A 144,179-nucleotide genomic window follows, 5' to 3' on the forward strand; every position below is an offset into this window, starting at 1 on the left:
AAAGGACCAGGGCCTTCCAATGATGAGCAGCAAACAACAATGTGCGGTGGGCAGAGGGCAATGACCGTCAAATAAGGTGCAGCAGACGACAGTAGGTGGTGGGCGGGACACAAGGGACTACAGGTAGATAGCAGCAGACGGCGGGCTTTCTCTTTTCACAGGACAGCATCAGATAACTGAGTGTCACCTTTCTTTCACAGGGCAGCAGCAGTCAGAAAGCAGCGGCAGATAACAGGATCTCTCTGTTCACAGAACAGCAATGGTGAGTACAGAATCCAACAGTTAATAACTGAGTCTTCTCTTACCACAGGACAACAATAGCAGAATGCAGTGGCAAATGACGGGATCTCTCTGTTCACAGAACAGTAATGGTGAGTACAGGATCCAGCAGTTAATAACTAAGTCTTCTCTTATCACAGAACAGTAGTGGCAGAATACAGTGGCGGGTAACAGGGTCTCTCGGTTCACAGAACAGCAATAGTGAGTACAGAATCCAGCAGTTAATGACTGAGTCTTCTCTTACCATAGAACAGTAATGGCGGAATACAGCGGCGGATGACAGGATCTCCATGTTCACAGAACAGCACTGGTGAGTACAGAATCCAGCAGTTAATAACTCAGAATCAGAATCAGAATCAGAAAGAGCTTTATTGCCAAGTGTGCTTGCACCCACAAGGAATTTTTCTTGGTACTGAAGCTTCCAGTGCACATATACAAATACAAATACAACAAGAAACATAGTAATACAAATTCTAAGAATAAAAATATATAAAAAATAAATAAAAATTGTATAAAAGTAAAAAAGTAGGGTCACAGTTGGGTTTAGTCCGAATAAACATTTACAGATTATGAACATATTTACAGTATTTTGAGTAGTATGAATAATATAAATATAAATATCACCTGAGTTAGAGAATATTGCACCAGACAGTGGGAGTCTAGCGCATGTTACAGATTATAAACATATTTACAGTATTTTGAGTAGTATGAATAATATAGATATAAATATCACCTGAGTTAGAGAATATTGCACTAGACAGTGGGAGTATTGCACTTACAGGCATATGCCTTGGGGGCATGTTAAGTGTTCAGAAGGGAAATGGCCTGTGGAAAGAAACTGTTCCTGTGCCTGGATGTTCTTGTGGCCAGTGATCTGTGTCGCCGTCCTGACGGTAACAGTTCAAACAGGTGGTGTCCAGGGTGAGTGGAGTCTGTGATGATTTTACCTGCTCTCTTCCTCACTCTGGAAGAGTACAGGTCCTGGAGGGTTGGCAGGGGGGCACCAATAATCCTCTCTGCAGTCCGGACTGTCCGCTGCAGTCTCCTGATGTCCAATTTGGAAGCTGAACCAAACCAGACAGTGATGGAAGTGCTTAAAACAGACTCAATGATGGCTGAGTAGAACTGGATCAGCAGCTCCTGTGGCAGATTGAACTTCTTCAGCTGGCGAAGGAAGTACAGTCTCTGCTGGGCCTTTTTCACAATGGAGTCAATGTGATTTGCCCACTTCAGGTCCTGAGAGATGGTAGAGCCCAGGAACCTGAATGACTCCACTGCTTCCACAGTGCTGTTCATGATGGTGAGAGGGGGGAGTGCTGGGGTGTTTCTCCTGAAGTCCACAATCATCTCCACTGTTTTGAGTGTGTTCAGCTCAAGGTTGTTATAACTGCACCAGACAGCCAGCTGTTCAACCCCCAGTCTGTAAGCAGACTCGTCACCATTTTGGATGAGACCGATGACAGTGGTGTCGTCTGCAAATTTCAGGAGCTTGACAGAGGGGTCTTTAGAAGTGCAGTCATTAGTGTAAAGGGAGAAGAGCAGTGGGGAGAGAACGCACCCTTGGGGGGCGCCAGTGCTGATGGTGAGGGTCCTGGATGTGAGTTTCCCCAGTCTCACTAGCTGCTGCCGGTCCGTCAGGAAGCTGGAGATCCACTGACAGATTGAGGATGGCATGGAGAGCTGAGTCAGTTTGGCTGTGAGAAGATCAGGGATGATGGTATTGAAGGCCGAACTGAAGTCCACGAATAAGATCCGTGCATAAGTCCCAGGTCTGTCAAGATGTTGCAGGATATAGTGCAGTCCCATGTTGACTGCATCATCCACAGACCTGTTTGCTCTGTAAGCAAACTGAAAGGGATCCAGCAGGGGTCCAGTGATGTCCTTCAGATAGGCCAACACCAGTCTTTCAAACGACTTCATGACCACAGACGTGAGAGCGACAGGTCTGTAGTCATTAAGTCCAGTGATTTTAGTTTTTTTGGGAACCGGGATGATAGTGGAGCGTTTGAAGCAGCAGGGAACTTCACACTGCTCCAATGATCTGTTGAAGATCTGCGTGAAGACTGGGGCCAGTTGGTCAGCACAGGCTTTTAGACAAGCAGATGAGATGCCGTCTGGGCCTGAAGCTTTCCTAGTCTTCTGTTTTTTGAAGACTCTGCTCACGTCCTCCACGCAGACCTTAAGCTCAGGTTGGATGGCAGAAGGGGGGAGGAGAGGGGTTGCAGGAGGTGATGGTGGATGTGTGAAGTGCACATCAGAGCGGGTGTGAGGTGTGAGTCTGGGCTTCTCAAACCTGCAATAGAATGCATTGAGAGTGTCAGCCAGTTGTTGATTCTCCACAGATGGGGGGGATGGTGATTTGTAGTTGGTGATGTTCCTCAGGCCTCTCCAGACTGATGCGGGGTCGTTGGCTGAAAACTGGTTTTTCAGCTTTTCAGAGTAGCTTTTTTTAGCAACTCTGATCTCCTTTGTCAGTCTGTTTCTGGCCTGGTTATACAAGATTTTATCCCCACTTCTGTAAGCATCTTCTTTGGCATGACGAAGCTGTTTGAGTTTCCCAGTAAACCATGGTTTATCATTAGTGAATGATAAGAATGTCCTGGTAGGAATGCATGTATCCTCACAGAAACTGATATATGATGTTACAGTATCTGTGAGCTCATCCAGATCGGTGGCTGCAGCTTCAAAAACAGTCCAATCAGTGCAATCGAAGCAGGCCTGTAGATCCTGCTCTGCTTCATTGGTCCATCTTTTTACAGTCCTTATTACAGGTTTAGCTGATTTCAGTTTCTGCCTGTAGGTCGGTATAAGATGAACCAAACAGTGATCAGAGAGCCCCAAAGCTGCCCGTGGGACGGAGTGATACGCATTCTTTATCGTGGTGTAACAGTGGTCCAATATATTACTGTCTCTGGTAGGACATGTAACATGCTGTCTGTATTTTGGCAGTTCACGGGAGAGATTTGCTTTGTTAAAATCCCCAAGAATGATTAAAAGAGAGTCTGGGTACCTTTGTTCCATTTCAGCTATATGTTCAGCCAGCTGTTGTAGCGCTGCGCTCACACACGCGTCTGGAGGAATGTAAACATTCGCGAGAATGAATGAGGAAAACTCCCGCGGCGAGTAGAAAGGTTTACAGTTTATGAAATGCGCCTCTAAATTAGGAGAGCACATCTTCTTCAGTGTTGTTACATCTGAACACCAACTTTCGTTAATGAAGAAACACAATCCACCACCTCTCGTTTTCCCCGTTAGTTCCGCGATGCGATCCGCTCGGAACAGCTGGAAGCCCGGCAGATGTAGTGCGTTGTCCGGTATGGCTTCACTCAGCCAGGTTTCAGTGAAGCACAGAGCAGCGGAGTTTAAAAAATCCTTGATAGTGCGGGTGAGGAGAAGAAGTTCGTCCATTTTGTTAGGAAGAGATCGGAGATTCGCAAGATGAATACTGGGTAGTGCAGTGCGGAGGCCGCGCTCGCGGAGTTTAACCAGCGCGCCCGCGCGCTTCCCGCGTTTGCGTCTGACCGCGCGTTTGAACAACACCGCTGCCCCTCCAACGAGAATGTCCAGTAAAACGTCTGAGTTATCAAAATCTGTAAAAAACTTGTCTGGTGTGTGTTTCCTAATGTCCAGAAGTTCGTCTTTGGTGAAACTGATAGGAAAAGAATGACTAAACGCAGAACAAACGAACAAAAACAACACAATGACTGGAGAGCTCCACACCGAGGCAGCCATCCGCGGCGCCATCTTGGTTTTCCAAGTCAAACTGAGTCTTCTCTTACCACAGAACAGTAATGGCGGAATACAGCGGCAGATAACGGGATCTCTCTGTTCACAGAACAGCAATGTTGAGTACAGAATCCAGCAGTTAATAACTGAGTCTTCTCTTACCACAGAACAGTAATGGCGGAATACAGCGGCAGATAACGGGATCTCTCTGTTCACAGAACAGCAATGGTGAGTACAGAATCCAGCAGTTAATAACTGAGTCTTATCTTACCACAAGACAGTAATGGCAGAATGCAGGTCTTCACAACGACACACAGGGCAGAATTTCTCCTTTCTTTACCACAGCGGCATGAACTGGGACACCTGTACAGAGCTTTACCCACAGCGGTTCAAATTAATTCCTGACGCCCCACCGGCTAGACGATCCCCAACAAAGCTTTCAGAGTGCTGGTAGCATTTAATTTTCCCATACTCGTGCATGCATCAAACCACTTTAAATCTTCACATGTGCTCACTTCAATCGTCAAACATTGCAATGACACACCACTTCACAGTGAAAAGTGTACCTTCACTACAGCTCGTTGGGGCCGGCAAATCCACTGTTGTGATCTTCGAACGATCTGCCATTCAAAGCCCACTCGTTTCTCTCACAATAACAACCATCTTTCCTTCCGCCGCTGTCCCACCGCTTTTACCTCTCTTGCTCTCGTCACTCACACTTTAATCGCAACCGCTCTGCTTCTCTGCACTACCGTGTCTCTTCAAACTGTCGCTTTTAAATCCCCCGTTGGAGACACGCGCTCCAATGGCTGCTTGATTAGCCGCTGCAGCTGCCGCTTGTCAATACGGGCGGCCATCACAGGCCGCCGGAACCGGCCTGATGTCGCACCGGAAGTCTTCCCCCAGGGGAACTCGTTCCGTTCCCCAAGGTTCCCGTTCGTCACCCGGTGACACACGTCTACCTATAGAGCTCGGGCGTAGATGTTATGGAATGGTGCATTGTGGGTAACGGCGGCCATTTTAGAGGCAACGCAAAAGCCGGTTTGTAATAAGATAATAGCGTAGCCGGCCAGTCTCCAGATAGAGTTATGGACCGTGACAAAAAAAAGTTGTCTATACCATATACGGACAAACTTCATAATGAAGCCAAACAACGGTACTTAGATTATAGGTGGAATCGATCCCTATGAACACAATGTTTGGTGTAATAATTATGAAAATTTACCAAGCCTCAGTTTCCCTGATATTTTCTCTTACCTGGTCTGTGGAGTGAGCGCTTACACCTCCGATCAATTTAAAAAATTTAAGTCACTGGAGGCTCACCTGCAATTCACTAATGGATGGGTGCAAGATCTGCAGATCTGCAAATTAAACGCGGAGAAAACAATTGTTCGCACCAAGGTAACGTTAAAGTCAACCAAGCATCAGTGGTGACACACACACTTGTCAGATTCTGTGAGCTATGAAGCTTGTCTATGCGGGTTTGTTACACTTCGGAAGTAATTACTCACCTATCATACGTGCAATAATCCACTGTTTTCGTCCGGTAGTTCTGTAATCCGGTATGATATTGACGAACATTCACCTCAGACACAACCCACCGTTCACCAAAACTAGACGCCTCGCTTCCTAATTTGAAGTTCGTTCCGGTTGTGACGTCGACCTCGCCTGATTGGTGGACGGCGGCCGGTGAACTATTTTAAAGGGATATTTTAATAACTAATCTAGTGGAATATCAACGTAGTAAAATATTATCGCAAATGTCTGTATTTATTTGTGCATAAAAAAAGCTTTTGTTAAACACAATAGTGCTCAAATATTTCAGTCTGATCTGTGTGCAAGACAGCCATGGCTCACTGAGGTCTCTGCATTGTAGCTTGAATGTTATTCCTGATTTTGTAAATGGCTTTGGTTAAAAGCATCTGCTAAATGAATGAATTTAAAGGAGGGAGTGGCAGCAGTTGTGTCATCACCCCATCCATCCTTGCAGCCACACTTGTGTGCTGTTATTGTGCAACATCTGGAAGAGATATTCCCTCTCACTCTTATTGAATGCGCTGCGTCAATTCTTTTTTAGGTTATGCACTCCCAGCGGCTGAATGAACCTCCACTTCAGCCATGGGTTATCCTCAGCTCCTGTGGCAAAGTCGATAATGGGCATTGCACATGCATGGCTGGCCTTGCTGAGTCTTGCACCCATGTTGGGGCTTTGCTGTTCAAAATCGAGGCAGCAGTGAGGATACAGGGGACCAAGACGGCTACAGATGTTCCAGCGTACTGGATGATGCCCTCTAATGTGGACAAGGTTTGAACGGAGGTGGCCCACAAAATTGATTTCACCTCTGGTGCTGCTCAACGGAAAGAACTGGACCGGCGCATCAGTGGAGAAAAAGGCAGGCCGGGTATTCGTACCCGTGCCGGTAATATGAGTTCATGTGAACACAACCCCACACTTTCTGACCTGTCACCTCTTTTAAGCATTTTGCACACACACAGCAAGGCTGTTTGTCTGATGGGGATGGAGGACTATTATCAACATTATACAGACCCTGTCCCCCCTCGCATACTGCCAAAGTCCTTGCTGCAGCTTCATGATACAGGCAAGTATGGATGTGAGTTGTCTCTCCTCCAACAGCACTGTGAGGGCCTCGCATACATGATTGCGGTAAATGAGGCACAGGCAGCTCTGGTGGAAGCCGAAACAAAACGGCAATACCTATCGCCGGCCTGGTACGCCCTGAGAGCAGGTAGGATAACCGCATCCAACATCCATGCGATTGTGTCCACCAGTGTTTCCAAACCTGCCATCTCCACTGTGAGGAAGGTCTGCTACCCAAATAAATCAGCCACCACTGCTGCTACCAGATGGGGGATAGAACACGAGGAAGAGGCAAGGCAGGCCTATATCACTGTTATGGCACCGCAGCATGAAAACCTGAAGGTGGAACAATGTGGGTTCATATTAAATCCATCCTTTCCAGAAGTCGGGGCCTCACCTGATGGGCTCATCCACTGCACTTGTTGTGGAAAAGGCTGTCTGGAAGTCAAGTGCACGTTTAAGCACTGCAACACCCACATCCTACAAGCCTGTGCGGATGACATGAATTTCTACCTCCAGGTAACTGATGGTAAAATTAGCTTGAAGAAGACACATCCATACTACAGCCAAGTGCAAACACAAATCTTTGTGACTGAGTCAAAGTTCTGTGACTTTGTAGTGTGGACTGTGATGGACTGTGTTGTAGTTAGAATTTTACCTGATGCGGGTTTTTGGAGCATGTGTTTAACTAAAGCACAGGAGTTCTTTCTGAAAGTGTGTCTGCCGGAGCTTGTGGCTCACCATTACACTAGGGCAGCCTCCACAACACCACATGTCAAGCCTTTAACAGGAGTCTCGCAGACATCTCGCACAGATCCCCCTATGACATCCAGGCCACGGAAACGGGCTCTACAGAAGAAAGACAAACTATGGTGCCTCTGTAGAGGTCCTGAAGGACTGGATGACATGGTAGCATGTGACAATGAGAACTGTGTAGTTCAGTGGTTCCATCTCCGGTGTGTGGGGCTTAGTGAGGCACCTTCAGCCAGCGAACCGTGGCTCTGTGCTACCTGCACACAGACAGGCTGACATATTTAGGCACTATTGTGTGTTGGTAGGTGTTGCGGCTGTAAGCAGTCCAACAAAGTGCTGCTGAGAGGGACTAAACACAGATACATAAACACACTGTGACGCGCTCAAGATTGTTTTGCAATGATTCGCTCCCAGGCTCACCCCCTCTCTGTTAAATATTAAAATATTATATATATATATATATATATATATATATATATATATATATATATATATATATATATATATATATATATATATATATATAAATATTAAGTATATAAAAATGTTGTAGTCTGTGTATCCTTATGGAAAAATTAACTTATATTGTTCGTACTGTACATACTTTCAAATGAAATTTTATTAATTTTTATTATTTATTTATTAATTATTTATTTTTTACTTGTTTACTTGCATGTTCTGCACTTCTGCACTTGTTCTTATTGTTTACTAATCCATGTTCTGTACACATGTTCTTATTGTGCGTTACGTCCCAGGTCTAGGGTTCAGGAGAATGACATAAATAAATTCGTCACACCTGCCTTCTTGTTTCTTTCTTTTTATTAGTTTGAAACAAGTAAACAAAAATAAAAAGCACAAAATATCAAAAAGAAGCAAATTAAAGAGAGAGAGAGAGAGAGAGAGAGAGAGAGAGAGAGAGAGAGAGAGAGAACATGTCTCATCATAACTATATATACATCAATTTCATGTTGCACAATATATTGTTACTGTGAATTTTTATCTAAACAACTGCAATAATATATTCACCAAACTTCTAACAACAATATAGCAATATATACAGCAATATAACAGTAAAAATGACAATAATAATAGTTCAGCTTTCCTGTTACATTATGGTTTCATAACAACACTGGGGCACATATTAGTCAGAGCACAGCACACGCACACAATTTTGTCTAGTAAGACCATGTTTTCGCCTTCGCAGAGAACCACCATGCTTAGTGGAATTGTGTCATTCAATATGCTGTACTTTCCGCGAACACAACCGATTACCCTCTCCACATGAACCCTAAGGTGCGCTATTTTCCTGGTGTCTTCCACGTCCTTCGCATCCAACTGACAGCGGCCTCGTGTGAAGGTGGGTGTTTTCACTTCAGCACACATCAGTCCAACGCTGTCCCTGATGTCGAACCCACAATCCGCCAGCACCAAGTCTCCAGGGAGCAGATGATTAAGAATGCCACAGTCCTCTGTCACCTGTTTGTCACTCACGCGACCACCCCACCCTTTTGAAATGAAAGATATTGCTCCCTGTGGTGTAATGCCGATAAGGTATTTCAGTGTGTGTTTGTGCTTGTAGTGGGAAAATGTTTGTGCCCTAGCTTTAAGATTGGATGCCCTCTCAATGCCAATCTCGAAACAGTCCACAATAACTGCCACACGATCCCCAAAAGCCTCCACAAACTGATGTGGCATGGTACCTCGCAGACAATGCCTCTCTGGCCAGTGCACCAGTGGACTTAAATGTTTAAACATTACAGCTATGGTGTCTCTGAAAGTAACTGAGACTGTCTTCCTGTCTAAGCCAAATAGATGTGCTACATGTTGAATTGGCAGGTTCAGCCTAAGCCGCATCAAAGTTAAAAGGACCATCTGAAAAGGTGAAAATTTTCGACCTGTCTGTAGGCATGGAAGGAGCTGCGCCAGCACACCCATCAAAACAACGAAGCAAGGCAGACCAGTATAGTATTTCACCTTCATTTCATTGCCTTCAAAGAAGCGCTCATCAAAATTTTTCTTGGAGATCTCTTCCTTCAGTTGCCTGTTCTCCTCTAGCAAACGGTTGATCTCAGCTTGCCTCTTCCCGCAAAAAATGTCAGAGTCAGAGGGTGTGTCATTGGCCATCGGCGGGTCAACAGGTGGGTCACTGGATGTGTCAACAGGTGTGTCACAGCAAGCATCATCAGATGTGGCGGCAGAAGGTGTGGTAAAGGGTGACGCAACTGCAGCTTGCTGCCGTTGAATCCTCCGTTGGTATCTGTCAGAATTTCCACTGATCCCTTTGTGGCCAAGGTGTAGAGACGGTGCCCAATCAGGGTCGCACTGCAACATTTCATATGCTGGCTTGCCTGAAAAATATTTTTATAAAAGAAAAATTAATAATTTAACTACAGAGCTCCAGCAATAGAATAATATGTAAGCTATTAATAATAATAAAGCATTTTAGCATTTTAACATTTAAAGGGATAGTTCACCCAAAAATGAAAATTCTGTCATCATTTACTCACCCTCAAGTTGTTCCAAACCTGTATGAGTTTCTTTGTTCTGCTGAACACAAAGGAAGATATTTGGAAGAATGTTTGTAATCAACAGATCTCTGTCCCCATTGACTTCCATAGTAGGAAAAAATATATACTATGGTAGTCAATGGGGACCGATATCTGTTTTGATGTTGGTCTTCCCCACATCTCAAAATGCAATCAACAATTAATGCATTGATTTTTAAACTTATGAACAGCATTGAATTGTTCACTTCAAAGCTTAGAATAGGTTTTCAGTCCTACACTAGATAATGATAAAATGTTTCATATCAATATAAACACTTTATATTTTTATTTGATTGTTGATTCTGTCAATACACCATCTGTACTAAAGGAATCAATACTTCAAGACTGATCCGTCCATCTCCACAAAAAACAAAAAAACAAAAAACAAATTCTGTAAAAATATTGGGCACAATGTACTGTTAATGTGAAAGAATCATCAATATGTTTAATTATGTATTGTATTGCATTGTGTTGTTTTGTGTTTTAGAGTTAGTAGGTAATAAATATAAATATATAAATATAAATAAATATATCAGTACCTTTTCCATTTTCTATGGATTTTTATTTTTTTTTCTTCAGTGTAACTTTAATTCTTAGTGAGGTGTTACAGTAACACAGACCTGAACAAAACGTCAATTATTTAAGGAGGTAGGACATTTCCTAATCGTCTACTAATTATGTGCATTTAATTTTCAGCATCTAGCTGCTAATTACCTTCTTAATGTCTTTAGAAGCAGTAGGGGACTGCTTAATTTTTCCCCACACCATTTCTCCATTCTGCCCTTCTTTTTTTTCTCTTTTTTTTATAAATAATGAATACGGTGACATCTGTTATGTGTTGTCTGTTTTTTTAAGCTACATTTTTCTGTACTTTGAGGCTACATACTGTAATTATAAAACTGTGAGAAGACCAGACAATAGTTGATTTTTGCCCTTACAAACAAAACCACTGAAATGAAACAGAATGAGCTTTCTTTTCACCTGTGCCAAATACAACTTCTATTATATCAAATCAGAGCCTGCTAGCTGTGTGGATATTTGCTGCAATCATATTAGAGTGATTTGGTGCAGTGCCAGACTAAGTCGGGAAGTGAACCCAAGAGATATCCGCAGCCTGCCAGCCCAGAACATCACACATCTGTTAATAAAATACATCATTTAACGAAGGACTGAAATGCAACTCAAAGGCCAGCTGAGAAAAGCTTACTTAAAGCTGTGAGTTGCAAACAGATTACGACATTAGATTTTATTTCGACTGTAGTCAGATCCTCATAGGATTAAAAATGTTTGGTCATCTTTCTCAAAGTGGAGTACACTAGTTTTGCCAAGGGACGGTATTCTAGCTGAATAAGAGATCTTCACAGAGAAAATGAAACTACAATAATGTGTAGCTAAGATTCTCGTCTCTTGAACAGAATGTAAATATTAGGTATTACCCTAGTTGAACATGCAGATTGACAGAATAGTCAGAGCAGTTGGTCATTTTTGTCAAATATAAATATTTTTTATAGACCACTCTAGAATAGACTGGTTTCAGTCTTGCCAAGCAGATTTGTGCTGGTTTTAGAAGGGTTTTGCCCAGATAAACCACCTAGAAACCTGCCTGGCCAGGTTGATACACCAACTAAACCAGCTTAAACCAGCTGTTTAAGACCTCCAAATCACTTTAGGTTGGTTTAAGATGATGTTTTAGCAGGAGACTATGGCAGAATATCTTGCAAGTGCAGTGGTATGAAGATAATGCATAAAGAAAGCACAACTCTAAGCAAGAGTTTCTACAACTTTGAGCAAAAAAATACAAAAACCAAAAAAATAAAGATAGATAGATAGATATCTATAGATAGATAGAACTAAATAATTGCTAATTATTTAATCAACATTAAACAAAACTTAGTTGTGTGCAAACAAACATTTTGCATATAAGGCAGCGTTTATTAACAAAAACAGTGTTTTTTGCTAGTTTCAGTCCGACGCAGTTATCATTTTCACGCCCTGCATCACGTTGTTTAAAAATAGCAAATGCATTTGCGTCCATTTGTGCGCCCATGGGTGTTGGAAATAAATTAAATAAATAATAAATGAATAATTAATGGACGATGCTCCATTAAATACAGGTGTGCCTCATCACGTGCCGCCAGTCCTAGTGTTACAGCACCCCTCCTCTCTTTCACACCCACTCCAGTCGGGAACCTGATAGTCCAGTCATTTTATGAAAAAAGGTTGAACAAATTGCAACAGAAGCAAACTCAACTGATTTTGTATCCTCAATATGTCCTGAGTAAAGAAAAAAAAGTCCCGAAGAATCCCATTAGGAGAAAGTTTCGAAAAAGACCCAAATAAAGCCTATTCATACGCCTATTCATTCTTTTTCTCATGTGAATAGGGTAAAAATTTCAACCTTTAGATATCACCATGAAAATTACTGAGTTGATTACTTGCATCAAGACAAACAAAAAATGTATTACAAGTTTTTTGAAATTGTTTGTTAACATGGACAAACGGTGCATAATCTAATTACATATGTGCTAATTTGCATAAATACCACAACAGATCTAAACATTGGGTATAGCCAGGTGAAAATGTCTTGTTGAATCTTGTTGACATATAACAGTAAAATACTTAATATTAAGGCCTGAATGGAACCCATTTAGGCCACCCATGAGCATTAATACACAGAGGCAGGAAGAAGTACTTTAGAAACCAGAAACTAGTCTCTGAAGGTAAAAGAGTAGCAACACTCCAGAGCATGTAAATGTGAGTTTGTGAATTGTACAATAAATAATTGTACTTGAAAACCTGTTGAATGTTGAGTTTTTCACTCAAAGACAATAGTCACAAACCTGTATTATTTCATTCACATTCGCAGTACAACCTCAATTAGGCAATTGCAACTTCTCAAATCTGCCATTGCCATTTCAAATCTTCACACATTGACTTTGCAACTATTTTCGCGATATATTAGATGCCTAACTATAACTTGTGCACTTGCAAACTTAGTGGTGGTGAGAGAGAAAGGCGGGGCAATTAAAAAAATTGCAATGGCAGATTTAAGAAGTTGCAAATGCCTAATTGAGGTTTTCACATTGGAGGTTTTCACATTGGAGATGTGAGTGTAAATTTTATTGTACAAGTACAAATATCTATTGTACAAGTTCTCAAATTCACATCTACATGCTCTCAAGTTTTGCTACTCTTTTACCTTGATGTAATCTTTTCCAATCTTCAAGCTCTGAATGATATCAATCCACAATCTGACTTGTGAAGCGGCCTGGAATCCTAACACACACCATGTTCGTTGTTTGACCAGAGAAGAACAGTTGACCGGAGTTCTAGCTCCTTTAAGGACAGCCTACTGAAATGCCTATAAAGAAACCATGTAAAGTTACGTTAGTTAGATTATGTTGGACGAATTGCAGCCGTGCTCAATAAAGAATAACTTCTGTTTGAACGTGATCCCAACGTCTCCTGGTCTCTGCTTTGAAGAAGGAAAAAGTTCCCAACACACTACCAGTTTCTGGGCCACATCTGGCCCGGGGACCCAGCCGACTCTCAGCCAGTTCTGTCTTACAGTGCCTGGGCCAGACCTGGGCCATATCAATAAATAAGAGTCATTTTACAGGGTGTGGGCCACATCTGAGCCAGAGGAAGTTGTTTGAGTCCGTTTTCAGTGTATTGCGCCAGTTTTGGGCCGGGGACCCAGCCAGAACTGGGCCAGAATTGAAGCAAGGATGAGGCCCAGAGGTGGGCCAGACAAATTTTGCTATGTGGTGCACATGGACATTCGTCCATTCGCGATGATGATAGCACATGGACATTCATCCATTTCTCCACTCTCCCTTCCATATTCATTCCCCAGTCATTTCATACACTTACACTGCACTGTCTTGTCGTTTCATCCGTGTTGTTTGTCTGTGTGGGCGGGAAAATTGCGCCAACTGAACCGAACGATCGAACGGCAGCCGTTTGACGTCATAGCCGGATTGCGCCGGCGCATCGTAACCGGAAGCTGACGAAACCATTGTCTAGTGTGAATAGGTGTTCATGTGTGTATTCAAATGAAAAAATTATGTGTTAAGTGTATTATGTGTGAGTGAGTTATGTGTTTATTATTAATATGTATTATATTGGGAATGGATTATTATGGATAATCAAATAGAAGAAGTATTTGTATGTGTATTAACTGTTATATGTTCCTGGAATTGGTGTGGCCCAAAAATGGGCGGGGTTTGGCCTATTTAAGCCAAGGCCAAACCTGAAGTCAAAACTTGTTAACCAGGTCGGAAGTGAGAGTGCAACTGTGGTGCATCAAGCAAACCAAACCTTTGTGTACTGAGGACTGTAGTTCTCTTACGAGAGGTTCTCTCGTATTGCGTAAGTTGCTTACACTACGGGTAAAGTTGTCTTTTCTCGAGATCTGAAGCCAAAAATTATCCTTAATTTTGTATTTATTGTCAACGCAGTGCGGCAGCCAGCAGACCAAAGCAGGCTGCATAAGCGTGCTCATTGGCTGTCCTGAGGCAACTGCTGCAGCCTACCAGTGAGCCCCTTGTGACGTCACGCCCAATGAGGGCGCTTCGCGCCCTCCACACCCCTCTAACCGTCAGAATGGGTGTGGCTAGCATGTATATAAGGAAGGGCTCACAGGCTGGAAATCTGATAGCGAGGTGTGGTCTACCACCTCCTCGTCAATCCAGGATTCCGGCCGCACTCGAGCAGGCGAGGACGCAGAGCTTTTGCGCCTCCTCACCAAGGCCGTTGACCAGCTGGGCCTCGAGTGGTCTCCACCAAAAGAGCCAGCGCCGAACAGACTCGACGGCTGTTTTCTTCATCGCCTCCGCCGAACACCAGCATCCAGGACTGCACCCTTCCTGCCTGAGCTCCACAGCAAGCTTTCTAAATCGTGGAATGCACCATTCTCCGCGAGAGTCTCTTCCCATACCTCCTCGACGCTCTCACAAGTTGACGGCGCCGCTGAGAAGGGGTACAATGCCATTCCCCCCGTGGAAGAAGCAGTTGCAGCGCACCTTTGCCCGCCTTCTGGATGGCGCTCAAAGGCTGCCCTCCCGTCAAAGGCTTGCAGGACCACATCAGCCCTCGTCGGCCGCGCTTTCACCGCCGCCGGACAGGCTGCATCAGCCCTGCACTCGATGGCTGTGTTGCAGATTCTTCAGGCCGATCTTCTCCGCGATCTGGACGAGAGAGGCCCGGAGTCTGCTTCCATCACGGAATTACGCAGCACGACGGGTCTGTCCCTTCGCGCCACGAAATCCGCTGCCCAGGCCTTAGGAAGGTGCATGGCCTCTCTGACTGTGACAGAGAGGCATCTCTGGTTGACACTCGCCGACATGAGGGAGTCCGAGCGCACGGTGTTTCTTAACGCCCCTCTCTCCCCCACCGGCCTGTTCGGCCCAGCGGTAAACGGGATCGTGGACCGCTTCTCAGAGGTGCAGAAGACCACGCAGGCGATGAACCTTTTTCTGCCTCGACGCTCGAGCTCAGCCGCACACCGTCCTCGCGACCAGCCTGCACAAAGCTCCGCCCAGCGTCCAGCTCGACCTCCGTCCTCACAGCGACGACAGGGCGGCCGCCCTAGATCGCGCTCGACCAGCCGTTGAAACCCGAGCCCGCAAAGTCCTCCTAACCCGAGGGAGGAAAAGATGGTTAAGTCCCGCTGCGGCCGGACCACCGTCAAAGCTTCACGCTCTGTCAGTCCCCGTTGCCATGGCTACTGCAGATGTTTACCTCGCAGCCAACGAGCCGGTAAATCTACCCTCTCGCCTACACACAACTGCCGTTTTCACGGCGACCCAGAGAAATCTCAAAAAGAGTACAATGTCTGGTTGTACGGCTCACGCCGCATGTGTTTCAAGTGTAGTAAATGTGTCCACGTTTCTGTGTTCACCCCTACACACAAGCACTAGCACCGTGTCTCTCACAGAGCCCACTCTCATAAAGCGAGTGTTAGAAGTAGGTCACGTGTCCACACCCCCGTGCCCACACCTACTCACTGCCCGCTCTGTTACACGGCCTCTCACTACCGCTCATGTTTCTGGTGTAAGTCCTGTGCCCACCCTCGAGCGCTCACACATACTAACAAACATTTCGCCCCCGACACCGCTCTCGCGCCTCACACTATATGTTCCCCGTCCAAAGCCACCGGGACACTGTGTGTAAAACAGCCAGCCATCGCTGCATGCGAGCCACCGTATTTAAGCACCGAGAGCGCGCGCGCTGCACCCGCGCCTCCGTATCAAGCTCTCGAGCCCGCGGAACGCGGCAATCAGAGCCCGGAGGCCATTCTGCCCCTAGCCGCACATGCGAAAGCGTGGGAAGCTATTCCAGGCGCGTCAGAATGGGTGCTGAGCACAGTAAAAAAGGGCTATTCTCTGCAGTTCGCTTGCCGTCCCCCGCGCGAACCGAGACGAGAGTGAATGGGGAAGTAGCACATCTACTTCGGGCAGAAATAGCGACACTTCTGTGCAAAGGGGCTATAGATCCGGTACCCCCTTCTCTGAGCGAGTCAGGCTTTTACAGCCGTTATTTCCTCGTACCCAAGAAGGACGGAGCTCTCAGACCGATTTTGGACCTGAGATATTTGAACAAAGCTCTTATGAGAAGACCGTTCAAAATGCTCACAACCAGGCAGATCCTCGCGCAAATTGTCCCGTGGGACTGGTTTATCTCCCTCGATCTGAAAGACGCTTACTTTCAGATCCAAATAATACACCGTCACAGGCCATTCTTGAAATTCGCCTTCGACGGTCAGGTATATCAGTACACCGTCCTGCCGTTCGGCCTGTCTTTAGCACCCCGTACATTCACGAAGTGCATGGACACGGCTCTCGCTCCCCTGAGAGGTCAGGGAATGCGAATTTTGAACTATTTGGACGATTGGCTGATTCTAGCACAGTCAGAGGAAGAACTTATCGCTAACCCTAACCCTAACCCTAACAGTGCTTCTCAGCCACCTGGAAAGCCTGGGTCTCACGGTCAACTGGACCAAGAGCTCATTACTGCCCAGTCAGTCAACCTCCTTTCTGGGTTTGGAACTGGACTCTGTGGCAATGACGGCCCGGCTGTCGACACAGCGCGCGCAGTGCTTCAGCTGGGTCTACTGCGTATGCACCCGCTGCAACGCTGGTTGAATGCCCGAGTGCCTCACCGAGCCTGGGCTTCCAGCGGCATTCGAATCAGAGTGACCCAGAGCTTCGTTTCAGCACTGAAGCCCTGGTTAGCGGCCGACTGGTACCAGCGAGGAGTGACAATGGGAGCCGTCTCGCACCGCAAAGTTATCTCGACGGACGCATCCAACTTAGGTTGGGGCGCTCTTTTCGAGGGCAAACCGGTCTTTGGCCTGTGGTCAGACCAGGAGAAATGCCTCCACATAAACTGTTTGGAGATGACAGCGGTCGAGAACGCGCTCAAGCTCTTCCTCCTACACATACGGAATCACCATGTGCTAGTCCGCTCGGACAACATGTCCGTGGTGTTCTACGTGAATCGACAGGGCGGTGTCAGATCCAGGAACCTCTGCAAACTGACAGAACGCCTTCTCGTGTGGGCTCATCACTCGTTGCGCTCGCTGACTGCCGCGCACGTGCCGGGCCACCTGAACGTCGGCCCAGACAGACTGTCCAGAGACATCATTCCCCCGGGAGAATGGTCCCTGCACCCTCAGACAGTCCAGTCACTTTGGCGCCTGTTCGGCAGGGCGGAAGTCGACCTTTTTGCGTCAGAAGACAACGCTCACTGCCCAACGTTCTTCTCAAAGAGCGAGGACGCGCTGGCCCAAACCTGGCCCAGCCTCCCGCTGTACGCTTTCCCTCCGATCTCCCTGTTACCACAGGTCATCAAGAGGATCAGGGAAACGCACCACCCAGTGCTCCTCATAGCCCCGCGATGGGAGAACCAAATCTGGTACCCAGAGCTAGTGAGGCTGTCGCACTTAGCCCCATGGCCGATCCCGGTGAGAAAAGATCTCCTCTCTTAAGCCGGTGGACCAATCTGGCATCCCCATCCAGAGCGCTGTTCTCTGCATGCGTGGATAATCAACAGATACCTGTTGACCTGCCAGAAGGGGTCGTAAACCACGATCACGCAGTCTAGAGCTCCTTCCACGAGAGGGCTCTACGTGTCTAAATGGTCTGTGTTCTCTAAATGGTGCGCTACTAAGAGCCTGGATCCATGTACATGCGGGGTTCCACGGGTGCTCTCCTTCCTACAAGAGCTGTTGGACAAGGGCAGGTCCCCCTCCACGCTCAAAGTGTATGTTGCGGCTATTGCAGCGTTCGCGGAGACTACGTGCGGCCGTGCAATAGGAAGGAACGAGTTCATCATCCACTTCCTTAGAGGAGCCAGACGGATAAATCCCCCACGGCCCCCCTCGGTTCCTATTTGGGATCTTTCTTTGGTCCTGGAGGCCCTGAAAGCTTTTCCCTTTGAACCACTAGAATCCGTGGATCTGAAATACCTTTCGTTCAAAACCGTTTTTCTGATAGCTCTGTCTTCAGTAAAACGCGTGGGGGATCTACACGCGCTATCTGTTAGCCCTGCATGTCTCGAGTTCGGACCAAATGACTCCAAAGTCATCCTCAAACCGAGACACGGTTACATCCCCAAAGCGATTGGTACCCCCTTTAGGGCGCAGATCATCTCCCTGTCGGCTCTGCCAGCATCCGATAGCGAGGACAGTGATATCCTCTTATGCCCCGTCAGGGCGCTGAGAATTTACATCACACGCTCCGCCACCTTTAGGCGTTCCGAGCAGCTCGTTTCGTTTGGTGGGCGCACCAGGGGTCTCGCCGCCTCGAAACAGAGCCTGTCCAGGTGGATAGTGGACGCTATCGCAACAGCTTACACCTCCAAACACCTGCAGTGCCCTATGGGCATCAGAGCCCATTCCACTAGAGGCATGGCCTCGTCGTGGGCTTGGTCCAGCGGGATTTCTATTCACGATATTTGCATGGCGGCGGGCTGGGCCTCCCCATCTACATTCGTGAGGTTTTATAACCTGGAAGTTCCCGCCTTGCAGGCTAAACTGCTATCTGTATGTTCTGCCCAGTCGTCCATGTGCAGACTACGTTCATGTACTGGTAGTATTTCTGGTAAATGGCACTAAGGGAAGAGTTTCTCTGTACACAGACCGGCTGAGCCGCTCTGTCTTTTTTTTCCCCGTCATGCGCCTGTGTACTGGTGCTGGCCCGCGCCGCTGGCCTCCTATCCTCCTATTGCGCTGGGGATTATTCTCTCTATACATAGACCGGCGAGACCGCTCTATATTCTCCCTATGATGTGCTTATGTACTGTGCTGGCCCGCGCTGCTGGCCGCATTGTCTACATTTATACATAGCCCGGCAGTGCCGCTCTATTTTTATATGAAGTGCTTATTACATGCGCTGGCCCGTTCTCCGCTGGCCACCTGTTCCAGCATGTGGTGTTCCCCGGTTACCCTGGGACTCATGCACTGGATGCTCGGCGCGCACGGCGTTGACAAGGGGTTCCCGTAGCGTAAGCAACTTACGCAATATGAGAGAACCTCTCGTAAGAGAACGTACTCGGTTACCTAATGTAACCTCGGTTCTCTCTAGAAGAAAGAACGAGTATTGTGTAACCTGCCGTGTTGCGCCACGAGCTTTGCGCTTCAGACTATGAAAACCAGATTTCCAGCCTGTGAGCCCTTCCTTATATACACGCTAGCCACACCCATTCTGACGGTCTGACGGCTCACTGGTAGGCTGCAGCAGTTGCCGCAGGACAGCCAATGAGCAAACTTATGCAGCCTGCTTTGGTCTGCTGGCTGCCGCACTGCGTTGACAATAAATACAAAATTAAGGATAATTTTTGGCTTCAGATCTCGAGAAAAGACAACTTTACCCGTAGCGTAAGCAACTTACGCAATACTCGTTCCCTCTTCTAGAGAGAACCGAGGTTACATTAGGTAACCGAGTACGTTTTCGTCTTTATTTTTTTGTTGTTGTATTTTTTAGGGTTTTCTTTTCTTTTTGTGTGCACCTGTATATTTACTTCACTGTGGACTGTCTTCTTATTGGCACTGTAAATAAATTCCACCTTGCAGAGTGCGAGTGCGCCATCCTTTCTACATCCTTATATGGACTCACATTTCTCCCTGAAGGCGAGCTGGTGGGCTCGTCTTCATCACAGTGTCCATTGTCACGTTGCATTACATTGTTTACAATCTGTTTTCTTGAAGTCTTTCTGCAGTTGAAACACTGATTGAGCCATTCCATGAGATTTCTTTGGTGAAATATGCCTTTAAGAAAGACAGTTGAATTCTGTCCAAAAACAATTTATTCTAACAAATTAAACTGTCTGACTACATTTTGTATGCACAGACATTCAGTACCTGACATACATATCTAGTATACTTTATCCTGTATGGTGAACTCTGATTAAGCATTTCTTGATCAAAATAGCGTACATAATTGCCAACATATCTGCCTCTTACATCTTTCATACCCTTTCTGTGAGGGATTTCCAACAGAAAAAGACATGTGAGCGGGAATTATTATCCGTGGCTATAGGAGTTCAGATGAGGAATTAGTTGTTTAACTAGGTTTGAGCCTTAAGCAAACACTTCAAATCCACATTACATCTCAAGCTCATGCTTGCTGCATTACAGTCTACGCCTCTCTTCTGCTTTCTCTCTCTCTCTTCTTACCTAGAAAACATTGCTGCCTCACAAAACTTTCCACTTCATTAGATATTTTAGCCATTAAAGGTGTATGAGACATTCCATTCATTTATTAGGACAGACATTAGGATGGCCTCAACAAAACTCACACTCTTTCCTATCCAGGAAATCCAGCCTTATCAACTGTGCTTGGGAGGAGATATTTGTGCTGTACTGCCTGCAAATATTTTTTCTCATGTAAAAGGATTATGTGAAGATTTGAAGAGATGCTTCACAATGAGAACAGAATGTTTTTTTATCATCTAACAGCATAAATCACAAAAGTATTTTTTTTCAAGCATTTGTAATATTTCATCCTTTTCTTCATAATATTTTCTCTATTTTTCATAGCATTCTTCCAAGAATAATAATAAAAAAAAAACACACACACATCTGGGGCCAGTTGCTTAAACATAGCCATTATGTAAAAACTGTTAAGAACTTGTTCGACCAAATAACTAGCAGTTACCAAGGGATAATCACTGGTTAATCATCAAGACCAACGTTTAAAAACGTTATGACTAATCTTAAAGAAAAAAATTATGATTATTTTGTAAAACTAGTCTAAGCAGTTTATGTAACAGAACCCTGATCTTTCTGCCAGAGATTCCAGAAAGAGATTCCTCTCTCTCTCTCTCTCTCTCTCTCTCTCTCTCTCTCTCTCTCTCTCTCTCTCTCTCTCTCTCTCTAACGTTTTTCCGCCAGTGTTTTTTTTTTTTTCGTTCATCGTTTGTGATCATTTTCACAAAATTGTCATGGCCCCCAGAATATTTTGTTGTATGAATATCTGAACATACAATATATCAAAAGAAAGAGTTTTATTCTAGCTTATTTCATTCTTTTTATCAACATTTGAATGTAGTTTCATTTAAAATAAGCAACATTTTGAGCAAAAAGCTGAGAAAAACGTGTTTTTGTCAAAGACTACATCCAGATCGGATTCAGAATGATGATCAAAACATAGATGAAGTAGATCGAGTCCAACAACAACACCCCCAAAGCTTCACAGTCCTAGACATTAACATTAGGTAGTTTTGATTTATGTGCTGTTTAATGTTAATAATTGTGTTATTTTATGCATTAAAATAACCCATTACATATGATATTGCTTGTTTCTTCATCTTCTTCGCACATGTTTTGATCAGGAGATTCAGTACTCTTTCAGAAGATGTGTAATAGTGCCCCCTACCATATAACAGTGAAAACACGGAAAGCCAAAAAATTCTGTCAATGGCTGGAAAGCGGTTTATACGGTGGCTGAGAAAGCTCAACGCGCTGCAACTGAAGAAAACACATGCAAATATAGAAAACACCTCCAAATTAAGAAAACATCTTCATCAGTTTTACAACACACGTGTGCTCCAAATACTCACCACACAACCAAATACAGAAACGCACTGCAAAAGTTCACAACACAACCAAATACAGAAACGTGCTGCAAATAGCACAAACCACGGAAATGTTTCCAGGGGACCCTAATAAGTGACGAACCCGGCTGTGACATGCTTATTGCTCAGTGACGTGTATACAATATGCAACATGTATTAACAATATGTTCAATGTCATCAGAATACAAATGGGAAAAGAAGAGTTAACCAAGAACGTCTCGGTAACGTATGGTAACCCTTGTTCATCGAGGAGGGAACGGAGACATAAGTCAGAAGTGATTCTGACGAATGGGGATTGCTTGTGAGAGCCTATCTACTTCGAGTGAATCTAAACGAGCCAATGCACATTGGCATGCAACAATTGCACCAGCTTGCCAGTGCCTCGCATCCTTGTTTTTCCGCTGAGGAGCCGGACCTGTGACTCAGCCATACAGCGGAAGCTCAGAAACTGTGGCGAGGGGACTCACGTCTCTGTTCCCTCCTCGGGGAACGAGGGTTACCATACGTAACCGAGACGTTCCCCTTCGTCAGCTCACTATGAAGTAAGTCAGAAGTGATTCTGATGAATGGGGATATCTTCCAAAACGCCACGGCTGCTGGCCCTTTCAGCACTCCGCTTGAGCCTCCTGGCCTGACCACAGTGTTGGGCAGAAGTAGGAGCTCTAAGCAGAGAAGGTCAGTCACTGCTGTTCCGCAAGACCCACTCAGCCACGTCCTACCCCGGAGGGAGGCACTGTGACGGTTACACATATGGACTAGCCAAACAGGGTAGTACAACACATGGCAGTCTCTGGGGTGGTTCTAGCCTAGTTATAGGGGGGAAAGAACACCAGCAGAGATGAAAGAGCGGCTCTGTCGAGGGAAAGACACGGGCTCGTCCGCAGAGGAGCTGATCGTGGAGGAATACACATATGGGGTCGCCGCAGGGACCGACACATATGGACATCCAGCCTAACGCTCTGCAACGTCTGACTGCTGCAGGGGTGACAGAGGAACTCACAGGGTTAGACATTTCAGGGGAACACTACTGGGGCAAATGGACAAGCTGACACTAAGAACGGGTCCCTCGCGCAACTGGTCACTGGGGGCGAGTATATGGGAAGATACCGGCTCTACACGGAGGATATAGAATCTAGCGAACGTGTTAGGTGTTGCCCAGCCCACAGCTCTACATATATCTCTCAGCGTGGCGCCTTGAGCCAGTGCCCAGGAGGAAGCAACACTTTTATTTGAGTGTGCTCGCAACCCGAACAGGAAAGGCACGCCTTGGGCTTCGTAAGCCAAGGCGATGGCATCCACTATTCAGTGGACCATCCTCTGCTTGGAGACAGCCTTTCCCTTCTGCTGGCCTCCGTAACAGACGAAGAGCTGATCTGAGGTCCTGAAGCTTTGCGTTCTGTCCACATATAACCGAAAAGAGTGGAAGGGACAGAGAAAAGCTAGTACTGGGTCTGCCTCCTCCGAAGGCAGCGCTTGCAGGTTCACTACCTGGTCCCTGAAGGAGGAGGTAGGAACCTTGGGCACATATCCGAGCCGGGGTCCTTCCTGGACCACTAACGTGGACATCGCCCGATCCAGGGAGCGTGGTCCGGAAGGCGAGGTCTGTCGCTGTACGCAGTTCCTGCATAACGCCTGGGTCGGAACTACCCCCGTGCAATTCCTTGAGTGCCTTGGCCTGGTAGACCTGCAGGAGCGCCATGGCATGCAGGGCGGAGGCAGCTTCTCCACAGGCTGAGTAAGCCTTGTCCGCGAGGGCGGACGAGAACTTACACGCCCGGGAGGGGAGGCGTGGATTTCCCCACCAGGAGGTAGCGGTCTTGGGACACAGCTGCATCGCCACAGATCGCTCCACCGTGGGGATCCCCATGTAACCCTTCGCCGCTCTGCCGTCGAGGGTAATGAGGGAGGAAGAGGGACCAGAACGGTTTCAGGCAAAAAAAGTTGTCGTCCATGCTCTGGTAACCTTCCGGAAAGAAAGGCGCTGGGGCGGGGTACTGAGAACCAGCACGGGCCGCCCCAAGATACCAATCATCCAGGCGTGGACGGCTCAGCGCGCTCTCTTGGGGGATTATCAGTTATGTGTGTCATTTAGTTTTGTTTTCATGGACTTTTAGTTTGTATTTATTAGTTTAGTTTTCCCGCCACTCTTTAGACGTCATGGTTACTGATATGATTAGTTCAGCTGTGTATCATTAATTAACCTTATTTGCCTTAAGTTCCTGTGTTTTCAGTGTTCGTGGTCCGGTCTTGTATGTGTAAGTTGTATTTTCTATCATGCCTTCGGTACATTTACCTTGTGGATTATTATTAAAGACTGTGTTTATACCATATCTTCCTCATCATGTGTCTTTCAGCAATACATAGTGATGGGAAACTGACACTTTCTGAAGCGTTTGAGGCTTTCGTCAAATTTGGCGGAAAAATGGTTCATTACTCGAAGCTTTTAACACAATGCGCATTAGTGACATCTGGTTGCCAGACTTGTTCTCTCCAACATATCTAACACATCACCGCAGAGCAGAAAAAAGCATGTAACCAAACAAAGCTTCGGAAGTCCATGACATACAAGAGTGGAATAAATCTGGGACCAATACAGTTCTATTTTATCTGATCTAATCTCATCTAAATTAATGTGTGCCAATGATACCACACCTCGTGTCATGTGTAGCCTGGTCAATGGATTCACATAGTAGGCATGTGATCATAATAGTAATTGACGTGAGTAGTTGAGAAAATATTTTGGGTGTTCTGTTTTTTTTTTTGTTTTTTTACAATTTATGTTATAGTGAAGTATAGTGTTAAATAATAAATAAATAAAAATGCCTCCTCGATAATCATTTCCCTTTTTATGCATCAGGTGGGGTCGCAAAGCACCAATTTTTTCAAACCAGCTGTTCCAACCTTACGAAACTGCATGACGTTCGAAGCTTCATCAATCACATGGTCATTTTGATATAAGCATCGGTACAGTGTGTGATACAATAGTGCTTGACAGTAGCTTGGAAATCCAGACCTAAATCTAAAAGATTAATGGTCTGGCGTCAACTAATGAAAATCGGCCAGCTCGAGGGGCGGCACCAAGCATGCATTTGAAAATCTCACTGCACGCAATTGGATAACACTACGACCAATCACAACAATAAACCCCATACGCTTAGCTACCAGCGGAGCTAACTGGTAGATTAGACCATACCTTTCAACACTCCCGTTTTTCCCGGGTTTCTCACGTTTTTAGCCCTATCTCCCGGACCCCTCCTGGTTTGTTATTTCTCCCGGGAAACTCCCGTAATTTGCATGGCCCAAACTCCTTTATGAGTAATCGGACCAATATGTTTGTCTAATGTTGACCAGTTGCCAGATCTTGTATTAAATGCATTATGTTCACACAATCCACACACCATATACAATTTCAACCCGTTTGTCACCTCATCCTGGCAACCTATAACCCAGTTGCGCAGTCGCGGAAAGTTTAACCCTCCGAAAGCGAGCCAATAGACATGGCAGGTGAAGGCGGTGTCCCCACAGTACACTTAACAGCATGAGTCTACCTCTTGCTATTCGCCAACTATTGCGCCGAACGGTCCCCACACAAATCTCCCGGATTTTGAAAACCAAATGTTGACAGGTCGTTTATTAGACTCTTACCGTATCCGGTCGGCAAAACAGCAAAAACGGCCTTCTTGCAAAGGAACGATTCGAGCGACGTCTTCTGTTCCTGTTTTAGATAAAAAGCCAAGTCTAACTCGTTCATTGTAGCGGCCAAAGCTGTTTCAAACAACTGGTATTCATCCATAACCATCTTGCAATGTTTACTAGTGACTTGGACATCACAGCGCTGTCGTCATCTGTTTAGTTCGCCTCTGGCCCGCCTATATCAGATAACCCGATGTGATTGGTGCAGCTCAGATCGAGGGGCATATTTAATGAGCAACATTATTCGACACCAGAGTAACTCGCTGAGCAAATTCAACTTGTGCTCTCGCGAGAACTCTGGATTACCAGGGTAGCTTGACAGTAGATAAGACATTTTATCATTTTTATCATTGTTGTTGTTATTATTTTTTTCTTAAATAATTAAATACATTATACATTTTTATACAATTATTTTTATTTAAAAATGTATGATTAAATAATAATAATAATAATAATAGCAACAATAACTAGTACCCTGCCCCCTACATGTGTCACATACTGGTGGTTGTAATCGCACAGCGCAGGAAAATCCAAACGAACTTTATGAATCCACAAAGATACACACAGGATAACGCAGGAGAAAACTAACACACAACCACATGAAATAAAGATAATACCGGACAATGAACTGAGGAAACTTAGGGCTTAAATACAAAGTTAGAGATAATGATTGACAGGTGAACATAATCAGGAACCAAGGGAACAAACTAGGGACTAATCAGGACAAAACTGAACCACCACATGGGAACAAAAAGACAACTAAACTAAACATAATCCTGACATTAAGCATCTGAAGTGAAGCCATGTACTGGAGGACTGAGGCGAAGCCAGCATGACTGAGGACCAAGGCGGAGCCCAACAGAGCCGAAGGGGTGGAGGGACAAAGCGCAGCTGAAGGCCCTTGAAGTCTGTGGCGCAGGAAGAGCAACGTCTTACCAATGCGAAGCTGGAGGAACAAGGGAGCCCTGTGGAGCCGTAAGGACGATGGTCCCAAGTGGAGCCGAGTTAGTGAGGACCCAAGGTGAAGCCAACAGGTCGACGAGCTGAGATAGAGTGATGGTGGCTGGAGTTGAAGCCAGGCGATCCTCTTTCCAAGGCGGAGCTGGTGATCGGAAGATCCAAGGTGCATCCATGCAGCATATTGGGGTAAACAATGGATGGACCAACAGAGGCGGGGCCGACGGACTGGTTAGCTTTGGAAGTGGAGGTGGGAGAGGGAGGCTGGATGGGATCTCTGGAGACACAGGAGACTTGAAGCTGGGCGGGACCAGCAGGAATGGGAGAGTCAAGGAAATATATTTTTCCACTTTCTCAAAATAATATGCAGAGCCCAGCTGCAGCTTACTCTCAGCTACTGGAGTGTGGGTGGTGCTTTCCTCCATGCCCTCAAACTCCATGAGCAGTCTCACAGCGATACACGGTGTTGCCGGCTCACACACCTGGTCAGACTTTCCTTCGGACTCGGGCTATGGGGCGATGGTTGGCTCAGTCTTGCTTACTGGCACTGACATCGCGGCTCTTTGTCTGTGGTGTGTTCTGCCTTTAGCTCTGTGCAGTGTGTGGGTGGTGGCTGGTGGTGGGATTTGGTTCTGGAGTGGTGCTGGTGATGTCCTCCTCAGTGGGGCAAATGTTGTTTGGGGTTCTGCAGTTCACCAGCACCCACTCCACAAACTCAGCAAAATCTTTTTTTCGCCTTTGTGCGTTCCTTTAACCTGGTTCTAAAAAATACGCACAACGAGCAGTCTGGAAAGTTTATAAGAATGAATTTCCTGGTGTGGTCCTCGAGAGATTGCCGATCCTGCTCCATGCAGTGCAGCTGGATGGCTAGTAAGTCCAATCTATTTTTGGTCTGATATTCTGTCATGTACTGGGAGTTGAAGTAATCACATGACGCAGGACAATCTAAAACATTTTTTTTTATTAATCCACAAATATACACACAGGAGATCACAGGAGAAAAAGCGTAGGGCCAGTTCTGGCAGGTCACGTTAGTCAAGCTCTCATCACCTGACTCTCAGCTGATACACGTCTACCTATTAGGAATACAACGCCTATCACTGTACATATATAAGCTCCTTCAGTATTATCAGCAGCAATCGTGTTTCTCAGGATCTAATTAAAGGGCAAAATTCGGCAGGGAAACCGCATCATCTCACAAGGAATCGTGTAATCGGGAATTTAGCAAGAGGAAATCGTTCCCCCACAAGCATTTCACCTCAGATTCATTCAAGTTCGTGAACTTGAACACAAGATTCACAGCATTGATCATAAGTTGCCTGATTTGAAAGTGACCTCAGTCTGCATTGCTGCTCGCATCGCTGCATTATTGACACAGGACTCAATGTGATTCACTCTCCATTCATCTCTGAAAGTCTTCATGAAGCTAAGCTAAGTTCCTTTTTAATGTTCATTGCTCAAAGCTATCAGGGTATTGGCAATATGCTTGTTGCTAATGCTATCCGTGTTGCTTGGGCTTATCTAATCGTTTCATTAAAATGCTCTTGCTAGGCTAATGCGATCATATTGGCTATGTGCGTTACTTATCTGTTGTCATTGGCAACTGCTTGCATTGCATATGCTGTGCTTTTATCACTATGCAGCACAGATTCAAACTGTGCTGCATAGTGATAAAAGCTAGCTTGCGGTGATAGTTAGGAAATAACAATTCATGGTGCAAACGGAATCATTTCTGCTGTGGCACAGCTCTAAAAAGACTTAAAAGCTCTAAAAGTCACTATTCAGTTGAGTCAGAGCCCCGGTGATACTTAGAGCAAAGTTTCATGTTGTGTCGAGCCTTCTTAGTGTTTTAAAAATAGCGATTTTTGATGTTATCATAGTAGTGCCCGAAGCACACCCATTCAAAAGGCAATTTGACCGAAAATGAAAATACGGTCAAACTTAAAAGTGGCGTTTCCATTCTAATTATGCTGCAATCGCTGCAACGCCCCCTCGCTCTCGTAAACGGAGGAGGAAGAAGACTTCCTGCATTCCCCAAATTCTAGAGGCCACCCCTGAGCAGTCTGTCCTGCATGTCTGTTCTGTCGAGATTGAAGATGCTACCCTTTCCCTGTATGTTGCTGCTATTATGTGTGTCTGGGCCGCACATGCCTCCCTGTCGGCTACCTCAGCTCCATCCTCTCCTGAGCCACATGTTTCCACCCTCAGTCCAGCCGAGCCTGCACTTCACGCCAGTCCAGCCGAGCCTGCACTTCACGCCAGTCCAGCCAAGACTGAGAATGTCATGCCCGCCGAGCCTGAGTCTGAGAGCGTCATGCCTGCCGAGACTGAGAGCATCATGCCCCCAGAGCCAGTCTTCGAGCAAGAGCCAGAGCCAGTCTCCTCAAAAGCGTTTTCCCTGCTGGTTCCCGAAGCACACCCATTCAAAAGTTTCAAAGTTTCATGTTGTGTCGAGCCTTCTTAGTGTTTTAAAAATAGCGATTTTTGATGTTATCATAGTAGTGCCCGAAGCACACCCATTCAAAAGGCAATTTGACCGAAAATGAAAATACGGTCAAACTTAAAAGTGGCGTTTCCATTCTAATTATGCTTTTAAATGAAAGTTTGCCTCGGGTAGATTAACAAAAAGACCCTAGGTTGCATTTTGGCGACAGTTATCCTTTAAAGCTATAGTGTATTGGAAATATGCTTGCTGTCACGTTCACCGTCTGTCTCTACATTACAATTCTCAGAATCCTCTTTGGCACACCTGCATTCACTCTCTCCAGATTACTAATCACCTGCACCTGTTCATAATCAGCAGCCTCATCAGCAAGCTCTATAAAACACTCACCACAGCCTCAGTTCATTGTCAAGCCTCCAACAGGAACAGACCATTATCCATTGTCTCCTGAAGTCTCTGATGAATCGCGATTCCGCAAAGTAACGTATACTCACCTGTGAAACACTAACCTCTGTATCATTGTTCTGCTGTCTCCAGAAATCCTGTGTTCACTCCGAGCTTGCTTGCTAGCGACTGCATCTGAAAGGGAAAAGACAAGTATTATTGAACTGTAACTGCTTGGCATCAACTAACCTGAAGATAACAGGCTCACCTGTTGTCTGCCCCGCACTGAGTGATCTTCACCGAATCTGCACCTGAACTCTGAATACTCACCTTGCACTCTTGTCTATTTGAATAAAACTGTGTTTGGATTCACTTACCTCTGTCTCTGTGCCTGTATCCTGACAGAAGGCTTGACCAATACCGCTATGGATCCTACACAGCCCGCAGAAAGCGCTTCCGCGAACCCCTCGGAACCCACTATGTTCGACCAGAACGGTAGAACTCTGGAGGAATTTGCTGAAGTGTTCCTTCACATTTACCAGGATGGGAACTGGGATGAGGACTTCCTTCAACAGCAGTTCTGGAGCAGGTTAGACGATCCACTCGCCCAGATACTGCTGTTGGATGATCTCGACCTACCTCTCGTCAAATTCATTGACCGCACACTGTGGGTGTGTGGTTCCTCACTCACTGTGGGAGACATCCAGCCTGATCTTCACGTCCAGCCAGACCTTCACGTCCAGCCCGATCCTCATCTCATCAGCTCAGCTAAACCCACCGAATCAGTCCTCTGCCCAGTCAAACCAGTGCTTCACGTCAATCCCGCCGACCCAGAGCCATCATTCGCTGCAACGCCCCCTCGCTCTCGTAAACGGAGGAGGAAGAAGACTTCCTGCATTCCCCAAATTCTAGAGGCCACCCCTGAGCAGTCTGTCCTGCATGTCTGTTCTGTCGAGATTGAAGATGCTACCCTTTCCCTGTATGTTGCTGCTATTATGTGTGTCTGGGCCGCACATGCCTCCCTGTCGGCTACCTCAGCTCCATCCTCTCCTGAGCCACATGTTTCCACCCTCAGTCCAGCCGAGCCTGCACTTCACGCCAGTCCAGCCGAGCCTGCACTTCACGCCAGTCCAGCCAAGACTGAGAATGTCATGCCCGCCGAGCCTGAGTCTGAGAGTGTCATGCCCCCAGAGCCAGTCTTCGAGCAAGAGCCAGAGCCAGTCTCCTCAAAAGCGTTTTCCCTGCTGGTTCCGTACAGCCCAGAGTTTCCTGATATGCTGGTCCCGTCCAGCCCCGAGTTTTCCAATCCGCTGGTTCTGCCCAGCCCAGAGCCCGTTGATCCTGCGCCAGAGCCCGCTGATCCTGTCCAGCCCAGAGTTTCCTTCGCCGCTGGTCCCGCTTAGCTCAAAGCCCTCTTCACCGCTGGTCCTGCCCAGCCCAAGACCCTTTTTGCTGTCAGACCCCCCCCCCCCCCTTTCCTATCAATTTCCCCATTAAAATTTTTGGGGGGCGCAGTATACCTGCTAGGGGGACCGCGGAGGTCTCTCCGACGAGGTTCCCAGTACCACCATGGCCACCTGAAAAAACATCTCCGCCATGGCCGCCTGACCAGCCTGCTCTGCCTGGACCGTCCTGGAGTCCAGGATGCCCACCCTCACACCCCATTTGTTGGTATATTTGTACGGCGCTAGTCGCGCCTAGTGGGAGGCGGGGGGGTTATGTCACGTTCACCGTCTGTCTCTACACTACAATTCCCAGAATCCTCTTTGGCACACCTGCATTCACTCTCTCCAGATTACTAATCACCTGCACCTGTTCATAATCAGCAGCCTCATCAGCAAGCTCTATAAAACACTCACCACAGCCTCAGTTCATTGTCAAGCCTCCAACAGGAATAGACCATTATCCATTGTCTCCTGAAGTCTCTGATGCATCACGATTCCGCAAAGTAACGTATACTCACCTGTGAAATCCTGTTCACTCCGAGCTTGCTAGCGACTGCATCTGAAAGGGAAAAGACAAGTATTATTGAACTGTAACTGCTTGACATCAACTAACCTGAAGATAACATGCTCACCTGTTGTCTGCCCCGCACTGAGTGATCTTCACCGAATCTGCACCTGAACTCTGAATACTCACCTTGCACTCTTGTCTATTTGAATAACTGACACCTGCTCTAAAGGCTATCTGTTGTTATTGAGATGTGCTTGTTCTTAAGGCTATCTGGTTGCTATTGGAAACATGCTCAGATATATATATATATATATATTTTTTTTTTTAAGGTTTAAAGGGGGGGCATGACCAAAAAAGTTTGAGAACCACTGCTCTAAAAGCTGTTAGTGCTATTGGAAACATGGTTGTTTAAGGTTATTTAGCCCAGTCGTTATTTGGAACATGGCTATGCTTTAGGCTTATAGCTGGTGTCATTGTCACATGCTGTGCTAAGCTTATCCAGGTATCAGCAAAATGTGTGTCATTGTTTCAACAACATTGCTATCAGTACTCTATTGGTTGCTAATGCAAATGTTATCGAATATGCTCATTACTAGGCTTCTAGTATTATTGAGCATACTGTACTAAGCAACATGCTGTGGTAATCAGTGTTGTTCTAGTAATTTGCATGAATGAGGAAGCACACTGTACTTCATTGCTTAGCTGTCCACTGCATATGAGTGCTACAGGGTGTATGCTTCCCCGACAGGACTACACTAGTTTTAATACTAGTCCTATGGTTCTCTAACATTCTTGTTGTATCAGATTTTGTTGCCGCTAGTCGGAGCCATTGCTGTAGGGTGTATGCTTCCCCTGCCAAACTACACTAGTTTTAGCAATAGTTCCGCAATTGTTGTATCAGATTTTGCTGCCGCTAGGGGTGTAAGCTTCCCCCAATAGATCCCATACAACTGTTCAATTGGCTACAGCAACATGCTTGTTGCAATGTGTCCTTGCTTGCTCCAGCTTGGGGTGATGCTTCCCCCATAAGATTGGATCTATAGTACTCAACATATGCCACTAACATCAGGATGCATTTACCATTCTATCAGCATCAGTGGGGGATACTGGCATATATATATATATATATATATATATATATATATATATATATATATATATTATTTTTTTTTTTTTTTTTTTTTTTTTTTTTTTTTGCTGCTCTCCCTGCTCTTATCCATCCTAGGCTGCATGTATGCGCAGGGAGTTCTTGCCCAGAACAGAACCATACCGCCAACCCTAACTGTATGCTAATTCTCAATCATAAATGACAATAGTGGTCCTGACAGAAATTACGCATAGCGTAATAGTGTCATAGCGTACTGGGGGTTTAAGTAATCACATGACACAGGACAATCTAAAACATTTTTTTTATTAATCCACAAATATACACACAGGAGATCACAGGAGAAAAAGCGTAGCGTCAGTTCTGGCAGGTCACGTTAGTCAAGCTCTCATCAGCTGACTCTCAGCTGATACACTTCTACCTATAGGAATACGACGCCTATCACTGTATACATATGTATGTGACGATAGTGGTCCTCCTGACAGAACTTAATGTAACACACAACCACATGAAATAAAAACAATACCGGACAATGAACTTAGAAAACTAAGGGCTTAAATAAACAGGGAGACATAATGATTGGCAGGTGAATGTAATCAGTAACCAAGGGAACACACTAGGGACTGATCAGGACTAAACTGAACCACCAGAAACAAACACATGGGGACAAAAAGACAACTAAACAAAACATTGCAACATGCCAAATAAAACACCCAAACAACACTCAATCACCTAGAACACCCTAGCAACCTCAAATTTAATGTTTGTGAAGTCAGCATCAAAGTTTATCTTAACAATATATTTACTACAACAGTGTCAAATTATTATTTCTAAATAAATACAAATTCATCAAAACTCGTACTTTTCCTCTGCTATTGTTTATAATATTATCATCCAGTTCAATCTTTATTGAAGCCGCCATGACAATTATTACCAGAGTTTGTTAAATTATTCATTTAAGCTTTGCACACTTTGTCTGTTACCGTATATCCACTTGACTTAATTTCCTTCCATTGCAGGTGCTGTCTGCAGGCTTCGCTCCATGGCATCAAATAATTTTGACAGGCAATGGTAAATGGTTTCATTTTTTTATTAATGCACTAGGCTAGGTCTACAACTTCTGAAATTCACGGTGTTTCATGCTTCAAGGCTGTGTGTCGTTTTTGATTCCTCTTTGTGTGGGAAAGGCAATATTTCTAGGGCGGGCTCTCCCTTCCGTTTTGCCCATGGACTTTTCAATCAATCAGAGGCAGGCTTTTTTCCCACTGAAGTGTTCAATAATTCATCGGACTCTGGCTTAAGGAAGAAGAATTGCAATGGAGAGGAGAAGGGTGGATTGCATTTTGGGCAAATTTACAGGCCGCAGACAATTAAATGTTGCTAACAGGGTACATGGCTCTCGTTGAGTTCACAGATACAGCTTTCTGTCATTTGTTCCATTCAGGGACAACCAGCTTTAAAGCTATTTCAATAGAAAACTGTCACATAAAGTCAGTTTTCATCCGTTTATTCAAAATTCCGGTCTATTGTTTTCATTATGTGTTATTTTTTTCAAGATCCTCCATCCAATAAATGAAAAAGTAATATTTGAGAAAAATGACAAAACAATGACTAAAATCTAATACAGCCAAATCAAAATGTACTGATAACTAAATCAGACTTAAAATGCCAGCACAGTTTAAGTCTACACAAAGCTTTTCAAGGAGAAATTGTCCAAAACACAGAAATTTAAACTCTAATTGAGTTTAATGTTTGACTCAGAAACTACACCATAAAGTAAACCTACGCATCACTGCAGCTCAAAAACAGTATATCAGCAACTTCAACAGTCTCTGCACCCCTAATGACAAAGTCGAGGGAGGAAATCAGAAAAGTGAGACACTCCCAGATGCTGTTTAAGCAGTTCTGCTGAGATTTGAGGACTTATATGGGGCAATGCTTGCCAACAACAACAATCCTGCATGTCCAATTAACAGAACTGTGCAATAAAAAATCATGTTGTGGCAACAAATCTGAGCTTAGACTGGTTTTGAATGGTGCATGCAAAAATTATATATTTTTTCCAATTGTCCAAGATGCACGATGTTCTGGGAAGAGTTGTTATATAAAAGAGAGCAAGCGTTTGGCGGGTATATGCTCAAAGGTTTGTATGGGCCATGTGTTTACTTTAGTACTAATATATCAACTCTGAAAGAGTTATATGCCCATCATAAAATGGTTAATGTGCAAATCAAAATACAATTGTACAAAAGTTCTGGTAGATTAATATTTTATTTTATATATATATGTGTGTGTGTGTGTGTGTGTGTGTGTGTGTGTGTGTGTGTGTGTGTGTGTGTGTGTGTGTGTGTGTCTGTGTGTTTGTGTGTTTGTGTGCGTGTGTGTATAACAAAATAAATAAACTTTTTCAGCAGGTTTTCATCCTGACATAAGATTTAGAAATAATAACCAAATTATGTCGAAATTCAAAAAATGTGTGAACATTAATAATTACCATATTTGATTATTGGCTAAATGCATACATTTAATTATATACACAAATGAACTTATATAATGCTCATGTTCTCTTCAATCTGCCTGTATGCTACATGTTTGATCCGCTTACTATATGGTGCATTTTAATACCATCTTTGAAAGTGAAATAGTTTCTGATGATGTAATAACAGCTGTTAAATGTTAGACAAACTAAACCAGTACCTCAAATTTAACCCGTACTTCAAACAATTACTTCCTTTTACAAAGGTCAATAATTAAATTATTATTAATTAAACCTATTATGCTACTTTTTACAGATGTAAAATACATATCTGATGTCCCCAGAGCATGTATGTGAAGTTTTAGCTCAAAGTTGTAGCTTTTAGTTTTTGAGGGGTGAGCAAAAACGCGCCGTTTTGTGTGTGTCCCTTTAAATGCAAATGAGCTGCTGCAAGAAGAGGGCGGAGCTTCAAGAGCTCATGCTCCAGTGGCAACAGATCTCACACAATAAAATAGCAGTGTTCAGTTTGATCTGGAGTCGGACAATGATGCCTACAGAGCCAGAGAATAGACCCCTTTTGCGCCAACGTCACAATTACGTCACAGTGTTAGCTGGAGGCAAAGCAAACGGAAAACTGGAGGCGGCCAATACAAACCAGCACAGATTTGGCTACATAATAAGGAGCTTAAATTATTAAATTATAAAGGACTCTTATGTTCCCTCTTACTAGGCCTGTCGCAATAATTAAATAACCGTCTGATCACGGTTATTTGATCTAACCGTGGTTGTTTCAGACAATTATTGATTATTGACCGTGATTATTGCACTCTTTTATAGGCCTACGGCACAAGGGGGAGTCATGAACAAAAAAAGAAATAGACAAGCACTAATTAAGTTTTCCTGCAATATATTTTAAGTCATCTGAAGCCATTCCATAGCTTAATGCGAGGGACATATGTATATTTACATCATTAAATTAAAGTTCAAGGGAACTCGTCTTCCCTCCTCTGCAGCTGTCAATCATTCTCCATTCAGCATTCAAGCAGCGGTAAAACTCTCTCCAGTATGATATATTCACGTTATAATACATGAGTCTCTTACATCCAACAACAGAACACCGAGATTGCTTAATAGCTGCTTCAGCGCGGAGAAAATGGCGGATAGCGTACAACTCGCTGAGGGCGGAAACTGTGGTAATGCAGGACTGTCATTCAGCGTCCGTGGGTGGGGCCTGAGCAGGATGATGTCACACTGCTCAGAAAATCAAAACGGCATGTTTAATGAGACTACTTTGGTTTGATGGGGATTAAAATAAAAGGAGAGGATCGATTTGTATCATTGTAGGGGGATTGTGTTCACACACTGCCAACACACATTTATGTCCAAGCACCATGTAAAAGTGGATTTTGCATAATAGGTGCCGTTTAACACAACCCTCACAGAAAACTTTCTGCATTTTTACACACACAAAAAACAAACGTTTTTCCCTAATGGGGACCCAAAAAATTTCCATTTTGTCCTCACAATGTAAGGTTTACCAGGACCATACACACAGAGACCCAATTGTTCTACAACCTGTTAGTTCCGGCCTGTTTATTTGACTGAATTCCTAAACCTCTCTTTATTTTATTGAAATTGCTTAAAGTAAATGTGGTAAATTGGTTCAAAATAATTAAAAGAGCAGCACAATGTGGGCACATCTATTATTTATGATTTTATAGATCTTACATGATGAACTCATCACAGTATCTGTAAAATAATGTAATCTTACATAATATTGTCGTTAGTCAACAATGCATAGAAAATAAATTGTCACACATACTGTAAGTTCTCCACTTTAAAATCTCAAATTTTATAATTCACAATTCTTAGTCTCACTTCTTCATTTCTGTTCAAATTATATTTTCCAGAAACAGTATAAGTTCATTATTCTGTCTAAAATTGGATGGGTTCATGAATTGTTTGGACAATTCATGGCTCCCAGGAGGATAATCACTTGAATACACCTGCCCCACTGTTTAGCTGACAGTGACCTTTGGCTCTCCTTTTCTGTGGAAGATCTGAGGATGATGTGAAAAGAAGGGGAAAACAGTGCCAAGAAATTACTTGGCTTCATGCATGTTATGACACTTTCAGGGGTGTGAACTGTAGATGAACTGTAAATTTGATTTAAATGTGCATAATGATCTTAATTTGCCCTTAAGCTGCCGTATAATTTGACACCAACGCTTATTCATAAGAACAACCTATGTTGTGATGCCAGATTGGATGAGTTTGATAGAATTCAATGGGGGGTAAAATGCTCTTAAGTAGGGCAAATTTTGGCCGATTTATGATGATTTTTTATATTTAAAAGTATTAAATTAAACACTCATGATTTATAATGTCTCTCAACACTCAGTTATTGATTATCAGATCAGTCAAATCAAATCCAGATTTTTTCACACTCATATGATTGCCACACCCATAATGATTTTCAAAGTAGTGATTGATTGATTGATTGATTGATTGATTGATTGATTGATAAAAGTCACCTAATTAATTATGTAATTTCCGTGATGGTCTCCGCTCAGTGTTATTTTAGTATCATTTAAATAGGCTACTATTATAGCTTTTATTAATACTTTGAATAATTTTTTTATTTTAATATTATGTTTTATATTTTTGCTTCTTTTTTTTAATGTTGAAAATGTATGAGAAATGTTTATTTGGCAACTACAGTAGTTTAAATAAAATAAATGTAAGTTATTTTTAATACTACTCACATTAAAATCATGGCCACAAGAAATAGATCTCATTCCCTAAACAAGAATTTGTGGCAACAAGAAAATTATGTTGTTCCCTCAAAATAGGATCTCAAGGCCACGGCTTCATATCGTGTGGCCACAACATAATAAAACGATCTCGAGGCCATGACATATTATCACGTTCCCACAAGTGTCTTTTGAAAGTCTCTCATATTATGAAATATGTAGATATCCATCCTCCATCCTCCCCTCTCAGGGAACCATGGTAACATGTGTAACTTCAGACATTCCCTTTCAAGGAAACTCGCGCTGCCTCCCAGTTGACGCATTGGGGAACGAAATAACCCACTTCACCATGCTGACAAATACATGTCCTGGTGTAAAGCTGTATAGGCACAACTCAGGAGGAAAGCACCTGAGAGCCGCAGGTCCAGGCTGAATAACTGTATTAATGTGTGCAGGGCCGACCAACCTGCTGCATCAGCAACGTCTTGGAGGGAGACTCCTGAAAATAAGGCTTTTGAAGTAGCCATACTTCTGGTGGAATAAGTTCTCACTTGCAGAGGTGAAGGCATACCATGCACCCCAAAAAGCCATGAAGATAGCTTTCACCATTGAGCAGCTCTAGAGATGAAGATTCTGGAGAATATTTTGGAGATGATCCCCCCCAGGGGATCTGACTGGGGATGGTATATAGTGCCCCTGGCCTGCGATAGAAGGTCCCTTCTGACTGGAAGCTCCCACAGGAGACTGTCTAGGAGAACTATCAGGTCTGAGAACCATACTCGGGCCAGCCAGAACAGGGTTACCAGAAGAGGATAAACCTCGTCCTGGTGAACTCTTCTAGAACTCCTGGGAGCAGAGCCATCAGAAGAAATGCGTACAGATGAAGCCGTGGCCCCGTATGTACCATAGCATCCAGCCCCAGTGGAGTTGGATGCGTGAGGGAGAACCAGGGCAAAAAATGAGTCGTTTCTTGCGCATCCGCCTCATTAATTCCACTGTCTAGTCTCCAATCCCCAGGCTTCAGCCCCTGACTTGACAGGACATCTGCTTATAAATTCAAGTGCCCATAGATATAGAGTGCTCTGAGGGAGCAGTTTGCCCTTGGACCACAGGAGGACCTGGTGTGCCAGTCTGTCCTCAGACCCCCCTGAGGATTTATACATGAGACCACCAACATATTTTCTGTTTGAAATAGAACATGGTGGTCTGAGAGGAAATGCCTTATGGCTAACAATGAGAGCTAACATCTCTAGGCAGTTATATGCCAAGAGAGATGATGCTCCTACCACAGAACCTGGGTCGAGTGGCCTTCCATGACCACTCCCCACCCTGTGAGGTATGCATCTGTCGACACAGTCTTGCGATGACAGGATGCTCCCAACACTGGGCCTTGGGACAGGAACCAAGACTTCTTCCACATGACCAAGGAACGAAGGCATCTACACATAACCTTGATCATGCAAAACGGATTGCCCCTTGAGAAAACCCCTTGGTCCTGAGCCACCACTGCAAGGGTCTCACGTACAGCAGGCCAAAAGGTATCACATTGGATGCAGCTGCCATGATCCCTAACAGTCTCTGGAAAAACATTGCTCTTTTGCTAGAGCAGTACAACTACTGAACACTTCCTGACTGGTTTCCAAATATATAAACAGTTTGTTGTTTTTTACTGTACTAATTGGTTTATCTGAGGTATCCTTTTTTAAAACTTTTAATCAATATTTTTATATTTATTGTTGTGCTTTTTTTTCTATATTTTGTGTTGCCTTTTTTATTTTTAAAAAAGGAATCATAGGCTGCTTCTCAATACTCAAATTGTTGCTTTCCTGTTTCCTCGCTCCTCTGTCCTTCAGCCCATGACCCGGAAACCGATCAAACTCATCCATCTTGAAGGACATCTCAATTCTCTATGTGCACCATGAGGAGATGTGAGGAGCGAGGAAGCTTCCTGAGGAGTCATGAGCGAGGATACACAGGTGTATCATTCCCTCGCATCCTAAGGGGGTGGAGCTAAGATGCGAGGTAAGGAAGCGAGGATGCACAAATAAGAAATAAGAAGCACCCATGGTTTTAAATTTATCATCCTCAGATATGAAACAGAACATTTACACTTGTGACTTTTGCTCTATTTGTTTTCAGACTCTAAAAAAAGACAGTTAAATATCTGGACCTGCTGTGTGAAAATTGTGTGTTCCTAGCATAAGGGTTCAATTACTGCACACATTTTAGATTGAGCTGGTCACATTCACTGTGCTAAAAAAGGAAGTGGGACAAGATCAGGTGAAACAGGTAAAATAAAATCCCACTGTTAAGACTCATTTACTATACAGAACCACATTTAAACATTCTTTTTCAGACACATTTATTTTTTGTCACATTGTAATACATGTCAAGCCTCTTCGCTCACCCAGGCACCAGTCATTGAGCAAGTGCAAGTGATTGCTTGAATACTCAGCATGATTGAGGTTATGGGTTCACGGACATGGCCACTAATAGTAAACCAACTCTGCTGCACCACCCATTTAATGGCTAAGTAAATTGTGTTTAACTTTTAATTTTCATTCCACTAGATCCAATTTACAATAAAAGTGCCATAATATTTTAATGTCCTTAGCTGCAAGTTCAAGGTAGACATTAAGATAACATTAATATAAGAGGTTTATGACTTAATTTTCTGCTGTTTAATTGAAAAATGTGGCCAGATTTTATCCTTTAGTACTATACTATTAAAGTAATTTTTGGCATGAATTGTGAGAAGAGAAAAACAAAATACTTCATGCTTGTTCAACCTCTATATTATCTAGCCCTTAATTTGTATAGAATGTTAATTTCTACTTTTCACAAATGTTTGATCATCTGTACATTTTAATTACAAAATGATTCCATTAGTCACATTATGGGATGACTTTCATAGTGTATGTTGTGATTTTATGGCCTAGAGAAAGAGCTCAGAGCGAGTCCTTGTTCTGTGTTTTAGTGTAAAATACAGAAACTCCATGAGAAATGGGCATCTGGGGGACATTACGGCCAAACTGCAGCGCTATGACGGAGTTGGTTACTGAGGTCGGAACAGTGCAGTTTTGCTGAAACGATTCGTCTTTATACTATATCAGCTTGTTTTGACCTTGGTGTGGATACGCAGATAAGTCCAAAGAAAAAAAATCTCCAGAGAAGAGGAGTCAGAGGAAATCTACAGACACGGTTGGCCATAAATTTATCACAATATGAAGCAAGTAAGATTATTATTTAGTCTCTTAGACAAGGCCACAATGAATATTGAATATACTGAACAATGAATATTAGGGGTGAGGAGAAGAAACACAGTGAGGGTAGATCAGTTTCAGAAGAAAAATGCTAAAAGAATAAACAATGATTTGAAAACATGTCGGGGACAAATGAATGAGACTGTGCTGGCCAGAAATGAGATCAATATATACTTGAAACATTAAAGAAGAGCACATACTGTTTGTGTGAGTGTAACATAGTGACTGGTGGGGTTTCATTATTACAGAGAGTGATAGCAATGTTCTTGCTTTGTCGGTAATGAGCATTTAGAAAACTATACAGTGGCTGAATCTAACTCATCGTGCACACACAAAACACCTGGTTTACACCTGGCGCATTCTGTATGCGCTTCAAATTGGGGGGCTGACATAATTAGTGTAAAGGTTTGACTCCAAAATTGTTTTACCTGAAACCAGAGAGGAAAGTGAGTAGTTCTCCACATGCTGCTTTTTGATGGGCCCTAGGTTATAAAAATGTCATTTCTACCCCACAAGGTGGCTTGCGGGAAGCCATGAAGACAATTAATTCTCCTTCTGGTTATGACAGTGACAAAATACCGCCTGCTTCAAGCTCCATCCCCATTTGGAATGGAAATAAGCTTCTCTCTCATTTGCTACAAGAAAAATGATCCTCTATATTTATCTTATAACTTATCTTTCCTAGGGAATTACAGGAATGTGGATCATGTGATGAGTTGATTAAGCGTTTGACATCTTTGTACGGGTTATAGGGACGTACATAATACAAAATATGGGTTAAACTATGTATTGTATCTGTATTAGTTAGCAGCTATAAAATTGTGTGTGTGGCCCTGGTAAACCCTACATTATTTATTTACTTACTAGTAAATGAATTAAGTATTTATTTACTTGTCCTTGTGGGGCCATTTTTTGGTCCCCATGAAAGCCGCTTGTAATCATACTAAGTGATGTTTTTTGAAAATGTAAAAATGCAGAAAGTTTTCTTTGATGGTAGGTTTAGGGGTAGGGTTTGGGGTCAGGGGATAGAATATACAGTTTGTACTGTAAAAAAAATGATTATGTCCCCATAAAACAAGAAAACTCAACGTGTGTGAGTCTGTGTACCTGCATCAAACTGGCATCCAGCAGCATTCAAAAATACAAAACTGCATCTTATATTCTTACTGTCAAATTGGATTGCAGGATATGGGTTTGGAACAGCATTTCAAGTTTTGCAAATTAGCTTTGAAGCAAACCAAACATTTTTTTTTTTTTTTGCATTCCCACAACACAGTGTAATTGATTGGTGCATCCCAAATTAGTCTGTATCAGAAGATGGGAGGTATGCCAGCCGTCACACTCAATCAACCTCTCTGCATCTGCAAATGTCAAAAGGAACATGAGGTGAATGGAAATGCCTGGAAGACAAAAACCTATACCAATAACCTACATCAGTTCTTCTCAACTGGTGCGCCTTCACCCAGAAATGGAATTTGTTAAGATGGGGTTACAGACAGCAGGTAAATAATAAAATGCAACTATATAATTGGGTAGGCATAGGATAGCAAAATAAATAGGCTTATCAACTTTCAAAAGGGAGAACAAGTTTCCTATAGCTTTTGTAATTGATGTGAAAGTTTAATACGAATACAATATTTGGCCCAGTATTTATTTCGTGTTCGACTGGTAAAACACAATTCTGCTGTTGTATTTTGTACAAATGTCACTATCACTATTTTGCATGTTGCCTATGCTGTTCATGGCAGTGTTTAAAGAAAGCTCCTCATAATGAAAATGCTATCATCAATTGCGTCGTTCCAAACATGCATGACATTCTTTCCTCTGCGGAACACAAAAGAAGATATTGTGAGAGAGAAAAAACATTGATTACATTGTATGTACAAAAAGAAAACACTTATTTTCTTTAAAAATAACTTATTTTCTTGAAAAGACATTTATCCAAAAAAAATAATAATTATGTTCCACAGAAGAAAAGAAAGTCGGTAACACTTTAGAATAATGGTCCGTCATTAATAAGTTACTATGCAGGAAGTAATGCAGGACTAATGAGTAATACTACATTAACACTTCAGCTACTACTATTAACTAATATTAGAAAGCTTAACTAATCAGAAAGTATTATCAAATTTAGGAGATAGTTCATTATTAGGTAATCAATAATTACTTGAGAGAATAATTAATGAGATTAGTCTCATTATTAACTATTAACTAACTGGCAAATTATAAATAACATTATTATGTGTCTGAGACGTAATCAGTCATAATTTTTACTCTGAATATAGTCATACAATGCATCAAGTGTTACCTACAAATATGTTTTTCACTTTAAATAATGGTCCAGATCACTAGTAGTTCCTGCATAGTGTCTAAGTAACACTTAAGTAATTAGTGATGCATTTTATGACCACATTGAGAGTAAAAAAAAAAAAAAAAAGACAATGGCTAACGTCTCAGACACGTTAATGTTGTGATTAGTAATTAATAAGTAATTATTTAGAATTTGTCATAATTACCTATTTGTTCTTAATGATGCCAATGTCATTAAAGGTCCCGTTCTTCGTGATCCCATGTTTCAAACTTTAGTTAGTGTGTAATGTTGCTGTTAGAGCATAAATAATATCTGTAAAATTATAAAGCTCAAAGTTCAATGCCAAGCGAGATATTTTATTTAACAGAAGTCGCCTACATCGAACGGCCCGTTTGGACTACATCCCTCTACTTCCTTCTTTAATGACGTCACTAGAACCGTTTTTTGACTAACCTCCGCCCACAGGAATGCTCCCTCAACTCTACCGAAATTTGTTTATGTACCTGCGCACTATAATAACCGTAATTAAACTACTAAACTATACCTGTTCCATCTCTATACAGCACTCTGACTCTGTAGGCATTATTGTCCGACTCGAAATGAACACCGTTACTGAGAGTTTCTGATATTATCATCATTCCGTGAGATGAAATTGTCCTGACAAACTGAGCGCGAGATCATGAAGCTCCGCCCCCTGGGTCGTCCAGCAGCAGCTTATTTGCATTTAAAGGGCACACACTAAAACAGCGCGTTTTTCTGAGCCCAAAAAAATGACAATTTAAACATGCTGTAAAAAATGATCTGTTGGGTATTTTGAGCTGAAACTTCACATACACACTCTGGGGACATCAGAGACTTATTTTACATCTTGTGAAAAGGGGCATAATACGGGACCTTTAAGTAATTATTGATTACCTAATAAGGAACTATCTTAGTCCTAAATTCAATATTACTTACTGATTAGTTAAGCAGGTTTCCATATTAGTTAATAGTAGTAGCTGAAGTGTTAATGTAGTACTACTCACTAGTCCTGCATTACTTCCTGCATAGTTACTTATTAATGACGGCCATTATTTTAAAGTGTTACCAGAAAGTCATACAAGTTTAGAACAACATGATTAAATGATGACGAGAACTATCTCTTTAAGGGTGATTACAGCTTGTGCACTTGCTCCATGATGGTAATGTATGCCTGTTAGTTTCAAAACAAATATTTTGGGCAATGTAACTTTTATCAACAATATTCTAATGCTGTTTGTTGATTTTGACAATATAGTATCTCACTATGGAGTAATTAAGCTTTTCATGCTGTTACCATAATTATCAGAAAGGTGGATGATATCACAGCAGTGGTTAATTTGATTATTGAACAGTCTGTCTGGATGGAATACTGTGATGTTTTTGTTTATGTTTATAGTAATTTACAATGTATTGGTGCTTATAAATTATAATATACTCATAGTGTTATTTATAAAGACATTATTATGATTCATTAAACATGAAATTATATAAAAAATAAAATAAATAAAAAAGCCTTTCCAAAAGCAAGCATGCTATTGCATGCTCCTCTGTTCCAATTAATTCGAAATTCATTCACAATTAATTACACAAATCAAAGCAATATACATCCCAAATGTATTTTTGTTCCCCAGTCCAGCCTGAATAATTACACACTAACATTCAGAATTGTTTAAATTATGCATTCTGCCGAGATTTGTGCTTTGTAAATGAAGCAATAATTTCTGTTATGTTCTATTTTCTTTCCTTTCCCTCCCAGCTATCTCTGTTCACTCCCAGAACAATGGGGAGTGATGTTGACTCCTCTCTATCTTCTCTATTTCCTCTTAACCTCTGTTGGCTGCCAGTATGTCAGTCATCATAAGTATCCTTAGTATCGTCAGTCGCCCTTTCTCTTTTCTTCTATCTTAAAGGACAATTCCAGTGAAAAATGAACCTAGGGGTAATTAACACATGGTTATCGACTCGACTTGGTAACAATGTGTTAATTACCCCTAGGTTCATTTTTCACTGGAATTGTCCTTTAAAGCAGGTGATCTCTGCCCCCAATTTTTACTTTACTGTCCCCAGCCTCCTTGATGCACTCCTGTACTCGAGAGGCCTTGTTAACAGATTGCCAATAAGATGTGTGTCAAGCTCCTGTGGCACATGTCCTCTGGTCAGAGTAATGGTACAGACAGCATGGGAGAGGAGCTCTTACCTATCACAGAGACCTCCATGTAAGCCCATTCAGTGTCATGGGAAGTCAAAGGTTAAACGGCCCATCATGGGATCGAGATTTCCAGTCAGAGTTGAACGATTTTGACTGGTGACTTGTTAAGTGCTGTTAATAGTACCAGTTAATATTGGCATTGGTGAGTACATAACACAGTTGTTCTTCATTGGCTTGTGACTTGTAATAGGTGAAGTAGCTGCAATAAAGCGCATGACGAAGGAGTAAACAGCAAAAACAGTCTTTAATAATAAGCCAACAAGAACACGCAGGAAATTTCAGGAGAAATAGTATAACAACTAGCCTAGAAATCTAGACGCACCCTAGCGGCAGCAAATGTAATTTGAAGCCAGGGTCGTCTAGCAACTCTCCGTTGGCTTGCGAGCTGGAAAAAACAAACTCTAGTCAGGCCAATCACATCGTGTATAGAGTTGGTGGGTGGGCTTAGTATAATGACGGTAGAGTTGCGACGTTTCCACATGAATTCCCTGCTACTTGAAAACAAAGAAGATTGCTGCTGCTGGCGAACAGCCGTCTTTCGAATCGGCTTTGGCACTTAAGTCATTCTTAAAAAAGGAAGATGTGCTCGGAGTTTTGCCGACCAGATACGGCAAAAGTTTAATCTATCAACTAGCTCCACTGGTGGGAAAATGCTCTGGTTGGTTGTAGCGCTATCCTATTGCGTGCAGAGGGAATTTGAAAGACAACCGTTTATCCCACCCCTCGGATTGAGCCCTGCCAGTGGTGTGTTCCCAGACCCAACATCTTGATGTGAGTCTGGCTTGTCAGGCTATATAACAACCACATAAAGACCCATAAAGACCCATGGTTTGGGACCAAACAAAGAACTGAATGAACTGAAGACTTAAATACACAGACTGAGTAATCAACAGAACACAGAACAGGCGTGTAAATTAGGAACAATGGAAACAAATAAGCACAGGGAACTCAGGCAAACCAGAACAGGTAAAACAGAACCAAAACACAATGAAACAAAACCGACATAGAAATACACATTACATAACTTTATTAGAAACAGCAATATAAAACATGGTTTAAATCACAATAATAAACAGTGTGTCAGTTATATTCCTAGACTTTCAGGGAGGGTTCAATACTTTAAATGAAGTTTTGTTAGCTATAATATTAAAGCTGCAGTAGGTAACTTTTGTAAAAATGTATTTTTTACATATTTGTTAAAACTGTCATTATGTCCTGACAGTAGAATATGAGACAGATAATCTGTGAAAAAATAAAGCTCCTCTGGCTCCTCCCAGTGGTCCTATTGCCATTTGCAGAAATACACCGCTCCCGGTCAGAAACAACCAATCAGAGCCAGGAGGAATGTCTTAGCAGTGTCAATCAAGCTCGTGTATGCGCTGATCACACCCCTCTCTCGCACAGCGCATACCGTCGTTCAAAATCAAGATTGTCGGTGTGCCGCAGCTGTGCTAATGGCGGACAAACAACCAAAACTGCCAATTTCTCGAGTGGCACCTGCTCATACAACAAAGACAGGTAAACGGAAAAAGACCGATGACGATAAACAAGCGCGTCGGAGCCCGTTGACTCAGTGTCAAAACTCTAGCCGCATAACATACAGATACAATGTCACGCACTGTGCAAAGCAACAATTGAAACCTGCTAATTCACTGGCTTGTCATGTTGCTGAAATAATGTACTAGCCAACCTTATTTAGCATTACATATCGCTAGAATAATTACTTACATACTGTAACGTTAGTTACCGTTATATTATCTTACTAGCTATTTATAACTTATAGAAAGAGTGCAACGTTATAAAGTTACATTACATGTATTGCAAAATACGTAATGATTTGAGGACCAAGTTTGTAGTCAAAGTATGGGCAGGCCATAGTCAATGTAAAGCATATTGTTGATGTTTCGTCCCTACCAGTGAATGTGCGATAACTGTTTATCCGCCGTCATCAGTGGCCCTGCATGTTTACTAGCCTGCGTGTTCACGGCAGGCTCCGTTGTGGGGGAGGAGCTGTGGAGGGAGGGCTGTAGCGCAGCAGAGAGCAAGGGGGAGTGACCTGTAAGTTGTGCTTGTTCAGATTTTCAGGCTAAGTCAATGTTTTCTAAAAACTCCCTACTGCAGCTTTAAAAGTAAAAACAAAGGGCATTTATGACTCGCAATCGGTCAAGGTTCATCTTGTGCAGCATGAATTATAATTTTGTGTAACACAGTCAGCTATATAGATACAGTATATAGCGTTTTTGATGATATAATTTTGATATGTAAATATATAATCAAATGATACATAATGACAGTAAACTTGCCATGCTCCTGCTGATTCTGAAACTGTTGCTATGGTTACCTTCTTTGGGGAACTTCACTTCTGTTCTTAAAAAGACTTTTTGATGGTGTCAGGTAATGTAACTTCACTGCTAAAACTTTTAAAAAACCATTGATATAATAGGTGGTATTTATTTAAGGGATAATCCATGGCTAGCTGTGCATTAAACGATTGTAATGCACGATGTGGAGGCAAAGTGCATTAAAATTGTATAATGCACAGCTAGCCGTGGATTATCTCGCCTATACCATGGTCTTTTGCCAGCATCTTTTCTGCATTAAATGGTTTTATTACACACCTTCCAGCCAATTTAGAATCGAGTATTCAGACAGCGTGGTACATGGTATATATCATTTACGATTTTATTTACATAATATTACATACTTTTTTTTCTGTTAATTTTTTGGGGTTTTTCTGGAGCTTAATGTAACAGTTCATATTTAATATTTCTCACCTTAAACCACCAATTTGAAAACATAAGGATGAAAAAATGATAGGTCTTCACGTTCTGACTGGGTAAAATGTATTCATGCACTGTAAAAAATTTGCTGTAGTTATGCAGCTGCTTGCCAGTAACTTACTGTAGATTTAAATTGATGTTATTTACTGGCAACAGTTTGTTCAAAGTTAAATGAACATTAAACATTAACAAGTCTTTGTCTTTACAGAATAAAACTAGAAAATAACAACCTAATGCAAAGCATTCTGGGAACTAGAAATCTTCATCAACCTTTTTCTGTTTTTTTTCCTTCAGATTTTGGTTCCCAGAATGCTTTGCATGAGGCTGTTATTTTAGTTTTATTCTCTAAAGATAAAGACTTGTTAATGTTTAGTGTTCATTTAACTTTGAACAAACTGTTTGCCAGTAAATAACATCAATTTAAATCTACAGTAAGTTACTGGCAAGCAGCTGCCAGTAATACTGTAATTTCTACAGATTTTTTTTACAGTGTGGGGTAAAATAACACATCCATATGTTTACATAAAGTAATAGCAGGCTCTGCATTTTTACAACAAACCCAGCAGTGCTGATTCAAATTAAAGGCAGAGGTCAGACCATGCAATCTGTTACATGAGTAAATATCACAAGATCACAAACTCTTCAGTTGAATTTTAGGTCTTTGCCTGTTTTGCTGGGTACATCATGCTCTTTGAGTAAGTTGCATGTTTTATATTAATCTGTTTCCCCACATTGCCTCATGTGGCTGTTTTCTTTACCTCCTTTTCCAGCTCTGAAGGAATGGCTGAAGCACTTTTCATCATTCTCTGAAAAATTGATTTTCTTCTGACAAGCTCATAACACCCAGGTTCATCTGATGCAACAGTTAACAGGTAAACTCCACTCTCCTCTGCAAACCTAAGGCTAGAATACCAATTAAATAATAATAATAAAAAAAAATCTTGTGATATGTTTTGTAAAGGTGATAAAAAAAAACAAAAAAAAAACATCAGCAGCTGTGGCTAGGAATAAAATTATTTCTAGACCAATGATATTGATGGCCTTGCGCTGTTGTCAGATCAAAACCAAATAAACATCCACATCGTGTTTCACTCTATTGCAACAATGTTACAGCTTTGTGTTCCAAGTGGTTACAGCACAATCAAAGTCGAGCTGAGAGTGGGCATCATGGGGCGCTGCGTACAGTTCTTCTTCAGAATTAGGGGACAACAGGAACCACTGAGTTCCACTTTGAGGTGCACAAAGGAAATAAAGCCAGCCAGTAAAGTGCATATTGTCAAACAAAGTAAACTGTTATCTTGACAGGCAAGGCAAAGGGACCATAACTACCAGATGTTATTTAAACATTCAAACAACTTCCTGTCCTCCCACTTCTTCTGCTCCAAGTAATTAGCTGAGAGCAACAATGAATTTGATGTCAGTTCTAGCTTGGACATGGTACTTTTCCCCACAGGGGTAGTTCTGTTTGATCTGCAGGGCTGTTACAGATCCAGTGGCTCAGCACCTTACGGGCAATTTCCACCAACTGTGGAACGGCACGGATCCGCTCCGGAACGGCGACGGAGTCAATAGGTTTCCATTAAAGTCAATGTGTGTATTTTCACTGACTGCGGAACGGCTGCGTTCCGACTCCATCCCAGCACCGGCGATCCACAGCCCTCCGGAGCAGATACGCAGAGCTTCTATTTTTGCCGGATGCCGGAGGGCTCCGCAGCAATTCAGCACTTATATTGCGCGATCATACGTTTTCAACTAAAAACATAAAACTTTTTTTGCACTTCGGCCGTTCATTTACACGACAACGGCATTTTGGGGGCCTGAAAACGCAAACTTTTGAAAACGGGTTCTGAAAACGGTCTAGGTGTAAACAATAAAAACGATGATGTCATCTAATGGCCTGGCAGCAGGATACAGCGTTTTTAGTCGTTTTCGCGGATCCGTGTGAATGGGGATCGTTTTGTCTGTATGCAGAAAACTTAAAGGAAAAACTCTGTTTTAAGCATACCGTTGTCGTGTAACCGCACCCTAAGAAACTTACCTGTGCAATCCTCTCTTTAGTCTTCCCCAGTGTTTCAGTCATCTCCCATCTCCATCTGTAACAGATAAGAACTGTCATTCACTGCTCTAAAATCTACTTAGCCATTCTCTCAGTTAAATACCTGCTCCCGTCTTTTGTTCTCTGTATAGGCCTACCTACTATAAACCTCTTGTTTTGGATATTACCTGTCTGTTGCATTATTCTGTTCCATGATTCTGTTCCATGATATTTTCAACATTGATAACAATAGGAAATGTTTTTTGGGCATCAGCAATAATGTGAAACTGAAGAAATTATGCTGAAAATTCTGCTTTTTCATCACAGCAATAAATTACATTTTAAAATGTTAAAATAGAAAGGTTTTTTAATATAATATATCACAAAATTACTTTTTTTATTGTATTTTGTACCACCATGTGATAATTAATGTTTATTCTGGATTGAATTAAATTGTACTATTCATATAGTATGTTAAGAGTACTGTATTTAATGTTAATTATGGACTGTTTTAGACCAATAGTGTAGCCAGGGGTGTCCAAAAGATGCCAAAAAATCTTTTTCAACACTTCATATAAGTAAATATTTACCCTTAAAAATGAAGGTTCTTTATTGGCATTTACATTTTTTTACAGCATCTATTTATCCAAGAAGAACCTTTAAAATATATGGATCCTTTTCATTGCCCAAAAGTTTATTTAGACTATTAAAGGGGTCCTGTTTTGCTTTTTCACTTTTTCATCTTTAGTTAGTCTGTAATGTTGCTGTTTGAGCATCAAAAAGATCTGCAAGGTCACAAAGCTCAAAGTCCACTCCAAAGGGAGATATTTTATTTAACAGAATTCACTTTTAAGAACTACAATGAATGACTTATTTGGATTACAACATGATTTTTCCAGGCTTTGTGAAGTCATAATTTTACTAATTTAAATAATCTCCGCCCATAGAAAACGCAAAAAAGGGGGACAGGGACTGGTTGAGCTGCATTAGAGAAGACAGTGTTGTCGCTATGACAAAGAGTGTCCACCCCGTTTCCAAAACTCATTTGTTTGACCTTCCTAAGGCTGACGAACTTAAAGTGGTTTATATTTATTTCAAACACTGTTCCTGAACATTATAATCCCAAAGTTTATCTGTGTGCTGCACATTTTACAGAGAACAGCTTCCAGAACCTAAGAGAGTACAATCAGTGCCAGCCCGAGCCTTTTGGGGGCCCTAAGCAGAATTTGATTTGGGGGCCCCCTCCCACCACGCGGAGTCACCTGTTTGACGATTATTGACACAAATGTCACGCTATAATGTTACATTATAAATTAATACAATGAGGTTATGCATTAATACAAAATAAATACTTAATAAAAAATAGATACTTAAATAAAAAGTTTAAACTTTTTCTTTACTCTTTTACTAACTCTTTGAAACTTCTGAAAACAAACTGTCACAAAACATATTAAATAAATTATTTGCAAAATATCCTCCAACGTTTTGCAACACTTAGCAGTTTGAATGATGTCTTGTATGAACATGACAGAGTATGTTTTTATGTTTCCACTGTTCAATCGCGCCCGCGCCTCACACACACACACACACACACACACACACACACAACATATTCCAGCATTGTAATGTTGACATCACAGCCTGTTCATTATAGCCGTAATCAAATACAATAATAAAATAGTCAGCCTAACATATAAAAATTACACTGCTCTGTTTAAATAGTCAGTAATACACTTCGTACATTCAGCGTAAGCACCACTCCACTGTGATGTTTCCAAGCACATTTTTGCACGTGTGAAGAGGATGATTTTTTCCGTCGATATTGGAACGTGAGTGAATAAGTACAAAGCCTATGATAATGAATAGTTTAGCATCCAAATACATTGCGAATGTTGAAACATTTTGATTCTAATGAGAGAGTTACATGAGTTACTTTCACTTTCGCCTTAAATTATTTTGTTTTGGCTTGTTTATAGTTATTTTTTATTCTTGTTCTGTTCTGATTATGATTAAATTTAAAGGATAAATCAATGATTTAAATGTCAATCATCAATCACTGATCAAATCAATTTTTTGTGACATGGCTTAACCCCTGGTGGCCAGGGGGCCCTAAGCAGCCGCTTAGTTCACTTATGCCTCGAGCCGGCTCTGAGTACAATGCAGGCTATGCACAAAAAGCTTCTTTGTGTTTCACTTTGTCGGGGCAAACTTATGTTTGTGGATCACAAAAGCTGTTTGTGTCTTATTATTTATTGTGTTTTCTATTAACAGTTCCAATTTTTTTCCAAGTTTTATGTTGATGCTGTGATGTAAACAAAGGGCAACACTTTGCCTCTGCTCGCCTGCTTGCCAACATTAGTGTTGATAGTGTTTGTAGCTTTCGTGAGCTCCCGCTTTTGTAAGGCTGTTCACCACCCCTTAGGAAAATTAACCTTGGTTTTGTGATCGATTACTATTTGTATTACCATAGTTTTCCAACAAATATCATGATTAAATGGTGTATAACTACAGTGGCCGGGAAGTGCAGAGCACCATTACAAAAAATGAAACACTTTTACAAAGCTCGAGACAAATTTACATTTTGGAAAACATTTTTACCTACCATAAAACACAATTACATGGGCAAAACACTTTTACCAAGGACAAAACAAATTAACATTTTAGAAAACAAATTAACATTTTAGAAAACAAATTAACAAGACACAAAACACTTTTACCAGTCCCGAAACAAATTTACAAATGATAGATTCTTCACGGAAAGGGAATGTACCACATACCGGAAGTGACACGGAAGTGATGAGGTGAAAGCGGGTGATAGGTGTTGTTGGTGAGCGCGGTCAATTCGTGTTGTCAATGTGGAGTATTCACCTTATTTTCCACGACAACAAGGGTGACGCCATTACGCTCATTTTGTCATCTTACTTCCGGCTGAGCAGGACTTACGTTAGTTTCTAGCGTAAGGCTGAATCCCAATTCTCTGTCTTACCCCTTCCCCTTACCCCTTCCCCTTACCCCTTCCCCTTAGTTTTGCACGTTCACGTGAGAGTAAGGGCTATCCCAATTCTCATTTTGATCTAGGGGTAGGGCTAAGGGGAAGGGGTAGATACCCCTTAAAACCAAGAATTTTCGCGAGCTTACTTGAAACCAAGGGGTACCCAGAATGCACTGCGCAACCGGCAACAATGGCGGACATGCCATCAAGAGAGTCCCATAAATGTAAGTATTTTCGGCTTAAATGATTGATTGAAAAATTATGACAGGCTTGTTTTGTGCTCTACACAGTCATGTACATATATATTTGCAACCATGTTGTTAATTGAAATGTTTTTAAACGTTTTTAAAAATCGCTAGTCTGCTACGCTAGGCTATGCTAACGATACATTGCTGGTTTGCACAATCAGTCCCGCATTTCTCTGACTAGCCTTGAATGGACTCCATGTCTACAGTTTTAACTAAAATATAAGCAGTGAATTTTCTTTTCCCCGGACATGTCTGGCTAGGATTTCGAGATAGCCCAAAATGTCCGGGATTCGGCTTTTGCTTTCTACAGTCGCCATTCATTTTGTGTACATTATTTGACACTGACACGTATGTGCCAGCTTTGCAGGTCATGCATTCAGCTTCAAACGGATCCCGACTGATACGAAAACACAGGAATTTAAGCAATGCTAAAACGCACAGAAACCGATCACTTGTTTAGCGTTCATGTAAGTTAAACACTACATTCAGATTCACCGATTTGAATGAATTCAGTCCGATTGAAACAACACCTTGTGCATGTAAACATAATGAATAGCGACGGCAGAAAGCAAAAGCCGAATCCTGGACATTTTGGGTGATCCCGAAATCCAGGCGACATGTCCAGGAAAAAGAGGACGTTGCATGGTAACCCTGGAGACATCGATACGTGCTTTAACGTTACATATACTGTCCTGTATCACACAGGGACGCAGGAGGAAACCCGGCAGCTGATCCACTTTCGGGATGAAAACGAGCTGAAGTTTCTAAGATCAAAATATGATCCGATTTTTTTGCCTGTTATGTTCACTTTATTGGCCAATAAAGACAGATTTTTGTTAACAAAAAAAGTGTTTCTGAACATCAGTGACATTCAAAACAGTGATAACTGAAACAGATATACAAAACACCAGGCAGTGTGTATAAAAAATATTAGTAACGATGTATGATGACGTAACCAGGTGGTGTCTCATTTCATAGGGGTATGTTTTCACCCCTAGCGCTTACCACTCGGTTTCGAGGGACAAGGGCTAGGGGTAAGACGAAGGGGTAGGGGTAGGGGAAGGGGTAAGACAGAGAATTGGGATTCAGCCTAATTCTCTAGTTGTAACGGTAAAATATGTAAAGTATTATATGCTCAGTTAGGGGCTGCCATAACAATTGGAATAAGAGGATAGAACAATTTAACCAACGGTGTTATGAACACAATGTAGGCTAAAGCGATCGGAATGTTGTGGTGTACTTTACGATTTACACCCACCACCACCTGGGTGTCGATGAGGAGGAGCACCTGGTGGAAGGCGCTAAACTTGAAGTGCCCACCCAAGCGATTTTATGTGTGTTCGTACCATTTTATGGACAGGAAGCAGACTGACGAACACCCTTACCCCGAGTAAAGGCTCGGCTACGATGTTCTGGTAAAGAAGTCCCGGCGGGTGCTGAACAGGTTGTCAGATTCAGGTAAGCTAACTTACCTAGCCTAACTGTTGTTTCCTAACTTACCTATCTATGTGCTTGTTAGCCTAACGTTAGATTCGTGAAGTCCGTTCTATGAATACATTTAAGATTATTAACAAGCTGTTAACAAAATACAACGAATCTTGCATGATTACCATTGGCCACCTATATGTCATATTTCTTATATTTCGTTTACTTTGTGATATGGGCCTAAGGGTCTGAATTAAAGAATGAATGAATGAATATTCACGATAGTACAATATATGGTACATTACAGTCTTACAATAGCTCACATTATTCCTGTAAGGAGGCCAGCTAGCTGCATCTCTCATTCAGATATTGATATTGACCTACGTAGAGTTAGGAGATTGTGTGTATACTGTCTCGTTTTTAATGCATCTCTCTTTTTCACACTGTTCTAAGTATGAGTGCCATCATAAATTAATTCTCATGATCTATTTTAAAGGTGGTGTCAGCGATTTCAGGCCCAAACATAAATGTTCACATTCATCTAATCTTACCTAACGATCCGCTAGCTGCCCGCCCCATAAGCATGCCGTCAAAAAAACGCGTCTCTGTAGGCAGCCTAGGCTCTGAGATCTGCACACAAAAACAGTTGTTTTCACCCGGTTTAGCCAAACACTCAAAACCAAAATAAATAGTGTTCCAACCAATCACCGACAGGGGAGGGTTTTGCAAGGTTTTTGTGTGCAGCCGTCATAGGCAGCCGTGCACGAGCGCAAAACCTCACAACACCCTCCCCTGTCGGTGATTGGTTGGAACACTATTTATTTTGGTTTTGAGTGTTTGGCTAAACCGGGTGAAAACAACTGTTTTTGTGTGCAGATCTCAGAGCCTAGGCTGCCTACAGAGACGCGTTTTTTTGATGGCATGCTTATGGGGCGGCAGCTAGCGGATCGTTAGGTAAGATTAGATGAATGTGAACATTTATGTTTGGGCCTGAAATCGCTGATACCACCTTTAAGTACTAATGTAAAAATGTGTATGGTTATATTACTTCCATAGATCATCGATGAGCATCAGTGTTGCAGTGGACAACTGTGAAGGATGATCACAGCCACATGCCCCAGACCTGTGATGCAAAAACAATGGGAGGATCCATCTGTCTCTGACCACAATTACGCTCCAAAATCTCAACTCTACCTGAAGCCACCAACATCTGAAATGGGAACACAATGCGTTGAGCCAGCGCCATAGTACATAACTCTGCTGAGAAACGACCACCTTTGTCACCTTTGACATTGGATGCATTCCATTCAGTTGCCGAGCACCTTACCAGTTCATACACCAACAGCTTTCAGCTACACACTTGGGATCAGCTCCTGATGACTCTGATGAAGCTGCGTCTTAATTTATTGCAGGGTGATCTTGCTGAAAGGTTTGGTGTTTCTCAGTCAATTGTAAGCAAGGTGATTTCGCGTTGACTTGACATCATGGAGGAGAAGTGTTTCAGAGAGCAATTTACAAACAACATGTAGGGCTGCACAATATATCAAAATATCGCAAATGTATATATCGCAATATGCATAACTTTTTTATCTTTAATAAGAATCAGTATATATATATATATTTAATTCATACAGTAAAAACTAAGCAGTGTTTTATTTTTACATTTGATTATTCAGTTTCTGTTGTTAAATATACCTAATGTAGGATAACCTGAACCCTGAACCCCGTGGTTTACACTGATGTTAAAATAACACTTCTTATGCTACAGTAAAACACTGCTGTTCACTTTCACAAGTTGAAGGGATGTTTTCTTGTTACAAAAAGAATGTGAAACACATATGTAGGTTATATAATTTTAAATCTAATTTAAGTTAATTTTATATACTTTAAGCATTAAAGCATAAAGCATATCGCATTTTTCTTCAATATCGTGCACTTAATAACTTCGTCCAGGCAATGAAGTAATGGCAGACAGAGGCTTCACCATTACCGATCTCCTCTTTGAAAGGAAGGTGAAACTTGTCCTTCTTGTGAATCTTGTAGAACAGATTTTACCTGTTGTTAATAGTTATTTGTATAAACATTTACAATGTGCCCAGATGTTACCTGTTATGAATAGTTCTTTTTATAAACCTTTACAATGTGCCCAGATTTTACCTGTTATGAATAGCTATTTGTATAAACCTTTACAATGTGCCCAGATTTTACCTGTTATGAATAGCTATTTGTATAAACCTTTACAATGTGACCAGATGTTACCTGTTATGAATAGTTATTTTTATAAACCTTTACAATGTGACCAGATTTTACCTGTCAGTCATTTATTATAAAACCATATAATGTGAGCTCTGTAGATTCCCCTTAAAACTTAAAGGAATTAAGTCTTCTAGTTAGAAAGAATACGTCACGGTCAAGTTTGCAAATGAATACCATCTTGGTTTATTACTTATGAAATTTAAATGGTGAAATGTATCTACATGAAGGTAAGTAGAAGGTGTCTCTAGCTTCCTGAAAACATCAAACACTTCTTACAACTGATTTTATACAACTTATTTAATCATTCATATTTAACCAATTACCTAATCTCCTATCCTTAACCTTATATATTCTCATTCCTTCTTATTTACAAATAATTTTTCATCGCTGCTCCATCAACTCCTTCTGACAGGACGAAGTAGTTAAATATCCCTCCCCATAGGTTACCTCTGGCCACGTTAACAATGACGATGAATGAGACAATGTGAGACCAACTGATCGTCGTACGAAGTTTTCTCCATGCTCCCAATTTAAAACATTTACGGTATTAACGTTATTTGTCATTTTGCTAAAGTTTTGGCTAACTATAAACAATCTTCTAACTACTGAAATAGCTACCGGATGTGCCGTGTCAGTTTGGAAGTCGGATGACAAAATGCGGAAGCGCGAAGTATTAAAAGTGGGCGGGGCGGAATAAGGTGAATATGGCGTGAATGAAGTTTATGGTGACCGAACATGGACTGTGGCCGAGGGATGTTTTGCCCGTTTTGTGGCAAACACATGAACAGCTTAACGCGGTTTTGCTTTACGTGTGGTCGGTGTTTGGAGTTTTTAAAGATAGTCAAGTTAGCGGGAGATAGTCAGTTCGGCCCCATTCACTAGTCACAACGGATTATCAGTGAATCCCAGTTGTCTCCGACGAAAGTTTATAAAACTATCCTGTGTAAAATGATCACTTAAGTTACAGAGGCGGGTGTTGGTGGTAATCCTCAGCTCTCCATCAAGGTGGCTCTTCACAAAATTAATCCACCTCTTGTTGATATGATCGTTGTTCGGAAATTTAAATAAGGGCACCGATCTGTTTTGTAAGTGATCGCATCCAGGTAATACGCATTTCCGTGACGAAGGCATAGCTAGCTAAAAAACTGTAGGCTGTAGTAAATACTACTGACAGTAACTCGCGATTGAGCGGCGAACTGATAGGGGAGTGGGCAGCCTCGGTGGCTCCAGTGCGTCACGACAGTAGGGGCAGGGCCCAAAAAATCCTGAATACAGCAACGATGAAAAACTGTTCAGTACTTCACAGTTCACAGTCTTTATAATGTGTTTTAGCAATACATTTCTAACATTATGTACTCTCTAATTTAGTTTGCATTTTGAAAATGTAATTTCTGGATATTAAAAGTATGATAACAGTGTGATTAAGGAGGCTTTTGTAATTAATCTGTTAATTTTATTAGTCAAATTTCACATCCATAAGTGTAAGTGTTTCTTAAAATGTCAATGAGCCTAAACATCAGCATTATGATATATCTGTCTAAACCACTGAAGACTGTGAAGCAAAACATAAGCTTATTAATTCATTCATCAATCTGCCATTTTATTCCAAAATGTATCCCTGATTAAAGGGATTCTGTAAATGGGATGTTGTAGCTTGGCTAGACCAAGTTAATGTCTGTCTCTCTTGGATTCAGTAAGATAACCTGGTTTGAAAGCAGATGAACTGTAGACTATGCGTTTCTCAAAAGCCTTATGAGCTAAGTTGATTGTAGGCTTACAATGTTTTTGGGAAATGCAGCCCAGATCATTTCTGAGTATATGGTTACCAAATTGATCATAAAAGAAATCTGGTAACCATACATAGTAATGGAGATGAAAGCACATTTAAAATTGTAATTTAAAATGTCACATTTAAAAAAAAATAAAAATAAAAAAAACTCACTAGATCATGCCTCCAGGACAGTCTAAGCTATGATTTTCTTGTAGTCCATGAAAAACGCATATGAAGTGAGGTTCGGCATAAAGGTACTCCCCTTCCCTGTTCTTCTTGCCGTCATGTAATAATGACCAGAGACACTGGTAAGAGATTTGTAGAACAATGTGTACGTTTTGTAAAAGAGCTCAGTGTAATTGGAATATTTTTTCTCAGCAGACCGTTACACCAGCCAAAATATCCTCAACCGCTCATATGGTCTGTGTAAGTGTTGTCTGAGTCCAAAGCTCTGTATTTATTGCAATATTTGTGACAGATGCGGAACAGAGCGTCCAACCATTTGACAATAGATTTCCAATTAGCGCATTTTTCATGTGTTTATTCATTGCAAATGTTCTTTGACTGACCATAATAATCAGTCTTGCTAATTAGAGCAAAAAATAATAATTTGCAAAACCACATAGCAGAACAAGGAACATACATTAATGTATGGAATGGTGTCTACACATTATAGTAACTGCAATTGTTTATATGCACCTATGTGTGATTGTTTACTTTAAATTCCAGTTTTCTATTTGGTTTTAATGGCTAGAATGCTACTGTGAAGAATAGCCAGAGAATATTGGTGAAGTAGCTCTTTGAAGAATGTGGCATTTAATGATAATTAATTTCTTGTGAAAACAAACAGCCACATACTTTCCAGTGCTCTCAATCTGATTAGATGAAATAGTGTTTCGAATGAATGGTTCTTCATCAAGTGCTGATCATTTATATTAACACTTCAAAGGGTTTAATCCCTATAGCAACACTGTTGAATTGCCTGAATTACCTGAAAGACTAAATGCTTTATATTTAGGCAATTTGTAATTTCTTGTTAGACATTGTGCTGGCATTGGAATTTGATAATGATTTATAGTATTCCAGATGCACTCTGAGTTGATAGACCTGTAATATAGTTTCCTTAACAATGTGTGCTAGCCTAAAAACTTACAAGTACACCAGTGAACTGATGATGTGTTGGATGGGATCCTCACTGGGCATCTGGGAGTATGGGGTCCTGGGGCATGTGGCCAACACGTAATGCAAATTTTCTTACTACGCTGGTGTTTGTTGTGAGCTTCACTTCAGTGTGTGTATAATGTATATACCTTATCACATTCACATTCAGTTAGAGGAAGAACAAGACCTCGGGGAGCAGATTCAATTGTTCCCCTGGTACACATGAAAACAAGCTGTGGCCATTTGCACACTACATTTGGATTTTCCCACCACAAAAAAAGCACTTTGTGTTTTCCTTTCATGTTTGGCTTCGTTTTACTGTTGAAATTGTGGCATTTGGGCATCCTAAAACATTATTTAAGGATATAGAAATTCACTTCTTCACAGTCAAAATCTAACAAGTAATTGTTTTGCTTTGAAGTTACTTCCACACCATCATGAAATATATGGTTACTGTTATAGGATAATTGTGTTGTTGCTGGATCTATTTTAGGCTGTTGTTGTTAGAGTTAGTTTCTTGTCGTGTGGCGTGTGCTGATGCTAATATTTACTTGATGAATGGTGATTTATTACTATTATTGAGACTTATGTGTTTAGAGGACCTATGTTTGCCTTTCTTTTAAAATGAAGAGGCAATCAGTCACTTACAACTGCATAACTTAAAAAGAAGTTTCCTTTGTTGCTAATTGAAAATTCACTGAACAAGAGATATGTTGCTGCTGTGAAAAGTTTTTTGGCTGAAAGATACAGCATTTAATTAACAAACAAATTTAAGTTGGCTAAATTGCTGAGGGCAATTAGATAAACCTCATGTTGTTACATTAATGTTTTTAAATGTCTTATTTTTTACTATGCAAAATTAGTTGTATGAGGAACTTAGGTGAAAAGTGTAAAAAAAATACATATTTTAGTGGTTTCCAATTTGAATCAGGTGTGTTAGGGAACCACTGCTTTAAAGAACCCAGAAACTAGTGTGATCAATAATGTGATTTGGCGTAGCACCATTCTGATAATTCAGTTTTAGTCATTTAAGATAATCGCTTTGTTTACCTATCAGGTATTATCATGTTAAATTCATTATTTCTGAAATTGAGATTTTACATCTATAGTGGGAGATAGCTGACAAAAGAAAGAAATTATAAAGGTATAAACTGAAGCCTGTTCTATACACCAGCAATTAATTACAAATATTCTAAAATCTCTTATAAAGTAATTACAAAAGAATTGTCCTATACAGATTGAACTGCTCACTGTTCTCAATAAGTTTAAAAAGTTGGCAGTATAAAAAGGCAACTACACTATATATATATATATATATATATATATATATATATATATGTATGTATATATGTGCGTGCGTGTGTGGTTGCCTTTTTATACTGCCAACTTTACTCTCAGGACATCATAAAATCATCACTGGGGGACATCAATTTTACAAGCTTTCTTTCTTGATTTCTTACTTCTTTACTTACAGTTCCTCCCTTTGCTTTAATAACATACTAGTGTTGTGTGATAAGGACTGGCTCACAGTTCCAGTTCATCCCAAAGGTGTTCAGTGGGGTTCATGTCTGGCCTTTTCTGAGTTCTTCTACACCAGACTCAGTAACCATTTATATATGGATCTCACTTCTTGCTTTGTGCCTAGAGCATAATAGGGCTCTATTTTACTAAAAACTTTAATGAGTGTAAATCACCTGTATTGTGTCTAGCTGAAATAGTCAAGCCAATTATTTTTTTTTTAAAAGGAGTAGGCTATCCCATACCTGTGGACATGTATTGTAGTGGTTTATTAATTATCATACATTTGTTGCTCATGGTTTCAGAGCCATAAGACAGGTGTCTTGTAACTGAATTTGTCCATAAGAATTATTATCATTATGTTTGTACTAATTTGACTGTGCTTAGTCGTAAATATTTTTTATAATGAACTGCCTGATTCTGTTTCCCAAAGGGTGTCCATAATGTCATACTATTTTGGTTGGGTCAATGGGGTCTTTTACTGAAACTGATGCAACTGTCTGACCCAATACTTTACCTCTGGTGCTATTTTATTCAATGCCAGTGTGACATTTGGGGCTGTAGCTCCATCTGCGAGCTACCAAAGGGCCAGTAATAAAGTAATGGCTGCCTTCCAGTTCACATTTTTGCACTAAAACCAGTGACTCTAAATCATGTATGTAAGTATGCCAATAGTTATTTTTGAAAACTATGGGTGACTTTTCTCCTGCCATGGTTATTCCCGCTATTCAGGTGTTCACACAGAACGTCATGCAGTGCTCCACTATGTTTTTAAAACACAAGATGCAGTGCAGTGGAGTGAAATTAAAGTTTTTTTTGGGGGGGGGGTTCTCCCGCAGGGCTGAAAGATGACAGTCTAGTGCATGTTGATATAGAAAAACTAATTTCTCCATATTCTCTGTTTAAAATTCATTATTGACACTGATGAAGGGTTGAACCTGAAAACGTTTTGCACTCTTGCACTTTTTTTGCACTTTTGCACTTTATTTGTGGCCTCTGGACAATAAAATCCTGTGGGCTTTTTGGCCTATATTCGTGTGCGGATCTCTTTTGTCTTATTTTTTTATTTCCTTTTGGATCTACGCACCGCAAGAAGATATCATTCATCAGTTTGGGACCAATGTTTGGCGCTACACCTTTCCATCCTCTTGTTTAAAATTCATTATTACAAATGTTTCATGTTCTTATTTTTAAAAACGTGGGTCAAAAAGTCAAAAGAGAACCACCATAAATGTCTCTTCTTCCACTGCACAAGAAATTGTGGGCAATTTTGCCCTACATATTAATCAATAAGAAAAAGTCAAATGAGAACCATCACAAATGTCTCCTCTTCCATTGCACAAGCAAATACTGTTTTATTTTATATACTATTGTATAACATAAACATACCACATTATTTTTGCATTATTCATGCAAATCCCCACCTTTCTGTTTCTTTGTTTTTCTCCATTTTTCTGGTTTACTACATTATAACAACTGATTATAAATACAACTGGGGTTGTCGTGTTTGTTAATGACTTTGAGTTATGTGCCCTGTGGTGATAACATGCAGTGCTTACTTGCTCTAATTATATGCAGTACAGTAATGTTGAAAGTCACCATTGCTGTGGTATGTGTATGGAGTGTTCTGTACTGTTGAAATCAAGTATTTATATGAAAGCAAAAAGCAACAAATAAAGGATAAACTGTACCAGACAACAGATGCAAAGTTGACCTGTTTATGGTTTGTGAGAAATAGAGTTTGGCTTGAATGGGCTGTGTGACTATTACGAAGGATTCATGCAAGAGCTAGTTTGGCATGCAGATGTGAGGAACTAAATAAAATAAATACAGATTCCTCTCTGGATATTGCTCATGTGCCAATGATTACCTCTTCATGTGCACCCCTGGTCTAAACCATTAATCTTGCTTGCCTTGTTTACCCTAACCCTATATTTTTGTTTCTTGGATGGTTATTTGAATTTTTTTTAGCTGGGCCGACTGCAGTTAATGTTTGACCTGTTCTTTCCCTTTTGCCTTTGGATTGTTGCCTGGATTTATTTTGTATTAAACCATGTCTGTACTTGGATCTTGACACTGCCCATAGCTCTTTGCATGTTACTGTATGAAAGCTGATAGTGTGTTACACACATTTAGTAGTAACTAGAACAGGGGTTCAAAATTCAGTTCAGAGGTCCAAATCCCTGCAGAGTTTAGTTCCAACCCTTCGCCAACACACATGCTAGTAGTTTTCAAAAAAATAAAAAATAAAATCATGTGTGTTTAATTAGGGTTGAAGCAGGGCTGTGGTGTTTTTCACCCCTTAACTAGAAGCTGTATCAACTTTCTAAGTGTGGCAGAGCGGGTTAGATCCTGCTCTATTATTGGTGGTTGTCACATGAGTGATAGATGTGACAGCCTATTGGCCGCTGTCCCTGGCCTATTTAAAGACTGTGTTTATACCACCTGGTCATGCGTCATTGTTAGCTCCGGCCCTTGGTGCGGGTGCGCTGCCGTTCAATGCTGGACTTGTGTTTGGTTTGAGGCTCCGCGGTGGTGTGCAGGTTGTTGTTTTCCCCCAGTTGGTCTGTTTCCATGTTTCATTCATATAAGCTGCGGTGACCAATCATACGCCTATGCTGTTCCGTGATGATCACCTGCAGGATATTGATTCCTTTGAGGATGCTCTGTCTTAATTTGGGCGTTGGGCTGATCGTTTTCTGCATAAAGGCCATTTAGATGGCGCTGCTGTTTTGCTGCTGTTTCATTATGTTTTGTTGTATGTTTTCCACGCTACAACCATTTGATCCGTTCACCGCTGCATGTGCCGAAGTTGTGTATGTGGGCTCGCTCTTCAGTCATATTACTATTGGCTGCATGTGTGCTAATTCGTATTTTTCTTTACTTTGTTTTTTAGTTTGATGTTAATTATTTTGTAATTTGCAACCTTGTTGCTCTGTGATTTGTTATTTTGTTTTGTCTACAAGTTAGTGCTCCCTTTGTGGTGAGAGTTTTGCATCACCAACCCCTCAGAATTCTGTTATTATTATTTGTGTCTAGTATCATTTGTTCAGTGTATTCATAAATCTTTTCTTGTTTATTTTAGGCTGATGGACCCCGGGTTGGGAGGCTAGCTTTTCTTGCCTTTTGGTGGTGGTATTTCAAGCACTGAGTGTGGTTTGCCGCTTATAATCGCTTACACCTCACAGGGTGTGTGTGTGTGTGTGTGTGTGTGTGCGTGCGTGCGTGCGGCTTTTTGATTAGATACTTAGCTAGCCTACCCCGCTACGGGTAAGCCTCAGCCATTTTAATAATTAAATTAATTTTATTGTGTGTGTTGATGATCAGTGCTGTACTAGTCATTTGAGTGACATTCTGCCTTGCAGTAACCTGAAAGTTTTATCTATTGATGTGAACCTAATAAACAAACTTTTGTACTGATATCCACGTCTCTTTGCCCTCCATGGTAACGAACCTGTGTGCCCTATTTCCATTGGGTAGTTATTTCCCCTTTCTCTGAAAAGGGGTGGCGTAGTCAGCTTGTCATATTAAATTACCACTATACGATCTGGTATTTGTCAACCGTTTACCCCCACCACCACGCTACATAAGAATAGTAATTTACTACACTATGTTGTAGCCTAATATTTGCTATTATGAATCTCCTCTGGTTAGCTGGTTAACATGGTCCTTTTAGGCCCTGCTGGTATATGCTGTAACTACATATCAAATCAAATCAATATACAGATACAATACAGATTGTATCAAAGCAGCTTCACAGTATTAAATTAAAATAAAATAATACAACAAGGTTTGTTTCTAGTGGAATTTATTGATTGATAAAATAAAATATCCCCAAAATATCCCCAACTGAGCAAGCCAAAGGCAACAGTGGCAAGGAACCGAAAAAACTCCATCAAGTGACCTAATGGTGTCCTAAAACTCCATCAAGTGACCTAATGGTGTCCTAAAACTCCATCAGGTGACCTAATGGAGAAAAAAAAAAACCTTGGGAGAACCCAGGCTAGTCGGGGCCAGTTCTCCTCTGGCATTTATGAACTAGAGGCCGGATTGTAGTTTGAACTGTAAGATAAAAAATATTATATGAATGCCTGGCCAAAAAGATGCGTCTTTAATCTAGTTTTAAACTGGGAGAGCGAGTCTAAACAACGAACAGTATCAGGAAGACTATTCCAGAGTTTCGGAGCCAAATGTGAAAATGCTCTCCCTCCTTTGGTTGATCTGGATATCCTAGGTATGACCAAAAGCCTCGAATTTATTGATCTTAAAGCGCGCAATGGATTATAGGGCGATAGAAGATCCGTTAAATAGACTGGAGCTAAGCCGTTTAGGGCTTTATAAGTCAGTAGCAATACCTTGTAATTAATACGTAACTTTATAGGTAACCAATGCAGTGATGATAAAATCGGTGTTATATGATCATATTTTCTTGATCTAGTAAGAACTCTAGCGGCTGCATTTTAGACTAACTGTAGCTTGTTTATTGAGGATGCAGGACAACCAGCTAATAAAGCATTACAGTAATCTAGTCTCGAGGTCATGAATGCAAGAACTAACTTTTCTGCATCAGAAACTGATACCATATTACGTAGCTTAGCAATGTTTCTAAGGTGGAAAAAGGCTGTTTTTGTAACATATGAAATATGATTTTCAAAAGACAGGTTACAATCGAGTATAACACCCAGGTCTTTTACTGTAGAGGATAAAGTAACAGGACATCCTACGATGTCAAAGTTGTATTGTGAGAGGTTCTGTGGGCGGTTTTTTGAACTAATAAGTATTACCTCTGTCTTGTCTGGATTTAATAAAAGAAAATTACGCGTCATCCAATCTTTTATATCTTTAACACACTCTGTCAATTTGGATAATTTAGCGTTTTCATCCGGCCGTGATGAAATATATATTTGAGTGTCATCAGCATAACAATGGAAACTAATTCCATGTTTCCTTATAATATTTCCAAGTGGCATCATATATATTGAGAATAATAGAGGGCCCAACACAGATCCCTGCGGCACTCCATAGTTTACTGGAGTTATGATTGATTTTTCTCCATTCAAATAGACAAAATGGTAGCGGTCAGATAAGTATGATCTAAACCATCTTAATGCTTGTCCTTGAACACCAGTATCATTTTGTAGTCGATCTAAGAGTATTGTGTGATCTATAGTATCGAACGCAGCACTTAGATCAAGTAAAACTAGTATTGAGATACAGCCTTGGTCAGAAGCTAAAAGTAAATCATTTGTGATTTTAACGAGCGCAGTTTCAGTGCTATGATGCGGCCTGAATCCTGACTAAAACTTTTCATAGATATAATTTTCTTGCAAGAAAGAGCCCAGTTGAGTTGACACAACTTTTTCTAGTATTTTAGACATAAATGGAAGATTTGAAATGGGTCTATAATTTGCTAGATTATTATGATCTAATTGTGGTTTCTTAATGAGAGGTTTTATAACTGCCAGTTTAAATGTTCTTGGAACATGACCTAAAGATAAAGATGAGTTAATAATATTGAGGAGAGGCTCTTCCACTACAGGTAACACTTCTTTCAGTAGTTTAGTTGGTATAGGATCTAATAAACATGTTGTTGTTTTAGATGAAGTGATAAGTTTATTTAACTCTTTTTGTTCTATAGTTGTAAAGCACTGTAATTGTTCTTGCTGGGGGATAATTGAGGCTGAATTATAAGGCGCGATTGAAGATTGAACTTTTACAATTGTGGTTCTGATGTTTTCTATTTTTTCAGTGAAGAAGTTCATAAAATCATTACTACTAAACTGTAGCGGGATATTTTGTTCGGGTAACGTCTGTTTATTTGTTAGTCTAGCCACGGTGTTAAATAAAAACCTTGGATTGTTTTGGTTATTTTCTATTAGTTTGCGGAGGTGCTCAGCCCTGGCCGCTTTTAGGGCCTTTTTATAACGTGACATACTGTCTTTCCACGCGATTCTAAAGACCTCTAAATTAGTTTGTTTCCATTTACGCTCTAAATTACGGGTTTCTCTCTTTAGAACATGCGTAGTATTATTGTACCATGGTGTTTTAATTTTCTCTCTGACCTTTTTTAATTTAATGGGTGCAACAACATCCAATGTTCTAGAGAGAATGGTGCTCATAGTGCTAGTTAGTTCTTCTAGTCCATCTGTTTGTTTGGGATTACTGAGCAGCTGAGACAGATTAGATAAGCAATTTGAGAAATTATCTATGGTGGATGGAAGGATTGATCTGCCTGGTCGATAACACGGCGCAGCATGACATATTACAGCAGTACGTAATATGCAAGTTACCAAGTAATGGTCAGTGACATCATCACTTTGTGGAATGATATCTATATCGGTTGGATCGGTTCCATATGATATAATTAAATCGAGTGTATGATTAAGACGATGAGTTGGTCCGGTGACGTTTTGCTTGACCCCAAAGGAATTTAATAAATCTATAAACATACTGTGCTGGGAAAAAGCATATTTCCCTTTTAAATGGCCATTCAAAAGCTGTGCTGTATATTCTTTTTTTTCTTTATATATATATATATATATTTATTTTATTTTTTTTATTTTTTTATTTTTATTATTGCCATCACAGGAAGCACAGCTGACGGTGGAAGGACTGCTAAGACAACCAGACTGGGAACCACCAGACTTGGGAGCGCTGAGACCACCAAACTTGGATGCGCTGAGACCACCGGACTTGGGACCACTGGCCACGTTTTCATAGCCAGCCGTGCCAACATTACTGGGAGGTCCACCCCATTGGATGTCAGTCCTAAATGCCTTAAGACAGCCTTAGTTGATTTTTGTATGGCGGCCATGACGGCTGAAGACTCATGTGTGGCAGTGTGAGTGGGCTCATGCACTGGGTCCATAGCGGGCGAATGGCAATCCAAGTCCACCTCCGCCTAACCCATGGTAAAGGAGGAACCACTCGTCAAGAGTACCATCTCAACAAAATCAATAAATCTCCCTCGAGGACCATAAACGGAATTAGGAATATTATGTTTAAAATGTTCATTGAGTCCAGTATAAGGGTAGTTGGTCTGATAAGCAAGGTTCAAAAAGTCTGCGGTATGTTCCTCGAGGGAACAGTCATACTTGGTGAGGAGGAGGTGGCTCACTGCTGCTAGATCCATACTTTTGGGTCAGCTGTTCTGTTACGGTTACGCAGGAAAGAGTTGATCTTTTTGCAGCAGTTTATTGATAAATCCACAGAAACAAAGATAATCCAAGCAGGGAAGACAATAATCCAAATTAGAAAGACGACAATGCTAAAATGGGGACCAGAAATGCAACAGCTTCACCAATAGCATGCAATGAAAATGACTGACAAACACAGGGGTATACACAGGATAAAAAGGGACTAGACGGGGCACAGGTGAATGGTAACTTTAGAAATTAACAAGGGTAGCTATGGGAACAAAGTAAAACATGAACTAAACACAGGAAGTGAACACTGGAAACAAATAAACTTCAAAATCAAATTCCATAAAACAAAACGAGTGAACGTGTAACACCTATAGAACACACATCATTTATCTCAATTACTTTTTTTTTTATTATTCTCACCTGAAAGTTCATCAGAGAGAAAATAATTCAACATTTTGGCTTTCTTTGGTGTCATAGTTTTGACTGGCTCGACTACCTTCACCCCAAAAAAGCATACAGTATGTTACAAAAACTGTCTTCAAGCTGTGTTTTATCATTTAATTAGCATTGTTTACACATGAGAACCAGTTTACAATGAAACCAGTTTCCTTCACATTTCTGCTTTTAACCTCTCTAGAACAAATACTCTTTACTTCCATTGTAAGTGCATGACCGTGACCATAAATTCTGCATTAAAATACATTTTTATTTTTGGTAATCAAAATGAACCCACAACTGTTCTCACTGGAGCTTCCTTTGTACTGGACCCAGAATATTTATTTTATTTTTGTTAAGCAAAGTTTCTCCTGTCAACGTGACCAATAATAATAATGAAAAACTTAGTTTAATTTGGAGTTTATTCCAATAGCCCCTCAAACTTCTAACAATAATAATGTTTCTGCATTTCCATAACTGACACAACAGTGTGATATAATCAGTGAACAACTCACCCGCTGACTGAGCCGACTCAAATCGCATCCACCGCCACATTGGCTAATGGGCTAATGGCAGAGCTCTTAACTGATTTAAATGTGGCATCTAGGAATTTTTCTGTGTTTTGAGTGCAGCATGACAACTGACAGGTCCATTAAAGAGTGCATGATGCTCGCTTTGTGAAAGAGCACTACACTGCAGACATGCCACAGCAAACCACTGCAAGCTATTAGTTCTGACCTTTAGCTCTGCTGCTGTAACTAATACAGACTGCGGTGCTGTGTTAGAACCTATAATGCCGCTGATACTCAGAAAAATAGGAAACCTCCTTCATTTCTGGGAGCTGCTAGTTTGGTGCAATGGAAACTGTTTGTGTGCAGAATATTTTTAGCAATATTTCAAATTGGTATTTGTTTGTCATTAACAACAACAGTGACCGCTCTCTGTGAGTGTTTTATTTTACCAGCTTAAATGAGTGGACTAACGAACACCTTCCCAACAATGGTCCTCAAGAGACATTTGCCGTTTTTGTGGAGTGGGTGCTGGTGAACAACGGATCTTCATTCACTGTCTGCGCTGCAGAGGAGGACATCACCAGACCCACTCCAGACCCAGTGCCCAGCCAGCTGCCTTCCATGGACGAAACGCCTGAGCCCACCACAGACAAATAGCTTTGCTGGTCCCGTCCAGCTCCAAGTATCCTGCGTCTCCGCTGGCCCCACCTTGCTCCAAGTCTTTTGTGTCTCCAATGATCCCACCCACCCTTCCTCTCCCACCTCCTCTACCAAGGCAAGGCAGTCCTCCGGCTCCATCTCTGCTGATTCCCTTCAATTCCTGGGCTCCTCCTCTGTTTACTCCACCTGGGACTGTCGTCCTTTTGGCTCCATTGGGCTTCCTTGTTCCTCCGGATGAATCTTGGTCAGTTGTCACTCTTCCTACACCATGGACTTCTGGACCTTCGGCTGCACCTCGTCCCTCCACCCATTCGACTCCATTGGACTCCGCCTTCCCTGCTGCGCTGCCTTGGTCCTTACTCACACCGACTCCACCTCAGTCTTCGGGGACCCTGGCTCCACCTCGCCCGCTTAACACCGCGGCTCCGCCTTGGCCTCCAGGAACCTAGAGTGTTGCCCGGTCCCTGTGTTTTCTCGTCTCTTCCTGAGTCTCCAACTCTCCTGGCTCCACCGCTAATGGTCTGAACTCTTATGCATAAGTATCTAGTTCTGTGTATATAAGCCATTAGTTCCCTTTGTTCAGTGTTCAGTCTTATTTTAGTTTATGTGGTTATACTATGCTAACCTTGTGATTTCCTGAGTGTTCCGTTTTGGATTTATTCATAAAATTCATAAAGACTGTTTGTTGTCGTACATTTACTGCAGCAGCCACGTGTTACGCAACCCTGAAAAGCATTGTATAGTCTATTTACCTTCAAATCCTTATTTGGTCAAATATTTTATCACTGACATTGACATTAATTTTATGTTGCATTAGTTTTTAAATATTTCCATTTTGAAATTTTCACTTCAATCAGCAAATGTTTTTACTGGTTTTCCCATAGAATTTTACCACAAATCTACCATATTATAGAAGATATTATAGAATAAATTATACTTTCTTTGTCACCACCATGATCTATCGACTCATCACACAAATTGTAAAGAAATGATTAGATTTGTTTTGTTTTTATATATATATATATATATATATATATATATATATATATATATATATATATATATATATATATAAGAAACAGGATAGTAGGCGTGTATACACTCATCCAAAATAATTCTTTAATACATTTTGTAGCATGTTTTGTCCCAGTAATAAACAATTAGTAAACAATAAACAACAAGTGCTGTGTCAGATGTAATTTTGTGACATTTGTATCCCTTCTCTTATTTCAACACATAGGAGAACAAATAGAAGTCACCAGCCCCTTATGGAACTCATAATGTGTTACTTCTCATTGTTAATGATGCTGCTTATTGTGGAGTTTCGGGAATAGAGAGATGGACAAACTACCCACAGACTGTGAGTAATTGGAGAAGTAAGCGTTCGATAGCCACTTTTGCTGTGTAGCATCAAGGGTGCTTTTGGGTACAGCAAAGCAATTACCTGTCCAGCTGTGCCAACCTTTCTGCCGTCACAGGCATTCATTTTCTGCTAAGGTTGCTTGGCCTCTCTAACTGAAAGGTCAGTGGCCTGCTAGGTGAGTGCGAGCAAAAGTGTTTCAAAGTTGTCTGACTGCAAGCAGACAAAACTGGCCCTTATTTTCCGATAACATATGGTTTGCTTCTATTCAGAGCTGCAGTGACATCTGAAAAAAAAAAAAAAAAAAAAAAATCGAAGTCTAACAAAGAGCAAGCACATTTCTAAAGATTTACAGATGGGCAAAAGCAGATTTCTTTTTTGTGTGTGTGTGTGTGTGTGTTTAACTGTTTGTTTTTCCTTCTTTACAGATTGTGCTGTCTCCAAATTTTCAACACTGACAAATCCAACTTAAGACTTTCTGCAGTCCTTTCCATTTGTTTAGCTTGTTCATTCACAAGCAGGGGTGAAAAGAGTACTGAAAATATATAATAAAGTATCATTACTTTCTAAAAATGTAGTGTGAGTAGAGTACTTGACCAACAAAAACTACTTGAGTAAGAGTAAAAGAGAAGCTTATTTAAAAGTATTCAAGAGATGTGAGTAGTGAGAACTGAGCTGCGGATTCAACCCTCTTATAATAAACCCTGTATACACTGCGATTTATAATGCAGAAAACACTGTAGCCTACATACTGTACAGTAGTAATATTATGTTCTTCTTCGTGCCAATATCCAGATTCCAACTCGCCCTTTTTATGTAATTACAAAAAATGGCTAAACTGCTATCTATGACACATTTGTCATGCCCCTTACCATATTTGGAACATCAGCTATGGAAACATAAAACAATGTATGCATTTGTGATCGTAGAAACGACAAAACTGCTAAAAAAAAACTTGCGTTTGAATAGTCAGTAGCAAATTCTTAAAATATGAAAACGTACTTACAGGCTGTGTATGTGAGTCAGAAGCGCCAGACTGTAACGTTACTTGCAAATATGGAATCTCCCCACTTTTTAGAATCAGCCTTTGTGCACAGCTGGCCTTGTACTCTCGCAGGTCCTGGAAACATTCTTCCGCAAAATGTGCAGCACACAGTCGAATATTTTGGTTGTACTGTTCTGGAACAGTGTTGTAAATAAAGCTTAACCGCAGTTTTATAATTGTGTCCTCTTTTGGAAGGCCAAATAAAGTAGTTTGGCTTTCGCAACGAAAAACACAGCATCTCCACGACATGGCAGCGCTGGCGGCAACAATAATACAGCGAGAATAAAAGTTACACCTAAGCTTCTTTCTTTGCGTATACATTTGGCCGGTGTAATGAAACTCTGTCCCCACAGACTGACGTAGATTTGTGGGGGTGTGTTTAAACAAAGCGTTTTAGGAAGGCGTGGCTGAGCCTTAAAGGTGCATTGCGCAACATTTCATGTTAAAAATACCCGTTTTTCTAACCCATACATGCTTAAACAATTTCCTGATGGGCTGAATGAGCCCTTCTCTGATCACTGCGATTGCCTCTATAATCCTGTACAGTAAAATAAATAAGAGGGATTCGGGACGGAATTTGATACTGGGCGTGACGTCATGCACGTTCACGCTCACCTGGTAATGTCTGGCAGGTTTGTGTATTCGCCGCCATTCTCCGTATCAGCGAAGACAACTCGAGCGACAAAACAAAACTTTAGTCAACTTTCGACAAAAGTATGGATGGATGGATTCAAAGAGACCGGCTTGTAGTTCATTCCAAACCCCAACGCAAACTCCACGTAAGACAAAGAAAAGAAAACTTTTGTCTAGTGACACAGGCGTCGGAATAAGACGAGAGTCAACATCGGGAAGGCTTTCAACAAATGGAGAGATCTCCCGTCTGCACACACTAGGAAGCGCCCGCGCCCTCAGATCACTTGGACGTGGCTGTGTACAAAAGGTAAAAACGATATAAATACTGTTCGTTGGAATCTCCGGTCTGCTCTAGGGCTCAAACGGGGTCCTCAGTTGGCTTTTTTCTTGATAAAACGGTAAGATATAGCCCAGTCTCTAATGTCTGATACGGCAAATCTATGACAACAAATGATTTAATAATCTATGAATATTACCTTGAGACATTTGAGTGTACTTTGTTGACCAACTGTGTATGGTATGATTATTATTTTGAGCTTTTACAAAGTAATAACAAAGTAATAACTTATATTGTTCATGAACGTGTTTCCATAATAATACAATCATAAGTGGATACAGTAAACACATAAAACAGTTCAACATGGAGATAGATGGAAACAAAAACCGAAGTTTTCTACTACCCCCGTTTTCCCCTCACACATAAGTGTGTAATTTACTCAAATGCCTTTCCTTTCACATATTTAAAATGACTTGCAGATTTATAACTTTATTACCTCTGAAGACATTATGACTGTAAACAAAAGATTTGTGCGGCTGATGCTCCTTTGGTTATGAACAGCTCGTGCAAGCGTGCGTGTGCGTGCGTGTGGTCCATGAGCGTGCACACCTCTGGTTGCAGTTTCGCTTGTCGCCAGAGGGGGCATAGTTCTGCAAAAACTCAGAGACTTGCGCAATGCACCTTTAACTTTTACAAAGAATATCTCTTTGGGTTTGAGACTTTGAGCTTTGTTAGTCAGCAGATATTATACATGCACAAACAGCTACATAACACACTAAAGAAAAAGGAAAACAAGAAATCGCATCATATGACCCCTTTAAAACTTTGGTCTTTTGAAAGAGAACGAACAGATTATTAGAATTAGTAATGGCAGGCTGTCGATACAGGACTCAGACATTGTGATTTCTCTTTGTGATATAGTTGTTATCGGGTTGGATCTCTCTCTCTCTCCTGCTTTGTTTTTGTTATAATTTTTTCACGATGAAGATACACTTGAAAGCACTGTGCAATTATAGCCAGTGTAGTGCCGAATTCTGTGACCCCTCGCTTATAAAAAATCCATATCTGGACTTGGGTAATTTTTTGACATGAATCGCCACAACTGTTCACACTGGACACATCAAATGAAACTTTATGAACTGGAGCATTTGTCTTTCTGAACGAGTGCATGATTATGTTGTATTGAAGTGTTAATTGTGCTTTGCAATGCAATACTCATTTTGCTTTGACATGTTTATGACCTATTTAATCTTTATTTTACATACTGTTACATGTGCATGTAGCTTGACCGGTTCTAACCTTTTGTAATGATTTGTCTGCCCCCTAGTGGTCAGAAATGTTTGTTAACTGTGTCTTATGAGCAGATTTCCTACACCTGCGGACCTCTGAGTGTGGATATACTGGCAGCAGGATTTTGGCACCAGTCCCGTTGTGCTCCCCTTCATCTTTGTCTGTTTTCCCGATTACTTTTCTCCTACTTTTGTGTTATGACTATTGTCATTAAATAAATTCCCCTATTGTAACAAGCCTTTTGTGTTGACCATCTGTTGTGTTATGGCTGTGGCCGTAACATTCACCTTTAAAGCACCTTTAAAGTATACTTTGGCCATCTGCGTTCTATCCACTGACCGTGTGACGTAATTTTCATCATCAGGAAAGTCTGCGGAGATGGAGCGGAACGGAAAATGAGGTATACCCAGGCCTTCAGTCAAGGGCGTTTATAGTGATGCAAAGGGACCAGTCCATAAATCTTTTTCTTCCAAATTAAGCTGGTTGAAAAACATGAGGTGATGCAAATTATTCTGGCCCACCCACGCTTTTAGAGGCCCACCCATCATCCACTTTCTGCATCCGCCACTGCCGCAACCTTGTGCCAAGATATAGATCATCTGCAGTGGTTCTCAACCGGTGGGGCGCCGACACTCTCCCGGGGGGGCGCGAGTAGGCAATTTTTTTTTATCACTAAAATGTATTTGGACTGATTAAAAAAAAAAAAAGTTTTGAACAAATTTGATTGGTTTGTCGATACTGAGCGCAAATGCAGGTGATAAGCGGTTTTATTAAGCGAGTCATTGAGTCATTCATTCAAACGATTCGTTCAAACGGCCGATTCATCAAGAATGAGAGATGTTTGTGAATGGGTCATTGAATCTTTGACTCAACCGATTCGTTCAAAACACTGAATCATTCAAAACACGATTATGCGCTATGCTGTGATCTTTGTTTGGATTCATCGGATCTATTTTCGCTGCTAAAATAGACCAAAACAGTCATTATTTCGTCTAAAATGTAAGTGACTTAATATTATTAACTTGTTTATTGAACTGTCATATGAAATCAGTGTCACATTTCAATCGTGATGGTAAATTAAGTGTAAAAAATTGTCAAAAATTAAAACTCAATTGTCAGCTCTCTTGGTCGTCAGGTCGTGTGATGTATGTTGCTGAACTGTATTCAAATGTTATAAATATAAAAACACCACATTTTGAAATTTAACTGCAGTATGTCAATTTAGTTTATTTGTGTGTGCTGCGCTCAAACGGCGCTCATTTGTTTGATTTCTCCTCGAGAAGCTGCGCAAGCCTCAAAAGTTTAAGGTCCTTGCACCCTGACTGAGTCCGAAACTGTCGTATTCGTTTTTTCATATTCGTCATTTGGTGGCTCTCAATTGTCAAAAACACCCCTCAAAATATTTGCTACGGATGCGAAAAATGCAGAAAATCAAACCATCCGAATTAATTTTTATGACGGACGGAAGTTTCAGAGGCTGCAAACAAAACGTGAGGTCGTATTTAGTTTTATATATAAAAAACGAATAATCTAGTCAGAATATAGGCTACAGTTAAAGCTTTGCTTTAGTTTTTGTGAAATGCTCACACGCACGCACACACAAACATGTTTAAATACATTTATGTTGTTAATAAATAAATAACAATAAATTGTTGTAACAGCAATATCTCACTGTAAAAATGTCATGATTTGCCAATGCAAAGAGAGTACCGCCACCTTTTCCCCCCACTTCAAGCACTGATTATAACACAAACAAATCATCCTCCTGGCGACTCAGGTCTCACATTAACATCACCTACCTGCAAGCTTCTGTAAAAAATGCAGATGATGCCTACTATTAGGCCTAGTAATAATAACAATAATAAAGCATAAATTGGGGGTGGGTCACTGGGGCCCCAACTGCAATGAACCAGCTTTTGGGGGGCCCAGCTTGCAAAAGGTTGAGAACCCCTGATCTAGAGAGTAGAAATCCAAAATTTATCTTAACATGTTTCTTCAAATTAGAGAATTAAATGCTATGCTAGAAGCATGTGCTTCCATAGAAGTCATGATTAACAGAAGTTGGCGCCATCTACTGTGCTGTGGTTAAAACTACACTGTGTAATTTTTTAAGTTGATTCTTAGCAAAAAAACTCTTTGTTCTTTCAAAATTATACGTGCTCATTCATGTGGAATTACTTCCACCAACTAATCAAGTATTCTCGTAAGCATAGCCATAGAATCTGCCATTCAGAATACATACAAGCAAGTCGCTCGAATGGCGGCAGCCATGTTTCGCCTCCATCTTGAAAATACATTAGCTAAAGAGGGACATACCTGGAAATTCAAGCTTCGCCTTTCATGCTTTTACACTCAGTGGCACCGTGACGAATGCGAGGGGGAGATTACTCGCCAGCAGATCTCTGACTATGCTGTAAACATTGCCTAACACTATTGATCTTGTAAAATATACAGAATAACGATAGCACTGATACTTTACTAAGATTAGCTTGCATTCGTTTGGGAACCAGATAGCTGATGTTAGTAATGAAATGGTACCAAAATAACGAAAACGTAAAACTATTATTTGTTTTACATAGAGGTCATAACCTACATGTTAACTGACTAAATAACTAATAGCAAACAGCAATTTGTAATAGTTTTCTAAAGTAACCTCATCACTTGAAGGAACACTCATGGACAAAGTCGAACTGGAAGCCATGTTAATCTTGGAATACGGCCACCATAGGAGTTAAAACGCCTTCGGAATGGGAGGGGCTAGAAAGTAATATTCAGTTGGTAGTCATACAATTTCACTGCTAGATGGGAGAAAATCTTACACAGTGTAAGATTTTGGTTTGCTATGTGCAATTTGATTTGATGGGAGCCCTTACGAAAAATAAGTTTATTCAAGTGTGCTATTAGTATACTTATTTTAAGCTAAAAATAAGAAAGTATACTTTCAGTCTACTTTTTATATACTTCTCAGAAATATACTTTATGTACTTCTCAGAAATATACTTCAAAGTCCACTTAAGTATACTTGACTTATACTGACAGAAAAGTGTAAGTATATTTGGCCTATACTTGTTGATCGAGATATACTTAAAAGTATAATTAAGTATTCTAAGTATTCTTGGCTTGTACTTGTGTTTACTATTTTGATTGAGTAGCTTATTAAATACTTTTTTAAAAACATAATATTACACACCGTCTTATAAACTAGCCTAACATGTTCAGCTTTATATAGTAACAAACTTTCGGGTGGAAGAGCTTATAGAGCAAATAAAATAAGCATGGAAAATAAGTTTATTCAAGTGTTCTATTAGTATACTTTTCAACTAAAAAGAAGAAAGCATACTTTCAGTCTACATTTTATATACTTCTCAAAAATATACTTAATTACACTTAAGTGTACTTGACTGAGAGAAAAGTCCAAGTATATTTGGCCTATACTTGTACTCAATCTTTTGATCGAGATATATTTAAAAGTTTAATTATTCAATGTATACTTGGCTTGTAGTTGTGTTAACTCTTTTGATCGAGTAGCCTATTAAATATACTTTTTTTACATTGTTTTTCATATACAGTCTTATGAAACTTTGTTTGAAAATACTGATTAAAATATTGATATAAAACAGATGTTTCTAATTCTGCATATCTGAATTTTTGTGTAGGCTAGTCCACTGGTGTACATAGGAATTTACTTGAATTCAACTTTTCCCCACCATTGACTGAATTTTCCAGCTACCCATGTTTTCACTGGTATACGTTAGGGGGCGCTATGACACATCTTCTAGTACAGAATCTCCAGATCAAAATACAGGAGAAGAAGAAGCTGAAACGCGATAGAAGATTGCTCACTCAAATGTAAAATAATGTGATCATCAAACATTAAACAGCTTGTAAATCAAAACTGCTTAATGTTTCCAAATTAAATGAAGCGTAGGCCTAACCCATGAAGGAAAAACGACTGAAGCTGTGGGGGTGTCGGACTCGATTTACTCCATCTGTGTTTGATCATCGTTCTGAATCTGATCAAGGCGTAACTTAGTCTTTGACAAAAACGTGATTTTCTCAGCTATTTTGTTTAAAATGTTGCCTTTCTTTATGAAACTTACCGACATTCAAGTGTTGATAAAAAAGGATGCATGAAGCTAATAAAATGTTTTTAAAATTAAAGTAGAGTTAAAGGTATTTTTCAAGTATAAAAAATAACATTTGAACATAGTAGTATAGGCCTACTGCAACTGCAAAAATGTATATAAATAGTAAACTATAAGTATGATGTTAAGTTCACTTAAAGAAAACTTGCAGTATAAAACTACTAAACTAGTAGTTTACTGAGAGTAGGCTACATTAAAAGAAAACTACTAGTTTAGTAGTTTTATACTACAAGTTTTCTTTAAGTGAACTTAACATCATACTTATAGTTTAACATTTATATATTTTTGCTCTTTTAGTGTACGCTCAGTAAACTACTAGTTTAGTAGTTTTATACCGCAAGTATACTAGAAGGTTTTCTTTTAGTATACTCTCAGTAAACTTGTAGTATAAAACTACTAAACTAGTAGATTACTGAGAGTATACTTCAAAGTTGCTACAAGTATTACAATAGTGAACCACTAGTATACTCATAAGTTCACTTGCAGTACAAATGAGAAACGTAATTATGAACTAGTTGTGCACTTAAAGTTTACTACTGTTACACTTATAGTACACTTAAACATATACTTTTATATACTTCAAGTGGGCCAATTTAGTCCCAAGCGGTATTAAAATAGTACACTTACAAGTTTACTACTAGTACATATTGACATTAGTATACTTACTACATAAAGTATACTTAAAAATATACTTGAACATTACTCAAGTATACTTCATAAAATGAACTTGAAGTATTTTTTTTTTTCGTAAGGGAGTCATCTAACCCTAGCCTCTCCCATGACCACAAAAAGAAGGAAAATAATGAATTAAAAGTACAGTTACATCACTAAAAATGTAGGCTCCTTAAATACACAATTTTTAAACTTCTCTAAAAGGTACAATTTCTGATAAAAACTACTTAATTACAGTAACACAAGTATTTGTAATGCGTTACTTCACATGCCTGTTCACAAGCTTTTGAAAACTTGCTGCATCTAATAACGTTTTTAAAAGGTTGTCTGCGTTCGTTATTGATTGTTACTCACTGTACTGTAAAGTTGTCTCACCGGTGAATGACACATGATGTAATCCAAAAACGTTGTCTCTGATCAACTCGCTTCCGGTCTACGCACGTGCAAGTGTTTTGGAGGAGGCTGGCTTTGAACGGTGATTTGATGGGAGGGTGGGATCATATGCTTTCAATGCTAGCAGGCTAATGTTAGCATTTCCCAGATGACCTATTGCACCTTTAACAACAGTCTGAACCTAATTAAGCATAATCAAGCTCCTTAATCACATAATAATTTAGATACCATCTAGGAACAATTGGTTCTAATTGCAGAAATGTGGGGGTGAGTCTTGATTAAATAGCGGGAGCGGTCATGGCTTTTGCCACAGAATTTGGCTGATTGCAAGTTGGAATATAGGCAGGCTGATTGCGCCATGTAACAGTCAATCAGTCCCCAGGCTGCCGCATCAGTGAGGTCCCGAGTGTATGCTAAAATCTGGAACAGACTGGAGGTGTAGGCTGTTCCACCACCCCTCCCCTCAGTTAATGAATGTTGAATGGCAGCACATGTATCATCTGATTCAGAAGATTGTCTTGTTTAATTTGATATGTAACATCTACAAAAGCTTTTAATGACCAGACAGACAGTCCGGTTTTACATTTATTTTTTTAATAATTAAATTAAATTAAAATTGAGAGACAAGACACCACAGAGTAAGACGTTTTTAACTGATAGATACAATATCACCATACTTCCACAGTTGAAAGTAGAATATTGATTTGTTTTACAGGTTTTCTGAAATGTTATGTTTAAATATGCAAATTAGGCAATATTAAATATATACAAATTGTGTGATTTATAATTAAACATATAAGGATATATGAGAGAGAGAGAAAGAGAGAGAGAGAGAGAGAGAGAAGGAGAAGGCTTGGTGTATGCAAGTACTGAAGAGCTTTCTGGCTCAGAGCACAAGTTAAAAAATATTTTGAGAAACTTTTGAAAATTTGATAAAACAGCCTTCAAAGCTATATTTTAATATTTTAAAATTATCCTCAGACACAAATACAATGTCATAAAATAAGCACTCCACCCTCAGGTTGTGTTTGGATAATTTTTGTAAACTTTTGTGATTTGTTTTTATTTCACACCTTGTTACTACACTTGTGGCGTTTCTGGTCAAAAATTACTGGCGCTCAAAAAAAGCTATATCTCTTGTTATGATATTATCACCAAATATTGGATTCAATATTTTTGTCCACTTGTTATCTTTCAATTAGGACAGGTTTTCTCCTGATCTGAGGTTATATTGGTCAAAAAATGACTGCGCGTGCACACACACACACACACACACACACACATTCATGTACACAAAAGATTACAGATTAAGTATTACAGGCTTTCTGAACTTTATCCTCAGATCAATGAGGCATATGATCAATCAGTTTAAAAAATAAATACAAAACATGTCCTAATTGAAAGAAAACAAGTTGAAAAAAAGAAGAAAAAAAGAAAAAGATGTTGGTGTCAATATAGAATTTGGTGATAATATAGCACAGGGGTGGTCAACGTCTTTCCTGGAGAGCCCCAGTCCTGCAGAGTGGCTCTCCGGGACTGATGTTGGCCACCCCTGATATAGCATAACGAACGATTTACAACCGATTTTTAAAAGGCCGGTCATTTTTGACTGGAAAAATTAAAGGTGTTTCAGGGTTTTGCAGCACATAGCCTGAAACAAGGAAGCAAAACAGCTCAAAATTACACAGTGAATGAAAAATATAATGGTTTTGCCTGTGTAATGTCTGGCTTCAATTATAAATAATAATGGGCTGTGTTTGTTTTTTATCTTTTAAAAATTACGCATTTCAATATATTTGATTAACAAAATAAATTATTGTTAAAACAAATTAATTATTGTACTTTTACAGCTGTGTTACATCCCACCCCAGAAGTGGGGTAGGTTGTAGCCCCAGCACTCTTTGTATATGATATTGTTTTCAAACGTTAGGCATAAGTTGGTTCAAAGCAAATGAATTTGTAGCAAACATATTTCAGGAAATGATACTGATGTAATTTGAGACGCATTGAGATCACAGAGTTACAGACCATTAGAGTGTTAAAACCATCCCAGTCTCCCCTACTAATGAGATCACATTGAAGTAGGACAAAGAGTTTGAGAAAGAACGTCTGGTTTCTTTCAGCATTAAACTGCTTCAGTATGAGCACACCGTTCTCTACTAGAATTTCTTTAGGGATAGAAAAGACCATTTAGATGAGCCTTGTGTGATGAGCTTCCTCTTAGTTTCTTGAAGGATGACTATTAAAATGCAAAATGTTCTTAGTTATTAAGCCAAGTTAATGAAAGAGATTTTTTTTTTCATTGTTAATAGAAACTTATGCATACAATAGACAATTCTTGTCAAAAGTTAGTGAATAGGAATGGACCCGAATGCTAAAATCTGCTTCCAACAGAAATATATTTAAATGCTAAATCCCTTCAACTGTGAATAAACACTCAAAGGGCTTGCACTGCAGGAACTTCAGAAACAAATTGTAGAAAATCTGTCATAACCTTTTTAAGGTAAAGTGTGTAATTTTTCACCACTAACATCACCTCCAGAATAAAAATAAATAAATAATTAATAAATCAAACAACTTTGCTGGAGTTAACAAACAGTCAATCGCAATCCAAATTCAAGTCATTGCTTGAGCCAATAGGCCACAGTGCTTACTTTTGGGAAGAATCAATTTAGAAATGGTTTACTTCACATGGTAACTGTTTTCACATATGAATAGAAAAATATTTTATTGTCAAAAATTTAAAACACTTTTTCTCAGCTTTAATGAGAAACAAAACTTGCATCTTTTTATTTGTTGTAGTTCCACATGGTCATGGACACAAGAGGAATCATTTAGACTGCATCTTCATTTATGTTAATTGCATATGTAAAGCCAATGACATGAAGTGTATCCTTTTTATTGATATTTTAAAAAGGAGTTGCAAGGCAAATGGGAAAACTAAAAGCCAAGTCACCCATATTAGTTAAGAGAAAGTCAGCAGAGGAGGCAGCTCATTAGTTATTGCTGCAGCTCAACTCCCTCACAACCTCTCCTCTGCGATATACTTAAAAGATCAGTTAAAAAGCGAGAGGAAAGAAGAAATATTAACAAAGCTAGAAGATTTGGGAAAGCTGAAGGGTACAGAATCATGAAATCCATAATGAAGACTGTCTACTGTGAATGTGCAAATAGGGACTTGATTTGGACTTGGCACAGCTTCTGTTTTGAACAAATGATATATTGTAAGTGTGAGGATTCACATCTATAAAAACAAAACTAAAAATGAAAACCTTCAGCTCTTTGCCATTAGTTATTACTTTATTTCATTTCAGATCGCATGTAAAGTATAAAGCAAAATTCAAGATAATTAAATGTTATTTAGTTAGCAACTGTATTTATGTACACATAATCGAGTATGTGTGCATATACAAATACAATGCTTTTGTCTAATAAAGACAAATGTTCCCTTCTAGAAATGCTTGGGAAAAAAGTAAATTTTCTTGAGCAGCAACACTCATAAGATTTTCAGAGAATGTATCTTTAATGCAAGTGTATTTTTTACCACACTAGTTGTAGACAGTACTTTTTAATGGTTATAAAAATCTAGCAGTGCAGTAAGACAAAATACAACCTATAAAAACATATTTTAACATTTTATGCTGTTACGGAATCACATACTCAAGACAGATGGTTAGTAGAGAAGCGGATACATTTATTAAAGCAATGAGCAATGGGAATTGCAGGTAAGCAAACCAGAGATTAGCAGTATAGAGATGATGAATGGATCATAACTTGAGTTTATTGTCTTTGCATGTAACGAAGGAGAGTGTGGAAAAAAATATTAGTTTTTTTTTCTCATAAACGAGACCAGACAATGTGTGTGACAGGTGTTAAATACTGTGGTGATGAGCGTGCTGATCAGGTGCAGGCGATGAGCAGGAGGAATGCTTGGAATTGTCATCTAGAGCAGAGGTGGGCAAACTTTTTAGACAAGAGGGCCACATCAAGTTTTGCAAACCAATTGAAGGGCCGCACACTAAATCCTTGATAAAAGAACTTGGTAACACTTTACAATAAGGGTACACGAATAATCATGTCATAATGCCTGAATTAATAGTTACTTCAACATGAACTCATGATTAGTGAAGATATGAAGTCATGTTAACTATTAATTTAGGCATTAGTACATGATTATTCCAGCCTGGTCTCATTGTTAATACGTGGGTATTAATACGTAATTTTCAAAGATAGAAAACGTACTTTTTTGTACGTTTGGATGTATGCTGAAACGTATAATATGGACGTATCTGCAACGTTTAAACGTAACATTATTACGTTTTTACAGCTAAAAAACGTAAACTATTTACGAATATTTCATATCATAAAGATCTGTATAATTTCCTTTTTACCATTTTATAGATTATAAATGTAAGATCCCTTAACCCTACTCCCACACCTAAACATACCCATTTTATTGACAATATTAAAAGGATAAAACGTAATGGACAGATATTATGCGTAGGGAAATGGCATTTTTATTAACAATATAGGATTCAAAAATAGTTTGAGCCACTAATCCTACCCCTAAATCTAACAATTTCTTAAAACTACGTAACGTTAGGCTACAATTATAAAGAAAAACAACAGACAGACACGTATAATCACAATTTATTTATTGAGAAAATGTCGAAACCGGTACCAAAAGTCGTTCACATGACGATGTGTCGCAGTCCTCTCTGGCAGTGTATAATAGTTTTGTATGAGGTAACGTTACAGAGCAGAATTTAAGTTATTAATCCATGAAAATGTTAATCCGGTTTCGGTTCGCTGTTCGCTCTGTGAAGGCGCGCGCGCCTCTCCATTTCAAATGTAGCACACCAACTTAAACACGGCATGTCGCAATCTGTGACGAAGCATGCGAGAGCCAATGGGGGTTTGATATCACTGCCGTAAAACATGTCGTAACGCTTCGTTCGGGCGCAATTTTTGAATTTGAATTCACTACGAGCGCGGGATTTGACGTTTACGGTCTCTGCTGAGAATGGAGATGAAGATCGCTGGATAAAGGGTTGAACTTGAATTTGGATCTGTTTCTTGCAAACAACGTATGGATTCTAAAGATTTGGATTACATCAAGCTAATAAAATGTATGTCTTTTGTGAATTTATATGTTGTGTTTTAGTGTATTATGGGTCTATAGGAGAAAACGCCTTTTGTGTCTCACTGTAAATAAACCAAATATTACAAAATGGTTAAACGATTAAATAAGATATTTTTAAGGTTTTAAAGTGTATTCTTGTTTAACACCATATGCTAATCCTCCGAAACGAGTTTGCAGCAGAAGGCACGAACACAGAGCGAAATGTTAATTTATGAGTAGCCTAAAGTTATTGAGTAACGTTAAACTGTATTAATAAATGCGACTGGAAATTTAATTGATAAGACAATTGAATGTAATAGAGTCAAAACATTAATGCCACGATTTGAATATGCATAAGTTAAATAGGAATACGTACAAATTTGTACGTCGGTAAAGTTGTTTATACGTAAATAAATTACGTTTTTGTGCTGTCAATACGTACATTTTATACGTTTTAGTGCTGTAAATACGTCAGTATTATACGTTTCTGTGTGTATAAAACGTAAATAAATGTACGTATGGTAGAACTACACTTTATGTAAAAATACACACGTATTCTCATGAGATCACGTTGATTATTCATGTACCCTTATTGTAAAGTGTTACCAAGAACTTTTATTTACACTGGAGGTATGCATGGAAAATATCTGACAAAAACATTTGTCACATTAAACAACAATTCTTATTTAAAATCTATTATTGAGTCAAATTTACAACAGACATAATCTCATGTGCACTGCTATTATTATTATGTACATATCAATCATCATAAAACTATGTCCGATTAAAACTGAGGGAGAACCTTAGTCTTTGTCTTTCCCAGCAATGGTTGTGAAAGTGTTAATAGCCTCGTTTCCACTGTCGGGCCAGTGCGAGCCAGGGCTTTCAACGGGCCTGGCTGGGCTAATAGCCTTGGACCTGTAACACCAAGCCCAAAACCATGCTGTGTTTCCACCATCGGGCCAGAAGCTCTGCAGCGCTTCACTAAAACCCGCCCGTAACATGCCTCTCTGGAACAACATCACACAAACCCATAATTTCACCAACAAATGGAAGTTTTATCAGAAAACGAATCAGAAAGAAATCACTGGAAACTAGCAAGATCGCAAAACAAACATGATAAAAGCAACCGTTTGTTGGCATTTCTGTTGTTTACTTAAATATTTAGCCTAAAACCCAAGCATCAATGTTTTACCACAGGTTTACAATACAAAGTGATACGTTGATCATAATGAATTCATTTGTGTCAAGATTGCACATTATTCACACAGAAATAAAGTGGTGTACCGTTATTTCACAACAGAAAGTGGACACGCATACTTATTCAGTTGCGTCTGTTTCTGAAAGTAGTCGTTTTATCATAAACAAGACCAGACAATGTGCGTGGGACTGAGGCCACATTTACACATAGGCGGGTATTTAGAGAAACTATATTCCCCCCCCCCCCCCCCCCCCCCCCCACTGATCTCAGTGCAAACATGCAATAATTAAATAATATCATACAGTTTCCCCACACTTTGTGATTTAATCTTGCATGTGTAACAAAAAAGTGTTTTGCTACTGCTGTGCTCTGATGCCTTTCTCGTTCATGTTTGTACAAATGACTGTGTTTTGCTCTTGGGTGATAGTTTGTACTTGTCGAGCATTGAAAATAATTAAAGCTGCTGTAAGTGATCATTTTTAGAATAGCATAAAATGTCGCTTCTACCTGAAAGACATAATTGAAACAAAGAATTCTCTGTGACAGTCCTGGGCTCTGTTAATCACATCAAAAGAGAGTCAGGGGAGAGGATTATGTTTAAAAAGTATTAAAAATGTATTAAAAAGTCAAGTGCATGGATTAACAACTTAATTTTGAAAGTCCTAAAACTAAAATTGTTCCATGGTACTGTCATGATTATGGACTTTCAGTTTGTTTTCATCAGTTTCCTTTGTCTGTCTTGACCTAGTTTCTCAATTTGTTTGATTAGTCATTTTGTTCACCTGATGTCGTTTAATTAGTTCATCTTTATCCAGCTGTTCCTGCACAAAAAGTGAATAATGCAATACATTTATATTAAAAATGTAACAAACAAATTCCATGACCACTACCATGCTGTTTTTCAGACCATTCGGATTGCATTTATTCAATATTTCAATAAACAAGAAGTTAATATTGAGCAGATTTTATACATATTGTTTAAATTTTTGTATTTAATTTGATTTAATATTATTTTAAACACACATCATTTTAAACTATTGTCTTTATACTCCACAGAATTAATGTATGCATCTCTGAGCAACACACACACACACACACACACACACACACACACACACACACACACACACAGCATTACCAGTGGCTGAATTTGGAATAGAATATCTATTATTTGGTAAAATACTAAAGAGTAACATGCTAGTAACCTGCAAAAAAAGTTGCTGAAAAATCCCCAGCATGCGCATAGTGCTCCTGAAAAGAAGTAGGCCTATGGAAAAAGATGATTAAAATAGAAATAAAAACGAGCGCTGCAGTGATGGCTTCCTTGTCGTCGTATTTACTCTGAATGATTTATAAGAGAGTATGCATATAACAAAAGCTCAGAACATTACATTCTCAACATGTGTATCACTTTTTTTCACAGTAATGACTGACTGTAGACATAAGTGACTTTAAACATTCATCACACTTGAAGGAATAAGAAAAATATGATCAACAAGCTAATTAACACTCTCTCTGTACAGTTCTCATGCTCTAGCCCCAAAATTGCATGTGTGGCATTTACAACTGACAGCGAAACACTAATCTCATGCTTTTTACAAACAAAATAACTTAAAATTTCTAGCATGAATATTTACCCATAGCAATGAAACTAAAGTATGAAATTGATGATGATACAACAATGCAGCTGGGATATTACATCCTCATATGTAAACTGTTCAATCCATCGTATCTGATGTATTTCACAAAGTAAAAACATATAATATTGATTATGACAAATGCAATGCATAACTCAATAAACAGGCATGAGGGGCTTAAATTACCCAAATGTGCATGTATAAGATAACTCCTAACTCTGAAACAACATCATGTACTCTTATACTCTTAACATCGACATAATGACCATTTATAATGAATAGAGGGCTATCTTGCTAATCGTGAAACACCCATGCTAACCATGTGCTCAGGCATACTAATCTCATGACACACTATTAATATACTAAAACAAACTGCTTTAAAGGAACACGCTGACTTTTTGGGACTTTAGCTTATTCACCGTATCCCCCAGAGTTAGATAAGTCCATACATACCCTTTTCATCTCCGTGCGTGCCGTAACTCTGTCTGACGCACCCACCGCTAGCCTAGCTTAGCACAAAGACTGGAGGTAAACGGCTCCAGCTAGCACACACACAATAAGTGACAAAATAACGCCAACATTTTCCTATTTACATGTTGTGATTTGTATAGTCACAGCGCGTAACAAGGTCACATGAGACACAGCCATCTTCTAACCGTATACATATTGGGAACTATATTCTCAGAAGGCGAAGATGCTTATTGGGAGCAGTATGCTAGCTGGAGCTGTTTACCTCCAGTCTTTGTGCTAAGCTAGGCTAGCGATGGGTGCGTCAGACAGAGTTACGGCACGCACGGGGATAAAAAGGGTATGTATGGACTTATCTATCTCTGGGGAATACGGTGAATAAGCTAAAGTCCCAAGAAGTCGGCGTGTTCCTTTAAACACACACAACTCATCAGTATCGCATTGCACATAGTTTATACTCAAAAGTGTGTTTTGTGCATTATGCTTCGCATTTACCTGAAAAGTAGTATGGAAAAATATGATTAAAATAGAAATAAAAACGAGCGCTGCAGTGATGGCTTCCTTGTCGTCGTATTTACTCTGAATGAAGCGCATCACGGGCGCGCCACCTACTAAAGCATGCGATGACGTCATGACGCAGGTTTTCCAAATGAAACTAATTCATTTAATGCACATAACACTTTTTTTTAACATAAAGCACAAATAATAAATTGAACAGTATTTAATAGTATTAGATAAATAACATTTTACTATATTATAATGGATAGTAGTGTGATAGAAATGGTGAAAAGTCCCAGTGCTGTTGGACTGTAGACCATCAGCGATCAGGGAACGGCATTCGAATCAAATTTGAGGACCCGACGTAACTGCTGTATAAAATTTGTCATCATGAATCATGAAATGGAATTGCGATAGTATTTTCTTCCCTATTGTGACGTATATCTGAAAGAAATGGCTTCTTGAACAAGAAAAAATGTAGGGCGGGACCAACAGTCTCCCATCATCTTTCTGCCCAAGGCATGTAAACTCAGTTTGCTGTAAGGGAACTATGCCTGGAGTAAGTGTGAGTTTGTGAGTCATCTGCTAAATGATGAACTACTGACACACAGAGTAAGCATAATCCTAGCTTTGCTTTACCACTAGCTAAAAAAATCAAATAAAAATATGTGCAGCCATAAAGCTGAACTCTAGCATTGGTTCATAGATCACAGGCATATTTGGGCATTCTTCCAATGTTCCAAGAGATCACATGCACACAACATTGGGATTCTCAAACAGACAATCTGATGTATTTCTTATACATCCTCCATCTTCTGGTTGGAAATCAATTTTGAGATCAATAATCTCCAAGCTTCCTGTTAACAAATCAGTATCCACTCTGCATTAATTTATGAGCTGTCTTTTTATTTATGTGTGGTCCGCAGGCAGATGGATAGCCCTCCTACTCAGAATTCAGAATGGACAAGGAAACAAGGAGAGAAGAACAGCCCATCCTACAAGGTAATAAAACATATAAGAAAAGGACATTAGAGTGTATAAAGAGATTAAAAAGTCTTCAAATATGTTTGTTAGCTCACACATCAGAAGGTTTTAACACCCTGCAGAAGTCGTGACCGTGAGAGTGTGAATGGACTCTGTGCAAAACACATTAATGGTCGAGTAACATTAATTTTACTGCTAATACTGTTGGGAGTCATTTTTGCTGTAAATCAGGAAAATTCTGAATTAACAGTTGCAGGCAGGGAGAGGTTGGTAGTGGATACATTTCTAGGTTTTCATTAAAAACGCAATAAATGTCAGTGCAGATTGATTTGATAATGAAATAATGTTCGTTTCACAGTGAGTGCACTCTGAGCACAGGGCCCAAGCAAAACGCTGACACCGCCATTTTCTTGAGAAACCACACTCTTATGCATGAAAGGCCCAGTATGGTTTTTACTCTGCTAACATTTTTAGTATCCATAAAATGTATTAACCTGCCCTTTTTCTTTATTTTTTCACCTTTTGGTGACAAATCTGTAAGAAGTCAGGTGAATTTTATTCCCTATTGTGAAAATTGTGGTATTTGATATTAGCTCTTAATTACATTTAACATGTTCAAATAATGTTTCTTGTTGCATTCTTATTGTTTTTTTCCCCTTGACTTATGCATTTTGTACCAGATTTGTGGTGATTTGTGTTGGCAGTTGAGTGCTTTGATACTTCATTGTTCACAGTATTTGGGAATACATTTTTGTCAGTGACCATTTAAAGAGGTCTGTTATGCTTTTTTTTACATTTTCAGCTCTCTTAGGTGTGTAATGTTGCTGTTTGAGCATGCATGAAAACAGTCTGCAAAGTTACAGAGCACAAAGCCTACTCCAAAGGGAGTTATTCTCTATATCAGGGTTCACCAATCTCGGTCCTGGAGGGCCGCTGTCCTGCAGAGTTTAGCTCCAACCAGTTCCAACACACCTGTTTAAAAGTTTCTAGTATGCCTAGTGAGACCTTGATTATCTGGTTCAGGTGTGTTTAATTGGGGTTGGAGCTAAACTCTGCAGGACAGCGGCCCTCCAGGACCGAGATTGGTGAACCCTGCTCTATATTAGTAAGCACTGTTACTGAACTCCCTGAAATGAACACAATATTCCTCATTTAATAATTCCCGCCCAGAGTCAGACATACACAACAATATGACGAGGCCTAGTTAAGGTACGTCAGTGTGTTGAAACTCATGGTTGTGGTAAGATGTGTGAATAAGCTTGAAGTTCCTGACCAATCACAACACACTGGTCCAGCTGACCAATTAAAGCATATTGTGCTTTTCTAAAGGAGAGGCTTCATAGAGACCAGAACTAAACAGGGGTGCGTTTCCTAAAGCCAACTGGACGCAAGTTCCGTCATTGCCAACAGAGCTCAACAGAACTTGCAACCAGTTGGGTAACGCACCGCAAAGCTTTACTGACAGACTGGGAAAAGAGTTGTAAAAAAAACTCATAATGAAACAAGAAATAAGTTTTGTCACCTAACAGCTAAAGAAAACAGCACATTATGCTGTCCACGTGCATGTCATCAATATAGCTCTCAAGATAATTTAATATGCATTTTCTTAATAAGCATATTTCACATTAAAACAGCTAATTTCTTTCAGGTTTTAACTACTTTTTAGAGCTTAAATGTTTGATTGCTTGTATTTAAATTTGCAGTGCCTACTAAAAGGCAGCAATATTTTAAATGGATACATTTTTAACAAGAGAAAGTCAAGTTTACTGCCCTCTGCAATGATAAAATGATAACAGCTCTCATAAAACTATGCCATAGAACCTGAAAAATTGCAGCCATTCTGTTCTGTTTTTTATCCTGGAAAAACAAGATAAAGGCATGTAAAACAAATGATTTAAAAACACGCTACATGAACAATACACAACATCTTGCTTTAACAGTTAAAACCAATGTCCCAGACTATTTGGCCTTTAAATTAATATTTTATATCCAAGATAAATATTTAAGATTAAGGTAAGATGAATAAATATTTAAGATTACATGACTTGCTATCTACAATAATTAATGAGCATTTTAAATTATTTCCCTGTCTTGTGTTTGTTCATGTGAATTATTTTGAAATCATTATTTCTAGTTCATGCAATTTATTATTTTGTTTGACATGATTGTGTCAATATGTGTCTTGTTTAATCATTAGTTCTGTTTTGTATTTATTGTAACAAATACTCCAAACACTTCTTTATTAGTTATTTTAAAAATAGAAAAGAAAAAGAAGAATAAGTATAGAAAACAAGGCACTATGACACAGGGGAAAAAACTTGAAACCACAAACCTCAGAATATCTTGAGTGATGTTTGCATTATTTTTGTCTTGTTTATGAATTTATATAGCTGTACATACATTTGGGTCTTTCCACTCCTTTCATGTGAGCAAATGTTAGACATTTAAAGAAAAAGTCCTATGGATCAATACACACAGTGTTAAACTGTGCACTACTCAGTAGAATTTAGCATTTAAATAAAAATGTTAATACTCTAGATGACTGTCAAACCAATAAAAAAGGTGTAGCATTGTGTGTCACATAAGTGACTTTCCATCAGATATGCAAAGCATATTTAAAAGTCAAAGCTGATATTGTATATCTGCATATCTAAATGATTAATAACTCACTGTCGCAGTTCTGACACACACACACACACACACACACACACACACACACACACACACACACACACACACACACACACATTCTTGTACATCTATCTTTATGAGGACATTCATTGACACAATGCAATCTCTAGCTGCTTACCCTAACCTTACCCATCACAACTATGTGCCTAACCCGAACTCTTACCCTAAACTACCCTTAACCTAATTATAACCTTGACCCTCAAACAGGCCTTTAAAGGGGTCTCAGAAAGTGAGGACCGGCCAAAATGTCCTCACTTTACTCTCTTTGTCCTCACTCCAATGGTCTAAAACTCAAACTGGTCCTCACAAAGATAGTTGTACAACACACACGCACACACACACACACAGCCTATATATGATTATGAGCAAAACCTCACTTCAGACACTTTAGAAAGACTTTATTAGAATTGGTTGAACACTATCAACACTTGTTATGTGTGTTGTTACATAATAATAGCCCATATTTATTAAAGGGTTAGTTCACCCAAAAATGAAAATTCTGTCAGTAATTACTCACCCTCATGTTGTTCCAACCCCGTAAGACCTTCGTTCATCTTCGGAACACAAATTAAGATATTTTTGATTAAATCTGAGAGCTGGCTCACTCCTCCATAGGCTTCTAAAGACGTTATAACTTGCTGGCCCAGAAAATGCATTAAAGACATCGTTAATATAGTACATCGTTAATGTAGTAAGTGACTACAGTGGCTCAATCTTAAGTTTATAAAGCGACGAGAATACTTTTTGTGCGCAAAAAAAAAAAAATATAGAACACAGAAGCGCTGCGCTATTACACTACGTGAAAAAACTCGAGGCCCAGAGAGAAGGAAATGAATAGTGGAATAAAGTCGTTATTTTTGTGGGTTTTTTTGCGCACAAAAAGTATTCTCGTCGCTTTATAAACTTAAGATTGAGCCACTGTAGTCACTTGGACTATATTAACGATGTCTTTAATGCATTTTCTTTACTTACTAAGCAGTAGTTAAGAGTTAATTGAGGAAGAACTCTTAGTTAAGGTTCTATCAGTTATAGAGTATGGTCATGAAGAATAAGGCATTAATATGTACTTTATAAGTACTAATAAACAGCTAATATAAGTAATATGATTTTTAGAGCAATTAGTTAAATTGCTCTAAAAAAAGCAATTAGTTAAGAATAGTTCACCCAAAAGACCATCATAGATGCATATGACTTTCTTACCTCAGAAGAAGAGAAATTAAGGTTTTGGAGGAAAGCATTCAGGATTTTTCTCCATCTAATGCAAATTAATTGGTGCCCAATGTAGACCATTTTGACAGTCCAAAATCCATATTTAGGCAGCTTCAAAGGCTCCACACATCCACAGCTGACAAATAAGGGTTTTCTATATATATACATACTTTTTAACTTGAAATGCTCACCTTGATCCAGCTCTGCGAAGCATGTTCATGGCCAACATATATTCAAAAAGACACCAAAAAAGTTATTGTTCCTCAGGCCTGAAGTTACCCGGTTGCTTTTTCACAAGTCGCTCCACAGGCTTCACACAAATCTGTGACACAAAGAATGTGTTAGTGTTTAACTATTCCTCTCTGAATGTGATGCGATTCTGCTCAATTTATAATTCAGCAATTCTCGCCTCCACAAAGACAGTTTTCCTACCTTGAAGCAAAAGGCGGGTGTGATGATATCTCAAAGCCTCCTTGCACACACACCTTTTCTAAAGTATCTCAGATGAGTTCTGTGGTCTATAAAGGCACCATGCAGTGCAGTAAAACCAGTGATAGGTGTTATGCATGCAACAGCTGTGTATAGTGTGTGTGATATGTGCTTTCTTTGAGATGGCACTGATCCACCCCCATCACGGAGGAGGCGTGCAAGCTGTGATCTCCCTCGTGCCTTCTCAAATACACACATGCACACACATTAGGTGGGAGTTTTGAGCGAGAGGGCATTGCTGCAGTTGCCGTCTAATCCCCCAGAGATATGCTGCACTTTGTGCTGTAGAAAAGTGTGGATCAGAGGCTCACCAGGATCAGATAAGCCCTCTATTAGACCAACTGGAATAGGACCACCTCTGTTACAGTGGCCAGCATGAATGCAATTTTCCTCCTGAAATGAACCCCATACAGTTCCTCCATTAACTCATTATACTGCCCTTTCATTGCTTCGTTTTCTTTTAAAAGGTGGGATTACAGCCATTTGTAAGGCTTACATAAACATTGCTTTGCAGGCAAGTCGAGCATGCACAGGATGGTACATTAGGTGCTTTCAAATGTCGAAAAAAGGTTGAGTGGGGTGTGATATATGGCTTACAGCTTATTTAAGAGCTTGTGTGCTTTATCAGTTCACATGGCAGCGTTAATAAACGTTTCATAATTGTAACTAATAATCAATGGTTCAGCAAATTCTCTTCCCATTGTAACTTAATAGCTCTCCTCAAACATCAATAGTTTGCATGTATTTCCTCTTTGTTCTCTTCAGCAGGACATTTTTATGTATGGACAGAGTATTTCTTCATGTCTCTTCAGGGCTCCGGCAAGGACAGAATGTATCTTAATGCCATATGCTTTTAGTAGAGTGCTAGATCTGCATGTCAGTATCAGATGGTTTCGAATAAATAAAACATTTCTTGATGTATTGTTATATGGTGCTTCTTTCACGATACACTATTATTTATTAAGCTTACAAATAAATACATATTTCAGAATTTTTACTGACACAAATCTGTTAAATAATAAAAGTTCCTCCTCATTGAAAGGATTCATCAGGTTTTTAAATACACTGAACAAAATTATAAACACAACACTTTTGTTTTTGCCCCCATTTTTCATGAGCTGAACTCAAAGATCTAAGACTTTTTCTATGTACACAAAAGGCCTATTTCTCTCAAATATTGTTCACAAATCTGTCTAAATCAGTGTTAGTAAGCACTTCTCCTTTGTCGAGATAATCCATCCACCTCTTTTTCAATGGCTGTGCGAAGTTTCTGGATATTGGCAGGACCTGGAACACGCTGTCGTATATGCCGATCCAGAGCATCCCAAACATGCTCAATGGGTGACATGTCCGGTGAGTATGCTGGCCATGCAAGAACTGGGATGTTTTCAGCTTTCAGGAATTGTGTACATATCCTTGCAACATGGGGCCGTGCATTATCATTCTGCAACATGAGGTGATGGTCGTGGATGAATGGCACAACAGTGAGCCTCAGGATTTCGTCACGGTACCTCTGTGCATTCAAAATGCCATCAATAAAATGCACCTGTGTTCGTTGTCCATAACATACGCCTGCCCATACCATAACCCCACCGCAACCATGGGCCACTCGATCCACAACGTTGACATCAGCAAACCGCTCACCCACACGACGGCATACACGCTGTCTACCATCTGCCCTGTACAGTGAAAACCGGGATTCATCCGTGAAGAAAATACCTCTCCAAAGTGCCAGACTCCATCAAATGTGAGCATTTGCTTACTCAAGTCGGTTACGACGACGAACTGCAGTCAGGTCGAGACCCCGATGAGGACGACGAGCATGCAGATGAGCTTCCCTGAGATGGTTTCTGACAGTTTGTGCAGAAATTCTTTGGTTATGCAAACCGATTGTTACAGCAGCTGTCTGGGTGGCTGGTCTCAGACGATCTTGGAGGTGAAGATGCTGGATGTGGAGGTCCTGGGCTGGTGTGGTTACACGTGGTCTGTGGTTGTAAGGCCGGTTGGATGTACTGCCAAATTCTCTGAAATGCCTTTGGAGACGGTAGAGAAGTGAACATTCAATTCACGGGCATCAGCTCTGGTGGACATTCCTGCAGTCAGCATGAATGAATGTGTTTGGGATGCTCTGGATCTGCGTATACGACAGCGTGTTCCAGGTCCTGCCAATATCCAGCAACTTCGCACAGCCATTGAAGAGGAGTAGACCAACATTCCACAGGTCACAATCAACAACCTTTTCCCTCCCGGACCCCCGGCCGGGAGGGAATACAGTAAAATTGCACATTTTAGAGTGGCCTTTTATTGTGGCCAGCCTAAGGCACACCTGTGCAATAATCATACTGTCTAATCAGCATCCTGATATGCCACACCTGTGAGATGTATGGATTATCTTGGCAAAGGAGAAGTGCTCACTAACACAGATTTAGACAGATTTGCGAACAATATTTGAGAGAAATAAGCCTTTTGTGTACATAAAGAAAAGTAATCAACAGAACCAAAAAGATGTCTGACCACTCTCTCCCTCCCTATTTCAGTCTAAAATAAATGAAATGTGACATAAGTGAGAAAATACACATCATGGTGACTTGACATTATTACCAATATGAAAGCCTCTCTAGTCACATTTCATTAGGTCAAGGTTATTACAAGAGTGCTTTAAAGGGTGTTGTATCCATGGTTGCACTTTCCTCACATTAAATGAAGAATGAGTTACTAGATATGATGTTAGATACCACCCCACCATCTTACATGACCCTTAAATTCAATTCAGAAAAAAAGAGAAGAAATGGAAAGGTTACTGTCTCACCTGGCTGGAGAAACGTATTGTTTTGAGGACGCCTTGTACAGCTGGGACATTCTATGAAATATAGGTGACATTTCCAGTTTTCCATATATATTACTTGAATAGCTGATGGCAACGTTTAATGTACCGTTCAAAGGATTGGGGTCAATATTTATGTATGCATGTTGTATGTATGTATGTATGTATGTATGTATGTATTTATTTATTTATTTATTTATTTATTTATTTATTTGTTTATTTGTTTATGAAAAATAATACTTCTATTCAGCAAGGACCCATTAAAATCAATCCAAAGTGAGAGCAAAGACTTGTATAGTGTTACAAAAGATTCCTTTTTTTTAAATATATGCTGTTCTTTTGAACTTTTTATTCATTAAAGGTGCTCTAAGCGATTTGGGTGACGTCACTTCTTGTTGACATTTGAAGTATTGTCAAACAAAACGGAGGCTAGCTCGACCCTCCCTCCTCCTCATCCCATCCCATGTGCACGCGCACTAACCCCCCAACCCCCACCCCGCAAATCATTCTTGTTGGTTATTGGCTGGAACACTGTTTGTTATGTTTCGTGGTGCAGGTTGGCCCAGTTTGTTTTTGTTGCCGTTTGTGGAGCCTGGGCTGTCTACAGAGACCACGTTTTTTTTACAGTGTGTTCAGGGGACAGGCAGCTAGCGGATAGTGAGGAGATGTTTGCTGTATGTGACAAAAAGTGTTTCAGCCTAAAAAACACGTGACATCACTTAGAGCACCTTTAAAGAATCATTAAAGTCCCCCTTTTGTCAATACTATTGACAGTAGGTTCCTTAAAACTCATCTTTGATCACCAAAATTACACATTCCTTGAAAAAAAATCTTCATGCCTTAAAGGCACACTATGCAAGATTTTTTACCTTAATATAACAGCTTCGAAATCATTTCGATGGTAAACAAACTCGTAGTAGGGCGAATCATCCCAATAGCAAAGCAGAGGGAGGGGGGACGCCGCTGGCAAAACCAGCAATGCAAGTTTGAGAGGTGGCACCACGACAAATCTCACGAGAATCACGACTTGCTTTACGGCACGACGTCACGTACATCAACAACATATGAAGCAGCCTCTATGGAGGACACTAGCACGCATTTCAGACGTGAATCATGGCAGAGTAGATGAAGAAAACGAAGAAAGCGTGGTCGGAAGAGTGCAGAGAAAGCTCTGCGTGAGTATTTACGACAGTACGACATTTACGACAGTAACGTTAAATACAAGTACTCCACAGCGACTCTAGGAGTCGCTGTTTGAGAAAAACAGAAACTGCATAGTGTGCCTTTAAAGGACAAATCCAGTGAAAAATTAACCTAGGGGTAATTAACACATGGTTACCGAGTCGATCGTTCCCTGCGATGCGTTTTCATGAAAATCGAATGTATAGAGTTTTATCTTTAAAAACAGATTAGCTCATTTTGAGCCTTGTTAGTGGTTTTAACTAGCGATTTACTTTTACTTACTCTGTGCCCCATATACTAGTCTTATGAGCTAATCTGTTTTTAGAGATATAACTCTATACATTCAATTTTCATGAAAACGCATCGCAGGGAACGATCGACTCGGTAACCATGTGTTAATTACCCCTAGGTTCATTTTTCACTGGATTTTTCCTTTAAAATAGCTTGAATGTAACTCTACACCCTTGCCTCATTTAGTATATGTGGTTCAAAGAATATGCAAATTAGCCCCGCCTCCACTCACTCACAACCGCTCCGAGATCCACTCATTGATGATCACGTACATTCACGATTATTGTAATGCTCTTATGGGTGGTTGCCCTGCACGCTTAATAAATAAACTACAGCTTGTCCAAAACGCAGCAGCTCGAGTTCTTACTAGAACCAGGAAGTATGACCATATTAGCCCGGTTCTATCAACACTGCATTCGCTCCCTATTAAACATTGTATACATTTTTAAATATTGCTGATTACTTACAAAGCACTAAATGGTTTAGCTCCCCAGTACTTGTGTACAATATTTGGTGTTTGGCTGGTTAAGGATGAGTGCTACCAGAATGGTGTGTCGATTAGAACACAGGAATGAGTCCAGAAGTTACTTCTCAATTGATTTATTGCCATTTGCTTTCTCTCTTCATTGTCCCATTTCTTAATTTGGCTTTACAATTGCTGCATATTGCTGGTGTCTATAATCAAACAAAGTTAACTTTACTGATACAAATCATTATAATAATAAGTACACATTCACATAACCATAAAGAAAATATTTAACCAAATTAAACAAATCAACACAATAATCAATATCAATACAAAAGGTTTAAATAAACTTACAAAGTCATAGACGCAGCAAACACATGCAGCAAGCAGAGGAGCAAACAGTCAGCACAAAGAGAGCCACACTAGTGAGGTTGATTGGTAATTATCCTCAGGTGAAGAATGTTCCAGGAAGTGGGCGTGTCTCCCAATATGAGTGACAGGAGTGACTAATTGGGATTTTTAACAACTTGAATGAGCTCTTAACGCATTATAGTCCTTCACGTCTATTGCAATCTCAAAATTCTGGCCATTTGATAATATCTAGAATATCAAAATCGACTGCTGGCAGTAGATCCTTTTCCTATTTAGCACCAAAACTCTGGAACAGTCTTCCTAACATTGTCCGGGAAGCAGACACACACTGTCAGTTCAAATCTAGACTAAAAACACATCTCTTTGACCTAAAATACACATAACACATTATAAACTTCTATAATTCAATGTTAGGCTGCATAGATTAGGTCAGCTGGAACCGGGAACACTTCCTATAAATCCTGATGTACGTGTTTCATCATAAGAAGGATGGCGTCTACGCTAATATTAGTCTCTCAGTTTATCCCAAGGTTTACCGCAGTCTGCGGGATCCAGGCCATATCCAGATCTGATGAAGGACCTGCACCTGAACCCAACGACAACGCAGTCCTGAAGTGTCAACTGGTCTCTCCCCTGTGAATGCCCCCTTCTCCTTCCCTTTACCTCTGTACAGATAAAACGTTGTCAAAATAGTTCTAGTTCACATTGCTACTCGGAAGCGATAAATAATTCTGTATTATACATTTTTAAGGCCAGACAAGTAATTTGTTTAGGTCAGTTTGTAAAGAAAGACTACAAGCCTGCGCACATTGTCAGGGACCAATCAAGCTCAGTCCCATCCACCACTCAGCGTTCACTCTCACCTGAGTATTGATCACAAGCACCTGTTCCCAATCAGCACAGTCATTATCCAGCACTATAAAACCCATCTCACAACAGCACTCCAGCGTCAAGCCTCGAATAGGACAGACCACTTACCTGCCTGTCTCCTTGTCTTCATAGCCCGTTCCAAGTTCACGAAGAGAAGTATACTTATCTGAAGATTGTTAAACTCTGTGTCTCTGTTGATATTCTTCCAGATCTTCCTCCTGTGTATCCTCTGAGACTCTGTTCACATCCGATTTGTCCGTATCTGTGAGGAAAAAGACCAAGTATTAATGACTTTTGTCCACTACATGACAACGTATTGTGCCGCGGATATACTCACCTGCTCACCTCCAATGCATCGTATGATCGCCACCAACTTTGCCACTGTTTCACCTAATTACTCATCTTGCACTTTATTCTTGTAAATAAACACTATGTTTGGATTCACTTACCTGGTCTCCGAGTGTGTATCCTGACAGAAGTCTTGACCAAAATACCGTCATGGATCCAACATAGCCGGAAACCGCTCCAACGCTGAGCACAGCGAGCCACTCCAGCGTTTCCGCAACATCCACTCCTTCGCTGATGTACGTTGCTAGCCCAGCCTCTAGACCAGCGCCCTTCTCCGGCAGGGCGGAAGATTGCAATGGTTTTCTGCTTCAATGTTCACTGGCCCTGGAACAACAAACACATCAATATTCCACAGAAAGATCCAAGATATCTTTTATTGTACAACAATTATCCGTGCCAGCTCTAAGATGGGCAGAAACCCTCTGGTTCCAGGAAACTCCATTTACGGCATCTTTACAGAATTTTATAACACATTTTAAAGAAGTGTTCGGCCGGCCAGTGGGAGATTCCTCTGTTAGCGATCAGCTCCTGCAACTTCGACAGGGTAAAGATTCAGTGTCTGAGTATTCGTTGAAATTCAGAACCCTGGCCTCAGCTAGTGGGTGGAACGAGAAAGCACTCATCACAGTGTTTCGAAGGGGGCTTAATTCCACACTCCGTCTACAACTGGCCATTTATGATGACAACATGGGGTTAAAAAAATTCATGCAACAAGCCCTACGGGTAGATCAGCGATCCCAAGTTTGTTACCGTGACATTCCGAACCAAGTTTCCACTCCTCATATGAATCTCACTGAACAAGTGGTAACACGGGGTGGAGAGGATGCAAGTGGAAACCAGCAGATTATCCCAAGCAGAGAGGAAACGGCGCTACAAACTCAAGCTATGTTTATATTGTGGAAATCCAGGCCATTTTCTATGATTATGTCCATCTCTTCCTCCTCGCTTGATGGTGAGTTCGATTTTAAATACCCCCTCCGTTTCTCCCCACTCACGATCTCAGTGACATTAATGTCTCCTAGTTTTAATGTTTCAGTCTCTGCCATTATTGATTCCGGGTCTGCAGGGGACTTCATCTCGGGAGAATTATCTTCCAGACTCAAGCTCAAGAGGATCAACACTCCGAAGCCATACTCCATCCACGCAGTAACTGGAGAGATCATCAATAAGGGGTATGTCAACTACCAGATCAAACCAGTTACATTGTGTGTAGAGAAAGACCACCGAGAGTATTTTTATCCTTTTATTCTTGAGAATTGTCAGACGGACATTATCCTAGGTCGTCCATGGCTGATTCGGCATGAGATCGACTGGAAAACGGGTAAAATCATTCGTTGGGGTTGCAAATGCTTCTTCACATACTTCAATGATCATCCTCAAATCGCAAACGAATTATCTCAATCAGTCCACGTAAATTCTACCTCCATTGAAAGTCCCAACGAGAAACTTTCATTGATCACACCTCTGTGTTATTCTTCCTTTGCCGACGTATTTAGCCATGTGGAGGCCTCCAAACTACCTCCACATAGACCCTGGGACTGCACCATTGAGTTAATGCCGGGTGAATCTGTTCCCAGAGGCCGAATATACTCCTTATCCATTCCAGAACAAGAAGCCATGCAGAAATATGTCCAAGAGGCCCTACAACAGGGGTACATTCGACCTTCTACTTCTCCTGCAGCTGCCAGTTTCTTTTTTGTCCCTAAGAAAGATGGAGGATTAAGGCCTTGTATAGATTACCAAGCCTTAAATAAGATCACGGTTAAGTTCAGCTACCCACTCCCGCTTGTGCCCTCTGCTCTAGAACAGCTCAGAGAGGCTACCATGTTCACCAAACTGGACTTAAGGAGTGCCTACAACCTGATCAGAATTCGGGAAGGTGATGAGTGGAAAACAGCGTTCATAACAACAGCAGGGCACTACGAGTATCTGGTTATGCCTTATGGGCTGGTAAACGCTCCCTCCGTCTTCCAGAGTTTCATGGGTGAGGTGCTTTGAGACTTCTTGAACCGTTTCATACTAGTCTACATCGATGACATACTCATCTTCTCCAAGAATCCCTCCGACCATCAACACCACGTCTCTCTGGTGCTCCAACGACTTCGGGAATTCTCACTGTTCCTCAAGGCGGAGAAGTGCACATTTCATCAAGAATCTGTCGACTTCCTGGGATATCGTCTGAGCAAGAGAGGGGTGGAAATGGATGATAGTAAGATCAATGCAATCACCACATGGCCCGTTCCCAAATCTGTGAAGGAGTTGCAAAGGTTTCTTGGCTTTGCGAACTTCTATCGTCGATTCATTGATAAGTATAGTATGATGACAGCCCCATTGACCTCCCTCCTGAAAGGAAAGCCTAAGGTCCTCAGTTGGAATCCAGAAGCCGAAGAGACATTCAAAGCTTTGAAGACAGCCTTTACAACTGCCCCGTTGCTCTGTCATCCAAACCCCGAAAGAGTATTCATCCTAGAAGTCGATGCGTCGACTACAGGAGTCGGAGCCATACTCTCACAGCACCAAGAAACCTCAACCAAACCCATGCCTTGTGCTTTCTTCTCGAAGAAGTTGTCCTCTGCAGAGAGCAATTATGACATTGGAAATCGAGAACTTTTAGCAGTCAAACTTGCACTTGAGGAGTGGAGACATTGGTTGGAGGGGGCCAGATACCCGTTCATAGTGTTAACAGACCCTAACACTGGAAAAAAGGCCACTCCAAAAATAAGCAAAAAAAAATTAATACAATATATTTTTGCTTGTAATAAGCAAAAAAATCTCCCAATGGAACAAGTAAAAATTCTCTTGGCAAGATTTCTTGAAATAAGACATTATATTTAAGCGTTACAAGATATGAGTGATCTTGAAATTAGCTGGGAAAACTCATTTTTAGCTATATTTTACTAGTATTGTGATGTTTTGTGTCTCATAATAAGCTTGTCATGCTCAAAAATAGTATTTTCCCCTTAAAAGTAGCATTTTTTTTTTTTGGTCATCCTGTTTGTTTCAAGTGTATTTAACTAATTTTTAGTTCTATAATTGTTACACTGTTCTAGATTTAAGTCACCACCAACTTGAAATAAGATTGTAAACTGGCATTTTTGAGACAAAATGTCTTGAAGTTAGCATTCCTGACTCGTATTAGGCAGTGCTCTTTAGCCATAATAAGCCATAATTTACCATCCTGTCATCATCTCAAGTGTATTTACCTTATTGTAAGCTCAACAAAAGTAATACTGTTCTAGATTCAAGACATTTTACCTACTAGATTCAAGACATTAACTACTGTTTACTAGACAGAAAAAGTGAAAAATAGACTTGCATTTAACCTTTTTTTTTTTTTTTTTTTTTTACAGCAAAAAGTCCCAGAGGACTGCATAAAAGGGAAACAGCTTCATTTTTCTCAACATTTTGGCTCACAGTATTTATGGAACTGCAATATGAAAACATAGTAAAACATTTTATAGATTATAAAAGTAAGATCCTTTAACCCTACTCCCACACCTAAACATACCCATTTTATAGACAATATTAAAAGGATAAAACGTAATGGACGTGTGTGTAGGGAAATGGCAGTTTTATTAACAATATAGCATTAAAAGATAGTTTGAGCCACTAATCCTACCCCTACCCCTAAACCTAACCATTTCTTAAAACTACGTAACTACAATTATAAAGAAAAACAACAGACATACACGTTTAATCACAATAATTTAGTTAGTGTGAAAATGTCAAAACCGGTACCAAAAGTCGTTCACATGGCGATGTGTCGCAGTCCTCTCTGGCAGTATATAATAGTTTTGTATGAGGTAACGTTACAGAGCAGAATTTAAGTTATTAATCCATGAAAATGTTAATCCGGTTTCGGTTTGCTGTTCGCTCTGTGAAGGCGCGCGCGCTTCTCCATTTCAAATGTAGTACACCAACTTAAACACGGCATGTCGCAATCTGTGACGAAGCATGCGAGAGCCAATGAGCTTTTGATATCACTGCCATAAAACATGTCGTAACGCAATTCGGGCGCAATTTTTGCATTTGAATTCACCACGAGTGCGGGATGCCGGGATTTGACGTTTACGGTCGCTGCTGAGAGAAATGATGAAGATCACTGGATAAAGGGCTGAATTTGGATCTGTTTCTTGCAAACAACACATGGATTCTAAAGATTCGGATTACATCAAGCTAATAAAATTGATGTCTTTTGTGAATTTATGTTGTGTTTTAGTGTATTATGGGTCTATAGGAGAAAATATGGTTAAACGATTAAAGAAGGTATTTTTAAGGATTTAAAGTGTATTCTTGTTCAACACTATGTAGGTTAATCCTCCAAAACGAGTTTGCAGCAGAAGGCACGAACAGAGCGAAATGTTATTATTTATGAGTAACGTTAAACTATTAATAAATGCGACTGAAAATTTAATTGATAAGACAATTGAATGCAATAGAGTCAAAACCACGATTTTAATATGCATAAGTTAAATACTAACAAATTTGTACGTCGGTAAAGTTGTTTATACGTAAATAAATTACGTTTTTTTGCTGTCAATACGTAAATATTATATGTACTCACTGTATTCTGCATTGTGAGTTGTTGTGAGTTGGGTATGTTGACCTGCAGTTTTCAATAAAGCAGATTTGTTGTCTCAATTCAAGTCAAGTCTATTTCTTGAAACAAGACGATTCATCTTTTACAAATAACACAGCAGCTTAAAAACCTTATGACATGTAAAAAAAGCTTGTTTCATCTGAGATATGACTCAAAACAAGATATTTTCAAGACAGATTCACTTAACAAGATATTCAAGATGCACTGTCTAAAAACAAGCTCCTTTATCTCACTTAAATCTTGGTCTTTAGGTGATTTTGTCTTATATTAAGTGTGATGAGATATTTTGACTAGAAATTAGAAAAATATACTTGGCAAGATTTTGAGTTTTTGCAGTGAAGAACTTGCAGTATCTGAAGGAAGCAAAGAGACTAAATCCCCGTCAGGCCAGATGGGCCTTGTTCTTTACCCGCTTCCATTTCACAATCTCTTATCGTCCCGGGTCAAGGAACACTAGAGCGGATGCCCTGTCACGTCTTCATTCCCCAGAAGAAATTACGGACGAACCTGAAACCATTCTTCCTGCCAAGATATTCGTCAATCCCATTCAATGGGACCTAAATGACCAGCTCCAGGAACCATCACAACGCCTACCTACTCCACCTGAATGTCCTCCGGGGAAGACTTATGTTCCCGAAGCCTTCTGCACGGCTTTAATCTCCTCTGCTCATTCCTCAATAGGGACGGAATGGTTTCAGCAAAGTGAAGAGGTTTGGAACCAAGCCCACCAACACCTTCAACAAGCCAGGAATCGGCAAAGACGGTTCCCAGATGTCCACAGACAACAGAACCCAAACTACCAGCCTGGTCAACTGGTATGGCTCTCAACATGAGACATTCGCCTACGTCAACCCTGTAAAAAACTGAGCCAAAGATATATTGGGCCGTTTCCAATACAAGAACAAATCAACCCAGTCACCTACAAGCTCCAACTCCCTGCCCAGTATCGGATACACCCCACATTCCATGTCTCTCTCTTGAAACCACACCACTCACCTGTGCCTGTTCCCTCCACAGATCCGGTCTCTGACGACAACCCCTCACTACCACCCATTGAAGCTGATCCTATCTATGCGGTTAAGGAGATATTGGACTCCCAACACTGGGGTGGTCGCCTCGAATACCTAGTGGATTGGGAGGATTACGGACCAGAGGAGAGGTGTTGGTTACTTCGAAATGATATCCTTGATCCTAATCTACTGACTGAGTTTCACAGACAACACCCTCAAAGACCCGCTAAGTGATTCCTGGTCTGATCTCCCAGCTCCTGTGTATCCTCTGAGACTCTGTTCACATCCGATTTGTCCGTATCTGTGAGGAAAAAGACCAAGTATTAAATCAAATCAAATCAAATCAAGTATATTTGTATAGCGCTTTTCACAATACAGATTGTATCAAAGCAGCTTCACAGTATTAAAATAAAATAATACAACAAAGTTTGTTTCTAGTGGAATTTATTGATTGATAGAATAAAATTAAATATCCCCAAAATATCCCCAACTGAGCAAGCCAAAGGCAACAGTGGCAAGGAACCGAAAAACTCCATCAAGTGACCTAATGGTGTCCTAAAACTCCATCAGGTGACCTAATGGAGAAAAAAAAAAACCTTGGGAGAACCCAGGCTCAGTCGGGGGCCAGTTCTCCTCTGGCATTTATGAACTAGAGGCCGGATTGTAGTTTGAAACTGTGAGATTAACAATATTATATGAATGCCTGGCTGAAAAGATGCGTCTTTAATCTAGTTTTAAACTGGGAGAGTGAGTCCGAGCAACGAACAGTATCAGGAAGACTATTCCAGAGTTTTGGAGCCAAATGTGAAAATGCTCTCCCTCCTTTGGTTGATCTGGATATCCTAGGTATGACCAAAAGCCTTGAATTTATTGATCTTAAAGAGCGCGATGGATTATAGGGTGATAGAAGATCCGCTAAATAGACTGGAGCTAAGCCGTTTAGGGCTTTATAAGTCAGTAGCAATACCTTATAATTAATACGGAACTTTATAGGTAGCCAATGTAGTGATGATAAAATCGGTGTTATATGATCATATTTTCTTGATCTAGTAAGAACTCTAGCGGCTGCATTTTGGACTAACTGTAGCTTGTTTATTGAGGATGCAGGACAACCGGCTAATAAAGCATTACAGTAATCTAGTCTCGAGGTCATGAATGCATGAACTAACTTTTCTGCATCAGAAACTGATAGCATATTACGTAGCTTAGCAATGTTTCTAAGGTGGAAAAAGGCTGTTTTTGTAACATACGAAATATGATTTTCAAAAGACAGGTTACAATCGAGTATAACACCCAGGTCTTTTACTGTAGAGGATAAAGTAACAGGACATCCTACGATGTCAAAGTTGTATTGTGAGAGGTTTTGTGGGCGGTTTTTTGAACCGATAAGTATTACCTCTGTCTTGTCTGGATTTAATAATAGAAAATTACGCGTCATCCAATCTTTTATATCTTTAACACACTCTGTCAATTTGGATAATTTAGCGTTTTCATCCGGCCGTGATGAAATATATATTTGAGTGTCATCAGCATAACAATGGAAACTAATTCCATGTTTCCTTATAATATTTCCAAGTGGCAGCATATATATTGAGAATAATAGAGGGCCTAACACAGATCCCTGCGGCACTCCATAGTTTACTGGAATTATGATCGATTTTTCTCCATTTAAATAGACAAAATGGTAGCGGTCTGATAAGTATGATCTAAACCAGCTTAATGCTTGTCCTTGAACACCAGTATAATTTTGTAGTCGATCTAAGAGTATTGTATGATCTATAGTATCGAACGCAGCACTTAGATCGAGTAAAACTAGTATTGAGATGCAGCCTTGGTCAGAAGCTAAGAGTAAATCATTTGTGATTTTAACGAGCGCAGTTTCAGTGCTATGATGCGGCCTGAATCCTGACTGAAACTTTTCATAGATATCATTTTCTTGCAAGAAAGAGCCCAGTTGAGTGGACACAACTTTTTCTAGTATTTTAGACATAAAAGGTAGATTTGAAATGGGTCTATAATTTGCTAGATTATGCGGGTCTAATTGTGGTTTCTTAATGAGAGGTTTTATAACTGCCAGTTTAAATGTTCTTGGAACATGACCTAAAGATAAAGACGAGTTAATAATATTGAGGAGAGGCTCTTCCACTACAGGTAACACTTCCTTCAGTAGTTTAGTTGGTATAGGATCTAATAAACATGTTGTTGTTTTAGATGAAGTGATAAGTTTATTTAACTCTTTTTGTTCTATAGTTGTAAAGCACTGTAATTGTTCTTGCGGGGGGAAAATTGAGGCTGAATTATAAGGTGCGATTGAGGATTGAACGTTTACAATTGTGGTTCTGATGTTTTCTATTTTCTCAGTGAAGAAGTTCATGAAATCATTACTACTAAACTGTAACGGGATATTTTGTTCGGGTGACGTCTGTTTATTTGTTAGTCTAGCCACGGTGTTAAATAAAAACCTAGGATTGTTTTGGTTGTTTTCTATTAGTTTGCGGAGATGCTCAGCCCTGGCCGCTTTTAGGGCCTTTTTATAACGTGACATACAGTCTTTCCACGCGATTCTAAAGACCTCTAAATTAGTTTGTTTCCATTTACGCTCTAAATTACGGGTTTCTCTCTTTAGAACATGCGTAGTATTATTGTACCATGGTGCTTTAATTTTCTCTGTGACCTTTTTTAATCTAACGGGTGCAACAACATCCAATGTTCTAGAGAGAATGGTGCTCATAGTGCTTGTTAGTTCTTCTAGTTCATCTGTTTGTTTGGGTTCAGGCAGCAGCTGAGACAGATCAGACAAGCAACTCGAGAAATTATCTATGGTGGATGGAAGGATTGTTCTGCCTGGTCGAAAACGCGGCGCCGCATGACATATTACAGCAGTACGTAATATGCAAGTTACCAAGTAATGGTCAGTGACATCATCACTTTGTGGAATGATATCTATATCGGTTGGATCGGTTCCATATGATATAATTAAATCGAGTGTGTGATTAAGACGATGAGTTGGTCCGGTGACGTTTTGTTTGACCCCAAAGGAATTTAATAAATCTATAAACGCAGCCCCTAACGCATCATTTGGATTATCTACGTGTATGTTAAAATCTCCAACAATTAATGCTTTATCTACATTGACCAATAGATCTGAGAGAAAATCTGCAAACTCTTTTAGGAAATCAGCGTAAGGCCCAGGCGGTCTATATACGGTAGCCAAGGCTAGAGATAATATGGATTTTTTTCTAACATCTAAGAGCGTAACATTTAGTACAAGTATTTCAAACGAAATAAACTTATAACCCGTTTTCTGAGTAACATTGAGAATATCTCTATAGACCGCTGCAACACCGCCGCCACGACCAATCAGACGGGGTTCGTGCTTATAGGAGTATCCTGATGGAGTAGACTCATTTAGACCGAAATAATCATTAGGTTACGACCCTCTGACGACCGCCGACGCGTTTTGCCGGATTTTCTCCACATTGTAGCACTATAAACTTAAATTACTCCATCATTTATGGTCATACAGAAAAAAGAAATATAAAAAAAGAATCTGTGATATTTATCCTTTTGTATGTGTCCACTTACAATCAAATCAAAACATTGTGCTTTTGTAAAATAAAGAAAATAAACAGGGTGTGCTTTCTGCCTCTCCGTCGCGGTGAACTTTTTTTTCTTGAGCACGTCTATAAACTGAAACAAAACTCAGCTAATACTTGTCACACATTTATGAGCCATATACCTTTATAAACATTTAAGTGTGTACTTTTAAATGATCGGATTCAAAACGAAAACAAATATTCTCTGTTTAAGTAATTTGTATAAAACCAACAAGATGTCCAGCTTCTCAAACGCTTGCTCATTACAGTTAATTTGGCCACGCCTACTCGCGCAAAAGATATTCACATGCAAATCTCCACATGGAACGCGAACGCGCTCGTTACCTCAACAACAAAACACTTCACTTCACTTTTCGTCGAGTTTGAAAGACGTGCCTGAGCTTACATTGGATTTAGGCTACCTCAGAAGAAGAAGAACGCGATTTGAAGACAAGAAAGATAAGGTAAGAAATTCTTACATAGCCTAGTTTGTTATTGTTGCATAAATGTCACGTTGCAGCTGAACTGTTGCTAGATATATGGGGAATATTATAATATTTAGACCCGTGTTTACTGTGTTTGTGGATATCTGCTCAAACATAGATATGTTTATGGTAACCATAATGTTTTATATTTGAGAGTGATCGCGTTTGAATGTATCATATTTTGCAAGCGATTGCGTTTGAATGTATCATATTTTGCAAGCGATCGCGTTTGAATGTATCATATTTTGGATGAAAGCAAAACGCACCAAACGGCTTCATGTTTTTATTATTATCTCATTTCATATCATCATAATGGATGGAAACATTTGAAGTAACATGATAATCAATATATTTTCTCTAGCTTAGTTGTTACTGAAATCTTTTGGAAGATTTATAGGCTGCTATAGGTTATTTATTGTTATTATTATTTTATCCGCACTGCGCATATACCTTATGCCTACAAGGCACAACAAACCTGGTGTTCATTATATTATATATCGTTGGAAACGTGTGTGTGTGTGTGTATTCTGTGAATTTTAAAAAGCAATTTTAACCAGAAAAATCTAATATTTATTTCCAAAATCGTGCAGGCCTTTCTCTTGATATCAGTATGTTCACTTTTTTTTTTTCAGGTCCCAGATGCCACTGAGGACTTCAACATTCACATGAGTCTCAGTACGTGAACATGGTAAAGTGAAAATCTTGGAAATGAAAGGTATGTACAATGTTTTTAGGAATGGCACAAAGGTCTCTGTCTTTGAAGTGCTTTTTTGGCATTTGTTGTGTATCTTTGGATTATGTTGTGTTGTAAATAAATCCAAACAATTTAAAAGCCATTCTTTTTTAAATCTCCTCATTTACAGTATTGTGCAAGGTTGCTCAGAATGATAGGGGCCTGATAGCTCCTAATAGGGCCGTTAGGGGAGGTTCTTTGTCTTTCTCAGGTGAGAAAAGCTTACATATTAATGAGCTCTCGCATAAGGCTTTTTCACACAAAACACGTCGTAAAATTTTTAAATCAATATATTGTCTTATCTGAATGAGCAGTCAGCGTGATTTTCACATAGTTTTGCAGCAAATATTCTAGGCTACGTCATACAATTTTCAAAAGTCTTGTGAAGAAATAATCAGTATGGGTTTCATGGCCTTATTTCAGTGAGAATTTTTTTTTGTATTTTCAAAAACCACGCATAAATGTCATTATCTCAAAACTACAAACTTTTACATACATGCTGCTGATATATTATTGTAGCAGAGTTTGTGCTGAATACAGTGTAATTAGACTTTAGCCATGAAAATGTCACAAGTAACAGAAATAACCAGAAATGTCAGAGCATGTCAGAACACCTCCAGGGCCCAGAAAACAGCTCAGACCTCAGAGGGTTAAGCCAAGTTTCAGTAAGGCAAAGTACATCGAAGCTATTATCCGTGACTATTTCATTTACAATAACTGCCTTAGGTGTGAGTGATCTAATGTTTAGAAGACCTAGCTTTAGAAATTGTTTTTGGTTACTAATAGCAACATTTTCTGGTTTAATAACAATTAGATTTTTTCTAGATCCTGCAGTAGATTTATTATTTGATCTCACTAAACGAGGAATAGACACAGTTTCTATGCAATGTTCTACACTATTTATATCAGTTAATTTGGTGCAGCAGAGACTATGATTTGAACTTTTGGTTACTAGTCAAAAGGTATTTAACATTTTGGAGATGTTATCTGACAGAAGACCCGATCCGAATCTGCTTGGGTGTAAGCCATCAGCACGGTAAAGCCTAGGACGCTCCCAAAACAGATTCCAATTATTTACAAAGAGCAGTTTCTGCTCATTGCACCATGACATTAACCATTCATTTAGCGCGAATAATCTACTAAACTTTTCATGACCTAGTCGGTACGTGGGAAGCGGTCCTGACACAATGATCGTTATATCAGGCGATGTGCTGCGTACCGTATCGATCAGATTCCTGAAGTCTTTCTTCAGAACCTCTGTCTGTCGCAGCCTGATGTCGGCCCCTCCCGCGTGCAGGACCACAGTTCCGACGCGCTCGTTCAGAATCTCGGGAACGTGAGCAGCGATTTCAGAAACACGAGCACCAGGAAAGCAGTGACTATGCACCTTACTTTTATTTAACGTAGCTTGTACGTGTCGAACGATGGAATCACCGATGATCACAGCATCGCGTTCTGTTTCGCGAAGAGGGGAGAAGCGGTTTTGTGTGGATATCTCGAAAACCGGGAGGGTCGGAGAGAGTTTTCTTGGTCTAGACCTGACTCGCGTCTTCCGCTGCGGAAATATCCAGGCTTCGTGGTGGCATGTTGGAGCCGGCGTAAACGAGACCATAGCTGATCGCGGCCTCGACGCTCGTGACCGATGCTGAGTAACGCACGGAGTAGACGAGGTCGGAGTCAGCGGGTTAGTAACGTTGATCACTGATTTGTGTGCATCAGCGCGTGATGTTTCAAGAGCTAACCGCCGGTCTATCAGCTCGGCTTTTCTCACTAAAAGGTCGTGGATCTGTTTCTCAACAGCTTCCAGCTCAGACTGCAACGCGTGTAGCTCAAATGTGTCCTCACCTGCACCAAAAGGTAGACTACTTACATCTGATATATTCGCCATTTTAACAGATGGACAGTAAGTTAAGTTAGCAACGACGCTACCAGTGATGCTATCAATATTAATACTAATTTATGACTGAAGTCTTGGATATAATCCGTCTTTTTAGTGGTACAGGTGTAGAGTAGACGCACGATAGGCGAAAAAATGTTTGTTTGTAAGTGAGTGTGGAGAAGACGCGTTCAGCCGTGATCCACAGGAGTAACCTATAAGAGTATCCGACGTTGGATCACTAATAGGCTTGAGGCGCGTATTAATGACTTTTGTCCACTACATGACAACGTATTGTGCCGCGGATATACTCACCTGCTCACCTCCAATGCATTGTATGATCGCCACCGTTTCACCTAATTACTCATCTTGCACTTTATTCTTGTAAATAAACACTGTGTTTGGATTCACTTACCTGGTCTCCGAGTGTGTATCCTGACACACATATATATTCAAACGCGCATACCTATAGACTAAACACTTAATACACTGTGCACGCCGTCAGCGTTCACAGGTTTGCGTTTTTAAAGCTTGCGCAGAGATATATATATCTCTGTTTGTGGAGATATATATATATATAGGCTATGAGCGGGCCGGAGCGTGTTAAGGGTTTTTGAACGGTGTTGTGTAAGCGGTCCATAAGTTAATAACTAATGAAATTTGCAACGGAAGTGAATCGATCAAAACTAACTTTAGCTGGACAATAACTTTATCGTAGAGCTGCTGTAAAGCCAAAACAATCTCTGTTACTTTAATTTCCTATTATCACTGTAAAGCTGCTTTGAAACAGTCTATATTGTTAAAAGCGCTATATAAATGAAGGTGACTTGACTTGACACGTTGTCGTGATTGGTTACAAGCTAGTTTGTGAAGTCAGAAACACCAGAGATTTCAAACCCCGATTTTGAGACAGTCTTTGGTTCACTGCAGTTTTAAGGAGAAAATACTCAGCAATGGTGTTGACTTGTGAATTTGCAAATGGTTTGTCTTAAAGCATATTAAAAACACCACATAGACATTAAAAGCTTGATTTTCACCACAGGGGGACTTTAAAACAAAACTGCATCAAGGTTTCCACAAAACAAATTTTTTTTTAAATTAATGCATTTGAGAAAAGCATTAAAGCATTAAAAAACAGGAAAGAAAATCAGACTCACAGCGTGTCTCAGTCATAGTCATACACATCAGTAGTTCTGCTAAAAGCTATAGTTTCCTTGGAAATGGCTTCCAAGCTGCGGAAGGTAATGGGCTCTGGGAAAAGCCAGATACCAAGGTGTACAGAAGGGTCAGTGCATAGACAAAACTTCAAAGCAACAGAATAGCCATGCAAAAATGTGTACATAAGGGGAAAAAATGGAAGGTTTTCTTTCAGAACAACACTGTACCACTGAGACCTGAATTGAGTTTTCTGAAGGAGGTCCAACCTTCTGTGACCAGTGATAACAGGGATACAGTGGTGGGGGACACATGTGTTTCTAGTTCAGTGGGTTGATTGGCAGCCGATGTAGAGCTGTCCTTGGTGCTGATATTTTTGGCTGAACTAAGTGCTGGTTCTGAATGGACAGCTTCAGCCTCTCACAGGCTGCCATATGCTGTTTATCAGCCTTTTTATCCTGTAAATGTAAGAAGAAACACAGACAAAAAAAAACATTTCTAATGAAAATCTACTGATGTGTTTGATCCTGAATGAATTACCGGAGACATTTTTAACTAGCTTTAGCTGTTATCTATGCTAAAGCTGCCAAACACTGAACGGATAAACTGAGAGATGTGGAATACTCCAGAAACTCTGATTGAATTATCATTATCTCTCAATACAGACTCCAGAGAGACTGAGGGTCAAAATGTTATAGCTTCCTTTGAGATAGCGACCTCAATACATCAAGACACTTTTTGATCAGTTAATATACTCTTGAAAGACAGCTCGAACTGGTTTCTCCCTGAGTATTGCATCTGTCTGGTTTGCTTGTTTGTTGGGGCCTGATATTAATTTCCACTCTCATTTAGCAACAATCCAGCATGTAATGAAAGCTTCAAGCCGAGGAACTATGTAATGAGTGTAAGATGATGCCTAAGCCCTACTCATTGTCTGCTTGGGAGAAAAAGCAACAAAATGATCAGGTGAGAAGAACAAGAAAAGAGAAGACTTTGAGAAAGTTCAAGAAAGACATTTAGGTGCGGCTTCAAATAATTGAACCGCTCAAAGCACATCAAACATTTTGAAAGCTTTTTTGTAATTTTTACACATTTTTTAAAAAAAATGTTTACAAATATCTTGTATAATCGTATGTACAATTAGGGATTGTGTCCATGCAATATCAAAAGTTTAAAGTCTGCGTGAACCGGAAGTTGCAAACGACTTTTCTCCAGTGTTGTGACGTATTTCCGAGTGAAAAGGAATATTGAACAGAGGGCAGGGTTTTACTCTAGCGTAAAAGAGTAAAACCCTGGGTTTTTCTATCACGCGCTGTGCACGATTGTGATGACCTAACATGCACAAAAATGCACCAGGGTTCGGTAGAATCAAGTTGATTGTGAAATGGGGCGACAGGAACAATCGCGCTCAGACTATGGGGCGCCGTTTGTAAAGTGGCTCACGCTGAAAATAACAGCAACATTTTGTCACATTTAGCTTCAAACAATGTTTAAAAAACTGGTATGAATTTTTGACGGTCACTTTTTAGCACATTTACAACAATATTTGTCAACTTGTCAAGATATTTTAAATAGTTAAATCTAAATATTAAATGTTACACCTAAATGTTAAATCTAAATGCTAAATCTAAATGTTAAATCTAAATCTAAATTTTAAAATCTAAATATTAAATCTAAATCTAAATGTTAAATGTAAATGTTAAATCTAAATCTAAATGTTAAATCTAAATGTTAAATCTAAATGTTAAATCTAAATGTAAATCTAAATGTTAAATCTAAATATTAAATCTAAATCTAAATGTTAAATCTAAATCTAAATCTAAATGTTGAATCTAAATGTTAAATCTAAATCTAAATGTTGAATCTAAATCCGGTTACCAGCATTCTGAATTTGCATATTAGTTAAATATTTAGTTTCACCCGAAACATTTAGATTCAACATTTAGATTTAGATTTAGATTTAACATTTAGATTTAGATTTAGATTTAACATTTAGATTTAACATTTAGATTTAGATTTAGATTTAGATTTAATATTTAGATTTAACATTAAGATTTAGATTTAACATTTAGATTTAACATTTAGATTTAACATTTAGATTTAACATTTAGATTTAGATTTAGCTTTAACATTTAGCTTTAACATTTAGATTTAACATTTAGATTTAACATTTAGATTTAGATTTAACATTTAGATTTAACATTTAGATTTAGATTTAGCATTTAGATTTAACATTCAACATTTAGGTGTAACATTTAATATTTAGATTTAACTGTTTAAAATTTCTCTAAGTTGACAAATATTTTTGTAAATGTGCTAAAAAGTGACCATCAAAAATTCATACCAGTTTTTTTAAACATTGTTTGAAGCTAAATGTGACAAAATGTTGCTGTTATTTTCAGCGTGAACCGCTTTACAAACGGCACCCCGTATCAGACGGCAGCAAACGTGCCCGCTGTATAAAGAAATAACTGAATGATCATTTGTAGTCAGATTATCTCAAACATGAGCCCACCCAATAATTAACCAAATTCCCATAAATAATGTGGCAAGGATGTCTTTAAATGAGAGCTTGACGGAAATCATGTGGGTTCCCCATGGAGGGAGCTCTCTGTTCTCTGGACAGGGAGCAGGGGCTGGGCAGCAAGGGGTCCTGGATAAGGCTGACAGGTCACAGATGAGGCTGATAGGTTGATAAGAAGAGCCTCAAGTTACTGAGGAATGAAAACGAAGAATCCCACACAAGGTGACACTGGTATTCTCATTGTGTCACTCATCATAATCCTGTGGAGACAAACACAGTTGGATAGGTATAGTGGAGCACTTCTGTTTTATTTTAAATGTTTCCTTTCAAATATAAATGGAGAGGGAGATACAGGATATGAACAAATAAAGCAATCGATAGACTGTCAGTCTGTGTATTAGTAGTGGGGATTTCTGCAGGTTACATTGTTAAAACAGTAGGTGTCAACACCTCCGAGTTAATTAATTTCAACCAATTCATTCAAAATAGTGATTCATCGAGAAATAAGTGATTATGAGTTACAAGTTATTGAATCCTTCACTCAACCGATTTGCTCAAAACCAATTAATTATTCAGAAATTAAACCACTACTGTGTACTGCAGCATTATTGTAAGTAGCTGGCAATATTGTGCCTAAAATATAAGCATTTAAATAATAACTTAACTTTTTTTTTAAATGTTGTATAACATAAATATCACTGCGTGCTGCGAGATGAGAGAAACAAAGCTTTTTCAAAAGTTTGCTTCGCAAAATTATTAACTGTTTCGAAGTGTCTGCAGGTCAAAACGGTATAAATGCAATGAACACAGCAGAAACATGTAAAATTACACCTTTTACAAACCAATTGCAAGCATAATCTATTAAATGTAATAATTAAATACCATTAAATATGAAGTTTCAGTAAAATATGTGGGTAACACTTTATAATAACTGCACACTATTAATCATTAGTTAAGCATTAGCAAACGCTTTCTAAGTGATCTTATGAATCAATGACAACACCTAAATAACTGGTTTGTAAATAATGCAATACTTCATTTAAAAATGATAAAGTGATCATTAATAAATTATGAAAATACAATTATTAAACACATTATAGATATGCTTATAAATCAAGATTAAAGCATTTATATCATATTTATAAACTGCTTATTAATGTCTATTAATGCTTTATAAATGATGAATGAACTGTTTACTAATGCTTAACTAATGATTAATTGCGTGCAGTTATTATAAAGTGTTACCAATATGTGTTCTTTTATTATTATGTAGGGCTTGTATAAGTATTCAAATTCATTAAAGTGATGATGAAAAAATAAATTTACATTATAACCAGAGGCCCAAGGTCAGTTAAAAGCATTAAACATTCATGGGATTAACAAATCAATGACGTCTAGCAATGAAATTTTTAAATGTTTGAAACCAAAGTTCAAAACTTGGCCTTGTTTGAAATGTTTCGAAGCCTCATGAAGCAGTGTTTTTTTGTAACCACCTCATTATACGTGTTGCCACATTGTTATTCTAAAACTTCTCAGAAAATGGTCTAAGTTCTAATGTGACATTTTTGGCACCGGGGGCTTGGTATATGCAACGCACACACAATAAATGTATTTGGGACACTGTACGATACTTGTACATTGAAGTATTGTATCTCTTGTGAGCCAGAGATTTAATATATATATATATATATATATATATATATATATATATATTCAGAATTGAATGTCATTACGTTTGTGCGTAGAGCTGCTACTGAAATGGTGTGTATGTGTGAAATGGCCAGCATAAATAAATTAGATATTCATCAGAATGATTTTATTGAAAAACCAACGTATTGACAAAGATCACAGAAGTCCTTGTTTAATGCTAAACAGGTAGTAAACTAAACTTTGTGATCAATTTTCATTGATTGCTCTCACAATAGTGAGAGCTTCTCAACTGTGATCTGATAATGCGGTGCAGCTTCTCTTAAACAGCGAGCAAGTAAACACAGGTTTAAATGCTGCTATAATTGAGCCACAACTCAAGGTATCTATGCAGCAACTAAGAGAAGCTGTTAAACCTCATCACATTCCACAGATCATATGAATTAAAGCTGGACTAAAGTTATTAAATGTCACTCAGCTCACTCATAACTTTTCATACACTGTTCATTTACCACAAAGAGTATTTGGTTTGATTCATGGGGGGAAATTTGGCACATCATTGTAAATTCAGCCAGCTAGAACTAATATATGTATTCTGGGTTATCAAGGGCATAACATGAGGTAAAACAGTACAAATTACAAGAGTGTGGCAACATTAACAATTAATCACACTTTTTAATAATTGCTTTGCTCTGGGCCTATTAAGGCTCAATTTAGTGTTTAGTTACATCTCACAGAAAGGTCAGGATTAGTCATTCTATTAAAGGCTTAGAGGACCCAAAAAGTTGCAATTATGTCATCATTTTCCCACCCGTATGGTTTCCTTTATTCTGTGGACCACAAAAAAAAGGAATAAAGTGAGGGTTAGTAGATGATGACAGATTATTATTATTTTTTTTAATATCCCTATAAGTTCAGGTGATTGTAGCTTTTGTATTGTATTATTTAATATTGTGCTTGAAAATCACTTCACATAAGAAATATTTGTAGCTGCAAGGGGAGCATTTCTGCACATTAGATTTACCGATGTTTAACAAGCATTTTGTAAAATAATATCAAAGCATGAAGCATTATAAGCACGGCTGAAGTAAAGAGCTTGAGTCTGTTTTTATCAGCCTTAGAGAATTAAAACTAACATACAAAATCTAGTATAACAAGACTCAAAAGCTTCCAGATGAGGGTGACTCAAATAATGTCATCAATGTGCTCATTGAGGTGGAAAGTCGGGACAAAACAGCCAGCACACCAGACAAACAGAGTATAAATGAAGGGTTTGATTCTGCTGTAAGTCACACTGAAGCTCACTCAGGCTATCCATATGACAAATGAGTTAGTTTAGAGTATCAGACTGTCACTTCATCTGAGATCCTTTAGGGCAATGTGTGGCTGCACACACAAACATGCCTGGGTATTTTGATTCTTGCACGTGACTTTTCTCCCTTGAGATATTAACAGGAAATTGCTTCTCTGCTCAGAAAGCACTTAGCCGCATTAGATGGCATAATAGACTTTGCCAGGAGGCGAACTCTTATTGATTGTGCCTACTGGACAAAGTTGAGACCAATTCACACTCTGAATAATTCATGTCTCCATTACAAACATTGCCCTAATTGTAATAATGTTTTGACTGGAAATTTCCAGAGATTTGTGGCAAACTTTTTGTATACCCCCACATTAGCAGAATGCAAAAGCAGGTGCAACAGATGGACTAATGGACTGCAGTAAAATAATGAATGTGGTCTAGCCTACGAGGCTAACAGAGGGTTATAATGATCTTCCATTTCTTGGCGTAATTAAAAATCAGAAAGCGCTTTATTGCACAGTCGTGCTTGACTGGTTCACGGTTCGCTCTTCCCTGCCCTGGCATATTCGCCCCTCGGTTCCTCCACCCTGCAGCCCAAGGCTCTGAGAGTATGAAATATGCAGCAAGAGTGAAGGTCTTTGGACTGATGAGTAGCTCATAGAGTAAAAATAAATGTTTGATGTTTACTGATGCATTTATTTGCAAGTGCTGAGAAACCTGGCCTAAATGCATGTGAAATTAGGAAAAGCTTTGATTTGATGCAAAAACAATATTTTCTTATAATAAAGTGACTTGTCACAAACTGCTCTGACATGGTTGAGGATCCAAATGCAGCTTTATTGGGACAATACAGAATTGTAATCCAAATAACAAGCAAAGGGTCAAACACACAGGCAAACAAACCAAATAAGCAACCGGGCAGAAAACACAGGCAAAAAGTGTAATCCAGAATAATGGGCAGAGAATCAAAAACCGGTGCTGTGTTCGAAATCGCCCTATACCCTAATACACTATTCCCTGCATTACTCCACTACTCCACAATAGTCGATGAAAACGAGTGAGTGAATTCGGACACTGAGTGCACCGAAAGGCCTGCCGATTTTGCATAGTTTGTGCTTGCTGTTTAATAATCATTTGAAACGCAGCAAACTGGCAGCTCCAGTAGTAATGAAAAGATTTATCTTGAAATCTGACATGGAAACTAGCATATCAACTTTAATTAAACAATTTAATAATAAATTAAAAAGGATTTTATACCTATATGATATTGCGCTGGACCAGCGCTGTTTGGAAAATGGATGGTTGATTTGATTCAGCTGCAGGCGCCATCTTCTGGCGAGACGTGGGAATTCATTAAGCGCGCCACTTGCAGTGCATTATGGGTATTTTGTAGCCATTGAGCATACATCCGTTGTACACTCATTATTGCGGTGCATTGTGGGATTGAATGAGTGCACTCAATGAGGTTTCGGACACCACTACAAATGGCTGTCCCATCAAATAGTGCCCTATTTAAGGGTATGGGAGTGATTTTTAGTGATGGGACGGTTGATATCGATCCTCCGACGCAGTTTCCAAAGCACTATTGTATCACACACTGTACCGATGCTTGTATCAAAATGACAATAACATGTGATTGATGACGTTTAAAGCTTCGAACATCATGCAGTATCGCAAGGTCAGGACAGTTGGTTTGAAAAAAATTGCCGCTTCGCGATCCCACGTGATGCATAAAAGGGAAATGATTGTCGAGGAGGCATTATTTAAATGATTTAACACTATACTTCCCTATAACATAAATTATAATTTAAAAAACAGAACACCCAAAATATTTGTTCAATTACAATTACTATAATTATGATCACATACTTGTATATTTTATTTATTGATCAATATGTGAATCCAGGCTACAGATGACATGAGTTGTGGTCTCATTGGCACAAATTAATTTAGATGATATTAGATAGAACTGTATTGATTCCACTCTATGTCACAGACTTCCGAAGCTTTGTTTGGTCACATGCTTGTTCTGCTCTGCGGTGATGTGTTAGATAGGAGAAAAAAAGTCTGACCACCAGATGTCGCTAATGCGCATTATGTTAAAAGCTTCGAGTAAGTAACCTTTTTTTTTCGCCACAATTTGATGAAAGCCTCAAATGCTTCAGAAAGCTTCTCAGTTTTCCCATCATTAGCGATTTCAGACACAGCCCAGGACACATGAAACCAGGAGAATGCTCAGAAATGCAGTGTAACAACATACAAGACTTCGCAAAGAAAGCGTGAAAACACAAGGCTTATATTGGCAACAAGAGTTAACAAGGGAATGAGACACAGCTGAATTTAAACAAGCATATGAGTCCAGGCAGTGGGTTATGGGAAATGTAGTCCATGAAAAGATGGCAATGGACTAGGGAGGAGTGCCCTCTGGTGGATATCATGGTCACTCCAGCTGGCGGATGTGACAACTCTACAGAAGGCAAAGTTTTTATTGCAATTACTTATACAACAGCCCCAGTCATCTAATTCAGGACCTGAGCCCATCGGGGGGCCTCAGTAAACTCAGCATACTTTTACCATACTTTTATAATGACTTCTTTAAAACCTAGTCGGGCTAAAGCATGAAATTTGTGATCACATTGCAACAGTATGAATGCGATCGAAGACTCCAGGCCTTTAAAAGAGGTGCAAAGCTCTGTGCTACAAATGAAAGGCAATGTAATCATTTTCTGTTGTTATTAAAATATGACTCTATCTTGGAATTATACCTCCCTAGGGAAATATTGAATTGTAAAAGCTTGAATGAATTATTTATATTTGGCAGCGAGAGCATAAGCATAACAAACAGCCTGGCTCATTGCCCATAACAGACTGATTGACCAATTGTGGATGCAGCCTGATCCAGAAGCAATATATTGTTTCTTCTATCTTAAAGCCAAATTTGTCCCTTCAGTCCCCTTTTTGAGTCTTTAAATAATTAATAATTTAAGAAAATAATCCGCTGTCGGAAACCATGCATAACAATATAATAAAAAAATATATATGAAACTTAAAGTATTGTAATATTTTGTATTTTTTTATTGGAATTAAAATGTTACTTTCAAATTAAAAGTAATTTACAGTGCTGACATTTACATTACTTTGTATTTGTATTGCGCTGCGTTAGAATGTACACATAAGACTAAAGATGATTGTGTTTTTAAATGAACTTTTATTTCCTTAGTCTTTAATTTACTCGAACACTGCATGACTGATCTTAGGCTTTTACAATAGATACAGTCAGTCACCTCTAAGGCATTAACAGTATTTCTCCTACTTTCCCTCTTTTTTTAGTTATATCTATTCATAAGACTGGCCTCATGTTAGTCTAATCCAAGCGTTTTGCTTATGCTGCACTATTCACCGTATTCTATTATTTCAGCATAAAGTTACTGTATATGAATGTTTACTTCAGTGCACATAGATGAGAATAGTCCAAAGTGAAATGCTCAGCCATTTATCTACTAAGTGTGGCATCATTTCTCTAACTCTGAGTTGAGAAAGTAGATCACTGAGTGCTACGATTGTGCTTGCAAGCTTTCAGGTTCTTCCCATTAGGCATGTTTGTTCCATTTATAACACATTACCACAAACAAGTTATTTTGAAGGAAAAAAAAAAATCTGTCTGTAACCTGGATTTTTTCTCTTGGAACAGCAGATTTCATAAGTACTGAAGGGTGAAGTTTTGGGAGGAAACTTTGAATTGTCAGCATTAGCATTAATAAAGAATGAAATCCTTTAATGTCTTGCTCCAATGATCTCATGAACGTTGTCCTGGGGCAGAATATAAATAAACTCCAAGCTAATAAATGCTGCCACTTCCTTTTTTCACAGTTGCACGGCATTCAAAACATCAAGAAATGGATGTCCAGAATATAAAGAGGGGGAAAGATGAGAGGAATTTCTCTGAACAGCTGCAGAAATGAATCAATTGTGAGTCATGCCTTTTTGATATCTTCACCCTCTGTTAAGATTATAATTCAGCCTGGCAGTTGAACTAAATGAATGGTGGGCTGTGCTGTTTGTAATGGCATGCTTTGTGATTTAGTGTTTTCTATATATTTCAATCCTGGTGTCCAAACCCAACCCCCCACAGGTCTTTCTGAATACATCAAATGATTATCTGTCTTGCCAAAGCTTTGCTGAACTTGCATTTTATTTGTAGTCCAGCCATTACAAGTTCAAATTCAACTTGTATACACTGCCAAAGGGACAGGAACCTTGTCGGAGATGCATGACAGTGTACGGCAGGAAGTTTCCCCTAGGAAGATCAGATCAAGGACACTGCTTTTAAATCTCTTTAATTCAAGGCACTTCATCATCCACAGAAAACAGGACAATTTACTAAAGGACAGTTGCAGCGCAAGTTGTTTTGATTTGTATATTTTGTATTCAACGAACAGCAAGCAGTCCAAAAAATAAAACACCATAAAAGCAAGTCTTGTGATTCACAGATAAACTTTTGGCCTGACATGGGTGCAGTCTAATATTTATGCAGTGTATTGTTATTATGGAAGCAGTGGTTCAAAGCAGTTCTCAAGCAGAAGGCGTAGCACTATCTGTGTTGTAGTTTCACAAAGTGAACACATTATGAAGCAGAACTAACTTTGCCTCAGTAAATTATTCAAAGGTTGTGCTTACTTTTATAAAAATTACTTACATTTATAGATGCCATGTTTTCACTTTAAATGGATAGTCCACAAAAAAATGCAAATCCACCCTCAGAGAGAGACAAGAGAAAATTAAAATAACATAACAAACTTATCCATTTACATAAACATAAAAAAAACAGAAATTTTTCAGAATATCTTCTTTTGTGTTATAGAAGTAAGAACATCATACCAGTTTGGAATGACATGGGAGTGAAAAAATAATGACAGAATTTACATTTTGGGGTGAACTATCCCTTTAAACTACCAACTAAAGGACTCTCTTCTCTCTCTGACTGCAAGATGTGAAGTGATTGACAGGAAAAACAGAAGTTTTGATGCAAACTTTTCAAAGTGGCTGATTCAGCTTGAGCTCTGCTGCATTGAATACTGCATCAGCTGGCAATGGCCCTATCTAATTCAAGTTCTCCCATAGGGCCAGGCTTCTGCCCTGCCTCGCCGCACCATCGTCCACTCCTTCCCAAAGGTTGAACCTGATGAAAGACCCCTCGGCCAGGGCCAGGACCAGGAATCAGCTTTAATCAATCCTATTTTCTGTACCTCATCATTATTATTCTTTTGATGCAGGGTTGGGTTTTCACAGGCTGTTGCAGCCTATAAATAGTCGATTTCAACTGTGGAATGACCATTTCATCTCCAGGCTTTGCTCATATTCCTAAATTCATGTAGCCTACATTTCCAGAAATTCCACTTGACATTTATAGGGGTTTATGAGAGGGTAACATGTGTCAGTGAGCATAGAGGATCATACAGTAACTTCATACAGCACCACAGAAGTTTTAGATAGAATATAGATTTGCGGATTTTACAAACTTGTGGTTTTCCATGGCCATTTCTGGTTGCTTTGTACTCTAAAATACATTGCAAATGAGGCAAAATTGTGTGTGAAAATTAGAGATGCAAAGTTGGAGCTCTTGTACTCTGAATTATTAATGGCAAACGGGGTCAAATTTTAAAGGTAAGTTTACTTTTCTTTTCTTTTTTTAAATGACAAATAAATGAAAACTCATTGAAACTATTTAAATTGCTCTATTACAATTTCATTGTCTACATCCACTCAGCGTAATTTCTACAATACTTAAAGGAATAGTTCTGTCAATTCGGTCATCATTTTCTCACCCTCAGGTTATTCCAAACTTATGACCTTCTTACTTTTGTGGATCATGAACAAAGATATTAAAAAAAATGTCTCCATGTTTTGTTTTGTTTTGTTTTGATTTTTCATCTATACAATGAAAGTCAGTGGTATCCAAAACAGTTTTGTTCTCATTTTGGTTTTCATTTTGGGTGAACTATCCTTTTAAGAAAGCTAACACGGTCGTCTTTTGCTTACTACAGTCTTAGAGAAATCTCAAACTGTTGAGATTAAGTCATGGCCACAATGCTGCATCATTGATGTGAAGTTAGATGGGGACTCATGAAATATTCCTGACTATAATGCTCAGGTGGCTCTAAGTTTAGTGACAGCCACAGACAGGTCTAAGAAGTGCTCAGCTACCCTGTGGGCCTGGAAACGCTAGACACAGAGAAGAAGTGACAGTCTATCCGAAGGACTACGTTGGGGCATCCTCTCTGCTGAAGACGGCAAGTTCCGTCACGCTATGTGGCCTGACGCTTAAAGGACAAGAGCATGGGGGTTTTGTCAACAGGGAGGTCTCTTGGGATGACATGCAGTTCTCTGAGTGTCTGTTTCTTCCTTGGAAGAAGTATCCAAACAGTCTTAGTTGTCAAATGGGAAGGAAGTCTGGATTTACACAGCATTAAGCCGGTTGATCCTCAAATCAAGTCTCCATTTTAATTTTTATCCTTTCAAAGATTAAGCTTTCAGAAGGAACTCTCTAGCTGTAAATCTATTTGTGGGTTCAAAGATTTGTGGTAGTTTCATCCAAGATCTAAGTCCAGTTCTTGCCTTGGTCACAAATTCAAATTTACCCATCAAGCAAGCATGCAAGTCTGTATACTTATTGCACTGCCAACAAATTTAACATCAAGTACAACTTGAAATGTTTGAATTCATAAGTACTGCACAAACTTTCCAAATGATGTATGTGCACTTTGAATCCATTAATCAAGACCTTTTTTAATCAAACAATGGCTCACTAGCCAAGAGTCTTTAGTGTAATTTTTCCATACATTATCATATTTGAACTAAAAATAAAAGTATCCAGTGTCCTTACGATTAATTTCAGACATTCATTTTCTTTCTATTTCAGCCAGTGTTTTAATTATTCATTTAACTGCATTAAGGTCCTGCCATATCTAACTCTTAAGAGAATGTGACAGGCATCTTAACTTCCTAGCTCCAAAGTAACTTCCTAAGGGTCCTACCATTCCTGAGTGTGAGCGTATGTGCATGCATATGCCTTTGCAGTATTTATTTAAGAGAGTTAACTGTATGTACTGACTGTATGTGCAGCACAGTCATTGTGGCTGAAGATTTAACTGTGTTTAAGCAGTCTATGAGGGGAGAGGGCAAAGAGTTGGCTACTTACTTTAATGTTTAGTAAGGAGCCAGTGCTGTCATGGAGGTCATGCAGGTCCATTTTAATTTATTATTTTGGGGAGGTGTGCAAAAATTCAATTCTCGGTACACATTCACTATATGCATCTCTAAGGAGGTCTTCGGGTGATGTTGAATTCAGCTCAAATATGGACTTCTTTTCTGTTATTGATTCCATGCTCCAATCCGTAGAGAACATGATACAGTTTTACATTTATAGTAACAAAATAAAGAGGAAATAATACATACAGGTAATAATAAGGCTGCATTTATTTAATCAAAAATGCAGTAAAGTGTTAAAATATTCATGTGATGGCAAGGCTGCATTTTCAGCATCATTACTGTAGTCTTCAGTGTCACATGATCCTCCAGAAATCTTTCTAATATGCAGATTTGCTGAAAAAAGTTACGATGGTGCAGCACTCTTTCACAAGGTACTAACATGTACAATTTAGGTATTAATATGTAGTGTTTCCACCAAAAATATCATGGTTGCTAACAAAATAGTAAACAGCAAAAACTGTTTTCAAAACTGATCTCGCTCTTTCAGCTGCTTCCTGTTATGGGTTGCCACGGCAGAATTATCAGGACAGCCACTTGGCAGAGGTTTTACGCCAGATAACCTTCCTGACGCAACCCAGCACTAAAGTGCACTAATTTGTGCAGTGCTGGGACATACTCACACACTCACTTATGTGTGTAATTTACTGTATCCAATCCACCTAACATGTCTTTGGACTGTGAGGGGAAACCGGAGCACCAGGAGGAAATGCTGCCATGGGGAGAACATGCAAACTCCAACGGTGACCTTCTTTGCTTTCATCAACATTGATAATAATACAATAATAATTTAAAATTAAATATTTATTGAGCACCAAATCAGCATATCAGAATGATTTCTGAAGGATCACATGACTGGAATAATGACTACTGAAAATTCAGCTTGAAATGAATACATTACATTTTAGAATATATTAAAATAGAAAACAGATCTTTTAAATGTCACAGTATTACTGGTTTTACTGTATTTTTAAATAAATGCAGCCTTGGTAAGCATCAGAGACTTCTTCAAAAACATTAAAACATTTGCATGATTCCACACTTTTATTTGGTAGTGTACATACAGTATAAGCTATATATATCGACATATATATCGTGTGTTATACGTGCCTCCGTGTGTTACACGTGCCTCCGTCTTCAATCCTGTTCCTCCTAGTCTTCGTCGTCTTCCTGGTCCCCATCGTCTCTCTCCTTGTGTTCCAATGATTCACCACTCTGCCTGCACCGGTGTGTGCTCCCGCTGCCAACCATCCTGTCATCCACGACCTCACCATCTGCAATGCAATAAGACTGTCAGTATTCCTATTCTCAATTCCTCCAAGACTTTATCAGTGATCCATAATTCATAGTCCCTCTTACCTTCAATAAACCTGTTTCTCCTCATTACCATCCTTGTTCTGAGTCTCTGTTCCGTAACAGAAGACCAGACCACTGACTGCATTATGAGCCTATTCCTCCGACCCGATAGACTTGTTATACTCCTGCATCCAAGATGGCCGTCCAGTTGAGAAATATGTGGAGGATTTCTTGGAGCTGGCTTCAACAGTCTACTTGGAGGATGATTTGTTCATGTTCCGGTTCCATGGAGGTTTGGACGAACCCCTGCACTCTCAAATGCCGTGGAATGTGCATGGCTGCACGTTAGAACAATACGTCCTGTATGCACTCCTCCAGAACGCCACATCCTCTCCCACCATTTACAGAGTCCTCTCCTGAATGCCTTCCAGAGTCTCGTCCCGTCGAGACCACCCTCCACCCTTCCAGAGTCTCGTCTCGTCGAGACTGCCCTTCCAGAGTCTCGTCCCGTCAAGACCGCCCTTCCAAAATCTCGTCCTGTCAAGACTGCCCTTCCAGAGCTTCTTCACGTCAAGCCTGAGCTTCTTCACGTCATGCCTGTCAAGCCTGTCAAGCCTGCACTTCTTCACGTCATGCCTGTCAAGCCTGAGCTTTTTCTCGCCAAGTTGGCGGCCGCCACGCCTGAGCCCTCGTCTCCAGCCAAGATGGCCACCACCCGAGCCCTCGGCAAAGATGGCCGCCGCCTCGCCGCCCGAGCCCTCGACCAGGATGGCTCGTTTTGAGTAGGACTTCCTTACCTGTTTACACTTACCTTGGACAAGTGTGTTACGTGCCTCCGTCTTCAATCCTGTTCCTCCTAGTCTTCCATCGTCTTCCTGGTCCATCCAACCATCCTGTCATCCACGACCTCCATAACCATCTGCAACGCAATAAGACTGTCAGTATTCCTATTCTCCATTCCTCCAAGACTTTATCAGTGATCCGCAATTCATAGTTCCTCTTACCTTCAATAAACCTGTTTCTCCTCATTACCATCCTTGTTGTGAGTCTCTGTTCCGTAACCTGCCACAGAAATCTCAAGACTGACATACACAGCCCACACACTCAAAGCAGCTTTGGTCGACTGCAAAAACATATCATATAACAAGCAGAAACCAGCTCTTCGCTATGGCCACTTCTGGCTTATCACGTGGTCTGAACATGCAGAGTATAAAATCATGGTTGGCTTTTCTTGACTCGAATCAATTTTGGCAATGCATAAAAGAGATTTTGAGGATACACTCCATCACACAGGCTGAAATTTCACAGTAAACAACATTAAAGTGCATGTGATAAGACATCAAATGCACAGATGAAAGATCATGGAAAGCACTTTCTGCTTTCATGATGCATGAGTGTAGATTGCACATATCATCCACTCTGAGTGTCTGAAGCTCTATCAGAGTAATGTTTGGCTTTATCAGACTAAAATATCAGCACACACCACCAAAATCTCATAATTTATTCTTTGTTCTTTAAAATAAATAATCAGCTTTATTTTACGGTGCTTTTAGTTCGGGTAGCCGTCCAGTCTCACGGTTTTTAAATAATGTAGTAGAGATTAATGTATATGTTAATTTATGTATTAATTTTGAACCAAGCAGATATTAAATTGAAAAAGCCAGTTGACAACCCTGTCTATCAAGTGAGACCAGGCTAGTTTTTCAGTTCAGGGTTTAATTAATGGCCCGTAGACCTTGTCTTAAACGTCTAGCTTGACTGACTCTGCTGATGCTTCCAGTGTGTCTGGAGGGGCAAACTGACTTGGAAATGTCTGCTTCTACATTTAAATACTGAAAGTCTTTTCTCCTGAAGATAATTTTCATGCAGGTGTGTATGAAGGCATCATACAGCTCAGCCTGTCACAAATGGGTTTTGGCATTTATCTACAGAATATTAGCTTTACTGCCACCCAAATGCTAGTGTACTCCTAAAATACTTGTTTAAAGTGTAGTGTTTCTCTTCTGGGGAATATGGACCAATAATATTGATGGTTATCAATGCTTGCTTGATTGGGGGGAATTGCAGGATTTTTGGGGGTGCCTCAGGTGACATAGATAATGGGAATTATTCCTGTAGGCAGAATAGCACTACAGGAGGGGTTTAGGCACATTCTAATTGGGAAACCTTGATCTCTGGCAGAGAGGCAGAGTCTGCACAACACTGCTCCCTACAGGCCTTCAGATGAGCAGCCTGAGGATTTGTTGAAAGCCACCTCATGTTGAATTGTGGTCTGCCATGTCCTAAGGGTTAGCAGAGGATGGACTGATTATTGATTCACAAGCTGTCTGTTAAGGCATCAGCCCCTCAAATCTTAAAGGTGTATCAGTTAATTCCTATGACGCACATGTATGAAGATCACATTTCAGTTCATAGGAGTTATTCTGTATTCCTGTGTCATTCATTGCACACTGTATACACATTCAGGCATAAATTTATATGATAAAATGCTCTTGGAAAAACACTGTAGAGCAGTTTTAAATCAATCCTGATCTCACAGGAATGTAACACTTTCTTTTATCCTGCAGTCTATGCTTGGTTGTAGCTGGAAAAAGAAAACTACAAAAAGCCCTCATTTTTCCAGTCCATTCAGTCAGAGCCAAGGTCGGTTTTCCTGCTGGGATCTGATCAGCAGTAAACACAAGGTATTTTACATTATTCCATGTTAAAGATTAATATCTAACTGCATGTGGTCTTGTGGCCCTGGAATTACACCTGCATCATTCACATTCACTTTGTGTTTTTGTGTGGTGCATGAAGGGTGGAATAACTAATGAGAGAAATGCGAAATGTGTTTCTTGAGAAAATAAAGTGTTACTCAGTTGAATGTTTCCTTTAATAAAAGAAATCAATTATAAAATGTGTGAAAGCACAAAATGATAATTAGTTCACACAGAGTGGAACTTGAATCCCAGAGTGAAACTGTTTAAATCACCTTGATTCAGTCGGATTTACGTAAAATATGTGTTTGTGTGCACTGCATGTTGTCATGTGTTGACTAACATGCGCGAAATCTAAGTGCAACAAAGAGTCTTTTGATAAACAATGTGAAGACGTAGGAGAAATTAGAATAACAACTACTAGGAAGCTAACTAAAATCAGGCAAACAAGAACAGATCAAACAGAGTAAAATGGAACTATAACAGGACATATCAAGCTTGACAATCTATAGTTCACTCCATTATTTTATGTTGCTGCATAAAGGCCTGTATTGTTAAAAAAACAATATTTGGCTATTTTGAGATTATCAGAATTGGCTGGTAACTATGTCTGCTTGGTGAAATAACAGTTGATCTCTCTCCAAATTCTACTGCCAGCTTTGCCAGCAGATAATCGTCCCTTTTTTATTACACAGTGTTTTAAAGATAATTTTGTAAAATCCAAATAAGTTTTACCGATCTTTATTGGAAAGAGTTTAAACAATGTTTTCCCTACTGCAGGGAGGCATGAGGACTGCAGATGTGGCCAGAGCAATAAACTGCAATGTCCGTAAGAGGCCTAAGAAAGTCCATGAGGATGAGATGCACTGTACTTAAAGCAACTGCTGGACGCATCACATTCTGACAGCTGCTGGACGCACACCCCCCCCCCCCCCCTTTTTTAAATGCTCGTGACAGCCACCCTGCTTTCTAGATATGGTTATTGGCCATTTAAAAACACATATTGATCATCATCTCCATATTTTCTGCTGATTTTTACAGCAAAAATAAATAAATAAATAAAAATAGACTCAGCATGAAACTAATTGCACCTTCACATCTACTGCATAGCACTGTGCTGCTTATGCAGGGAGTATGAATGCTGTAACCCGTTAATGGTTGCCAAAATAAATATGTGCTGATTACATGTGCGCAGAGATACAGTGTGCTCAAACGTATGCATATTTGTCTTAATTTAAATAGGCATAAGTTCTGAGCGTTTTGGTGTTATTTTCCAGCTTGTTCAAGTTTATGTGATTTAAACTGAACCTCGGTCTGAGAAATTTGTATCTGGACTCATAGCTCTCTAAGCCCAGACCTTGGGGTAGAATGGAAACCTTTCATCACTTGTTTCTAACCTTGGGAAACAACAGATAAAGATGTCACTCTAAGCTCCCGCCAAGAGGAAAATTCACCCGATAAACTATGCAATATCTGTCTGCCTCCGGAGGAAAACAGAGGATGTTAAAACCAATCTCAGCCTACTGCATTCTTTCCACTATGAACATAATCTTTTCAGCTCAGAAATGTCAGCTGCAACGATGCAAGACATGTTAGCTGGTGGCACAGCTGCCAAAACAACTTGATAAATTGATTAACATCTTTTGCCTAAAGTTACTGCAAATTTTGAATAGGAGATACAGTGTTCTCTTTGATGTTGCCCCAGTGTTGATTAAAGACAGATTAATGATGTGCACATTAAGGGTATTTGCACCAGATTGTATCAAACTGTTTCTTTCTTGTCTTCACAATTTTCACATGAGCAAATTTGCATAGTCAAAGAGCTCTGAATTATTTATTCAGGATGGGTTATGTGTTACTTCAGCAACACAGAACCTTTCAGCACAAGGTACCACACACATGTAAAATGTAAACTATTAACAAACAGAAAGTACTAACACAACAGAGCATTACATTATGTTTAAAACACATCATTACTGAAAGTTAAAATTCCATTCATTTTCTTCATGGGGGAATTGATTTTTGATGATAACTTATTAGAAAGACTTACTCTGAGATTTCAGGTTGTTAATCGAAACATAAGCCTGCATTTTTTTTTATTTTTATTTTTTTAACAGACGAATTCCTAGACAATGAGACTAGTTTTTTTTTTTTTTTTCCTCATTAAAAAACGTTAATGCTGTGATTCATCTTGTTGGTTTGGTTCATGGCTTATAACTCTTTAACAACACTATGGCAAAAATAAATTGGAAAAACACAGTTCTGGAACCAAGGAAGCTGGAAAAATGGGTCGGCACTGTTGCACTCAATAAAACCAGACACTCTTCTTTCTACAATCACGCTGCTTTGGCATTACAATGACGATTTATATCTGATAAATGTACCTGTCGTTTAGAGGAAAAACAAGTTTAACATCTGTTTTGAAGCAAGTTTAAGCTTTTGCTCCCTCCAGCGATGAAAAGCTTTGCAGATGTTAAATCACTTTTTGGCCTCTTCATTTCAACTCTGTCTTTATACTTTGCTTGGTTCTTGATCAATTTTGTTAAAGCATAATAATATAAACAGCAATGAGGAATCTTACTATAGAACAGCTTGCACAAGCTTGCACTTCATTCAACTATCTAACTAATTACCTGTAATATACCCTAACCCTAACCAAAAACAAACAAACAAACAAACAAACAAAAATATAGAAACATAATAATTATGTATGCTCTATTGGAGGCCTGTGTGAACAATAACATAATAATTCTGTCTCAGATCATTGGTTACCGTATGTTCCTTATGTTAAAGCTTACATCAATCTACACTCTATACACCATTATGACAACATTGTAAATTTATTAAAAAGGAAAAACTTAAATAATTATATTGCATAAGTATTCATACCATTAACTCAGTACTTAGTTGAAGCACATTTACAGCCTCAAATCTTTTTGGTGAGATGCACAATCTTTGCACATGCATTTGGGGATTTTTTTAGCCATTCTTCTCTGCAGATCCTCTCAAGTTCTGGCTGGTTGGATGGGGACACACTGGCTGGTTGGATGGGGACGGTCGACAGCTTTTCAGGTTTCCTTCACGGAGTTGTCCATTAACCACTCTTGAATTGTCTTAGCAGTGTGTTTAGGGTCACTGTCCTTTTGGAAGGTGAACCTTTTGCCCAGTCTGAGGTTCTGAATGCTCTGGACCAGGGTTTCATTAAGGATATCTCTATATTTTCCTTCATTGAGTTTGCTTTCTACCCTGACAAGTCCTCCAGTCCTGTCTCTGAGAAACACCCCCACAGAATGATGCTGCCACCATCATGGGAATAGAATTGTGTATACATGAATATCAGTCACGTGACCTCTTACGTCGTCCGCTCTTTTTCCAGTTGACTGCCGCCATCTTGAGTACCTACCGAGAACTGTCTATGGTACTGACAAGCATTAGCTAGCTAACTTACTACGATTTACAGCTTCGTACGGATACAGTAAATTGCTACGAAAGACAACATTTCGCACCTCGACTGCCATGAAAAGAAAGGCTACTTTCAAAAAATTGTAGTTGGGTCTGCCCAGTCTGCCCTCTTGATGGCTGCAAGCCACTGATGGCGTCTTTTTTCGTCCTGAGATAGCCTGTAAAAGGATATTTTGGGGTCACCTTTTTTGTTGTTGCACCCCACCGCACAACATATTGAAGGCATTGCTAGCTAGTTCCTTTGCGACTGACGTGAATCAGGTACTCAAGATGGCGGCAGACAAGTTTTAGAAGTGAGTGACGTGAGGAGATGTTGGTGACATCATCTGATATTCATCTATACTCTCATCTTGCTTAATTTCTGGTCCCATCACTTTTTGGCCTCTTTATTTCCCTCTGTCTTAATTTTCCTTTGCTTGGTTGTTGATCAATTTTGCATCCTCCAAACTCATAAAACCACTGTAAGTTCACGCTCTCAGCTTCCCCTTATGTTCTGCCTGCTGTGAATGCGCAAAATGATTATCAGTCAGAAAGTGTGATTAGTTATACACAAAGCTGCAAATCGATGCCCCTTTTTACAGAGAGTTGGGCTGTCAGTCTGTAACAGAGCATATAAAACAATAAAATATTTATTTAAATTTAATGACATCAAGGTCATATTGTCACAAAAAGACATTATGTAAATAAAATAGCTTGTTGTGGAAATAACAGATTTCTATATTTATATAGCCTTGAGGATTATGGACGTTCAGAGCAGATTGACCTAGGATCCTTTATTTTTTAACCAGCTGCAGAGTGACAGCAGAGACAGTTGGTTGCTGTCCAGGTTAAGACCTTTGGCTGATGGATGCAGCATCATTGTGGAGGGCAGGCAACTATGTGTCATGGAAAACAAACATGCATACTCAAACACCCAGGATAACATATTCAAATGTTGCGGCTACAGGACAAACAAACTGTCGTGACAAGAAAATTCTTATCAGGCTGAGGGCTGAGAAGGTGAAACAGTCAGTTGCTAATCATGTTTTGCCCAGTGAAAGCAGGTTTGAGCTGAATTTCAATGTGAGATCCTTGAGGTGAACCTGTATTCAGTTCATTTTGACCAGTGACCTAGTTTCTCCTTTCAGGCTCCCCTAGTCTGAACCATAATTAAACGTATAAAGGAATGTTTAATCTAAGCAGACATTAATGCCATTTGGTGCGGCACTAAAACCTATACAGTTTCGAAAGGGTTTTTTGGTTAGTCTGTGTTAGATGAAGACAAATCTCTAAAAATGAAAGAAAATGCTAAAATCTATTTGGATGACTCTGAGAGCTGTTCTCCTTGACATAAAGGAAATGAAAAGCATACATTTTTTATAGTCTTCTCCATCTCTGAGTGAAGGAATATTGAACAATGGCTGAATATAGCCCGAAATCATTTTCAGTGTCCGTTACTGTACATTCTTCATATCTGTTGCATAAACCAAGGGCAATAGAGCACAATAGAGGATCAATGTTTCCCAGTGTCACTCTTCTATTGCATTGAAGATCTGTTAGTAAATATGAGAAAAATAACCGAGAATATTTTATGATCACTCTCTTAAATCGCCCAGAAATCATGCAGGGACATCCAACACTGAGTTTCTTTAACTAATCACATTTACATGTTTGCAAGCTACCTAAAGATGAATTAAATATTCTCCAGAAAACTCTTCAAAGTGCTCCGCTCCTAAATTATTTACCTTGCTGTAAACTTTTTTATGCCACACAAATGTGAGTGGGTTCACAATGTCAGTTTTATCAGAGCCTGCTGTTAGAACAGCTCCTTTGAAGTGAACTATGATCAAATTCAAGTTTTAGAAGAAACGTTTCACATAAAGTTGTTACTAAAAGGGCTACTTAAAAGAATAAAAAAAGGGGGGTGACAGTTAAGGGGGCATCTTGAATTAAACAGCATATTTAATGTAGGCTACAGTATTGCATGAACTAGAAGCAATGCGTCCTGTTATACAGAATACAGAAGTTTGTTGCGCTTAACCTGCATTATTAATGCAATTCAGGTGTACATCCACCATGTTGGCATTGTCATGTGACCAGTGGTGTGACTTGTGTCACTTCCCTGTGTCAATTCACAAAATTGATTAAATCAGTTTACAAATCAAGTCTGAATGATTTATGATTGATTAACACTAGAACTGCCAAGGGGTCAAATTTACCCATGGCTGTTTTTCAAATGTACATAACAGATTTTCAATATAATATCCAAGTCATTATCTTTTACCTATGCCTTTATTTTCACACTGTCATTTTCGCACCGCTTATGTTTTAACGGTCTATGTTACTAGACAACGCCTTTAACCCACTGAGATAGCGGTAATCAGTTTTAGTCACAATGGATAAAATTACTAGCCATGGATGCCAGCCGAACTTAACCCCATCCACAGCATTTTTAGGTCGGGAAATTCAGTCTGGACTTGATCTGTTGTGGAGCAACTATGCCCGAACCAAAGCTGTTCGGACCAATCAAATTGTCAGGGCGGGCTTTATACGATGATGGACAGATGATCAACAGTAACGGAATCATCCACGTCACCAAAGAGCGCTTGGGTTGAATTAGTTTACAACAAAGATGACTGCCGCTGGAGAATTGAGATTTCACACTTACAAATAAGTCAGATAGAATAAATGCATATTTGGCGTGCTGTCCGAGGAGAGGCTTCGGGCTCGGTATTCGGCCCGAACCCAAAGTACTCCCCCCATATTCCTGGCTGTGGAAGAACAAGCCAAGAGTGAGCGGAGGGATGCTGAAAACTGTCAAGGAATGTGTTAGGTGAGTTGACAGGAGTGAATAAATATATGCTTCCTCTCATGCTGATAGGGTATGGTAATTGTTTGATGACAAGTTGATTGGATTGATTATTTGAACGTGCTCCTCTCGAACTTTGTTTATAAAACATCATGTGTAGATTCCGCCATCGCGTCTGTTATAGAAGATATCGACAGCTCATTAATTTGAAAAGAGGAACAGAGAACCGCGATCAAGGCATTTGTCGATCGGAAACATGAATGAAGAACATACGTCACTTACTCCGTTGCTCTGATTGGTTGTAGGTCTATCCAATGTGAAAAGTGCAGTGGCATTTTCTTTCCTGGTTCGGTTGAAACACGCCCCTTAATCACAGCCCAATGGAGCAGTATCAGACTCATATTCTGACTAGAATCTGAGTATGACGACGTCAGGCTATAAAATTACACCACCCAAATATGCGTTTATTTCCTTCTAATTCTCGTTGTCATTGCAGGCTGGTTTAGCCTATATTCAGTGATTAGCGTAGCTTGCTTAAAATACATAAAACATAAAATAACAGGACAAAAACAGTTGATGACTAAAAATTATAATGTCAAGACTCTAGACAATACTTTGTGAGGACAGTGGCATAATACAGTGACATAATATGGGATTTCTTTCTACCCTGACGAGTCTCCCAGTCCCAGCCGCTGAAAAACACCCTCACAGAATAATACTGCCACCACACTTTTCTGCTGGGATTGTGCAGATGATGAGCAGTGTCTGGTTTCCTCCATGAAGCTTGGAACTATCATAACATCATACCAGAGAATTTTGTTTCTCACAGTCTGAGAGAGACCTTTAAGTGTTTTTTTTTTGTGTGTGTGTGTGTGCAAATTCCAAGTTGGTTTTCATGTGTTTTCACTGAGGAGAGGCTTGAGTCTCAGATCTGTGTCTCGACACAATCCTATCACTGATGTCTGTGGGCCATTCCTTTGACCTCACAACTTTTTTTGTCTCTGATGTGCATTTTCAGCATTTTAAAAATATAAATTTAAAGGTGTAATAAATAAAGGTGTGTGCCTCTCAATAAAATAATACTTTCGGCACTATTTAAAACATTGACTACAGAATTTTCTTCATATGATGCGATTTCTTGTTTTCCTTATTCTGTAGTGTGTCATGTAGCTGTTTGTGCATGTATAAGATCTGCTGAGTTACAAAGCTCAGTCTCAAACCCAAAGAGATATTCTTTGTAAAAGTTAAGGCTCAGCCATGCCTTCATAAAATGCTTTGTTTAAACACACCCTCACAAATTTACGTCAGTCTGTGGGGACAGAGTTTCATAACACTGGCCAAATTTATATTCTCAGAGGGAATTTCAGAGGCAAAATTCTTTATAATGAGAGTAATAATAATGGAAGGTGGCTAATAATCATATTAGAGTACTCTCATAAGCAATATATTATTGATAATATTTATGGTACTAATTGCAAATCTACAAATTTGATTATAGACCTATCAACTAAATACATGAATGCAAAATGTATTCTCGGAGGTGATTTTAATGTAGTCCCAGATAGTAACAGATAGATGGCCTCCCAAAGGTGTAAAAGATGATAGCAGCAAGATTATCTCTGGGTCTTGTTGATATCTGGCGGAAAATGAACAAAAACTCATGTATACATGGCAAAATAATGATTTGTCCTTGCATAGATTTATGGTTAATATCAGAGGAGTTGACATCATTGATAGACAACGTTACAATTGATCCTGCAGCTTTTACTGACCATAAATCTATTCACATTTTTATCATCACTAATGACAATAGAAAGAACTTGAGCAGAAGTGGATACTGGATTTTAAACAATTATTTATTATTAAAGGGATACTTCACCTCTGGAAAGATGAATGTGTATTTAAATTGGGTCATTTATGTAGAAGAAATGTGAAATTATTTTTGAATTTGGAGCTTTCTAGACTGAGAAAAGCCAGAAAATGTATTTTTGGCTCATGTGGATGAAAAACAACAACTCCCAGAATGCACTTGCTTCGCTGCCCTAGGAGGCCACTCCCAAGCCACGCCTACCGGTAAGAGAGCGCAGTTACAAGGCAAGGCTACTAGTGAGTCTCCGTTACGAGTCTGCCTGGGATTTCGAGATCGCCCAAAATGTCTGGGATTCGGCTTTTGCATTCTACAGTCGCCATTCATTATGTTTACTGTGGCGAGCAGGACTAGGCTGAGGGCCGTGGGTGAACGATGAGAGGCCGGTGGCGTGATTACTGATGAGCGACACCTGTGAGACGCACCGGTCTCGTATCTCTCACGGAGGAGCGGGAATTTTCTTAGCAATGCTAAAACGCACATCAACCAATCACTTGTTTAGCATTCATGTAAACACTACATTTAGATTCACCAATCGGAATGAATTCAGTTAGATTGAAACAAAAGGTGTGCATGTAAACAATGAATGGCGACTGCAGAAAGCAAAAGCCGAATCCCGGACATTTTGGACGATCTCGATGGCCGGACATGTCCGGGAAAAAGAGGATGGTAACCCCTACTACTCAGCTTTCTCCACAGAACAAGAGCCTGCTAGCTTAGCTTCCAAACAAAGATGGCTGACACTATGGCTGTGTCCTGTGTGATAAAACAGATTTAACAGAGTAACATAAAATTACAAGAGAATTTAAATAAACATTATGAGGAAAAGGCAAAATCTATGAAAGCAGATTTTGCCTTTTCCTCATAATGTTTGTTTAAATTCTCTTGTAATACGTTCCAGAAGAAAGTGGCTCAAGCATGGTGAAAAAAACACAAGATATTTTTATTCTTTGGAAAAAAGAAATGGTGAAAGATTATCAATTAATAAATTACGCATAAATAATTCTGTCACAAATGATTTATCTACAATTTCAAAACATATAGCAGAATTTGATAAAACTTTGTATTCTAGCTCTGAAATACAGTACTCCTTAATGGAGTCATTTTTAGAAAAATTGGATAATACTAGTACTTTTGTTAATGATGAATTTGGCAGCATTTGTGAGAAAGAGCTTAGTATTACAGAAATTATTGACAATATTAAGAAACTCAAGGACAACAAATCTCCTGGTAATGATGGGCTTACGAATGAATTTTTCAAAACTTTCAGAGATGCCCTTTCCCCGTTTATTTTAGCTATGTTTAATGAATCTATAAATAATGGAATCTTACCTCCATCTCTCAGACAGGGGGTAATTACCTTAATACCAAAGGCAAATAAGGACACCTTATCTCTAGATGGGTGGAGACCCATAACTTTATTAAACACTGATGCCAAACTGTTTTCTCTTATTTTTGCTAGCAGGCTGAAATTAGGATTGGACTCCTTAATTGATCAGTCTCAGTCTGGCTTCATGAAAGGGAGGCATATCTGTAATAATATCCGTCTTATTCTTGATTTTATTGATTATAGTCACCTTCTCAATGATGACAATCTGATACTATTTGTTGATTTTAATAAAGCGTTCGACACAGTAGAACACAAATTCATGTTTGCAACATTAGGATACTTTAAATTTGAGAATTTCTTTAGAAAGGCGATTACAGCCCTGTACACCGAATGTAACAGCTCTGTTAAAATGGTTAATGGGACTTCTGGTAGATTTTTTTCTTTCTAGGGGCATCAGACAAGGCTGCCCAATCTCACCGTTTCTTTTTCTGCTCGTCACACATGGTTCTTTCTTGCTATGTAAATATGAATTTCTTTCAAGGTATTAACGTTTTTGGGAATGCTAGCTGATGACACAACACTATTTTTAAAAAATGCTGCAGAGGTTAGCAAAGCAATTCGTACCATAAATAATTTCTCTAAAGCATCTGGTCTCAACCTTAATATAAGCAAATGTGAGATTTTTCCACTTAGGGGTGTTAACCTCGAAGAAATTGATGGAATCCCTGTCAAGGAGGTTGTCACATATCTTGGTGTAAAACTTTGCAAAGATGAATCATATCGTGCTTCTCTTAACTTTAATCCGATTATCAACAGTACAAAAAGAAAGTTTGACTCTTGGTTGCAGAGAGAGATTTATCCATTTATGGTCGTGTCTTATTGTCTAAATCTGAAGGTTTGTCAAGATCTGCGTATATCTCCCAAGCTCTATTTGTACCCAAGACATTTACCAAAGAGTTTGACAAGTTGTTATTTGATTTTGTTTGGGGAAAAAAAAAAACTCATTATTTAAAGAAAAATATAGTAGCCTATGCAATCCATATGATCAGGGTGGTTTGAATTTTGTGGATTTTACAACTTTGAACAGCACTTTTAAAATAAATTGGCTAAGATGTTTTATTAAAAATAATTGCTCATGTGGAATATTTTCCCTAACCATTTAATTAATCAACTTGGTGGTATCAATTTTTTCCTTAGATGCAGTTTTGATATCAACAAAATACCTCTTTTTTTTAATCTAATTTTCACAAGCAAGTCTTTTTGACATGGTGTTTGGCTTTTAAACATAACTTCTCTCCTCACTCCTTTTTTATTTGGAATAATAAGTATATTACACACCGTAGAAAAACATTATTTTTAAGACATTGGTTTGAGTCTGATATACTATTAGTTAGTCAGTTGTTGAATTCTGATGGTCAGTTTTTGAGTATTGCTGAACTATCTGAAAGTGTCATATTTCTGTTAAAGAATATTGTATTGTCATGAATTCTATTTCTGCCAACATTTTATCTCTATTCAGAAATCAGGGCTATAGGGGTAACACTGCAAGTAAAGTCTCAAAACATTTGTTTTTAGATAAACTTGATTTAATTAATGATAAATGCAGTAACCAATTGATTAGATCTCTTTTTGTCAGTATATCTTCTCCTCCATCTAAATTTGTTTGGGTTAATATGTTTCCCTCATTTAAGTGGGAACATTTTGGGGGAGTTCTTAGTTGGATATTGTGTATCAAATAAAACCAAAGAAGTGTCTTTTAAAATTGCTCACAGAATATATCATGTGAAAGACACATTAGAGCGTTTTCATCTGGATATTGTTTACAATTGCTGTTTTTGTAATTGTGAAAGAGAGTCTATTGTGCACTTATTTTTTGAATGTCCCTGTTCTTCAATCTTTTGCTATGAGATGTCTCAATTTCTAGGTGTTAAAATGAACTGCAACCTATAGTCTTAAATTTGTCATCTGTCTTACTTCATACAAATGAATTTGACTTTTCTAAAAGAAAAATGTATGTTATCGATTTGTTTCTATTATTAGGAAAATTTCATATTCATCAAACTAAATGGAGTAGCCTAACTCAAAACCCAACTTTGCTCATTTTAAAGCAGCCTTTAAAATGTATTTTGAGTCTGTAAAGTTTTTAAAAAATCGAAAAGCCCAAAGATCTGTATCTCTGCTAAATGAATTTAATATATGTTTGTGATGCCCTTTATCTTTTGTTTGTTTCTTTTCTTTTTTTTCTCCTTTTTTTTCAAATTATTGTTGTTTCAAGTTATACTTACCAAATGTGAAAATTTGTAAACGAAATGTGTCGAGAACTTGATATCAAATGATGTAATTTTGAAAATTCAATAAAATAAATAAATAAATAAAAAACTGCATTTCCCATAATACCTCGCGGTCTGACTGTCACGTTACCCATAAGGCTGTTCGCCCTCTTTCTCCAGGCACAGACAGGAAGGTCGTTGAGAGTCAGATTCAGGTCGAGCAGATTTCACACACTTCAGCAGTAAAAGATGCTCGGACAAGCCGTGCGACGATTCGCCACCTCTGCGGTGCGCTCCAGTCACTATGCGGAGGGACCAGGAAAGGTGAGGAGATTTTAGGATGTGACCAGAATTTGTCGGTTCTTGTTTAAAGCTTCAACGCCTGTATGCCTGATTGGCACAGGCCTGTGTTCATCTGAAGCCCGACCGGAGGCCTTTTTAAGTGTTTAGTTAAAAGTGATCACATTGGTTTGTACATAGAGGCGGTTAAGCTTATATAAATAGTTGTTTTAAGTGTTAAACTGTGATTTTAATGGATCTGTAAGGGCGGAGTGCAGGAGTTTCCTTAGCTTAGCTTAGCTTAGCATTTTATCAGGCCACCGCGCCTGTGTTCTTTAACCGCTTTTTTTTACATAAAGGAAGACCTTCAATGATTTTCAGTGTGAATGCATTCATGTACTTTTATTTATGATTCAAGGAGGTTGACTTATGTTACAATTGTGTTTAATGACCTTGAATTGGCATTAGTGCACCTGCTGCTTCATATATTGTCTTTATTCAACGGTCATGGAAAAGCTGGAAATATCAGAAGTCATGGAAATTAATAGTCTTATTTATTCTAATAAATTGTACTAATTTTATATTGTTAATATACATATTATTGAAGTTGCGTTTAACTTTTAAATGTATCAATTGGCAATAAATTGCATATTGTGATTATCCCAATATATTATTATTATTTATTATTATTATTATTTTATAACTCGTGACCGAACTACTGCAGAAGTCCTGGAAAAGTTATGGAAATGCATTGATCTAAATGTGTGGGAAGTCTCTTCAGCCAATGCACATAACCACAAATACACCTACATGGTGAAATTCATAAGTAATTCATAATCACAAATGACTGGAAAAGTCAGGACCAAAGACCAATGATTGGTCAGAAGCTCAGTCAAACATTCTGGCTAGGTCACAAAAGCCTTATTAAGACTGTCAGTCCAAATCCATATTTTGTACATATCCGATTGGAATCCAGTAATTTTTACCAAGTGTGAACAGCATAGTAATTAATTTAGATCAGATTCCAAAAAGATACACA

This window comes from Abramis brama (assembly GCF_963993115.1).
Source record: "Abramis brama genome assembly, chromosome: 5".
NCBI classification, from domain to species: domain Eukaryota; kingdom Metazoa; phylum Chordata; class Actinopteri; order Cypriniformes; family Leuciscidae; genus Abramis; species Abramis brama.